Source organism: Haemaphysalis longicornis, unplaced genomic scaffold, assembly GCF_048455015.1.
Source record: "Haemaphysalis longicornis isolate Haplotype H1 unplaced genomic scaffold, Haemaphysalis longicornis Haplotype H1 scaffold_9, whole genome shotgun sequence".
Classification (NCBI taxonomy): Eukaryota; Metazoa; Arthropoda; class Arachnida; order Ixodida; family Ixodidae; genus Haemaphysalis; species Haemaphysalis longicornis.
Window position 1 is genome coordinate 63,906,520 of NW_027526460.1, and position 144,179 is coordinate 64,050,698.

At 45.2% G+C, this 144,179-nt stretch overlaps 6 protein-coding genes across 8 annotated transcripts in view; 2 read left to right on the forward strand and 4 right to left on the reverse strand.

Moving 5' to 3' along the window:
* The window catches only part of LOC144152201 (uncharacterized), a 24,566-nt gene extending 9,004 nt beyond the window's left edge, over positions 1–15,562 (reverse strand). Inside the window, exons 1-2 of one of the 2 annotated variants that reach the window (XM_077683431.1) lie at positions 15,449–15,562; positions 8,058–8,182 (exon numbers count right to left, since the gene is read on the reverse strand). In XM_077683431.1, the coding sequence (XP_077539557.1) occupies positions 8,058–8,162 (105 nt within the window). In that variant the 5' untranslated portion in view covers positions 8,163–8,182; positions 15,449–15,562. Of the gene's footprint in view, positions 1–8,057; positions 8,183–15,383 lie in introns of both variants that reach the window. The other variant, XM_077683432.1, reaches the window with a different exon arrangement.
* Positions 15,563–28,646: 13,084 nt separating this feature from the next.
* On the forward strand, positions 28,647–40,872 carry LOC144151459 (uncharacterized). Its single transcript, XM_077682509.1, has 5 exons — positions 28,647–28,806; positions 35,793–35,944; positions 37,381–37,466; positions 39,411–39,491; positions 40,588–40,872. Exons 1-5 carry the CDS (start codon positions 28,681–28,683, stop codon positions 40,716–40,718), a joined length of 576 nt encoding a protein of 191 aa, XP_077538635.1. The 5' UTR covers positions 28,647–28,680; the 3' UTR covers positions 40,719–40,872.
* Positions 40,873–42,675: 1,803 nt separating this feature from the next.
* Positions 42,676–69,069, reverse strand: LOC144151929 (uncharacterized). Its single transcript, XM_077683101.1, has 5 exons — positions 68,905–69,069; positions 48,330–48,490; positions 45,644–45,708; positions 43,085–43,168; positions 42,676–42,952 (listed from the first exon to the last, which is right to left on the reverse strand). The coding sequence occupies exons 1-5, from the start codon at positions 68,998–69,000 to the stop codon at positions 42,831–42,833; spliced, it is 528 nt and encodes a 175-aa protein (XP_077539227.1). The 5' UTR covers positions 69,001–69,069; the 3' UTR covers positions 42,676–42,830.
* A 12,433-nt stretch (positions 69,070–81,502) lies between these two features.
* LOC144152652 (uncharacterized) lies at positions 81,503–94,087 on the forward strand. Its single transcript, XM_077684019.1, has 5 exons — positions 81,503–81,732; positions 82,409–82,560; positions 86,213–86,280; positions 91,490–91,573; positions 93,839–94,087. Exons 1-5 carry the CDS (start codon positions 81,619–81,621, stop codon positions 93,982–93,984), a joined length of 564 nt encoding a protein of 187 aa, XP_077540145.1. The 5' UTR covers positions 81,503–81,618; the 3' UTR covers positions 93,985–94,087.
* A 3,997-nt stretch (positions 94,088–98,084) lies between these two features.
* Positions 98,085–111,260, reverse strand: LOC144151431 (uncharacterized). The gene is made up of 5 exons (XM_077682482.1): positions 110,028–111,260; positions 108,217–108,368; positions 105,497–105,564; positions 102,372–102,455; positions 98,085–98,384 (listed from the first exon to the last, which is right to left on the reverse strand). Exons 1-5 carry the CDS (start codon positions 110,142–110,144, stop codon positions 98,260–98,262), a joined length of 546 nt encoding a protein of 181 aa, XP_077538608.1. The 5' UTR covers positions 110,145–111,260; the 3' UTR covers positions 98,085–98,259.
* Positions 111,261–117,338: 6,078 nt separating this feature from the next.
* LOC144152146 (uncharacterized) lies at positions 117,339–127,661 on the reverse strand. Of its 2 annotated transcripts, none has more exons than XM_077683357.1 (5): positions 127,505–127,661; positions 125,731–125,882; positions 124,507–124,574; positions 123,179–123,262; positions 117,339–117,607 (listed from the first exon to the last, which is right to left on the reverse strand). In XM_077683357.1, the coding sequence occupies exons 1-5, from the start codon at positions 127,619–127,621 to the stop codon at positions 117,483–117,485; spliced, it is 546 nt and encodes a 181-aa protein (XP_077539483.1). In that variant the 5' UTR covers positions 127,622–127,661; the 3' UTR covers positions 117,339–117,482. The 2 variants fall into 2 exon arrangements, with proteins under 2 accessions (XP_077539483.1, XP_077539485.1); XM_077683359.1 differs by lacking the exon at positions 117,339–117,607 and adding an exon at positions 119,826–119,915.
* Positions 127,662–144,179: the final 16,518 nt, after the last annotated feature.

Sequence of the window (144,179 nt, forward strand, 5' to 3'; positions counted from 1 at the left end):
TTATGTAGTGACTTGTCAACGTATCTTTGGGTTCTATTCGTGTTTGTAATGATATAAGGTTTGAAAAAACGAAGTAGCCGGTGCGATTTTGACAACTTTGGCACAACTGTTCGTGGTGCACTCCAAAAAAACGTTGGCTCCGATCCCCGCTGTGAAGGCGGTTGTAAAGCAAACCTTAAACGACACCCAGCACAATTGCCCATGCGACGTCACTTGAATTCACACACGTGGCTCTACAAAGAGTGAAACCAGAGATGCTGCCTGCCGTTACCTGGGATTCGCTGGGGAAGTGTGCCGAACGCGGCAGAGTCTGCCACGGCCGGGCTAGAGCGCCGGACGCTGCCGCTGTGGCCCGGCCGTGAGTCGGGAGAAAGAAAACGGAGAGGAGCGTCTTTCGAAGGGTGAGATAGCGGAACCTAGGCATCCTGATGTGCTAGCTTGGGGGCTACACCACCGCGCGACATAAGCGCAGACACCGAAACAATTCGGCATGTGAGCTTAGTGATTCCCATTTATACCGATTTAAACTAGTTAGTTTAGTCAGTTTGAGAATTGCGAGAAAGTTGAGGGAACTTTTATAGTCGCTATTTATCAGAACCAGTTGCTCATTCGCTATTTGTAATGCCTTCTGAAACGCAACAGAATTGGTATTTACCAATTTAAAAACGGAGTCGCATTCGTTGCGAGCAGTGCGAAAAGGTAGCGTTTCTCTAGTGGCCAGATGTCTGTATGTGGTTTGTACATTCTGTTTTCCCGCCCCGCAACCAATTCTTAATGTATCGTTGCCGTACGACCACTTAATTCTGTTGGGTGCGGGTCACCCAGGAGGTGCTGTCGAACAAGTAAATCAAGCCGTATGACGGAAGCGCGCAATGGACGCGAAGCGGCGCCAAAACAGGCCCAAAACAACCGTCGCTAAAGCAGCCGACAAAGCCGTACCGCCCAAGCTCCCGCCGTCGAGGAGGCATCTCCGCGCAGGGAACCCTGGGTAAATTCGTTGCTCCATCTACAGTGTGCTCCGTGAGTTAAACCCTTCCCCCTCAACCCCCTCCACCCCCCCTCCTCCCCCGCTGCCTCCTTCGCCGCGTTGGGAGTTTATTTTCCCGCACGCCACGAAAGAACCGTTGGCTGGTAGAGGTAGAAAGTTTTGCTTTAAAATAAGGAAGACGTATTTTTCTTCAGTGTCAACAAATTTGCGGCCGCAAGGAATGGTGACAGAATAAACACACAGGTAAATGAACAGCATACATTAGTTTCTTCGTCTATTTTCGGTAATATTCCCACAAAATCTCCTGTTGGACTTCTGGACTGAGAAGACTCCTCACCGCCATGGTCTCCGTGAACTATATCTTGAAAAACAAAGCTTATTCCTCCTTCTCCTGAGCATGTTGAAAGAACTGCAGAGGAAATACAGAACGTGTGAAGAGTAGCCACATAGACGCTGTGTTTTATCACTTTTGATGGCATGGAATTCCTCGGTGCTCTTCAAATTAAAAGTCCAATTATTTAGCCAGCCGTTACCGAACTATATTCCGTTATGTATGGCGCACCTCCGTAGCCACTTTTTACCTTAGGCATAACCACCTCTGTCAGTTATCCGGATAATATTCACAGCCAAAGTTTTTTAGGTGACTTTCTGATTTCAGCGATATAACCTCCAGGTAATTTGTTTTATTTTTAATTTTTGTACGCTCCCTACATAATTTTTTGATGCAGGCCTCGTTGGCCGTCCCCGAAACGAAACTGAAGTGAATTAGCAAGCCCCTGCTTATTCTTGCGTAGCATATACGGCTAAAATAAACATACTTGTCATCGTTTATCCGGCCGCTCCTAAAGCTCATATATACGCACTGGCGTGTCTGCAGATGTTCTTTATATTCAGAAAAAAAAAAACCATGTCCTATTAGCAACAGGCATACTATATTCGAATTCACATCTTGTGGTTTATTTCTGGGGGGTTGTTCAAGACAGCTTTGCTTACCGTTCCGTGCAACAGGTCTCTTCCTTCCTACGTTTGTTGTGATCGCTAATAGCGACACATTAGGGAACGCCATGACCCGCTATTGCTGTGTCCCTACTTGCCGAAATGTGCCGGATAAACATTTTAGCACAGCTTGTAGCAAACTATTTTTTCATTCGGTGCCAATGACGACGAGCCGAAGCACAGCATTGGCTGAACGCCCTCCGTGTCATCAGAGATGCTCAACTGGGAGGCGTTTTCCTCGCGCTGTGGGAGTACGCCTGTCTTAAATATGTGTTACACGGCGGGTCATAAAAGGCGCGCTTACACTTGGCCGATAATTCGCCAATGCAGGAAGGATAAAAAAAACATGGCGATATAAACCAGCAGCCAGACACGACTCATGTACTGCTTTATACGACTGAGTTATGCCAACTGAGAATAAATAGCCACTGTACGCTGAGGTCAACACCGTCCTGTACAGTTCTGCTTGTTAAAGTGAACCTTCCCGAGCTGCTAATGTCAGCATTTATTTAACAAAGTTTGTAGAGTAAGCTTCCCCAAAGCCAGCACAAATATTCTATCCCAAGCGACTGCGTTCCTCAGGCAGACAGGTGTGGTAACTCACCTTGCCAAAGCGTGTTTCTCGTACCTCGGTTGTACGCTTCAGGGTAAAAGATTCGGTTGATCTAAATTCCGTATTACCTAGATTAACTTCGCTGAGTGCCTTTCTGCCTTTGATTTTAGATTTTGTACAAGTGTCCTAGTCGCACACGCAGATGCAGTTTACAACAGAGGTGAAACAAAGTTAGCGAAGCGTCGTTGGCCAATATACGGTTTGCATGAGCATTAATGTTTAGTTATTTGGCTTAATCTACTCTCCTAAGCTCAGTGATTGATTGATTGATTGATTGATTGTGGGGTTTAACGCGCCGGCGCAACGCAGGCGATGAGGCGCGCCGTAGTGGAGGGCTCCGGATTAATTTTGACCACCTGGGGATCTTTATCGTGCGCCGAAATCTCGTACACACGGGCGTTTTTGCTTTTCGCCTCCATCAGAAAAGCGGCCGCCGCGGCCGGGAATTGAACCCGCGACCTCGTGCTCAGCAGCGCAACGCCTTAGCCACTGAGCCACCGCGGCGGGTCCCTAAGCTCAGTCGCTCTACAAACTAAAATGAAGCCACATTATTTGGGGCGCGAACAATGCCGCCGCTCAGTTTCTACTTCGCTTTAGGCTACCGACGACGTGTCGGCGGTTCGGTGAGCCCGAAAATAGGGACCGTCAATCAAATAAGCAAAACTACGCGTCTTAGGAAACTTCACAGGAAGTTAACAAAGGGGAGGCAGAAAGGAGAACAGTACATTTTTATCAAATTTATGTACTTAATAAATACCCACAGCCGCATTTGGGGCGGTCGAAAGATGATTGAAGGATATCAGACTTTTATCTGCACAAGTAGTCTCAGCATGTCTACAACCCATTTCATTGTTGCTGTAAATTTTTTTGAAGGACTTATAGGACCCACAGCCTCTGCCCGATCGTTGACAACATCGGACTTTATGAATGTTTATCACTAGATATAATTCCAAATCCTACGAGTGCCTTCATTTATATTGAGCGAGTCAGAAGAGCCAACGTAAAAAACTACAGCGGAACGTAAGGAAGGAAAAAAAATGTCGGGCCATTTCCACTAACGTGAAACCAGAGGAGGGGCGAAGCATGCAGTGTATAAGTGTAATCTTGGCGCTTTGGCGTTTTTCCTAATGGAGATGAAACCGTTGGGGATAGAGGTATACAGCGCTGCTGTAGGACTGGACTGAAAACGACTTTATTTCCATAAAACCTGCAGTGGGATGGAGTCTGTTACGACCCCTGCCCCGACTTGGCCCGTCGTCGCATCTTCTTTGCGGCCCTACTGAGCGCTAACCCCTTTGCAGAGCCCGTGCCTTTCGAGAGCAATAAAGACCTGCTGGGTGGCCCATCCTTGACCCGTCTTGTTGGTTGACATGATGACTCTGTGAAGTACCGCCGGGTACTATTTCAAGTTTGCACCGTCTGAGTCGGAGGCCCAGTCCCACATGCCGTGCCACCGGTTGGTAGACCCTCTCCTACATAGCTGCATTGGGAATCTGGGTATACGTCGGGTTCATGTGGTGTAGCGCTACCGGTTACGTGACTGACGCCGTCTGTAGTTTTCTGAGATACGCTGCCTCTTCGTGCCCCAGCGCCCGTTGAGGCGACGCATACGCTCTTCTAGTCAGCCGGATGTTCTTGAGTGCTTCGCCGTAACCCCTGGCTCTATATTTAGTCTCCGCCCATCATTCCCACTCGGGACGACTCCCTACGCTGGGGGTGCTGTGTGTTATTGCGCCCGCCTCCCTGTGGGCCGTCTCGTTGTTGTTCGGTGCGTACCGGAAGCAGTTTCTTATCTTTGAAAAGTTCTCTAGCGCTAGTCTTAAACGACCGTCCCGGTGCTTCTTTAGTACGCTTTACGAAGCGCTCCAGCGCGAGGGGTAAACGAGTGTCCCGCTGTTTTTTTTATAGTACGCGTAACGTTCTAGGGCGAGGCGTAAACGGGTTTCCCGGTGTTTATTACCGTGTCTACGTGAGAAGACGCTTACGACGACGATACGAAACGTGAACAGTCCCAGCCCTCAAGGGACTTTTCCCCTAAAATGTTTGACGATTACTTTACTCTGTAACGCGAAATTTGAGCTCAGCGCGAACTGCACTCTTCTCGGTAACAACGCTTAGCTTCTGCGCTCAGGAAATGATGGCGTCATGGCGTTAAGGTCCACCCGTATGGGCGCTAAATCACGCGTCGCGCGAGCGTCGGACTCGTTCGGCGGCAACGCGCAAACTCGCAGTAGAGGGCAAGTAACCGCTTGAGCCGGCGAAGTTACATGACAGCCGCTGCGTCGATTTACGTTTCTGGGCACGTTTGTACTAAGCCTCCAATCCTTTTCAAGTGATTTTGATCCATTTGTGAGCAGTTGTTTTAGACTTTTTAACTGGAGTAATCGGGACCATACAGTTACCGTAAAAACACTTTCCCGTATTTATTCATTGGTGCGATTGATTGCTGGATAATTTCCAAATGTTGGTGAATGTAATTCAAGCCATTACAATTAACCCTGAACACAAAAGCCACCGTATTAAAAAAAAGGCACGCCGAACAACTTGTTTTCTTGCTACTTGATTTCCTACCGTGATGTTATGTAAGGACTGGTTCATGAAGTCGTAGCGCGGACATAACCACTTTTAGCGCTGCCTTGCTCCTACCGTTAGAGTTGAACGTGACTCGTAGATCAAAAGGCGAGGAACAGGCAGATACCGTGTTAAAAACTTACGATACCCTCAATGCAGAAAAAAACATACTAAAAGGAGGTTTTGCAAAGTTTCCGACCATGGACCATCAAAACAGAAACTGAACGCCCACACTCTCGAAATTTGTGCAAAGCGAGCATGGTGGGCCAGAATTCGGTAATCTAGTTGATCGGCAAATATCGCCGAGTGCGCCTAGTTTTGGTCGTATATGAGCTTCTGCCTCTTATAGCGCGTGTTTCTCACGCACCAATTGTGAAGGCGGGGCGAATTATGCTAGTACTGCAAGCGATGCAACCAAAACCAAAGGTCCCTGATTTAACTTAGGAAAGCTGGCGCAGATCCCTAATCTCCCCTACACATGCCACGATAGCTACGAATGGAATAGAATGCACAGCTAAGATTTTGTTGTTGATAACGCTTGTTGATAAAGCCACGTTCGTAGTACGGCGTCGATAAAGGCACAGAATACTGATACTACCAGCGATGTAGCCCGAGCGACCTGATTTAACTCATAATAAGCTATTGCACATATCCAATCTTCCCAATGAAAGCGAAGAAAGCCAGGAATCGAATGCGCGCGTTCTGACAGAAGTAGCATGCAGTTTTATCTCAGGATAGCCTACCGGGACAAAAGAAATGGAAATACATTTTTTTCCGCTGAAGGGAGTCACCCCAACCCCGAGATGGCAGGGAGGGCCGGGCTCTGCCACCTGCTTTTCGATGCTTCCTCACGCTGCGTCGACGCTGATATCTGGCGAGCATAGACATCGGCTTCGCACGCGCGACAGCTCACGTGCCCGTGTGTTTTGGCGCCGTACGCGGACGCGCATCAACGTGAACCGATGTCGACGCGTTCAGACGGAAAAAAAACTCCCCCCACCTCCCCGAAGGGGATCGTGCGGAAATGCGAATGCATTGGGTGCACCGATGAGTGCGCTGCGAGTAATTATTATTAATGGCGTCCATCGCTATCAAGGCGCCAGTCGGCAAGCAGTCACGGAGAGAGGTGCGCTCTCCACTGCATTTATATATATTTTTCCGAGCGCAGCGAGCGGAGAGAGGGTACGCGGAGAGGAGAGAGAGATCCGCGCAAACACGCCAGCCCGCGCGCGAGCTCTGTCTCTTCTCCACTCACTCTCCGCTACTCCGCCCGAGCTCCGCGATGCGAGCGCCCTCCCACGCCAGCGCGCGCTCCTCCTCTACTGCCGCCCGAGCTACCACCTGGCTCCGGTTGCTAGGCGCGCCACAGCTGTTGCTAGGGGCGAGGAGAAGCGCGGAGAGATAACACCTGCGTGCGGACGCCGGCACAGACCGCACGACAACACCCGACTAAGAAATGCATTCGCATTTAAAACGCTGCATGTGTTTCCGGCTTCTTTAGCTGCGCGTCTCTGCCACCGAGCATGTCTCCCGCGGCCTCGGAATACTGCGCTCCCCCTCGCAGTTTTGCCATTCTTTCCTCCTCCGCTTTTCTGCTCGCTTTATTTCGCCCGTCTTCGGTGTCCTCTTTGTTCGCTTGTTTAAAACGAGGCCGACGGTGACGCTAAACCACACGAGCAGACGCTCAACCGCCCCGCTCTAAAATCAACGCAGAGAGAAATTGAATGCCGAGAACCGTACATGATGAGTATTCCCTGCAGAAGATGCGGCATTTGATGACAAAAAAATGTCAGACAAAACAAGGCTCGCAAAAACAATTAACTCTCCTCTACTGCGAGACGGAATTCTGTTTTTGAAATTCACAATACAGTTGTAACATTTGCAATGGTGCTGGCGATGAAGAAGAATATGTAAGCTCCCCATTCTTCGTGCACAGCAGGCGTGAGCACCCTTATCTAGATCGGCTGGTGGAAGGGTAGAACGTGTCTCGAATAAGGTTTCCTTAAATTCCCAGTGTTCCCCTACTTATTTAACGTTCTTTCCTTTTGTATGCGAGGCTGCGCCGTCACGCTGTAAAGCAGGAATGCTTAACTAGCAGCTGCAACTGCCAGTTAATGGCTGCGCTGTTAAATGGTTTGCTCGCGAATGCGAGACAGATCATAGTGTCCAAGGTAGGATTTCAGCGCAGAAAACGTTTTTCTTCTTAAGCGCATCAGCCATCCCAAGTAGTACAAATATATTGTTAACGGCACCCCTGCCAGTAGATTATATTCATGTTACAGAGACGACGCTAAAAATAAAATCAATTCAACATAAGATATTTCCTCACTATCGCGGAAAAGGCAATGTTTAAAAATTACCTGCATGCATAGCTGTTACATATGTTTTAATACTCCTAAAATGCGTGGCTACTGCCGTGCACTACGACTTTGTGCTGTTCCTTCCTTTAAACCGTTCATATGCCACGTCGCAAAAACACAAAGCATAAAAAAAAGAAAACTGGCTCTCGCAGGCGATAGTCACGTTTTCCGCACAAAACACGGAGCTCTTTTTGTGCCCGAGTAGCGGGCAGTGCTGGCAAGTTGCATGAATAACAGCGATACGTTGGACTTCATTTTACAACATTTTTTATGCAATAGAGGTAACTGCTGGCCACATCCGGGTGAAACATTCACGTTAAGTGAAGTGCTATGGCACCACATACGTTAAACCCATCTCTCAGGTGTTGCAGCTCCAACTAGATGTCCTCTTCTGTTAACTTAGAATGAACACGCGGGGAAGGACTTGGGAAATCTTTATTATTCGCCGTTGTGTAAAACTGAAGCGTTTCAATCTGTTTTCTTCCTGAATTGCATTTCAAACCCGTAATATTGGAAGTACGGGACCTACCTCAAAAATGTCTGGGACATCCTGCGGCAAGTCCTCAGCCCAGGACGTGGCAATCAAGGCAGTTACGCAGATGACAAAGGAAAAGCAGAGCCTGTTCATTTCCATCTTCTGTGATCCTGGAATAGCTGGAAGTAAATTGGCCGAGCATGAGAACTTTCATGTACCTTTCAAACAGGCTGCGCCGAGCTCCTAGCATAACAGCGGCCACCGCAAACGAAAAACAACGTGAATTATACTGTCAATGTCAAGCCGAAACAATTCGCGAAACACGCCCAGCACGGCGAATCGCAGATTTCTTCATTCTTTATTGCATTTGCCGAGGTTACATTTAGTTTTGAAAAAAAAGCAGGATGTCAAAATGTTGACATTATCATTGAAAGCAGGGTAACAGACAGCGAAGGTTAAAATAATGGTGTCATGGGCACAATGAATCAACTGATATTGATGATGAGGGTAAAGGTCGTGGATTAACAGTCATAGAGAAAGGTATGTAGACACCTGCCTACCGCATAACGTTGAGCATGAAGCCATGCTATTTTTGAAAAAAATTGAGCGCGAGAAAGAGATTCACAGAGCGCAAAGAGAGCTAAACCAGACCTATTGTTGCTGTTTTCTGTGTCTATTTTCGCGATAACAAAAAAGAATGACAAGCCAACTACATTAAAAAAGACAGGTTTTCCCTGAGAACTTTATTGCCTGCATTTCTCCACCTTCTGAACCAAATTAAACCTCCAGCCCGTATTTTTGACGAGGGGTTTGGTCTTTGCGAATTGTAAGTTGTCATGTGAGGAACTATTTTTTTTTCTGCTCCACCTTATAGCGCATTCTTTGTGTTTAACAGAAAAACCATATGGTACACTTGCTTTGCTAATATTTATGATAGGATAGATTTACGGCTCACTCTGAACGAAGGCTTATTTGTAATTAGTAACGCCATGTGAACCCTTTGGCCATCACCACCATTCCCAGCACCCCAATGGAGAGTCCAGGAATCCTCCAGGCAAAAGATTAGCTGTCGAGGCAAGAGATTGCCAGTGGATTTTTACGCCAGCAGTGGAACTTCTCTGAACCGGCCAAGCACAAACCTGATGACGCTGTTACCGCATTCCTTCATTACGTCATTACTTCACATGTTAGCCGCATTTCGCCGTGTACCTGTCTTCATTTCTGGGAATTCAATGCTAACTTCCTTTGCGTATTTCTCGTGCGGAAGCTGGTTTAGATTACAATTGGGGATGCAGGCCGCTGGCGTAGTTGGAGATAGCTGGCGCACCGGCCGGTATGGCCAATCAGCACTGTAGAAAATAGCAGAAAACTTTCGAAAAGCCTTTAGAGCGAAATTGAATTTTACAGCATGGGATATTTGGTTGTCTACACGCCCACAGTGCCCATTTCACCTATTTGCACCGCTTTACAGCAGAGCATTTTGTATTAAAATGGCAAAAGAAGACATGGACAGCATATATAGAAAAATCGAACACACGCCGTTAGTTTCCTCCTTGTTCGACGCAGCCGCAAAGTAACGCGTGCTGATTGGGGCAATTATAAACGGTGTGGGTTGCGGCAACATTGTTAACCCCTAGATGATTCTACTTTATAGTCTGAAATTGGAAATTCCACAGCAATTACCGGGGCTCGGAGTTGGTAGCTAGGCACGCTGAACGCTCTTAGAAGGTGTGGATGGGCCGGAAGGACGGCTACCTGTAACATCCTAAATGTATTAAAGACAAAATGATGCCTGCACACAATCATTCACGATCGTCCCCTGTCATCACAACTGGCTTGTTCCCCATTTCTTCGTAAAGAGAGCGGCTGCAATTGTTTTGAAAAATCCTATGCAACAAAGTTTTCCCTTAGATATTGTGAGTTCCTTCGTCATGTGACCTGCAGGATCCCATTCGTACATACTTTCGATCATGCGCCTGAACATGTTTATTCGCCATGAACGCTTAACGCTTCTCAGCCTTTTTATCCACATAAAATTATTTATAATTACCTGCGAAACAATTACCTGTCACTGCCGAAGACGTTTCTCAAGAGAAAGTGCCGTGCAGTTATTATGAACCTAAAATGAGAGCTGTGCAAGTGTCCAAAGCTTTTTTTGTTTCAGATTTGTTTGTATCCTCGTGAGTGTAAAACCTCTTTCTGAACATAATGTTCAAAAGGAGCGTGGCGCATTCCACAGATTTTACGATACCATTCTGAGCAGTTTAATGTCGCCTAAAAAAATCTGCAGCGAAGCAGCATTCACGCCTTTACCACACACAATTTTATGAAGCCTGACCGTGAAAACTGCCCATAAGAAATATCAGCTCCAAAGAAATCAGCATTATGTATCGCCAAGCGGGTCGATGCCATTCTTATTGAAAACTAGAAGTTCTCAAAGATGAAAGCCGCCTTCATTCTCCAAGCCACTCAGAAAAGTCCTAGACTAAGATACAAAAACCTCTTGGATAAAAGAAACAGATGGCCGATGGCAGGGACGCCACATTAAACGCTTGAATCATCTCAAGACGGGGGATGTGTAACTAACCTCACAAAACTATTAAAACTTGCTTTAAGGAATGCGTAACCGAAGTATCACAGACGTCAGCTCATCACGATAAGGACATACGTAAGAAAAAAAAAAACACCCGATACCCATAGTTGATGGAAATCCCCTGCAAACGAATGTCACTGTCCGACTGTAGATCTAAAACCCACGCGCTGTTTGTTTTCCAAGCGGTATGGGAATGATATGGAAACCGGCCACGCGAGTGTACCCTTTGCAAAGTTCGTCTCGTCTAACGTTACACAGAAAACAGTGACACTAACCAGTTCATACGTCCTAACTTGAAGGGACCCCACATAAAGCATTCAAGTTGCGGCGCCAAGTTCGTGCGCCAAGTCTGTTGGCTCAGGATCGTGAGCCAACAGACAAATGCTTTCCGAGTGCGAGAAAAAAGTCCGTGTCATGCTTCAAGAGCGCTGGCGAAACTTGCCGGGAGGCAGAGGGGCGCCTGGTGCTGGTGGCTGCCCAGGTCAGCGAGACTTGCTTGCTCCCACCCCATCTACGATCTGTTCCTCGGAAGCCCAATTCGGCGTTTCTCCTTGTGAAAATACTGAAGCGATTAGGACGTCAACCAACACCGTGGTGAGCTCGATTGATTGATTGCGGGGATTAACGCGCCCACGCAACGCCGGCGATGAGGGCGCTGTAGCGGAGGGTTCCGGATTAAATTTGACCACCTAGAGATCTTTAACGTGCGCCGAAATCTCGTACACACGGGCGTTTTTGCTTTCCGTCTCCATCACAAAAGCGGCCGCCGGGGGAGTAGTGCATTGCTTCACAGATGGCCTCTACGGGCCTCAGTACTTCTGTGGCCATAGCTGGTACTGACAGGGAACACCTCAACCACCTCCCACATTCTCCACCAGTGGCAGCTGGTGGCGGGAGCACTGATGAGTGAGGATGCAGTGAACACCGCACCTCATCTAGTGCACTATTGGTAGACGTCCCACGGCCTTTGCCACCTTCGCATGCACAAAAGAACTACCGAAAAGTTGTAGGCGTAGGGCGAACCAGCCCTTCAGGTTACTGCTTCGAAACAGAACTCGTGACCAAAACTAGGACATCGATGAAACACAAACATCCATCACACCAACAATGTTACGCCATAATGGCTGTAAAAAGCCATACAGTAAACTTTAGACGTATGTAGATAGCATCAATAAAACTTTATAAGACATTAATAAACCAGTATCTGCCTCCAAGAGGCACATTTAACCTACAAGCAAACACTCATCTCAAGCAGTAGTTGATCTTTATGAATTACAGAGATTGCTGTTCTCACCCCAGTATTGGAGTAGCAACTGTCGCACAAAAACCTGCCATATGACAGACGCACAGGTCACTTTTGCGGTATGTAAGAAGTTGCTTTCCCGTGGCAATTGTAATCTACCAGCTCATTCCAAAAAGCATATCTAAGCTTGTGTGGCTTAAAAACAAACAGCAACAATCGGTACCATTTGTATAGACCATTTTTAATTAACTGGTTGTTTTGAATGCTTTTGGGTCACTCGCTTGGGAAGTGTTGTACAATTTCTTTTGCGGAGGGTGGAAAATATTTTCCTATTGTTTTTATACCTCCTATTTTCAATTGGTTGAATGACGTAAAATTTTACCTCTAGTATAAAAGTACAGTTTTTGTACTTTTGCGGCGCGCTCGCGTGAGTTACGAGTTCGAGCAACAGGTCGGTGGACTCACTCATGAGTCCACTCACTCATCCTCACTGGGACTCAAACTCACGCGTGAGTTCGAGTTTTAGTGAGCGTGAGAATAGTGTGGTGTCATGGGTTTGAGTCCCAGCAAGTATTAGTTGCTGCGGGCCCGAGAGAGTTTGAGACCGAAGAGTACCTAGTAAATTTTAATACTCCTGAGCCCAAGTGATCCTGAGTGAGTTAAAGTGCGCCTGAGCCCGAGTGAGTCTGAGCCCTAGTGATTCGGGGTGAGTTTGAGACCGAGTGAGACTGTATGGTATGATCTGATACTGTGTGACGCTAAGTACGTGTGAGACTGGCAGAGCTGAGCTGGCATTCGAGTAGGTATGGGTTTCGGTGAATTTACGTCGGCGTCAGTATAGGCCACAGTTGTGGACGTAGGATTTTGTATTAAAGCCCCTAGTAAATCCATAAGTTCAAATGAGCCAATGAGAATAGTACATAGCCAATGGCTAGCTGCTGATTATGATCTTCGAAGTAAATGAGGCAGTTTTCAAGCGAAGCTTGAAATAACTGATTTGACCTTGCACTGTGTATGCTAAATGCCATAAACTACAGCAAGCGCAAAGGATCCTAAATGATGATGATGATGACCCGAATTCACATTCGCAGGCCTATCGGTTGGCTACGGGTAATTCGTTCGGCCGAAGAGCTGTATGCTAACACCTAGAGTAAAGACCGCCTAAAGAAGCTGCGAGGATGATGATGATGATGATGATGATGATGATGATAATATAAATTCACGTTCAGTGTATGCGTAGGGCCCGGGTTATTTGCAAACTCGAATAGCAATGTAGTTACGCAGACGCGCGCTCGTGAGCGTCATCGAAAGCGACCTTGTGAGCGACCTCGTGAGCGTCGTGCGGACACCTGAGTCCTTCAGGGCAGAAGTGGAGGCCAACAAGCGACGAAGGCCTCAGGTGTCGTACGTTGCGTGTTTACCATCAAGTTTCGCGTGTGTTACCTTTTAGTTTAGGAAAGGGACGAAATTTTTTATTTTGTTCCCTTTTCAGCAATGCTCCAAAGATTGTGAGTGAGTTTCAGTGAGCCTGTTATACTTTGCCGAGGTATGGTTCGAGCTACCTTTTGGCCAGAAAATAAATTGCGCAGCATGTTTTTTTTGCGTAAGCACACAAATTTTTAACAAAAGAGAGGTAAAAATCTGCCCTCCTGTCTCCTGCAAAATAATGCCCCGTTTGAACAGGTACCTTACGTTGACATTCTAACGTCTAAAGATTAAAAACCATATATGACGTTTCTAATTTCTGTGTTGTGACATATAGCATAGTTGGCATAGTTGACATATGGCATAGTTGTGACATAGTTCTGCTGCTTCGTGCCTGCTGGCATTGCGCCAAAATACGCATTGTACACTTATGCAGACACTTCCTCACCGAAGGGTTATTTTTCGCACGTCGCCTCTTGTGCAAGCTATTATTAAATATCCATTATTTTTAATTGCTTGTACGCTGATAATCAATCTTTCCCACTTGTTGGCGATAGGCAGAGTTCTGTCTACCTTCCCAAATGCGAGCCAGTAGGCCCCCTTTGGTCAGTGTCGCTGGTGTTTCATGCTAAATTAAATATCGCCATTGCAATCAACGTTGTCATTGGTGCTTTTTTCTTCTGACTGGCGAAAATGGTAATGGTACGCACGAGATATAAAAACAGCAGAACGATTCTACATCAGGGTGTATGCCAGTGACGTTTTACCACAGGGAACTACGGAGCGAACAAGCTCAGCTCTCGATGTCCCATAAGTAACTAAAGAGCCAGTAGAAAATTATCTCAAGAGCGTAAAAAGAGGAAAAGCTGCGAGTGATCAAGGCACAGCCATGGCTTTCTTAAAGGGGGAGGAGATATTGTACTGGAAAATCTTCCTGCACAAATTTCAGAATGCTTAGAAAGTGTCCACAGCCTGTGAAAACGCCAACACCATTCTGATTCATAACAAGGGCGATAGAAAAAGTTTTAAGAATTACAGAACCAACAGCCCATTCTCCGTTGTATAGAAGGTTTTGGTTAATCGAATAGTTAACCGAATAAGTAACAGCCTAGTCCCCGGTCAACCCGGAGGGAAGGCTGGGTTTAGGGAAGAATGCTCTACAATGCCTCACATCCATGTCGTCAATCAAGTAATAAAAAATCCGCGGAGTACACTAAACTCCAATAAATGCCATTTCTAGACTATGAGAAAGCTATTGACTCTGTACACACCACAGCCGTACAGGGAGCAATAAAGGGACCCTGCAACACTTTTTCCAACCTCTTTTGCAATCTTAAATGCTTGCCGAACGTAGTCACCCAGGCCACCGAGTGCTTAGATTAGATGGTCGCAAAGTACCTAAGCCAAAAATTACTGCTATATGCTAATAAGATGACTTAGGAACTCGTCAAAAAGATTTTTCTGTCTTTCCCGGTCTTGACGTTCTCCGACGGCCCTAATTACGCCACTGAGTCCATGATCGGCTTTTGGTCGGTTTTACTTCAGTTGCAGCAATGAACGCTTTTCGATAGCAACTTTAAAAATAAAGCCCCATAAACGAAGCAGAAACGGTAGGCGTATCTGGTGTGACGAGCAAATCACGCAGTGCCACTCCGTGCTGGCGACAACTGTAACTTTCGCAGCGCTTCCAGACGCGAATGAAAGAGTGAAAACATTTATAGAAAGTGTTGCAGGGGCCCTCTAAAAGGCCGAATAATAAAATAGACCTACATAAGACTTCTAGACGACATAACCAAGGTTTGTACGAGGAGGTTGATAATTAACAAGCACAGCCACATACTCCGGATCCGAAAATAGAAAAGGAGTAAGACAGGGAGATAACAAATCGCCAAAACTGTTAACATCACGTCTGGAAGGGGTATTTTAAAAATTTTGACTTAGAAAAGACAGCATTGCGGATAAACGGAGAATAGTTGGGCCATTTGATGTTTCCAGGTGACATTGTCTTCCTAAGCGAGACTTCAGAACACCCTAAAAAAATTCTTGACCCACCGCAATCCCAAAGCACGGTGCTTTGCCTAGAAATAAATGTGTAGAAATCTAAAATAATTATAAATACCATGCGGCAAGCTCTCCCTTTCGCACAGAGAATGAAACGCTGGTACAAAGAAGGAAAATAACTACCTCGGAGAGGTTCTCAGTGTCGACTGCAACCACGAGAGAGTAATCCGGCGAAGAATTTGTAGGAACTGAAGGGCTCTCGGCAAGCGCTCACAAAATAACTGCAGAGTAAGCTACTTTACCGCTAAAACGAAGAATTTACAACCAATGCATCCTGCCGAGCGATGACATACGGAGCGGAAACTCCGAGCATTATATACATCCGGACAGCAAAGGTATGTCAGCTCAACGACCCATGGAACGAGCAAGTAACCCTGAAGGACATGAGCTTCCAGGATAAGGTAACAAACACGAGCAAAATGAAGCAAAAAAACGGGCTTGCGCTGGTGCGTGGTTAGACAAACTACAACCGCTGTACCACCGGGGTAACAGAGTGGAAGAGTGGAAGAAGAGTGGAAGAGTGGATATCGAGAGAAGGGTGTGGAAGAAAGGGAAGGCCTATAAATTGATAGAGGGGTGACAAGAGCGAATTTGGGGGCAAAAAATAGGCTATAGCAGCACAGCCCAGGGTTGGTTGAAGGTCGAGGAGGGAGACCTTCAAACTACGGTAGACATGAGTGGGCCGTTGATGATGACGATTTTTTTTTAACAAAGTTGCCATGAATGACGTCTACACTTTGACGTTCTGCTGCAGGCGGAACGAAGGCTCATCTCGGCAAATACCATGCAAATATGGCGGTCAAATAAAGGTGCGCCATTTTCGTTCTTCAGGGATTGCTACAGTACGCCTTGTTATTTCAGACAGCTCTATTCCGTCTATGCAAGCTAAAACAGTAATCATACTTAAGTCTGTCGTTATTGGTTGTCGTTTAACAGCGGAGCTATTGTTAATGGCCGGAAGATCACCGTTACTGGAAAAAATACCGACGAAATGCCGAGCGCTTGTGAGCCCGTCCCTCGAGGCAACCGCCCAGCGTCGTGGGCACGCACAGTGCGTTTAGCGAAAAAAAAATGCTGTCAGAAACTCCGAGGAGCGAGAAAATGGCAGCGCTCGTGAGCGTGCGCTTAGCGGAGACTGCTGATTCCACGGCTCGCGCAGTAAGTGGCTTCAGCAAAACAACACCAAAAAAATCTCCAACGCTGTCGTCAAGCGCTACCGCGCATGTATATATATATATATATATATATATATATATATATATATATATATATATATATATATATATATATATATATATATATATATATATATATATATATATATATATATATATATATATATATATATATATATATATATATATATATATATATATGTATCTATATAGATATATATATATAACGTATATTAATTATGTATATAATTATGTCCTCCAGCAATTCCTCCGTGGCTCCTTCTACTGATAGCACGTAGGCCAGAGGGCTTTATTTAACAAAACGTTTACGGTAGTACCCTATGAAATGCGCTGAACACCGCAGAAAACAACATAAAGTTCTGCTGTTTCATGCCCTATAGTGTTGTTTCAGAGTCTGCAATGGAACACCTCGACTCTCGCAAAACTCTACACCAGGTGATGGCTCTTGCACGTGACCCGCTCTGGAAGCTATTTTCAGAATTAAATAATTTTCAATAGCTTCTAAGACGAGACCCAGAATATCTCACTGCTCTGCAATCAATAGGCAGATTTCTGTTGACCTTGCAACGTGCCAGCCGGTCGACAGCAATATCGTCAGTGTCACTGACATTTCCATCATGACTGTCATTGGCGTTTATTCTTCTTTAAAAAAAAGCAGTCATGAAAGACATCGGTCCTTTTACGTTCTGCTGCAGGTAGAATGCAAACTCATGTGTGGCATATACGATGCAAGCATGAAGGGTGAATTAAAAGGACGCTATCTTTGTTATTCAGGGACTGTTTCTGTGTATAACTTGGTATTTTAGACAGCCCTGTTTTGCTTGTGCGAAATGAAACTAGGCATCGCAATTTATTTGTATGTTACATTTTTGCTTGATGACCTCAGCGTAGCTGTATAAAGAGTATTTAATACTTTCCACAATGTGTCATTATACTTACACAAATGCAACGTTCGCAGAAGATGGCAATCACGAAGGTCCTACAGGTTTCGCTTGACCTCTAGGTTACTCCCTGGCATTTATCATCCGAGACTGAGCAGTGGTAACATACTATCCCTGACATTCTTAAGTTAGGTGGCCACACCTCAAATTTTACACGCTCTAATGGAAAGCTCCGCATAGATTCAACGACTCGTTTGACAAATGGTGGAGTGTACTTTCTCTATAAGCCATTGTAATTTAGGTTTTTTGGAGCGGTTATGTATGCGCACGTTCAGTTAACCCTTTAAACGCCGGACTATGAAGCAACATTCAAAAAACTGAAATTGGTGTTGATAACCTGAACTTGGCTTATAAATTACCTGTGGCAAAAAATACAGCCACATTCACAATGACTAAGCACGTTTTGAGAAATGTTCCATTTTTGGGACATTGGCGTTTCCAATACACAAAACGCAAAAGTTCTCTGGTACAAATTTTGTTGGCTTCAAAGTGGAATTGCTTGCTGTTAGTAACCGAAAGGAAGGAATCTTTCTGTAGTGATTTCGAAGAGTATAAAGAGTGAAAACAATTATCTAGAAAAATCATCCTCGCAGTAGGTCAGTCAGCATTTTATAAGCCGTGGTAGGATGGGAAGCACTTGCTGTGCAGTAGCTTTTGGCACTCTTGGCACTGGTTAGTTTTTTTTTACACTGCACACACCTCCCTGCGTTGCTGGTGCGAGGTACCTGGTTCCCTGCCCCCTTTTGGGTTGCGTACATTGCAGCCATGTCAGCCAGTAAACCAAGGTATTCTGGAGAAATTATTTGCTGAACTTAAATGGGCTCATGTTCATAAGCTCAGGAAATGTCTTCAGCAACAGCTGAGGGTTCTGGCTGGCCAGTGGTTTATCGAACGTGATATGGTTGCCCCACTCTACTCCAAGCGACTGCTGTAAGGGTTTTGTTTTACTGGTAATGGCTGAAAATTTGAGGCATTTTCCTACAGCCAGTTGCCTTCGCGCTGGCTTTTTTTGTCGTTGCTCAGGGCTCAAACGTTCAGTAGGTGACACACCTTCATCGCTGCACTGCATAACTACTGCACACCAGGAAATATCGTCGGGAACAACTTCAGAAAAGTCGTTTTCCTGTACGTGACCCTCGTCCGTAATGTTGCCACCTTCATCAGGCGGGAGTTGGAATATAGATGCACCTTCGCGCTCGTCGTCGGAAAGGCTGAACAAAAGGTTAAATGCACCCTCCAAAGTCAGGGAGCGTTCTGCCATAAGCTATAAACGAAATTTTTGTTGTACAGAACTGTGGTAGCACAAAAGAACACTAGCTATAAAGTCGCTCCCCCCTTACATTCACGAGGACTGAGGCGGCTATTCGCTGCAATTGAATGGCGCGGCTTCAACGTGCCAGAGAATCTCAAATTAGTGCCTAGGAAAATCGGGAAAGGTAGCCTTCAAGCTTCTTCAAGTGTTAACTAGAGGGCGCCACCAACACGTGAAAATGAGAAGAAAAAGTGACGCGAAGTGCGGTGGTCGGTCTCCGTGACTCTGGCTCTATGAAACGCCAATGTTCCAAAAAAGGAACATTCACACAAAACTCTCGAAACAGAAAGGTAGAGTGTTTTCATAATTTTCTATATTCCTCGCAGAGTAATTTCTAACTATCTGACGATATTTTGGTTGTGCTTTGCACATTGCAACATTACATTTTCCAACAAAATGTCGCAACAATCATGTGGTGGTGAAGAAACACAAAATATGCCTTTTTGCAAACATTTACTCAAAGCCTGTAATTGGGCTGTTAACAAAACTTAAAATTCTGATGTTTTCCACAAACATCAGTCAGTATGCAAAAACAAAAGTATGGACATTCGGTGTATTGAGAAGGAAATACAAAATCAGGATTTGTGTGTTCCAATTTTGGAACATTGGCAAGTAAAAGGTTACACCCTAGGGCATGATAACCGGTCTCAATGACCTGGGAGTTGCCAATAAGGGCTTCTAAAATTAGTAAATGTCCTGGGTAAAGATAACATGGTGAGCAGTACGTAGCAGTGCAGCATGTGGTGAGTGGGCTGTATGCGAAGCCTAGCCTAAAAATAAATGGATAAATTTAACTTTGAGATGATGCCTTTAAAAGCCCTGTCTCAACATTTTTCGCAAAACAGTTGTAAGAATTCCACTCAGACCCAAATGAGGCAAATAGGCATAATGGAAGAGTAGCCACAGATATCATGCAGTGCTTACTCGTGTTTGGAAGGAGAGAAATAAAGGTGAATATAGAGAGGGGGGTTATTATAATGGCGAGGTCAGTCCAGCATGGTGCGCGATTTGCTACGTGAGAACCCGCCGCGGCGGCTCTGTGGATAAGGCAGTATGCTGTTGAGCTCAGTGACGCGGCTTCGACTCCCGGCCGCAGCGGCTGCTTTTCAGATGAGGGTAAAAGGCGAAAAAGCACGTATGCCGACATTTCGAAGGACGTGAAATATACCCAGGTGTTTCAGCTCAATCCGGGTCCATCTACTACGGCGCCCTCCATAACGCAGGCGCAGCTTCCTAGCCTAAAAGCCACAATAATATGGCGCAAGTGGCTGGCTCCACCCTGGCGGCCTGCGGCCAGCACTCCTCGCTGCTGTCTCTAACCCAGAATTATCACGCTTGGAGAGGGTCAGTCGGCGGCCGCAGACAAAGCAACATGCTGGGACCGCGTAATAGTATGCTCGGCGCTTCGGGCGAACGGGAACAAACAAAGAGGCATACCCACGGATGCGCTATCAATAGCGACAGATTGCTGCTTACACTCCCATAGTGCGTGTGAAACAGAGCGTTAAAAATTTGAACCCGTAAGAATTTTCGGGGGATGCTCTGCCCAGGTATGCAAGAGAGCGTAGGTACGCAATAAAAGGAAAAAAAGTTCGTGCATTTTTGCAGCCGGTTTTCCGTACAAGCAGGGTGAACATCCAAAGCGTTCTAGTCCCAAACAAGGGCAGAGCGCCAGGCCGGGGAGTCGCTGGTACCCATTTTACCGGTAGCTTCCCGGCGCCACCAGGGCCCTGGGAACCCGAATGCCCATGGTGACTTCCACAACCACGGTGGACGCTCAACTAAGTAATCACCTGTGGCAGGACATGCCACCAGACTCTTTCACCCACAGGCAATGCAGCAACGCCGCATGAAGGCCGGGGCCCCGCCAGATGGACAAGAGTCAGGGCCCCCTCGCGAGGGAAGAGGCAGCTTTCCAGGCGTGAATTCCCGTTTCGAGGGTCCGCACTCGACCACGGATGCCTGCACCGATTTAAGAAACGGGTGGGTGCCCGGCGGTACGCGGATTTGAACCCGATGCCATTCGCCTACAAGGCGAGGGCTGTACGCCTCAGCCGTCGCTGCGGCTTCTTTTTTTAGTTCAAAATCAATTAATCGCTATAACTACCGCCCCAGATGGCATGGGTGAAGCCACAGAGGTATATAGAGACTCAGATGCCGGACGGTGTGTGAAAACGCACGTCAGATATAGGTTCTCAGCTTTGCAGCCACGCGACGTTTCCAGGTTATGCCCGATTTCTCCCTAAGGGCTACAACCCGCAGGGCACTCCCCCGAGCGTCATTTTCCACTCGGGGTGTATGAACTTCGGAGCTGTATGTATCGCGGGTAGGTCCGCACTTGTCAAGCATGCACGCACTAGCGCTGGACAGCGTCGAAGGTCCCCAACCCAATCGCCACTACACAGAGTATTAAGATCATCCAGTTGACCAGTCACACTTAGAAGAAATACGATTGGCCAACTGGTCTGGGCCCCCCTAGGCGGGAGGGGTTGGAACACCGCGGTTGGTTAGCCGGTGTCCCAGAATGCAAATCAGGTCCGGAATTTGTACCCGCTACAACTGTACAGCACTGGATAATTAGTACCGTTACAGGCTGAGAACAACGAAGCTTTTTTTCGCCTCTTACACGCTTCGTTGTATTTGGATGGGATTTGAAACGGAGCTCATTATCCTCCCGACGTAACCTTGCTTTCCAACGTGCCTAAAACATTTGACCCGCGCAACCCATCACTGTCACAAGGCAGACCAAAACAAGGTAAGGCATTTTTTTAGTTGCGGCTATATAAATATATCCCACAGCGCTGTACATTATAACACAAAAATAAAAAATGGCGTACATGGTGTCCCTCTTGTACACGAGGCAATATCGTGTGGAGGTACAACTGTGACATGAAAATTGTTTTTCGCCGGGAAGAGCGACATTTTTAGCTCGCTTTCGTTCTGAGCGGAAGTGCTCAACTTATTTCTAAAAAAACATATGGGGCACATTTTTTTTTTCTGTACGAAGTGAAGCTTAAACTGATAAGGCACGCGAACTTGTTTTTTAACCTGTTCACCGTAGGGTTATTAACCTTTTCACTGCGTCGCTTGTACGATTTCTTTTTACTTTTAGGGGCGAAGCTCCTAAAGCCATGGGACTGTCCATCCCTTGTGTCTCGCGGTACGTGACCGCCGCATGCTTTCGGAGATGTCGCAAAGTGGGCCGCGTTGCACGCGCAAGAACCGGCTGCAACCGGCAGCGCAAACTCGGCACCGGGAGCGCGAGCTTGTCTGTGGTCGCCAACGGAGGCGCGAGCGCACGTGCACTGCGAGGGGGAGATCACGCAAGAGATCACGCCACGAACGCAGGCAGTCGTTCTCGGAGATCGAACGAGACGCAAGGACCTTTGCTCGTTTCCTCTCACTACAGTCTATCGAAACTAAGCTTGAAAGGCTTGCGTTGCTTGACAAGAAAGTATCCTCCTGTATAGACCAAGTCGCTCACTTGCAAACTACTGTGCGTACATTAGAACTTAAGATTGATGACCTCAAAAATCAGTCAAGAAGGTCAAATCTGCTGGTATTTGGCGTCCCGGAAGAACAAAATAAAAGAACAAAATAAAAGTTGATTTGTACATTGTACGCACACAGTCTTACGTCTTTCTTAATGATGTAATGGGCGAACTTTCACGGGAGAGTTACGGTTACCGATCATCTCCCCCTCTCGAGCTTCGCCCCACTTATCATCATTCATTCCGTGGATATGGCGTGATTTTTTTTATACGTGTCATGCAACACAAACTTGAATTCAATTATCATTTCAATATAATTAACCCGGTGTGACGGCTTATTCACCTACCTACAATATAAACTTCGATGTAGATTTGCTTGCCTGCACCTTTTTTGTATGCGCGACGCATATCACGCTGCATATGATAAGTAGCCTTTTAATGAATGGGCATAGCCCCAGTTTTAACATCCGGCCGAAACATACCCGTGTTTTGCGCTCCTTCGTTGCGCATTATTTTTGTGCATGCAGATTATATGCCGGGAATTGCGGGTCGTTTGACAAATGAATCTTCGCGAAACAAGCAAACGAAACTGGCGTCACGGAACAAGGATAACTAACATATTTCACGAATTGAAAAGGTTTTGGTGCGGAGTACCTTAGGACGGCTCAATGTCCGTCCGCGTCCGTGTCCATAGCAGTTACAATCGGAAAAAATTATAGAGGCACCAGCAGGATTTGAGCCTGTGTCTAGTAGACCAGACAGAGTTAGTGTCCGTCGTCTTAGCCATTGGGCTACGACATTGGGCTACGACCCGTGAGTCAAACGGCTTTCTCCCTTGCGTGTAACGGTGCGGACTACCTTAGGACCTCCCAATGTCCGCCCGCATCCATCCGTGTGCACACCACCAACAAGCGAAAATCAAGCGAAATTCAATTTGAGCCGTGAGTTGCAGTTTCCCTTAGGGAATAATCAAGGTGCAACTCAGGGCTCAAATCAAATGACGGTCGGGGTACAAATGGGATGTCACTCGAGGTGCAACTTGTATGTTGGTTTGATTGATTGTAGGGTTTAACGCACCGACGCAACGCAGGCGATGAGACGCGCCGTAGTGGAGGGCTCCCGATTAATTTTGACCACCTGGGGATTCTTAACGTGCGCCGAAATCTCGTACACACGGGCGTTTTTGCTTTTCGCCTCCATCAGAAAAGCGCCCGCCACGTCCTGGAATCGAACCCGCGACCTCGTGATCAGAAACGCAACGCCGCAGCCACTGAGCCACCGCGGTGGGGCAACTTGGATGTCATTTCGAGTCCCCGTACTCCGGACCCTCGCCATCATCCATGGGGTGGAGATGCTGCCATTTTTGAAACTTGCAGAGATAGACAATTCAAGCTTCCACACTAAACAAGAAAGGGAAATATTTTCTCTATTTCGGCAAACAAACTTTGTATATCTTGTGAATGATCCCTTCAGGATTCGACAAATGGTAGATCCGGGATGTTGTGATGACGGTAACCATCCACAGAACTTTCTACCTGCATCAGGGCCTCGTAGGGAATCATATATGATGGAAAGGGGTATATGGACGTGCGGCCATGTTAGCATAATATAATGTGCCAGTGTCTACTACGTCCTCTTGTAACTATTATGATAACACCTTGCAACTGGCCATCGTTGTTGTAACAAAAGCGCAAATTTTGGTGCCTTATTCAAAAAGCGCCAGGAGATACGCGACAATGATTGCAAAGCATAATATCTACTAAATTAGTCAAGCAAGCTCTAGTGCACACTCAGTGCACCAAAAACGAATTTCTTATTATTACGTGCAGTTTCAGTTGTATATACACTAGGATGTCTAGATGATATTAGAGTAAAAAGGGCGATAGAGATAATTCTTCGCTGAAAAATTCTGGGGAAACTATTTGCTGAAATGCCAGCGTTGGAAGTGACGTTCAAGGGACAACCATGTCATATCGTCGCACGTTCCCATGTCATATCGCTGCACGATGCCCTGTTAGCCACTCTAGCCGTGTCGAACCGAAAAAGGAGATGAGGGTTTGTGAAGTTCAGAGCGCTGAGAATCCACGTCACCCCGCCGGGTATTTACAACTTCGAACAAATACACTGCGTTTTAATACCATATGAAAAAATTCTACGTGTTCGCATGACGGACTCGAAAGGGCTATATCGAAGCTGTTTTATGTTCTGCTCGCCGAGCACCGATGTCATACGACCGGGCTCCGCACTTTCAGATAAATGAATTGCATTTCAGGGTTTGTTGAACATCCGGATGTCACCATCATGACGACGTGTTTTAAAGTCTGAGTTACTGCTGATTTGCAACAAAAGAGTTGTGCCTCGCTCTAGCAAATGGCGGTTCTACTGGCGAGATCGTACTGCGCGTCCAATTACTCTCGTGATTTACCCGATTTCTACCCTGATGAGGCGCTAATCCAGCCCGTCGTCGATGGCCCCGCACTTACAATAAATATCAGCGAATGTACTTCAAGAGAATTCTCAGCCTGAACAAAAAAAATGAAGTCGGCAAGTGCTTTCCTCCTACAGACCACATTCAGCCGATCCCTCAACCATCGGAAAATCGGAAAAGCACAAGGAAATATTTGTGAACCTCACATCATTAAGCTTTCCTTTGTAGCCGTACGGCTGCATTGTGGTGAATGCGTAACTTTCCTTCTCAGAAACTTGCTCCACCTTTGCGATTTCCCCTAAGTCTGGTTTGATATCATTAAACGGTTATCTTCGCCCGAGAACAGAAGTGCAACTGACAAGACCAGAAAAACGAAGGATCTAACGACTTGCGTAGCTCTCATACACTGGATAAATAACTGGGCATGCACCGGAACAATAACACGGCGCTTCCTGTTGAGAGAACGATGCAAGGTTTCCTCCTTTTAACAAGGTTCATTGCAGCGAAGTTGTGCTCCGCAATAAACTTGAAACACCAGCGGCGAAGAAGCAGTCAACAGACTGTCGATGAAGAGAACGAATGCTGCAGCGTTTGCCCTGCTAGCATTTATGTCTAGGGGTTATTTTTTCCGGAGCCGTCGAATTACAACTGAAGCACTGGCGACCAGAGGCGAACATTCCAATCTAGTGACGACAGTGCGAAACGCTCTCACTATCAAATATAATAATAGCCTGTATGGCACGCAAAAGAAGGGGAAAGAAACCCACGCTTTGCTTCGAACACAGATAAGAAAGCCGGGCGTGGTCGGACGCAGCAACAAAACCCAAAAGCAAACAAAACTGAAGGCATGGTTCGCGACGATATGTAACAATAGTGCGTGCACCCTAACAATAACAACATGGCCTTTGCTTCCGAGAAGCCAGCTGGTCAGCTAGAGATAAATACTGAAACATATTTGAGCACGTGTCCACACAAACAAGCATTGACAGGAAGCAAAGCCTCTAGCATATTCAGACATAGCATCTACACCGTCTTTGAGCGATATTATTCCCTCCACTTTAGAAGAAACTGGTCATCTGCAACAGAATGCTTCGTTGCATACCCTGGATGATAAAAGCACGCGTTATTTATTTCCCTCCCAAAGTAATCGGGATTAATTCATATAGATTTTGATGTCAGGTGATGGGCGTGTAGGATTATGCGCATACATCGTTCAATCTACCGTAGTCCTATGCTTTATGGTGCATATACTGCTGGCCACCCCAAATTACACCTGATTACCTCCTACTACGTAAATGGTCTTTAGCCTTCCTCTTCACCGAAACACAACCTGATCATACTGGTAGAACTTCGAACTAAAAACAAAATTATCAGGACGCCGGCGACGTCAGTACAAACCACTCTTTCTATTCACGAATATTTAAATCTGCCTTCCTTTCTCCGCGGCGACAGCGGCCGTGGAAGCAAACTTTTATCGAGGTTTATCTGCATGCTACTTGCGTCGTCTCCAACGTATCCAAAAAAAAAGGCTGCGGTGTGGGGCTTTACGTACTGGTGATATTTTTTCTGCGCGCTTTTTGCAATCAAACATAACTGGTTTGCCTGCTGAAAATTTGAAAGCACTCAAGAGGCTTACTGTTTCGTTATTATTGTTTATGCCGCCACATGACAATTCTGACAGCGAGAAAGCTCTCTATTAGAGGAAAGCAGAGACGTCTTCCGGCATGTTGTCACCTACATGCTACTCTGCAAAGATGAGGAGGAGGGAGGAAAGTCACAATAGCAAGTAAGGCGGAAGAGGGGGAGGCAAGGAAATAAAAGCAGGGAGAAAATGGAAAACAGGGAGGTAGCCAGAGTGCTTGGGAAAGCGAGTGTGTCACTTGAAAAATCTATGGCGGGTTGCACAGTGTCAAGATATTTTAGTCCTACATCGTCTCAGTGACACCGGTGTCATGGAGGTAATAAAATATTGCGGCTATCACTTTCCGCTGAGACGAGGGAGATGGCCACGGCACCAGAAGTGCTTGCAAAGTTAGCTAACGGTGGTTGAGGCGCTCGATCTCCCGTTAGAGGTCATGTCTTGCTTGACTGTATGCAGGCCAACTCCAGTAAGATATGCTCGACTGCTTCCTCTGAACTGAAATGACAATTCTTACCAAGGTGTCGCCTATGGCCCGCCAGGATGGCATCAACTTGAATCTCTTCGTTGTAGTCTGGGGCATGTGGCACAGAATAAATGCACAAGAGCTAGCAGAACGTTGCCAAGAAAAAACACGTGTAAAGCAAGAAACGCAGCTAAAAAACGAAGCCATTAGATATCGCGAAGATGCGACACCACAGAGACGTTTTCCATCTATTTAGTTTGTTTTGAGACGGCTTCACTGCTGGTGCTGGAAGTCAGAGGGTACCTTTCAGGATGAAAGCTAAGGTGGGAGCTGGAGGACACCCTTGAATATTCGCCGATGAGGATGTAGAGGACGTCGGAATGTACGTATTAAAGTTTTTTTTCTAGTCTGGCAGGAATGCACGCTATCAAACAAATAAGCAAATAAAAGGTACACTGACCTATACAAAAGAGCCGTTACACATAACAAATGAAATGCAAAATTAAATACCGGAGCAAACGCATGTGTTGTGAACTATTTGTTATAAACGTTTAGTCCATGAAAAAGAAGCCCTTCCCGGAATGCACGAGGGGGTGTTTTGAGAGTGCGGTACGAAGCAGGACAATTTAGTAGTATAGAAAAATTAGGGCCCCAGAACATTGCGAAGCCTTGGAATAATTTTGGTGTACAGAGTTTCAAAATAATACAAATTCAACTTGTTCGCAGAACCTTCACTTGCCTTAATATTCAGCGGCCGTGCCTCTCATGACAGGGATAAATACACGTGAGCATTTTAGTGTATTTTTAAGAATATTGGATGCAGATAGCACTAGATTTGAAGTTGTTTTCTGCAACGAAAATTTTATTGTAGCGCTATTAATTTACGTGGAAAACGTCTGGTCGCAATCCTGTTGGGTATTTTAACCAAGGGACAAGATATACCCGAGCGGTTCAGCAGCGAAGGCGCCGTAATACAACTCCACGTCGCGACATCATCTGGCTAGCGCGGTTTCTATTTGCTGAGGGGGGGGGGGGGGGGACAGGAATGATAGACAGACACCAATGTGTAGAGATTGTCGGGCACAAAAAGTTTTTTTAAGTGGCGCCAAGTGGTTTGTTTATCGCCGCTATAGCGTACATCAAAGTCAAGTTGTAAATTGAGTGCGTAACGCCCTTTATTGCGCCAAACACAACACACTGATGTAAAGTGGGCAACTCATAACCGAACGCTATTTATTACTCGGACTACAATGTGCCACACTTAAACCTTCGCAAGTTTTTCCCGCAGTGCCTATTTTTTCATATTACGCCTATGCAACCTATTTTTTTCTGGAAAATAATGTGGATTGGCTTGTGAGCTTGAATTCATCCTTGCTCGAAGTTTTGTGACAGTCCGGATTCTTTCTATCTTCGCAGGAGTATGTACGTCGACGTCAATCATGTCATTGTCACTGGCCTTCCTTGCTGCTTTGAACAGTGCAATTATCAGTATGACGGCCATTCTTATTTAATGTTTGTTTTAAAACCTGACAAAAAAGACGTCTAAGTTTTGACGTTCTGCTGTAGCTGGAATGCAAGCCTCGTCTAAGTTTTGACGTTCTGCTGTAGCTGGAATGCAAGCCTAGTACAGCAACAGGAATACAAAAAGAAAAAAAACTCAATTAACAGGATATTAACCCCGTACTTCAGGAGTTGACAGCGTATAACCTATTATTTCAGACAGCTCTATTTCGTCTATCAAAGATAACACGACGGCCACAGCATACACTGACGGGAAATCCTTCTTTCTTTTTTTCCAACAAACATTGTTGTCTGGTGACCTCGGCATAGCTGGTTTAAGAAGAATCGAAAAATTTTGCATTAGTCTATTAGACGTTCAGCTATGGCACAGTCGCAGAAAATGAAAATCACAAAGCTTTTGTGGTTTTCTCTCGTCCTCCTGGTGACTCTCTGGCATACTGCCTCCGGGACCAAAGAGCTGCAGCAGGACGTCCCAGACATTCTTGAGGTAGGTGGTCGTTATAAAGCCTATTTTACGTATGATAAACGGTTGACAGCATAATAAGTGCACAATTACAAGTTTACCAGGTTCTATTTTACAATTGCTATGTGCTTTCGCGTGTAATTGGCCGCACTTCAAGCTTCGCGGTGCGGGTATTTCTGAGCTTAGGTTCACTTAGGTCACGGATGCTTGAAGAGCAAGGTTCAACACGTAAGTTGTTGCCCCTTAGTGGTCGTAAATCTCGTAGACGCCGTATTTTATAATAACACGAAGAACAGGGTGCACCGGCTGTGCATGCGCTTAGTGCAGTCCGCATAAAGCCCAACCTCAGCTTAACAGAAAAGTAACTATTTTCCAGGTGAGGCCATACAAAAATAATAGTGTAACGTAACCTTTTAAAACTTAAAATAGCGCATTTTACCACTCGGACCAATTGGGGAATGTGTTTTCGTGTTTCAATTTGAAAACATTGGGTTCTATATCAGGCGGCAGGACCCTGTATGTCGTTGGGAAGATCTGTCGTGCTTATGTCGTGCACACGCTCTCGATTCGAGTGCGCGATTTACTACTTATGTAATTATCATGCCAAAATTACAGCAGTACGACAGCAGTTGTTTCAATTGTCCTCTTATTGCCAGGCTTGCATGTTTGCGTTACTTTCTTCCATTTTTTAAATTCACCCATCTTAGCCCTACACAAAGGCTATTAGCGTAATTGTGCTTTTCGAGATTTGTAATTTGTATACTCAGATTATTTCTCTAATTGTTAGTACACGTTACTGACACACGTTTTTATATCGAAGCCCACAACACCATCACTAGGCCATCTATTTCAGCTATTTCCAAGGTGAGGACGTAAAAAAAAGAGCAGCTCAATAGCGTCGTTTACTATTCTCTCCGGTACAAACACCACATCGGCTTTAAGCCGAGGTTCAGCTGAACGTTCGGACGGCCCTGCCGATATATACATTTATGTGCTCTCCGGTAGACATGGTTCACAGGACTCTTTTCTTGCATGCCGACCTTTGAGGCTGCCCTCACTCAGCGATTAATTTCCCGTATGGCTGGCAACAAATGATCAACTTAAAAAATTTGTCTGGTTCCTGGACCATTGCATGTGAGCCGCGTGTGAGAGTTGAAGTGCGTTGTATCATCATTAGAAGTGCTCGTGTATGTTCCAAGGGCCTAAAATGTGTTGTCGTAACCTTCGCTAGAAGTGGCGTCAAATGTAAGCTCCAGAACAAAGCTCCGATTCTGGAAAACCTTCATGTTTTGTGCCCCGTGCATACTCCTGTGCCATGCTAACTGCACCAAAACAATTCTGGCGGTGCCCAGAAACGAAGTTCAAGAGTACTAACACTCGCGAGGTAGTTCCGACGCTTGGAGAATTGAAGACCCCATTCTCTCCCCGAGATATGTGTAATCTGATACCTGTGTAGAGAATTGTATCCATTTGGTCCTTCCGGGCAGACCTCAACTGTGTCTGCCTCGCCACAAAGTTGCTCAGGTATGTCACCAGTGCAGTATGCCGTGCTAGGAAAAGTGTTGCAATTACTGCCATTCAAGCGAAGCATACGTCACCACATTTGCCAGCAAGCCTGGCACTGCAAAAAGAAACCACTTCAATGAACTACTCATGGATGCTTCGTGGGTGGTTGACGCAACTGGAGAGGCTCGTTGTAGTTCTGTTGTGTGTGATATTCTTTCCAATAATGATCCACAAAGAAGTGTTTCGCAGAACGCTCTTCCAAATAACGTGGTGAAAGATGGGCTCATTTTAGCCCGTAGGTCCTCGTTCAAGTTAGCCCCCTCGTACTGACCGACATGCCGTCTTCTTGTCCGAATAGGTACAGGTATGTCGGAAGAGCTTCCCTCCCAACGGGGGCTTTGGAGCTGTAAGATCAGTGTAGTGGATTAAATTACTGAGGTTTCTGATAATTCTCAGGTTCCTGCCGTGTTGCGGCCGTCCTAACAAGCCCATGTCGAAAAACAATAGTACATTCAAAATGGCAACCCATGTTACGAGACGTATCTTATAAGCGACGCGAACAAGCAGCCACTAGTATAAAATGGAAAGGATAGACGCGCGACGAGGCAATGTGTTTTTGCGTTGGATATGGGTGGGGTTGGGCGCATTCCGTTTTAGGAGGTCGGGCGGTCGGCGTCTGATGTCGTCTTCGTAACCGTCGCCCCATCTAGTCACGGTACTAAAACACCGGGACACTCGTTAACGCCTCGCGCTAGAACGTAACTCGCACTAAAAATACTCCGGGACACTCGTTTGCGCCTCGGGCTAGAACGCTTCGTGCTTAAAAGACTTTTGCAGCAAAGATGTATACCTCTACCCCCCAACGGTTTCATTTCCGCTAGCAAGAACGCCAAGGCGGTACGAATACACTTTTACACTGCAGGCTTCGCCCCTTCCGAGGTTTCACGTTAGTGGAGATGCCACGCGATTTTTTCCCTTTTGCAACAGATCGCCCGTTTCCTCTATATACAGGATGTTACTCATCCGTTCCTTAGAGCAGTGGCTCAGCGTCGTCACCTGTTATGTTACTTGGGTTTTCCCGTGGTTTCTTCTGAAGTTCAAGATTGTCGTTTGAAATGGTTTCCATAGGAAGTAATGAATGCCAAATTAGTACAGTGACTTAAAAGGGCAACTAAAACGAAAGCTTTAACTGCTACATTCGGTTGAAAAGCGCCAATGTTGCAATAATAAGGCCGCCGCACTAAAGACCAAATAATATAAAAACGCCTGTGTGATCTTCTGGGATTCAAACCGGCTGTCTCTATACAGTAGAATCCGAGTGTAAAAGGTGTCGCTATTCCTTTTTTGCGTCATACGCACTTGGGATGATTGGCCAGGAATTGGGAGCTCCTACTACAATGTGCCCGCTTCACAGAAATCCCAAAACTATAAATTTGGAACTTAATGGTTCAAACACTCACAGGTGTACACAAGTCGCGCAGAACCCTGATTCTAGAGCAGCTGTAACGTGTGCCACTCTGCTTGCTGGTGCATTGCGCGAAGACGAAATAACAAAAACGAAGAAATGTGCATACACAGTGCCACAGAAAGGAAGCCGGTTCACGTAATTTGCACCAAAAGGCAAGAAAACGTAAGCGACGAAAGCGATTCAAAAGCGATTCTACAGCAAAAAAGTTACCAAGCATTACGAGGCCTTCGCCTTCCAAGCACGCAATTAGAGTTGAGAGCCCGTGATATTTTCTCTTGAGTATTTCTTTAACGGCACCTGGAAACCTCTCATAAGAGATGTAATAGAGCCTGCTTCCCTCCCCCCCCCCCCCCCCCTTGACGCCTTGGGCTCAACAAAGAAGAAACTTGTCATGTTTTTATGCCACTGAAACGCATTTGTGCGTTCTCGGGCACAAAATAGGAGGCTTCGAGAGGTCAGTGACTGTCAAGGACCCGTGAACGGCTGCTGGATGAAATGCACAGGGGGCGTGCGGCCTGCCACCTGGCACCACACGACACATAGAAGGTGATGACGATAACGACGAATAAATGATTCTTCCGGTGTAGTGGCAGCAACCTCATTTGCCATCAGCGCCCCTATCATCATCATAACTTGCATTCTACCGTCATATTTAGCGATGTCTGGCCTGAAGTGTGAGGAGTGTCACACTTCATTAGACATCGAACATGACTGCGCACCTGAGCGGTCGCATGTCATCGGTGCTCTCAGTTCTGGCCGGAGCTATGCACCAGCAATAAATGTTGGAAGCCACACCCGCTCTATCGAGTCCACGGCTCCTTGCTACACCGGAAAAAACTGTGCTTCGGCCCGTTATAAGAAGGCTGTGTCCAGAGTGCCGTCCGACTGTACAGTAAGCATTCCACTATATAGACATCCACAGCGTTCTGTGAGAAAACATGCCGCGTCAGGCACTGCATCATTCTACAGACCGTAAAGCGAGTCAACGTAACCTCAACGTACATATCAAGACCTAACGAACAGAAAACAATCATTTAGAGCCTTAAAAACTAAACTAAGTGAAAAATTATGGTGTAACTGAAAAGCGAAAGACAACCAACCGAGGCAACAGCCGGAATCGAACCACCGTCGTTGGCATGAAGAACGTAAGGCGGATCCTCTACACTACAACGACCGACGTCTTGTGCGGTGCTAGCGTAGTCCTAAATATTCAAATATCGTCGGACGGCACTCCATTCCTGCAGCGCTGAGCTGGAGTGCCATCAGACGGCACTCTGGACACTGCGTTATATGAAAAGAACAAGGATTGAAACCTAGAAATAGCGGCCACCAAAAGCCGCAATTTATAACCGCCACAATACCATCCCGTTCATGCCCTGACTGAAGAAAATTCAACTTTGGTAGTTATACGCGCCGAAGCTATACCTTAGCTATACGGCTAGTCGTAGTGCAGGGCTCCAGATTTAATGTTGACCCCCTGGGGATGTTTAACGTACGGCGAAATCCCGGTACACGTACGTTTCCGCTGTTCGTCTGCGTCTGAAATGTAGCCACCACAGCCGAAATCAAACCGGTGTCCCTAAGGTCAGCAGCACTACCTGAACCACTGAGCCACCATTGCGACGGTGTTCTTACTGCACTTGCCCAAAATATATTGAATCACTCTCTAAAGCGACGTCAGTGAGTATCTCCAATTTCAATTTACGTTTGCCTATCGAATAGTGCCGAAACGGCACGCAAAATATGCTACCAACGAACGTGTTTTAGAGAATGTACTGGGGCCTATTCAAGCAATCTAAAGCTAGTTAATTACACAATTAGCATTTCGCGAACCTCAAAGCATGCCCCTGTAAAATCTTTCGTTTCTTGGTGATGCGAATGCGTGTGAGCGCTCAGTAATAATACCAAAGGAAGAAAAAGACAATGATCAAAAGAACATTGTAATAAGGAAGGGACCTGTGCACATTGCGCCGTTCTACAGTGATGCTTTCGCAGTCACTACACAATATGGTCTGCTTAGGTGTCCTCGTAATTTTTTTTCATCGGAATCGTGCTGCATTTCGTCTTGTCCTGGTACCAAGTGATATCAGTGTTCCTCATAACCTACTTTTTCTGACTCGCCTACCAGCAGTCTGGGGAGCTATAGCCTGACAGGCCGCTAGTCTGAGCCTCACCTCTGAACGATAAGGCTAATTCAACGATTACTCACCTACACAATTATATGCACATTGAACCGATAAACCTTCTTGTCCCAGTGGTTCGCCGCTACTTATGAGTACCAGACTTCTGGTGTGGCGTTTTGATTTGTTACGGCGGAGTTGTTACAGCCTACACCCCCGGTTTTCGCCTCGCAGAACGAGAAAACACGATCCTTCTTTCAGTCACTCAGCCGGTATTCTCTGCACGTTCCGCGGCTTACCGCACGTGTTCTTTCGCGCTGCTCCCTGTCCCCCTTCGGCGCTTCATATTTTGGTATAAGATGGCATATATTGCCCCTCAAGCAAATGTTTGTTACGGCAAGGCCTCTCCGTTTATTGTACAGGTGACTTTAAGGGTATCGCTGTAAGATGGGTCTTTACAAGCTGGCTTTCCTACAGCGTGAAGTGAACAGTGAATACGACTGATAAAGAAAAAACCGGATACCTCCCAACGAACACTGCGAAAACGGACCACAGAAGATGATCCCGCCTCATTCGCCAAGCGTAAGCGCGATGCCCGTCGGTACCCCAAATATCGCCTGGCGGAGAGCGCAAGATGTCGGCGTAGCTACAATCCCGCTGAACGCTTCTTCGGCGGACGTTGTGGTTTTAGCGGGGTTTGGGGCCAAGTAATAAGTGTGTGATCGTTCGTGGTTTCCCGATTATCCTAGTCCCGTTCCTACGATAAACGATCAAGAGATAGTCTGGTCATCGACCTTCACAACGTGGAATTGCACCGAATTTTAACAGTGGACCTGTTGCTGGCGGCAATGTGTGCGGCGTCATCAGAAAATGTATGGGTCATTGTTACTCCCATCGGTTACCGTTTACTGAGCGCGCGCATCACGAGGAGCTGTCGGCGTCGTGCATGCTTGCGCATGGCGTTCGCAGAAAATAATAAAAAAAAAACAGATCACGTGCGTCCGTGCCTCTACGGGGAAACACAAAACATCTCGCGCTACAGACGCCCAGTTTGCGAAACCGGTAGATGGTAGTTCCAGCGCGTGCTCGTGCGTTCACTTCGGGAGAAATATGAAAGCCTGCGGACAAAATGATTCGGGCCCGCGAGTCATGCATAAAGAATACGACGATATAAATGGATATGACGATGACTACTTCTACGACAGTGAGAAAGCGCTGAGGGAACATGTAGATAAATAATTTCAAACCAAAGCAATGGGTGGTGGTATGTCCTTCAGGGCTTACTTAGGAAGAAATCCTCCAGAGTGCAAGCTTCACGAACTTTTTTGTTCCTACTTCCGTTTGTTTGTAGTACGTCATCTGCTTCGTTGTCAATTGCCTTTGATATGCGGCTATAGTTTTTGCTTCCCTCTGGCTGGGGTCATTTTTATGCAGTCTGCTTGCTTTTAATAAAAAACGATCCATCGTAACACAGTGGATCCGTGTTGTGGTCCCATTCTGTATGCCACGGATTCGGATAAGGGACCCCTGCTCACATATTTGTTTATTTATTTTTTTGTGTGGAACCGTCGGTCGTTCTTATCGCTTGATCATACGATCGCTGAACTCTCTATTTCCGCGGAACAGCGAGTTTATTAGCCTTGGAAATGAAGTTGAAGGTCCACAAAATAAAGGACGACCCAGCAATTTCGGACCTGGCAAAAAAATAAATACCACGCAACATTGGTGTGAGGAAGCTTTTGCTAGAGTCGCCTTCTCAGACGTTTGAAAAGTACTTTTTTTTCGGTAAGACGTCTCGCCATTTTGTTTACTTTTGGGGGCTTACCTGACAGGGATCCCTATTTCTAAAACTCAAGTGTACTGACTACTCCGACTAAACATTACTTTACATGTCTATGTCTACCTAAACTTTACAGACGTTCGGCAACTTCGATTATGTTGTAGCCATCAGGGATGTGAACAAAGACCCAGTCCTTAAATGCCTGACGTCAACCCGCATTTCTTATAACACGGCTGCTCCATCCGCAACATATGTTTGGTCTCTTAATGGAGGGCAAGGACAGGAAAGGTAAGCTCTAAGAAATCATACACGGGAGCTATATTACCTACATTGTCACCGCAAGTGGCCGTAAGAAAAAAAGGGTTACCACCATAGCTCACCCTTGCCTTTAGGGACCGCGAACATAAATTTCTCCCTTATTATTCGCGCAATTTGGTTCAAACAGACTGTGAACCGTACGGTTGGGATGCGATAAGACGTTTTATAATCATGGCTGCTATGATGCGACTAAGAATCTTTCGAGTACAACAAGAGCACACGAAATTTCTTGGATGTGAACGGAAAGATGCGCAGCGATAACCAAACTAATGCCACAAAGATTACTTAGCTTCAGGCATGTGTAAAAGTATTGAAAGGACATAAAGTATTAAAAGAATTGCTTAAAGAGTAGTAGCAGTACGCATAGCCCAAACATGTTTGGGTTAGGTGTGGAAGTGTAGAGGCGCTGGAAGCCCCCCAAAAAGTAGCTCAAGATGAAACGCACGACCAGCGCCTATGCCACTAATCGAGTTGAATTAGTTGACAGGCTCATTATTTCAATGTCCGGCAGGGGAGTATCTTCTATAAATACTCCATTTTTTATACTAGCCTTATGAATGTGGAGTTGTAAAGCATTGTAGCTCTTTGCTCGTATGTATTGTTTTCTTAAAAGAAAGAACGGAGGAGAACTTTCCTTTGGTTTGCCAAATAGGGGTTACTGTCTCTTGACTTATGTTTCCCTGCCCGCGAAGTGTCGCTTCTGCCGCTCGGCCCAGTAGAAGTGCTTTGAAGGGAAGCCTGGGGTACCTCTTATTTACCTTTATCGAGGAAGGGCTTTGCATATTTGTTTCCAAAACCTTGTAGATTTCTACTAACCGGTATCATTTTTGACAAAAAAAAAATGACTGCCTAGTACTGCGGCTCCCACATCTGTCCCCTTAGCCTAACCTCAGTGACGACCTCCTTGTTGAACTAGTGGTAGGTATTTCCGTAGCTCCCCTGTGCTCTCCACGCAATAAGTTTTGGTAGCTTCACCATGGTCCCATTGCAAGTGAAATCGGCAGCCTAAAAAATGATACTTACTTTTGCCCATGTACATAACTCTTGACGAAGGCTTTCCCTAAACTGTATTATACGATGTGTTACGACTAAAAGATTCTACTACAATATGAAGAATTTCCCAGTACCACATACAGAACCTGTCACCAAATTATAAAGTTGAGAAAGTTTATAGTGTGCCACATAAGGCACAAGCACGTGCAATAAAAACTAGCATTCCACTGATCTCGTGGTGCCGAGAAACATTTGCTGAGTTCTGGGTATGTCTGCTTATCAAGCATCCGAAATACAGGTCGTCAAGTTGAATGACCGTCCCGACACGAACTAATTAAAAGTATTGATTCCTGGTTTGCGGGAATCGAATTGCTCTCAGAGTAAATACTTGTTGCGACTTGACTGTGTTGCAGAGAACACATGCTTGTCACCTTTACACCAGCCAGCACTAAGGACACTGCTTTTTACACCACCGAACTCAGCGGAAACACGAAGACCGGTAAGCTCATATGAATCCTCCGTAAGCCAGAGGAAGATGGCGTGTATGTGTTTCCAACTGACCAACGCACAAGGTTTTCTTTTCGGAATTTTCGGTTGTGGATAGATAATGTTTTTCATGTGTTTTCCACAGCATCTGTTCTTGCCATAGGTGCAGAAATAAATAACGCCTTTTTAAGCAGTTACATAAAGAACTATACGAATAGTTCTTTAGTAAGAATAGAAGAAGAAAGTAAGTTCTATAGTAAGAACTATAGGAGTCGACACTCTAGGAAACAACTGACCGAACTGTAAAGATCAATACATTAAAACGCATATTTCATCATTATATTGCACTGCCTGGCAAAAACACTCATCTCCGTATGTAAAAATAAACTTTTGGATAGTATCTCGAGCATTGAGGAAACTGAAATATAAGCTAGGACACAGTTTAAAAGATAACCGCCAGTGCTAGTTTTGTAAACGCAAACATCGATGCCAGTGTGTGCGACGGATACCTTATATACGTCACGCTAACTCATGGGCTTGAAACTGCGTGGAAGTTACGTTTACTACCCGTTGTAGATTTTCGAACTGAGTCCTTGACTTGAGCCCATTACTCGTGCGGGCCTATCAAGTGTGCCACACTGAAAAGACGGGCATATTTCGAATCACTGGTCAAGTTACGTAAAAAATGCATGAAAGTGCGCATTTGTTTTTTGTAATCCTTATAGTTGAAACCTGCGTGACAAGAAAGGTAACGCACAAACTCGGGACGACTTGTGGTCGGCCAAGTTGAAGAAACTGTGCACATTAGGAACCTACAAAACGCGGTATAATTAAATTCGTCAAATTAGGATTGGCCTTTTCTGAATACTGAAGTTCTAGGGTTTAAAGCAGTTCTGGTAGCCATGTTGCATAATTTAACTTGATAGCAGGAGGCTCCTAAAATTAAGCAGCGTTGCAGCACAATGGTAAAAGCAAATCTGGAGAGACGACATACGCCAAAGAATTCATTTAAAATTACCAGTGTGTCATTGTGTCCTCCTTTCCGCCACATGAAAGTAAAGCGGTTCTTTTATTTGAACGTCGTCAACTGCGTTGAACGCACGAATAAAATTTTTCTGCGAAGATGCTGTGACGCAAGGAAACAGCTAATGTGGAAACTTCGGAAATTCGGTGGCGCATGATGAAAAATTAGGCAACGCGAAAGGCGAGAACGAGGCAGGGAAACTCCTATTCGTTGTGGTGCTTATTTCGTTTATACTTGTTTTTCGAGCTGTTTTATTTTCCATGAAGCACGGCGTAAACGCAGAAAAGGAACAGTTGAGGTTGCCTACAAAGTAGAGGCGCGCAGTTGCAGGAGCAATGCCATAGCATGAAGTTGATTAGACAATAAAAAGCTTTTGTATGATATCTGCAAAAATTGAAAGCATAATAATTTCAAGAAAGAGAGCTTTGAGTTTCATACTTGGGAGGTCGTCAGACAGCTAGGCCCGACGTGATGGCCATGGTTTACCCCCCTGCAGCAAGAGAGTGCGTAGAGGCTACAATTGAATTTGGTACGGGATGGTTGTCCCATTTCTATAAACAATGCTCGTTTAAATTTTCCAAGGTAGTTTTCGTGAAAGAAGGAAAACCGCAACACTTTTTTTTTACATGCGTACTCAACAGCGATGCTGCCATATTTACTTAAGTATGGAAAGTTAAAATGAAACCACATTTCTCCCACAAGCGAAGCAGGATACTTTCCGATTGTTTTCTTCCTACCAAAACGTGCCTCCGTAGAATTTACGCACTTACGTAAATACAAAGCACAACGACGAAAAAACAGTATGGATACTATACGGTTTTTTGTCTATTGGCCATAAACGCTTCAAAAAATGTGATTTATTCGGACTTGATCACTCCTCTCCCTTTGCACGGCAAACTAATTCTCCCTCTTTACTGCATACTCTTGTTTCAGAGACGGAAAATCCCGCAAAACTTCTGTACGTTAGCAACGAGGAAGGCTGCGCCGTGTTGGAGATGTCACCATTCGGATATCGTAAGCACATCTCTTCTAAGCATTGTAGACACGCCAATGTCTGTATTCTCAGCTCATTGGTGGCTTATCCACCATGGTAGAGATAAATTGTTCCAGAGTCTGTGTAAAAGCAATAAATTATGATAATCATAATTACTGGTACCAGGCTAACACCAGTGGCGTATCTCGCGCGCTGACTCGTAAGCCTCAAAACACACCCAGACCATGTGCAGAGCAAACACGTCTTGCTGAGCACATATGTACGCAAAATTATGCTCGGAACCGCGGGCGAGTGTGGCATAAAAATGGAGGAGAGAATATATTAGGCAGACGCACCTATCATTTCCAATGCATTGTGGAAAATTTGGAGGAACTTGTGTTATTTTTAGCCATGCTCGACTCCAAGAGTGTTCATAGGGCGTACCTTTTGCTACTTGAACAGAAATTGCGGCGACGTCGAGTGCGGTCAATTTCTGACTGAGTTCATGGCTTTTGTGCATACAGATTTAAGAGCTACCGATCCGATGAATTGCGGAGTACGTTTCCACACAGTGCTCAGTTTGTTGGGCGTACAACAAAAGCGCCAACATGTGGCATCCTTTCAAACCTGCAAATGGTACGGTGCGGCATCAACAGAAGGCGAATGGCTACCAGAACACGGGTGTGGCCGGGCTGGCGTTAGGCTTAACTTCACGCTTTGAATTCCGACATAGTGAATGCACACGCGCAGCTTGACGTACAATGAGTTGGGCGCTGCTTGGCTCATACGAACGCTGAACGTGACGTGTTCCTAATTTGTTGGCCGGTATAGTCTTGCAATAAGAATGTGCCTACGCTTTCAACTTAATTAACGGTGAGAAGAAGACGCCAAGACGAATGGAAAATGATGCGTAGATGTTGCCAGTGATGTTGCCACGTGCGGCGCCGATCTTCGTACTCCCGCAACTGCTTCTCCCAGCGGCTCACCGGTCGTGCACCAGTGAGCCCGAGTGTTAGAGTGGCGCCCTTAATACTGGCATACCCGTTCAGTCATCGGACAGTATTTTTTTCGCATTCAGTAAATCATTTGTTATTCTTTGGTATTCTCGTAATACTTGTCGTTTGTTTTCTTTTTCAGAGTGCACCTTGTGGGTCTCTGATGAAGTGAAGGACAACGTTGGAGAGCACTGTCGGGCGGTGTATGACGAATTATGCGGCCCGAGCATCTCCATTTATGACAAGGAAACCTGCGCTGACAGCGAAGCGTAGTCATTACTATAACAGTCAAGAAAACTCTAATATTCTCCAGCATAATATGCTTTTTGCCTCGCAGAGAACACCTAAAAAACATATCTGTTCTTCTGTTAGATGAAATATCCGAGAAAATCGACCTGGAACGAAATAAACACAATGACGTAGCTGATTTGAAAGTTTTCATTTACTCTTCTCCCCTTGCAAAAAAAGAGAAGTCGTTGGTAAATCCTCACCCTCGGGAACGTTTTAGCCACTGCTTTTATTTATTTTTGAATTAAAAAGCCTGTAGTGTTTGGAATAAATGCGAGCGTCTGGGAGAAGGTAATAGTATAGCCGGTGTGTTTAAATGTTGCAAAGAAACCTATTTGCTTAATTGTGTAGGTATCATTGGTGAATAGACAGGAGTGTCTAACGCGTTGTCCGGGGTAATGCCTTTGGCAGTAGCTGCTGTATTTCGGAGCTATATCTCATCGTCCAGAAATTTCGCTTTTTTACAAATAATTTCCGCCGGACTCGGAACAACACATGCAAACGGCATGGATTTTTAATGTCACCGATTTGTGTCCAGACTTACTGGCAGAGTAAAACATATAATTGCCTGTATGTAATAAACCGATCGCACTTCCTAAGAAGGAGCCTCACGAATCAATGGAAACAAAATGCAACCATAAAGGATGCCACAGGAGTCAGATGAAATGGTTTGACCCTTTACATTTCTAAATATTATTTTCAAAGCGTGGACACAGTAAAATACTGCAGAAAAACATATGCCGCGACTGCTTAGGGCATGCGCAACATCACTCACAATCGCAGAACTGATCATCTACAGCAGCAGCTCTACTCCTCCTCGCTTTCTTATGTTAATTTATTTGCGTGTAAATGTGTTTTATTCAGAATGACTGTACTTAGTGCCGCTCCATAGAATGCGGCCAAGATTGCACCAGGCGTAAAAAGTTTTAAGCATAATTCTTTTAGGGGCGAAGCTCCTCTTGCTCGGGCCCTGTCCCGGCCGTACACGGCAGAATGATGGTGATTGTGGCAGGATCCCCCTAGGGATTGCCCAACCAAAGATTGGTCAAAGAGGTCAAAACGTTCAACGCGTTCGTTGCTACCCAAGTAGGAGGAGAAGAAGAAAAAAATTCTGTCGTTCGTCGCCTGCGAGCTGAAGACTCTTGCTCGGGCCCTGTCCCGTCCCTCGTTGCTGCCGTACACAGCGGAATGATGATGATTGTGGCAGGATTCCCCAAGGGACTGGCCAACCAAACATTGGCCGAAGCGGTCAAAACGTTCAATGAGTTCGTTGCTATCAAACAAGGAGGAGAGGAAGAAGAGGTCGTCGTTCGTCGCCTTCGAGCTCAAGAGACGTACCGGGGGTGCGCGACACAAGACGCTCTGCAGAAGGCGACGGCCAAGGTGGCTAAAATGTCACACACCGAATTCGCCAACTTACCCATGGAGATTCTCATCGTCCCAAACAAGCCCTACATAATCACCACAAACATCAACGTCGTCGACGGGCTTGTCAACGGAGCGGTGAAAAGCTTGATGTGTCGAGTCCTTATGTGATTTGTGGGCGAATGTTTCACGGTTTTACCGATAAGCAGTTTAGCTTCGCATCATCATTCAATTCGTTAAGATATGGCGGGATTTTTTTGTTCTTGGATTAACATTCATATCCGAAATTTAAAGTTCTCTAGAAGGGGATGCCGGCATAGCATTACGTTCGCTATACTGTTCCAGCTTTTTGCTTCGTGTATTTGGGACAGTGGAGGTTCCGTATTAAATAGTCGCAAATCGAAGGCAAGCATGAACATAAACTACCCCATTTATAAGAATTGACAAATATAAGTTGACATCCAACTCTTTTGGAGATTTCGGGGCATTCCCAATCTCCTGAAACCCACGAACAACAAAATTGTGCGTGAGCCTAAACGTGACAATAGCCTTCTAGTGCAATGAACACAGTTATAAATTTTACAGCTACAATTTCTTATGTGAACATTCTTAAAGAGAATATGCCCCAGTCAAAACAGCCAGTGGTTGAGATATGATTATTGGAGTTGTAGTTTGCCGAAGGTACAAAAACGAGACTAGGCTCAATGGCCAGTCAAGAACAGGAACGTCCAACTACTGGCTACTGCAGGCCTCGTTGTAAAGCGAAACACCATCGCCGCAGTATTTTCTGTACTTTGAGAGGCATTTTTTTGGAACGTTGTCTTTAAATGTGTCATTGGCCCACAACATGCACTCTGAAACAAAAAAATATTAGGAATTAGGCCGTTGTAGAATATAATTTCTTCTAAAAGATATTTCGGCAGTTTCTTTTTATTTCTGGGTTGTTTTTAAAACAAAAAAGGCACAAAGAAAAAAGATTTGCTTACGACCCCCAAATTCTTTGGTCTCAAGAATGAAGCAGGTTTTATAGTCTGTGTAGGGCACAACAGCAGTGAAAGGGGCGCTTGGATCTGGAATGCAACAGTCAATAAAAAAAAGTATTATTACAGAAGGCATACTAAGTTGAGCTGGTTGAACTAACAGAGCCGAATTCTTTCTCCGTTTCACGATGTGTTGTACGATGCATGACTATGCACATAGTGCAACGCGGCATTCCGCACAAGTGAGCACTTTGGTATCATTGAAATAACGTTTTTTCCACAAGCTGATGAGTGAATAGGCATTTTTAAATTGAAAGACTAAAGACTTGTGATGTGGTTGCAAGGCGATGTCATGAAAAAAAAGAAGGTATAAAATAAAAGGAATATCAGCGGGACTTAAGCTAGACAGTCGGTTGACCTGGCTGTGCATCTGGGTTATGCATTTGGTTTTTGCCTAACTTATATGCATTAGCGGAAACGAGTAAAAAATTCATTTTTTTCACATTGTCATTTTTTGAATTATAGTTTTTGTTCGCCCTCGGCGGGTCAAAATACGGGACTTTATGTTGTCAACAGTTTGTTTTTGACAATTAACTTCTAGCCAAGCAACACTTACAATGTTTATCTTCTTAATTAAGGCTATATCAAAACAATTCCTGCATTGCTTTCAAATTTAGGTGACATTTTTTGTGGTTGCTTTAGACCAAAATAAATCGGTTGAGTCTGAAGCAGAAGAACTTGCACGTAAATGGCAACCCCGAAAATAGCTAATAACAGGAATTTATGTTCGTTTCCCCTTTTACAAATTTGTGCAATTAAACTCAGCCTAAAAGGTTCTTTGAAAAGATTAATTTGTACGGGCTGAGGTTAATACACCGACACGGTAACTGGTTGAGATCGGCTTTCACCCAGCACAGAAATAGCAAAAGGACCCTGCAATACTTTCTTACAGTTTTTTTTCTATATCCTACACGCTTTCAGAACATATTCAACAAACACATGCACAAACTTAGAATAGGGGGTCACAAATTACCCCAGCCTAAAAAGTGCTGCTCTATGCCCATTCCAACTTGCTCAAAATATTTTTCTCCCTATCGCGGTATTGGGGTTCTTGGATTTCTCGAATGACGTAATTACCCGCCGCGGTGGCTTAGTGGCTAAGGCGTTGCGCTGCTGAGCACGAGGTCGCGGGTTCGATTCCCGGCTGCGGCGGCCGCTTTTCTGATGGAGGCGAAAAGCAAAAACGCCCGTGTGTACGAGATTTCGGTGCACGTTAAAGATCCCCAGGTGGTCAAAATTAATCCGGAGCCCTCCACTACGGCGCGCCTCATCGCCTGCGTTGCGTCGGCGCGTTATACCCTACAATCAATCAATCAATCGAATGACGTAATTACAGTGGTTAAAATAAAAGCATTCGGTAGCCATGTTTACAAGAATCGCTACAAAAGGAAAGCGGAAACGCAAGGCTGATCTGTGGCGACGAGAAAATCACGCAGTGCCGTTCCGCGCTGGCGATAACTATAGCTTTCGCCGTGCTTCCTGTCGTGACGGAACGAGTGAAAGCTTTAATCGCAAGTTTTGCAGAGTCCCTTCAAGGCGGATCACGACGCAAAGTGCCTGATGAGGCAAGATTAGAAGGCCTTTCGACAACGCAAGGCACAACGCTTCTGTGGTGTTGAAGTACGCTTTCAGGCTTCTGCTATGACAGCCACAAGTTCTAGGGTGCCCTCCGATTTTTTGTATCGGCGGTCATCATTCGTGAAATAATTTTTCGTCACAGAAAAGATAACCTTAGCACAGCCAAAATCTTTGGAATATATCTGATAACTTCGTAGTTCATGGCTATAGGACAGATGAGCAGTGATCAGCTATATTGTCATGTAAATATTTTGAACCTACTTCACTTAAACCGATCGTCTGTTGCGCTCGACTGCGGTTGTCACGTGTGGAAAATAAAATACCTACACTTTACCCATTACCTCCATGCTTGATATAGGTATCAATCAACAGCATTAAACTCTAAAGTTGGGACTCCAAACAAGCACTGAGGCTATTTCGCATATTTTGTTACTTTTGTCACACCTTTGGGCTCGTCAAAATTAGGCCATCACTGCCCGCGGTAGGCTAATTCACGTAGCTATATTCCCACCCGTACAAGTGTGCACTTTAAAAGTAAAATTGCCGAACACGCGTGTTGAAATTGCGAGCAGTATAAATGAGGGTATGATAAAGCAATGATTTTTGCTTCACAAGTTTATATTGTTTGCTTAGACAGCGAAAGCTAGAACACTAAACTTTGACTTGCCTCCAGCCATTGCTCCCTGTAGGCTTACAGAAGTCAAAGATAAGTGTTGATAACACCATACTGAAATCCTTCATAACCATGCCAGCTCAATAACTGGCGTAGCATGTATTTCGAATAAAACTCGACTGGTATTCATAGCCCTAGTTTGTTTTGTTCCCGTGCATACTGCGCGGGAACAAATTTGAATACTTCTCTGAATACTGAATATTGCACATGTGATATGCACGAGGTGATTGCCCATCTCGCAGCACTTTTCTTACTCGCAGAAGTGACGACTTGAACCCGGTCTGGTGAGCTTCCTCTTGAAATATTATGCTGTATTGTCCTGGAATGAGAGAACGAGTTACTTCAAAAAAGAAGCAGATTGCACAAGATACACCCCAAGATCTGCAGCGCGTGTTCATTCCGTTTATTTTTACGATGGGAAGTTGTCGCTCTTTTGCAACGCTGGAAACATTCTAATTAAGAATAACTGAGCCGCATCCTATTATCCCAGTTATAAAAAGCAAAGTTGTGCAGCCCGGTCCTTGGGGTGTATAAAAAATGCCCCCATGCACCCCCTACAGATGCTTTAGCACCAAAGCGAGGACGTATGGCTGGTGCTTGCGATTTCCAGGTTGACGTTTATCCGCTCGCATCCCTACCCACCGCTTCCACTTGAGCTGTGATTCAGGCAGTAGCTTGCTGACAGCACGCTCTGCGGTGAGTGGGACTCTTTTTCGCTCCTTCCAATGCACCGTTCTCAATTACCAGTATCGATAGATGAGAGAGTGAAGCTGCGTCATGTATTCGCCCAGCCAATCTCTGGTGCCTTATTTCTAACTCCTCTCGCACTTCATTTTTTTCCGCGCATGCGCATGGGGTTTACATACACGGAACCAGCTTGTTTTCCTTTCACCTGGTCATAGAAAGCTTCGCTTAAAAATCGCAGATCACTATATTACAAATAAAGGTAGCTTAAGTCAAAGAAACTTCTCCACGATTGAAAAAACTATCCCTTCCATAGCCACATGATACTTCTTTGGCAGGACACGCTGCTGCTATGTGGAAATAACTTTGTCATCACAGATAAAGAGTTCAGATCCCCAGCTCCTTTGGTAATAACATTAACCAATGGTGATAAGTACCCCACCACGGCAAGCGATATGCTGCCTGCATTCTGGAGGTCTAGGTACAGCCGAAACCATAAGCAGAACTATCGCCTGTTCAGCTAACCTAAACGCACTCAACCTTGCCTGTAGAAGGATAGAGCCATACGTTTAGTACGGGCTGTGGTTACGAAGATTGCAAAAGAGAGTTTACTTGGATCTATGTTGCCTTATCTTGTATCACCGTGGGTGACAGCTGACGACCAAAAGTCTTGTGAATATTTCACTTTCGAGCAGTGAAATTTCACTTTCCTGTGGACTATTTTAATTGCCCGCGGACATATCACAGTTCGTAGAGCACCGCGCAACTCTTGTTCAGACCCAGGTTCAAATTCCCGCGCATCGCATTTGCGTTTTTTTTACTCTTTGCTGCAGCGGCCATTCTTTTGATCGGACCAAAACAACGGCTATATTTCGTAAAATTCGGCTCTGAATTCTTTCGTCTTAAAATAAGTTGGGAACAATTAAAAAGCAGCGTACATGCTTAAAATGCGACTGGAGGCGTCCGTAGGTTTCACCAATTACCAGCGTACTTACTGTCACTGCCGAATATTTACGACTGCAATGGGCCACCTAGGCGCCTTCCTGAATGTGTAGATCTGCCCATAACCGGTAGCGAACTGGTTACTTGTATGCGGATCCCATGCTATGCAGCCGGTGCGATGTAAGGGCACCTGCATACATCATTACTACAGCATAAGTCGAGTTACATGCCAAAAGTACGCACCGCGCAACTACACCGACCGTTGTATTACCCTTACGGCTGAAGAATATAACGGCAAGCATGCGTGGAGATTGCTTCAATCGTTTATCCGCTTTCTCCTTTGTGAAATAAGTTCATAGGTGACCGCATCAGGGTGTTACGACTTGCGGCGACAGCTTTCAGGTGTACAGTATGGAATATAACGTTTCAAAAATCAGTATCGTCTATATTGTAGTTATGTAGCCTGGTATCGGGTAAACTTGATGGGGCAGCATAGACATTCCAGAGACGAATGGTTCTTCGTTGCTGTCAAGTCAAAAAACAAACGCCACTTCTTTTTGGGGAAAGCCTTATATTGAAAATTTATTTACCTCACAGAGTACGAAATGAAGTTGCCAAATTGAAAACAGCATGTCAAAACAAAACAAAACTCTAGGTGTGAATATTTTCCGCATGATGATTACGTGCAATTTGGCGTTTACTCGATCTTTGTTCCTCACACAATGAAAGTGTCCCCTTCGTGGGAATGTCGTGGCCTACACGTCACATCGAGGATTAGCCTACCGGGCACGGCAAAATGACTTGCTGCAAGTGGCCCGTCCCCTCGTAACGTATCAGAGCATCACACACAAATAGAAGTTGGGTTGCCAACAGTATTCTCATGCCCACGTGTCGCTCACCAAGAATCAGGAGCATAAACGCAGACGTTTGCAAAGGAACACATTCCCACACCTACCTGAACTTCACGCCAACAACCCCATTCTCTACAGCGCCACTTGCTCACATTGCAGTGAGATATGTACCATCTACCACAAGGTGTGGACCTGCCAAAATCCCAGATGTTCGCCCAATCTTCAACCCTCCCGTGAGCACTGGGAGAAAGAACTGTCCAGCTCAGCAACGAAATTCAGACGCGGCTTGTTGACAGCGCGGAGAAGGCAGCAAGCTCAAACGGTATCCCGAAATAGGGAATCCGACCACTTTCTCTCGCTTTTTGTTTCTGCAAAACAAAGTTCCCTCTCTCCCTCCCCTTTACATTTTCTAACCCACGTGATCAAACCGAAGTGAGGTGCAAAGTTATCTTCTATGCCTTACTTATCGTTGCCATCGATATCTTGCAGATACCAGATGTACGTTCCCGTGCCAGCTTCTGGGTCGTACTCGGTGAGGTCTGCTCTCAGGCACTCCAGGTTGTCGTCGCCAGCCGTAGAGGACGGTGCACGAATAGCCGTCATCTTTCTAAAGTTGCCAATCATCTGTGGGATTGAAATTTATTTCTCATTTATTTAAACAATAACGCGAGCCACGAATGGGCATAAGCAAGAGTGGGTGTGTTACATTGTGTTAAAACGAATTAAACAATTTCTAGCTGGTAAAAATCGTGTGAACAAGTCAGTACAAACATATTTGGAACATAAATGAAGACAGGATGACAAGAAGACAAGAGGCAAGCTTAAATAATGTGTCGTCGTCATCATCACCATCATCAGCAGCAGCAGCAGTCTGTCTACGCTTACTGCAGGGCAAGATCCTCCCCCATCCATCTCCAAATATTCCTGTCCTATGCAAACTTCGACCAATTTATACCACCAATCTTCTTCCTCTCATCTGCCCACCTAACTTTCTGCCGTCTCCTGCCACGCTTGTCTTCTCTAGGGAACCACTCTGTTACCATTTATCACCAACGGTTATCTTGCCTTCGCATTACAATGGCCTGCCCACGCCCATTTCTTCTTCTGAATTTCTACTAATGTGTCCATAGCACGCGTTTGTTCACTGACCTTGATAGGTGTAACATCCAAGGACAAGAATAGAGCGGAGCTCTATTCTTGTCTTTTGATGTTACACCTATCATCTTCCGTTAGTACGCTCATTAAATAATTAGAGTAGGTCAAGAAGACATGTCATTCTAATTTTCTGCTCCAGAAAAGCAGTGAGTCCCATGTCCAAATAAACGTTATTTAACAGCAGAGGTGTTTAATCGTAAGCTTGGTCCGGTGGTGCTAGGAAAAGAAAACTCCTCCGGCGCGAGGCGCCCGCCACATCCTTCGCGCAGCTACCTAGGCGGAGCCAAGCCTCACCTAGCTATGACGTTACTGCACCGACGCAGTGACTTTGTCGGCGAAACAAAGAGTTTCGTGACTCCACGCCGAGCACATCGTTTACACTCCGGCAAAACACGGGTCGGCGGGAGAAGTACTAAACTCACCGAAAAGAAGCTCAGCGCGAACGCTGTCGTATCGCTACCCGAGAACATATGAGACGGCGGCGATCCAACTAAGAGTATCACGCCGAAGCCACTGCGCCTAAACGGCAGCGAAGAGCAGAAGATACCGAGTACTGCACTCGTGATGAGGAGTACAGCGGAATCGCCGGCAAAATGACCGCGGACTCTGAGGAGTGGAAAACTTCTAACGTTAAGAGAGTCCGGCTGCTACCTTTTTCATGCGATCCGCGGTCAGTGGGAGACCTATCAGAACGGCCATGTGAAAACTTGCTTGACTTCACTTGCCCTTTGCTAAAACTTACCGTACCTTGGCAGTAGTACCTCACAAAATATTGCCGCACCTTGCACTATCAGTGAAAGCCTAGAGTAACAGCTGAGCTGGGGGTCGATCTATCTCGTCTCCTCTGGGATGCTTTGTGAATTTGGGAATCCCAGCTACACTTGGCCTAGCCCCTCAAACGAAGCCCAGCATAGCAAGAACATCGGAAAACCTATCAAAACCTAACAGAATCAAAAGAAAATCGGTCAGCCCGCACGTCTTCTGTTTCTCCAGCCTTGGACCAGTAGTGAAGATGCGCCACTTTTTTTTGATGAATTGCATTCTACGCGGAGTATCCACACAAGCGGGACGGCGTAACGCCATGCCTTCCCACGAAAATGCAGATTTCGCGGAAGTTCCACATTTAACCATTGTAATTGCGTAAATAGAGATGGTTCGTGGGGGAGGATCTTGAAAAACCAAAAAAATAACAGTAGGCAATATAAAATTTTAATAAAAATAAACTGCCGAAATTTAAAATGATGAATCTTATGCATTTCCCCCCAAAAACGATGACTGAATGAAAAAACTTTGCAGAAGAGCTTTTCCGGTACGAAATAAGAAATGGCGCCAAAATGCGAAAACGCTGTTAGGCCCTGGATTTCCACAAAAATGCATATTTGGCCAAACGTTCTGCATTTAATCGTTATGATAGCCTCAATATACTAATTCGTCCAACGGAATTTCAAAAAACCAAAAATAAGCAATATAAAAAAAGTCACTTCACCGTTACTATACTCCCTAATGCGAAATTCGTGCGCACCGTAAACTGCAGTCTTCTCGGTGACGGCGCATAGCAGCTGCGTCTCAAAAAGTGATCACGTGATCAGCGAACGCACGGTATTCCGCGATACTCGGCCGTTATTTCGCAGCGTTTCGCTACTGCCGAGCATGTTGTTGCAAACCATGTTTGAACCCCCAGTTCAAATGTCACGTGGTTCGGATGAGCCACAAACTCGTGAGGAGCGCTGGCGAAAGTGTGAGGTGGATGGTGCTCCTCACCGTCAATGCACGGCAAAAGTGTGAGAGGAGAAGTAAGACATACTGAGCCGTGGTGACGCGCTGTGAAATGAAGTCTTAGCAGTTTCCCCTCACACTTTAGCCAGACGCTGCTCATTCGTCTTCATTTGCAGACGATAGTGTTTCTTGGGCTACTTGAACGAGAAAATTTTGGTCTGCCTGTCTGAGTGTCTGTTTGTCTGTGATTCTATTTAGCCAGCCGGCCAAAGTTGAACATATGGTGCGCAATAGTCATATACTCACAGCCAAATCTAAACGTCTAAGTCCGGTGTTATTGTTCATACATGTCAACATTGCTGAATAATAACAAGACATCACTCAAATATAAGGCAGAAAATCAATACATTAAGGATATTTCAGTGTTCCTTTATTAAAAAAAATTACTTATGCCTGCTTTTCGCGATAGCAAATAAAATACATCAACTGCAAAAACCCTTGCCTGCTATTGCGAGCGCCATCTGGCGGAATTAAAAAAAAATCAAATGGCAACAGCAACGGAAGGTTCCACTAGATAGGTTTCGCGTTCCGCCTGGTACTCTCGTGGAGCAGGGCAACGTGGTTCTATAAACGTTGTAGTCGGCTGCCTCCATTCACGCGCGCCTCCGCCGTACGGCAGCACTGGCATCGAGGCACCCGACTTGTAGAAGTTGAGCGCGGCAAATTTAAATTGACTTGAGCAAACCTGCAGCGTGTTATCTTAGAAGGAACAAGACTGGAGAGGAACAACATGAAGTGCGACCGGGAAAGAGAAGGGATGCATTTAGTTGCCAGAGGCGCCAGTCTACTATGATCTTGCGTCGACACTTGCAGCGAAGGGAGCAGATACGCGGCCAATTTTTGCTTTGGGTGTTTCGTTCACTCACTCGGTTAGCCGGACACCTTTTTTATTTCATTTTTTTAGTCACTGCTCGCTCTGCAGGAGGCGGGAGACCGGAGGGTTTTCTCGCGAGTCTTTCGCGCTTCTTTCACTTTCTCGTTTCATTCAGTGGATATGCAGATTCGCTCCACGACCTTGCCACATTTTATTTCTTTTATTTTTTTATTTTTCTTCAGTCGCCGGAATGCCCCGCCAAGTGTCAGCTGTAAAGGTGTAACTGTAAATGTTCGTCTTAACAGAAGAGTACGGATGAGGCGGTTCGTCTTAAGCGGATTTTTTTTTTGCGTTTAGTCTGGGGAAGAAAACAAACGTACCCAAGTTGTTCGCCGTATCCGAGAATTCGGTTTAACCGAGACCGCCTTAACGGGAGTCTGCTCCCCAAACTGGGCCATCGTTTTTGCGCCTTAGACCAAGTTTAATAATCAGTCACCGCGCCAAAAAACCTCCGTGCACCGTACTCCAAAACGTCCTTCAGGGAGCCAGTGTATATTTTCCATAACGATAACGCATACTGACACTGAGAGCAAACACACTGCCGTGCCTGCTCTCCCCAGCAGCTAATCGTCCGTAGCTCTAATTTCCACTAAAAGATCGAAACTGGCTTTCCCGTTCTCGCCTGACGCTGGAGCAGTCAACGAAGTGCTGTCTTTCTGACACCAATCTCGGGGAGTGCTGCTTCAAGTGGTCCTAAACTTTCATGGGTGGGGCCCGTAGTAAATGTGGCAGCAAATGTCGAGTCCCCGATCGCGTGTTCTTTATAAGGCCCTTGGCAGTTCTGAGAGCTGAAGTGAATCGTGAAAAGCGAAATAAATGTGATGGCGCTGGTTGCCACCGAAAGTATACCCGGGCTCTACAGGCGGTGAGGCGTGAACATGTCGAAAGCAGTGGGGCGGAGGGAAGAGCGCCCAAAGCGTTTGCCGCTTGTGCAGAGGCAGCTGAGGGTTGTTCCACGGCCAGGCAGAGATGGCTACAGGTCATCCAGGCTGCTCTATCTGACCCCGTTCTAAATGAATACCACCCGAATCCACATGGGGCAGGGTCTGCATACAATGCGGGTGAGGAATACTATGGGCTTGCGGCGCCCTTAAGGATAAGTGATAGTGTCAGTGACGATGGGAGTTTGTTATTGTTGCTTGTTTTCAGTGCGGAGAATTTAGTTGTGGATGTTTGGGTGGGCGCTCTGTAGGTTTAGCTTCGGTACCATGAACATTGTGCCGGTGTGTAGAAGAAGAAGAAGAAGAAGAAGAAGAAGCTTTTTTCCAGAAGATACATGACACAAACTGTGAATCGCGCATCTAGGTACTTAGCCGACAAGGCTAGTACGGAACCATTACAAAATGATATTTGTACACAATCCGTTCAGGATAGCATAGATAACAAACAATAACAAAAGTCGAAGTAGCCGCAGTCGAACTATCGCCGACCAACCACTAAGTCCGAGATAAGGACTTTTCGGGTTTGACTAGATATGGCTAGCCCTATTTGAAAAGACATCCCCCTCGCGAGGGGCACGATCAAATGCACAGCATTTCCGAGGGGGTGCGCCGGCAAGTCGTATCTCTTGATTGCGGGACCCGTGTCGCCATCTTTTGGAGGCGCGGGACAACTTGTGGCGCTTTCGAAACAAACGAGAAATGAGTGAAGGATATAAGGCGCGTTCGGTGCGTCGAAATGTGTGTCGGTTTCGTGGCTCGGTCGGTAGGGCGCCGGGCACCTTGCGTTCCGCCCGCGGCGTCATGGGTTCGAAACCGGGCGCCGGAAACTGTTATTTTATTTCTTCCTGGCTGCGGACTACGACAAGGCGCGCATGCGGACTACGACAAGACGCGCATGCGGACTACGACAAGGCACGCCAACGCCGCGTGACATTGTGAGTTACTAAAATGCTATGCATTTAAAACAGGATAGCTTAGACACGGCCGCTGGATGAGAGCGCACGCAAGGTGCGGCCTGCCGCGTCGCCCGGATTTCAACGGGCGAAGGCGTGAGTGGCGGTGTTTACGTTTGCCTCCGTCGCCCGGATTTCAACGGGCGAAGGCGTGAGTGGCGGTGTTTACGTTTGCCTCCGCTTGACTCCCTCGCGGCGCTAGCGTTCGGGGACTGGTTTCGGGACGGAGCGGGGCGGTCCCCGTAGGCGAGCGCTTGCGCCGACTGAGCGACACAGCCAGCGCACGGGTTTTAAAGATGTGGTTGTCCTTCCTGGGCTATTCAACCTCGAAAACTGTCTGTCCGTATGTATCTATGTCTGCCAGTCTGTCGCTCGATCCAGCCGCCCGGCCGTGACTGAAGCAGCCAGAAGCTAAAATAATTCTTGAATGAGATATAGGCAATACAATCTAACAAGTCTAAAAAGATGCTCCATATTCGACAACATTGTTTAAAAAAGATAATATCCAACAAAAAGATAATAACCACCGGTTAGCTTTGTCTAAAAGCGTCTTACACACAGCACGTAAACCGCGTTGCACAGTTTAAAGCCGCAAGTTGATTAGTTACAGTTCAAGCGGAAGGTATTTGGTGGGTCTTTATTTGTCCGAAATTTTTAAAATGTCACCGTTTCTCGGGAAACGCGGTGTCGACACACGGGAGAGCGATGCATATTTGCCAGCGACGGATTAAAGCTTGCCTAAAGACACTTCTTTGCAAAAACATGTTGGCCGGGCGGAATGCGCACATCATGAAACGAGGACACACGATAGGATGGTTGAAAAAGGATTTGAAAAGACTAGACATTTTGCTATGCGTGTCTTTTGATACTCTTATACTGGTTCGATCATGTCTTGCCGCGCATAGAGATTTGGGTTGTTTTATTTTCGCAGGCACGACAATGCCTTTAACGCGCTACTGAAAACTTGCTTACAGAGGCTGTATAGAAAGAAAAATAAATGCACCGTGCTGTGTTCAAGAAACAGTGCGTACGGTCCACTTTCCTGGCTGCTAAGCATTTTTCAAACTTTGCGATGAGGAGAAGCGTTACGTACATTTCCTCCGTTATTTCATCGCGGATTTAAACCCATATGCATTCATCCCTGAAGCTAACGGCCGGTCTCCTGGAGCAGCACCAGTATGCGATCAAATTAGCGCGCTCTAAAGACGTTGCGGTAGTTTTGCTCTGTATAACCCCAACCACCCCCTCATTGGCTATGGCCTTCCTTTCAAATAAAAGCTTCAACTAACTGTTAGCATACTGCGCTTCAATCCGAATTAATTTTCGTAGCGTAGGAAAATTTTCACATACGTTGTTATTACGTCAGCTTTCTTTTTGAGTACCCAAGCATTATCTCTATGTAATGCAAGAAGTGCAATGCCTTGTATCTGCACAAATAATGCGTAATTCACGCAGTTAGAACAATTAATAATTATGACATTCAAGATCTACATTGTTGGTTTAAAATAGCAAAGAAAAGAAGAAAATGTGAAGTGGGAAAGCGGTGTTTGAATGCTTACGCATTATTAGGCGATTTTTGGAATTTCTGTACAATTTCGATTTTTTCTTTTGTGTCCGGGCAACAATTTAGCTTGCCGAGCTCGCCAAATATTTTTGTAAAATTTTTGTCGACCCGGACATCCCATCTGCTTTCCTTAATTTTTTCGAGGCTACAGGGAAGTAAAAATATCAGGTAGAAACTAGAATCGCTTTTCATTCAACTGTATATATATATGTATGTATATATTAGGGGTGTGCGAATATCAATTTTTTAATTTCGAAGCGAATTCGAATAATAAAAACGAAGTTCGAATCGAATCGAATATTTTTCGAATATTTTTCGAATGCGAATACTTATTTTTTTTTTGTAAAATTAATGTTTTCACCATCTAGAGACACAAAACTGCAACTTTATTGCACAACAAATCACACAAAGTAAAATTAGGAATTACGTATACACAATACCATTGCACTCAACAGGTTAAGGTGTGCACTCACTTAAATGTTAACATGGAAAAAGGTTAACTGCTCGACATGTTCGGGGAGCAGTGACAACCTCCTGCTCGTCACCACTTTACCAGATACCGAAAACAGCCGCTCACTTGAGACACTAGTAGCTGGCATGCCCGAGCCCGTGCACATTGCCGCGCGCTGATACAGTAAAATCTTGATGATAATAATCTCGCGGGACTGCGAAAAATATTCGTATCATCCGAAATTCGTATGAACCAACGCAGACCAAAAAGTTTTCGTTTATTTCTTTTCCTACTTTCGCGTGAAGAAATTCGTGATTTTTTCTGCTTTTTTTTTATTTTTTAACCCCCCTGTCGCAAAGCAGTCCTTTCTTGAGCACGTAAAACTTCACGCTCGTCTCCTCACTCGCTGTACCAAGCTCGCTACACGTCGCAACAGCCAAGCGTGAACCGCATGGTGCGTTTTTGCACGCGATTCGCTCGTCTCGGCTCTGCGAGCGCTGTATTTTCAAGCCCGCATCGACGATTTCGCTCCCGCGGTAGCGCCTACCTCGGTCAGAAAATGACGCATGACGCGCGCGGCAGAATGGAGGAGCCTGACTACTTGCGATGAGATCGAGACAGCCGGCTTGGCTCCGCCGGAGATGGTTAGGCTTAGCACGCCGACAAATATTTTATGGGCGCTTTCACTAGCGGCGCGGATGATGTTTTATAGTACCGTTTTCGCAAGCATTATCAGCTCCTTTACCGCACAAGCCACTTCGTGTCTCCCTTGAGCCGCATTTTAAAGAGCGGTTAGAAGCGGTCGCTCGAGCGCCCGCGCCACTTCGCGGCTGGAGCCGACGCCATGCTGACGCCGCCGGCCGCGCCGCGCGCAGCGTGGGGGTGGTTTCGCGGCGGTGTCAGCGCGTTGGGCGTGCGCAGAGCGTTTTCGCGAGCAGAAAACAACAGCCCGGCCGTTTCTGGAGAAAGAGTGACAAACAGGGGAGCGAGAGCCGTCACTTGCTCGTTCGGCAGTCGGGTGCCTCGCCGGCTCGTTCGTATCTTCCGCCGGCCCCGGGCCGCGCAGGTCCGTTCGTAACAGCCGAAATTTTTTCCATTGCAAACGATGCAATTTCGCCGGGACTTCTCGGAAATTCGTATCATCCCGAAATTCGCACCCCCAGAATCGTATCATCGAGAGTCCACTGTAAACAAACACCGATACAGACACGCTCTGAATTTTTTTTTTTTTAGTTTTGGGTGGTTCGAATATTTCGAACAATAAAAGTGTCGTTCGAATCGAATCCAATACCAAAAAATTCGAATCGAATATTCGAAGTTTCGAATATTCGCACACCCCTAGTATATATATATATATATATATATATAGATATATATATATATATATATATATATATATATATATATATATATATATATATATATATATATATATATATATATTTCAGGAGGATATACATATAGTGAATAGTGAAAGAAGTCGACTGACACGTTTCCCGTTTCTGTTGGCAACAAAAACGGGAAACGTGTCAGTCGACTTCTTTCACTATTTTTATACTGGCCCATCGAACCTCATTATCTCTCTCTCTCTCTCTCTATATATATATATATATATATATATATATATATATATATATATCAAAATAAAAAGGGCCGACATAGCTATGATACTAGTATTACTTCATAACTAAACAACGTGTAATCAAGTCATATGTGCCGTGAGATTAATACGAATTGTGGTGTTTTATTTAGTGCACGAGGAAAAACCTACATAAAAGTTGGTTATGTCTTAAACATTGAAAACATTGAGAAGTGTTGGCACTCATAAATAACAAGCGCTGTCACAAAAACATTATTTCTGTTTGTCCGGAATTTTAATATATTCTCTGCAGTCGCAGCTTCCAGACAAAATGTAAATCTCTGCCGGGCGTGAGGTCACAAAGAGCATTCCCGGCGATGTGAGACACAACGACACAGCAATGCGAGACAGAAGGCACACTATCAACGCGTATTGCTGCTGCTGCGAACGGAATTTAACTTCCATCTTGACCAAATTAAGCTCGGCCGCCGCTAATCGTGTTTGTCTTTTAACAGGCGTAACATTAGTGCTGGTAAATGTCTTATGTGGAGCGTGGAACGCCGATGATAAGCCCACACTTCGAAATAAGCGGCCCAAAAGCCGGCGTCCCGCGGGCCGCGCTCACCGCAACCAGTCCCGGAACGGTGGCGCCGCGGTGGCAGTATTTGGCTCTAGGCGCACTCACGCCGCATTGGAGGCACGCGGCAGGCCGCACGTCAGTGCGCCTTTCATCCAGCGGCCGTGGCTTAGATAACAAACAATAACATTCTATACGTTAGGAGAAGTGCAACACTTGGAAAAGAGGTATTTCTTTAACGACAGTGAAAAATTTGACAAACACTTTATATCCATTGGTAGGTGGTTCTATACTTTGGCACCAATAAAAGATATTAGGCGATGATAATATAAATTGTACACTTTTGGCAAATTGAGGCTGTTATGGCATGCATGTCGTGTATCGCGCAAAGGCAATAAAAAATTGATGACGGGTAAGGTGTGTTCAGAAATAAAACTCTGTTATTGAGAACGGCCGTTTTGTAATCGCGAACTACGCTAAAAGGTATTATGCTGAGTTCGTCAAAATTGGTGCTGAGGGTGAAGTCCTTGGAGCTGATACCATGATTCCTAAGGCTCTTTTCTGAAGAATATTTGTGTGGTAGCTATGATGCATAGGTGAAACAGCATGACTCTATGCAATATGTTAAGGGTCATTTGAAAACACTAAAATATATTATACGTAATTTTTCTTTCTTAAAATGTTTTCTTGCATGGATAGAAATGTTTTCTTGCAATGGCCAACATTGGCGCTGACCTCACTGTCATCAGGCTTGAGTAGGGTAATCGCTCTCATCGTGATACAAAGAAAGCGGCGTTCACATGGTGCCTCCCTATTGTTTGTAGCGGGGAGAGGATCACATTAATCCCAAATCCCTTACAATGAATCAATAAAACTACTCAAAAAAGGTGCAAAGAGAACGTTACTAAACGTTTCGGTTCGCACTTTTCACCAAAAGCTTCAATAGCAGTCATGCCGATGTCCTCTGTCGGACGGTACAAGGTGAACACGTGGCAAAGTAAATCAGGATACAGGTGCATTTAAAAAGCTGCACACGAGTCATTGACAAGCAGGGGTATAAAAAAATTCAATACAACAAAACGAAGAGCACCATTCCAACACAGACGGGCTTATGCCTGCTGCTGCCAGCGTTTTTTTATCTCTGTCGGCGAGCTTCGCAAAACAGTCAGTTGGATGTAGGCACATGGCGCAAGTATGGCGCTTATTTTCTACTGAGAGTGCGCGTGTGCAGTAGAGGGGATGGTTGCAAGAGACCCGCGCATTTCGCCGAATACGGGAACCGGAGGGGGAGATTTCAGATAGGCGCAGCAGAATGTTTTACAGTAAAGCCCGCTTATATCGAACAGCGCGAGAATTGTAAAATAGTTCGATATAGCAAGAGTTCAATATAGAAAGGAAAGCAAAAAAAAGTTATACGAGAGCAATCTTGCCGACGGAGTCACGAGCTAACGCTGAGCTATCACCACCCTGCAGATCACTATTGGTACGATACTTTCTCGGAAAGAAAACATTATTTTATTGAGGCGGAAGAACTGCGTGAGTGCAGCCTGCGTTTTGGAGCACAACGCGTTGCTGGTGGCTGCTTGCTCCACGGTATCTAAACAGTCGACAAGCCGACAAACAATCGACAAACAATCGACAAGTCGACAAACAGTCGACAAGTACCGCCGTAGCAGGGCCACGGCAGCGACGGCTTCGCTCGTGCTCGGAAGCGGTACGGAGTCCTCGGCGTCTTCGACAGAGCGGAGACAAGCATGGATACAAGCGAATAACGGCGAACCCATCAAACCGAGCAAGTGCGGGCAGCGAGCGGCGCGGACTAGTTCGGTGACACCGCAGCCCGCCGCGCGGATTGTGGCGCTTTCGGCTACAACGGAATGCATGCGTGGAGCGGGTCCTCTCTGCCACGGCCGGTTTTGACCACTGACCTCTACTAGTTTTGCTAGTGGAGGTCAGTGGTTTTGACGCACCCGAGCTCGCGCGAGAGTCGCAAGCGACACGCGCGCCAATACTGCGCGCCGACGTATTGCGGGAAAGCCTGCCGCATGCCTACAGAGAGCGAAAAATCCAGCGCGGGCGAGTTCGATATATCCATTGTGAGCAAAATCGCGTTCGATATAAAAAGTTTTAAATGCATGTAATTTTTACCAGAATTATACAAGGGTTCGATATAGGAATTAATTCGATATATCAGTGTTCGATATATGCGGGCTTTACTGTATAACTATGCAATAAACGTGCCGGCCTTCTTAAAAATGTGAAGAATATAACTTGCCACAGATAGTGTACCAGAGTCCGGAAAAGCATTGACGGACTCTGGTGTTACTCAGGTCCCACAACTGCAGTGTAAGCCTATTTTTTTAATTCGAACGTGTTTAAGGGTAATGTTACTCATCGACGACTGCTTGAAGCACGCTTTCTTGGAAACACGCTCTGCTCTTTCGTAGTAAACATGTGCAGGTACCTGAAGATGCGAGATGTTCTTGTTTTTTTTTCTTTATCCCCGTACCGTATTCCCCTGTCGCTGCGCGTGGCGTCGCTGCGCTTTGTAGTTCAGGGGACGGCAGCGTCGCTGCGCCGGGCTTTACTGGGTGGGGTCTGGGCGACTACCATCGTGGTATCCCACGCAATAGGAGTCAGCCTCTGACCTGGGGGGTGTCATTTCGGGCGCCGGAGGCATCGAGAGCATCCGCAAACTTTGCCGTGCGGGAGCCGTCGAAGCTCAGGTTGGGGGGGGGGGGGGGGGGGGGGGGGCGTAGGCACTAGACGAAGGCGCCATCAATAATCAGGGTGCCGGAACGAAATGTTTTTCGTTACGGTTTCTGTTTCGTTTCATAAACAAAATTTCCGTTCCGTTTCAGCTCCGGAACGAAAAAAATAATGGTTCGTAACGGTTCATAACGGTTCGTGTTTCCGCGCAAAAAAAATTCATTTGTGAAATTGTTGGAAAGATTGAGAATTATCAAATTTCGTTCAAAAAGGTGAAGTCGTGACTAATATGTTATTGAAAAATATAATTTCTGAGCAACTCATACAGTTGTGATGATATTGTTAAAAGTTTAAAATGGTCTGTCTCTTGGAACACTGTAAAACTCCTGTTTTTAATCTTAAAAGATATTGTATGAGAATAGGTAACAATGGATTAACATCAGTACCTACAGCAACCCCCAACCCCCATCGATATATATCCAAGTGAAGGCATAACAGCACGAAAATTTGTGAATATAATGACGCACATCCGCATTGGAAGCGTATTTTCGAAAACTTACTAGAAATAATACTGCCCTGCCCGAAACTGTTGCTTCCGCTGCTTATAAAATGTTTTCGCTGCACTCTCGCAGCACTTGCTTACAAGTGCAACATGAGTTGTAGCTGTTTGCATTTAGTGAGGCTGTAATCTGCTGTTCTCGCTGGTAGTGGTGTATGTTCACACCAAAGGTTGTATTTTTTCCTCATTGTTTTTATGTCTTGTTGTAGAATATTAGTGTTTATTATACATATATCCCATCCCCTAAACAATGTAGGGCTAATGCAGGTATTTTATTAAACTAACCAAATAAATAAATAAACAAGGCCGTGAAGTCTGCAGCGCAGCCAAATGACCACGGCAATTATGCGTTGAGCTCAGCACTGCGCCTATCGGAACAAACGAAGAGCGTATGGGAGCAGGCAGCAAGCCTTCCGAAGGAGAGTGGGTGCCAGAAAGACGAAGGACGATTTTATGCCAGAGAATCAACGCAATTGTCCATGTCGCTGAATGGAAATTGAAATGATTCCTGAAATACCTGAAATTCCCACTCAAACCGAAAACCGAAACGAATTTTTTTCGGTTTCTTTCCTGAACGGAATAATTAATATTGTTACGTTTTCGTTTTCGTTCCGCCAGAAATATCGTTTTTTTTTTTTCGTTTTTCGCTTCCGGTTTTCGTTTCATTCGGACACCATGGCGCCATGCCGCCTTCCCTGCAGCCGCCAACGCACACGTCGGCGGTGCCATTAGGAAGCCGGAACCGACGCGACGACGGCTGGCTCCCGCACAGGCTAGCGCAGCGTACTCGATGGCCTGGCCGCGTCATCCTGGTGCGCTCCTTCAACACTTCGTGCTGCTCTCCCTGCTGGGTCTTTGCCCTTGTCCAGCGGGTAAATTTTTTTCCACGGTGATCGCAGAATTCCGGAAGTGGCTACTCTTCTGCCTGCCTTGCAGGGAAACCCCTACTTGCAGCTGTCGTCTCCCATTGGTTTTGAGCGGTGGCGAGTCTGTTTCTCGTCGTTCCCTCGAATGGTGTACCTAAAAAGCCTATTTTCAACGTCACTTAACCTAAAAAAACATAACCTGAACCCAATAGAAGCTCACATAAACTTACACTAAAACTAACGTAAACCTAACCTAACTTCATCTGACATAACGAAGACAGTATTTTTAGGAGGGAAGCTTCTTCGGGTATTGGGCTGTCGGCGTCTCCTGTCCTCGTCCTACCCTCATATAGCGACGCTACTAAAACTCTGGACATTCGTTTTCGAACGCCTCCCTCTAGAACGCTTCGTGCTTGAAGACACTAGACTCTTACAGCAGAGCTGTATACATTTACCCCGCAACGGCTTCATCTCCGTTGGAAAAAACGCCAAGGTGCCAAGAATATACTTGAACAGTGCACGCTTCACCCCTTTTGAGGTTTCATGTTAATAGAGACGGTCAAGTTTTTTAAATGCATAGCATTTTAGTAACTCACAATGTCACGCGGCGTTGGCGTGCCTTGTCGTAGTCCGCATGCGCGTCTTGTCGTAGTCCGCATGCGCGCCTTGTCGTAGTCCGCAGCCAGGAAGAAATAAAATAACAGTTTCCGGCGCCCGGTTTCGAACCCATGACGCCGCGGGCGGAACGCAAGGTGCCCGGCGCCCTACCGACCGAGCCACGAAACCGACACACATTTCGACGCACCGAACGCGCCTTATATCCTTCACTCATTTCTCGTTTGTTTCGAAAGCGCCACAAGTTGTCCCGCGCCTCCAAAAGATGGCGACACGGGTCCCGCAATCAAGAGATACGACTTGCCGGCGCACCCCCTCGGAAATGCTGTGCATTTGATCGTGCCCCTCGCGAGGGGGATGTCTTTTCAAATAGGGCTAGCCATATCTAGTCAAACCCGAAAAGTCCTTATCTCGGACTTAGTGGTTGGTCGGCGATAGTTCGACTGCGGCTACTTCGACTTCCGACGGTCTGCGTCGGCCGCGCTACCACCGCCACATGCGCTAGATACGTCACTTCGGCGTATCCTATGTGACACTTTTTCGTGATTGGTTGTTACGGTGATTTTTTTGTTTTCCGCCGATTTTTTCTATATTGAGTTCACCTTTTTTGGGGCCGCAACGTTCATGGCTACACGAACTAGTTCACAAAACGCGCGCAGGCTGGCACTGGCGCGCTAGCGAGTTCTCGTTGGCGTGCTGTTGCCATAAGCACCGACTGCTTGCAGGCAGTGGGCACAGGCCAGAATGAACAGACCCTTGGCCTGGTGCGAACACGCTTTTTTCTTCTTCTTCAATCTCGAAGTACGTAGAAGAAGCTTTAAAGGGCCGCCCGCTGCAGTCTGTTTCGTTCATCTTGAAATTTTATGCTGCACATGAGAGCCTATCACCCGCCGCGGTGGCTCAGTGGCTAAGGCGTTGCGCTGCTGAGCATGAGGTCGCGGGTTTGATTCCCGGCCGCGGCGGCCGCTTTTCTGAGGGAGGCGAAAAGCAAAAACGTCCGTGCGTACGAGATTTTGTCGCACGTTAAAAATCCCCAGGTGGTCAGAATTAATCCCGCGCCTTCCACTGTGGCGCCCCTCATCGCTTGCGTTGCGTCGGCGCGTTAAACCCTACAATCAATCAAATCAAATCAATGAGAGTCTATCGTAGCTGCTGCCGTCTTCAGTCAACACCTCCCTGCACGAGAAGCGAATGTCGTGTATGAACGCAGGCGGCCCGCTGTGGTGGCGCTGTGGCTGAAGCGTTATACTGACGTACTCGAGGATGTGGGTTCGATCCCTGCTTCGCGGCCGTTTTTCTGATGGAGGCGGAGAACGGAAACGCTTGTGAGTCGTGATTTTGGTGTATGGTAAAGATACCCATTTGGCATAAGTCAATCCGCAGACGTCCACTACAGCGCGCCTAAGAAGGCTAGGCGCTTCTGTGCGTTAAAGCCTAAAATTAGAAGAAAAAAAAAAGATCTGGTGGTTTGTGCGTTTACGTTTTTTTGTTTGTTTCGATTGCATTTCACTAAAAACAGCGTGATGCGGCTGAATTATCGCCAAAAAGACTCTTCCTTTTCGCGGCATTCGAACATTTGCCATGGCTTGGAGGCAAATTTAATTTTATCCCTCTTTACCACCGACATTCTTTTTTAGATGCTTCGACAACCCACTCCGCTTCGGGGTAGCCTTCTGAACCATGACAGCCCCCTCTCAGAAGAGATATTTACTGCTAGTCTTCAAAAAATATTTGGCCGTTACTGCTTGAGAGGTGGTTGTACGGTGAAGCTGAAACAGGGTGGCACCGGTGTTTATCTTAAGGTTTATCACGCGGGCATCTTAGCGTGTTTGCGAACCCTATTACCCAATTACGCGTGACTTTATGCGTTCATTTATGCACAGGAATAAAGAAACGGACACGTTTGGGGGGGGGGGGGGGGTGTTTATCAAAAGTGGTCATTTAAATGCCGCCCATGCGATTTCGCAAAACTAGCATCAATGGACGGGCTGCAGGGTCAATCTGACATGGTCGCCTACGCTGGCGGCACGTCGGCGGTGGGCGGACTACCGGCGACGTTCTAGGCACCGTTACTCGTGCGTCACGTTCCCTTTCACCTCGCTCCCTGACATCTCGCGCGTGCGCACTCCCCGCAGGTTGTGCTACGTCACACGTACGCCCCGAAAGAACCAGGCCACCTGTTTGCTATCGCTCCCTGACACTTGCGCGTGTGCAATACACGTCGACGCTGCGAGAGTGCACGCACGTTACCAACACGTGTTACTCTGAGGTGAAAGACCCAGGAAAATCCTTCCCCTCTTGCAACAAAATCCTTTCCAACTGGCGCTTTTGTGCATGCGCACTAGTTCCTGCGAAGGGCCCTCCTGGCTACGGAGAGATGTTTCGCTTGGTAATATACACATCAGCATTAAAACGATCTTTTCGCTTCAGGATTTGGCGTAGTTTCAAACTTTGAGCTGCTGTGAACCAAATTTTTAACCACACAGGTGCATCCCAGGCTGGAGGACGAAAATGTCACCTTCTCACGCGTGCAGGCTATACTCTAAAAGAAATGCGACCACAGACGCACTCTCTCTATTATAATGCGAGTAAAAAGTCGCACCCGCAAAAAGGAAAATACCTACGTCTATATACATATCGGCAAGCGAATTGGCTTCATCGAATTAGGAGCACCAAATCTGTGCTCTTGAGAGACGAGCAGGAGAGAAGCGATGAGATGAGCTAATTATAAAACGAATTAAGACTAGTCCGAAACTGGTCCTGTTTCGCGAACGCTGTTAGAACAGGCTGTTCCTTTGTGAGGGGTGGAGTGTGGTGGATGAACACGCCTTCCCATTAGTATTATTGGAGACAGCCCCATCTTCTTGATCAATTTAGTACAGGAGGAGAGCCTGTCGATTCAGTTACAAATAGTTTCCGCAAAGGGAAGCATGGTGCTGGCTATAAATATATAGTCAAACGGCCAAGGAAATGAAATAATACACAAAAAAGAAACAAAATAGACACAGGTAATGCCGCAGATGAAATGACGAAGCCAACAAGAACGCCCAAATGCACTCCGCCAGAAGGTTAGGCAGTGAACCGGTAACGTACGGCGGGTTGCTTACCCGTGTATTACTTCTTATGGCTCATTAAAATATGTTTTCATTTTAAGTCGTGTGTTGGTGGTATTTTGTTTTGTTCGCGTTCCTGCTCACGGCACCACAGACCTTCACCTGTCTGCTCCTCAAGACTGCGTATACGGCACGTGGCCCACCCATTTCGTGGTAACACGTGTGGCCGGTGTTTCCGAATGCCACGTTCACGCGCTGCCCCGCCCGCACCGCCGGCAACCCCTGCCCGCCGTCGTCATTGTATGTGTTTCACGAGGTAGCTCGCTGTGGGTGCGCTCTTGAGCAATCTCTCTCTTTTTATTTCTAACTCCTCTCCAACCTGTGTTTTTTTTTCTCATGCTTGCGCACCAAGTTGCGGCAGTGGAGTTCTCGACGTACATAGAACCACCGAATTTTCATTTCACCCAGTCATATAAAAGTTTGTTTTAAAACACTGGGAGGGAAATGCAAGTAAAAGAATAAAAAGAGCAGATGTAGATATTGCGACACGTTGTGAGAAAAATAGGTCGTATGAGTGAACGATCCGCCTTTGAAGCATACTGCTAACTCCATGTTCACATATTATTTTGTTTTCCGCTGAGTGGATGGCCACCCACAGCTCCTAACGTGTTTTCACGACCTGCTTGTTTTCTCCGACACCGTCCAGGGAGACAGTGGAGGGAGAGAAGGTCGCAGGGAGACAGTGGATAGAAGACCAACCGTACCGCCTTGTGTAAAAACTCGCAGGTTTCCCTCCGCCTGTGTTGCGGTCGTATAATAATAAACACCGCGGTCGTATAATAATAAGGGCCAAAACAGCCTCTCCAAAATCGTTACTGAGGAAGCCTCCCCGTCACTCCCTGTACAGACGCTTCCTGCTTCCCAATCTTATACTTACGCACCAGCCATTATTGGGCACGGGACAGAGGAAAATGTTTGAAGCATTTGTAACTAAAAAACAAGGAGGCGCCGAATATACCGGTCCATCATTGCCAATCTCAGAAAAGAAACTTGAACACCTGCGCGGAAGCAGGGCCCCGACCGCCGCAAAAGCCCCTGGCTTGCTGCCGACTTCTGCGCTACCGGGTGAGGCAGCGACGGTTGAAGGAAGCTCGGCACAGCGCATAGTGAAACCACGTATCTTCTCGACATGATTATAATTCATTTTCTTCGCATTTATTCTCGGTTCCCTAAGTTACTACGGCTTCACGACAGCCTTGTCATTCACCCTTGGGTGGCCCGTATCTGCTATTAAAGTCCAGTGGCGATCACATAAACCGTAATGGCGTTCCAGTCCTGTAACATCGTCATCTTCCTTTTTTGCCTCCTTCCATTCTTTTTTCTGTGGCTGTGACGGAAACTCCAGGCCAATGACCTTTGTGAGGGCTATATTCCCGCCTAACGTGTGGCAGCCGTTGCGTTAAGCCACAGAACGTCAAAGACACTGCTGGTCAAGGTGTGCGCAGTGGGTTACGACGTTGAACCTTAGTACGTAACATTAGGCGAAACGTGCACCCATCAACTGTAATCATGCTATGGGTCCATACTAAGTTAATGACAAGAGCAACAGCCCATGATTTTAGAGACGAATAGAGCAACAGGTAAAGGAAAAGCATCACATTTCACCGTCTGGAGCCAATGCTCCGATTAACACACCGGTGACAGTTTTTAGCCGCTGTTGCATTGATTTGGCGCCATCCTGTCGGTGGTGGCACCACGATAATCCTGCAAAGGTTTCTTAAAAGACGCCACTCTTACTGAGCTGAAGTCACTTATTGACCTCGGCACATTTCTGCGCAAGACAATCTAATATTATTTGGGACTGGGGCGAATGCTTGCGCAGTATGCACGTTGACAACAAACCGGTTAATCGTTCCTCATTCTCACTGGGTGAAGCATTTCTAACAAGTAACTACGTGGCTGGTACCTTCATTGGCACCGTTACATAGTTACTTTCTGCTGTGTTGCGCTGTAAGCAATACCTGGCCCCTTGCCTACGTCTATCTACCAACTAGTAACTTACAGGTACCAAAATTTGTTATTTTCTTTGTTGAAGACTTGCCATACTACAAGACTGTGGCAGCGGTGGGTATTTTAGGGCGCAGCCCTTTGGCGCGCGACCCTGGGCTCAGCCGCGTCGGCGTCGTCGTGACCAAGCGTACGTTGGGAAAACCGTCGAGTGGCTGGACTGACGAAAGAAAGAAAAAGCGAGCGATGAAAGAAGGCAATGGAGCAGAGTGCCGCGAAATTGGGAGGGGAGGGCGGTTCGCCGTGGCGGCGCGAGCAAGTGCTCCACGAAAGTGTGCGGTGGAGGATGGGAGGGGGCAGTATGTTGTGCCTGTACAAAGCGCTCGACGGCGCGACACTTCGCGAAAACGTGAGGGGGGCGTGCGTGGGAAGATAATGTGCGTTTGCTTCTTAAGACGCAGTTCGCGGTCCCTTCCTGAGACGCACTTCGTGCCGCCGACGCAGAGGCTCATCATCGCTGCCGTCGAGAGAACCCGCGAGTGAGTGCTGCGTCAGCGCAATGCAGCCATCAGGAGTTAGTGCTGAACTGCGCGTGAGGCAACCGGTCGTCTGCCTCGTCAGCTGCTGCAGCTAAACGAGCTGCCAGACCGGAGGTTCAGCACCGCCGACGCCAGGACCCCGAGTGTGTGCTGAACAATCAGCAGCTGCGCCAAAATATCCGATTAGAAAGTATCGTATTCGCTAGCCAATTTTCTTCTTAGTAACATGACAGCTTACATTTACTTCATACCTGTATGCAAATTTTGGTTATGCATTGAAAGCGTCAGATTGACCGTATTACCACGTGACAAAAACAGCGCTAAACAAGGGCCAAAGAAAAGATACACGTACAGTAGCGCTGTGTCTATGTATTCTTTCCTTGGTCCTTCTTTATCGCTGTTTTTTTCCCCATATCATTTAGAACCAAGTGGCTCAAGTTAATGCCCAAGTTGAACACAATATTTATAGGATGTGACCCACACCACTCAGTGACGCTGTGAACGGTGCGTTCACTGAGAGCACAGAGACTCCAATGACATTATTCTTCACCTGTCCCTCCTCTCAATTGAAAGGATATACTGTTTTGGCATCATATTCGTTATAAACGTCCGCAGCCCGATTATCAATGGACTAAACTATTTATCCAAAAGCTTTTACGACACATTTCTTTTCAGCGTTTACTTCCTGCTCAGGCACAAATACTCCGCTTTCTATTTTCTACGTCATCATACGTTGTTGTAGATGTGATTACCGGCAGATATTTCATCCGCGTGCTTTTTTTTCAAAACACGTGACTAAGTAATTTTTGTACGTACGTACCTTGATGACATCCACAACTTCACATTGAGCTTCTTTGTACTGAAATAACATTTGTACAAACAAGATGACCGCCGCACTTCGTAAAGTGATTGCCATTGCTGCAAAAAGCTGTGTAACTCTGCGGCCAACTGCAGCCCCGCAGTCGAACAAACGGAGTGCCGTGCAGGTGCGTTGCGGCGAAATAACTGCGTCGCCGTGCCCTGAACACAGATGAGCGGATGTTCTACATACTCAGGCCCTGGATATTTTCATGCTACAGGTAAAACAGCAAGGACGCTGGCAAGAGTAGTCTTATCTCTTAGCCTGCAGGGATAGGCCAGTTCTAATAAATAAATCTTGTTCCGCAGCTCATGCGCACAGAGACGCCAATTTGGTAAGGCGATTACCTTGTTAAATAAAAATCGCCTGTCGGCTTTCCCCTGCACTTGTGTTCTTGTGCCCAATCTGATAAACACAAAATAATAATTTAAAATTTGCGGTGGTTTTACGGGAAGCACCCGGGTTATAAAACGCGATGGGGTGAACGGCGCCGAAGTAATTTTTGACCACCTGATGATGTTGAACAGTCGCCAAGATCTCAACAGACGGGAGTTTTTGTTTTCCGCCTCCATCAAAAAATGGCCGTCGTGTTAAGGCTCCAATCCGCCTCAGTGGGCTTAACAGTGCAACAAACACGACAAAAACCTGTTACACTGCTGGTTCTATCTTCTGGACATACTTAACGGGAAATATTAAAACGGGTGAATATTTTAGCCGCCGCTTAAATGTAAATGGCGGGGAGGGGGGGGGGAAGCATTGCTCTGCCATTTTTGTTGGAAAAGATATTCGTTCATGTAGCTTTGCAGTTAAAGTTCGCCGCGGTCATCAGTGTTGTAGAGGCAACACAAACCATGTGAAGGTCATCGCCGACTCATTGAAATATCTCCTGCACGCACCCAAACTTCGACATGATAGAAGACATCAAACGTTACTTTGTCGGGAATAAAAAAAACGCCAGATCCTTTTAGTTTCAATGCCAAGTCATTAGTTACCCATGTACGCCCGAAATAGGGCAGCCCTGTAACGAAGAGATGGCACGGAAAATTGTCCACGGATGGCATGCAGAATGGTTGAAGTTCTCAAACATAAACATACGGGCAAATACGCTCGGATTGACTCCAGATATCAACTAAAGCTCCCATAAACAAAGTAAGCAAATTCAATCGAAAAGAAAAAGGCGCATTTCTGGTGTGCGTGGCAATCGAACCCGGGAAATCCAGAATTCCAAACGAGCACGTGTTCCCAACACCACGGCAGCTCGTATGGCTGCAGCTCACTAAAACTGGATGCATCCAATTTGTTAAAACTTTAGACTTTGAAACTTCTCTTAGAGACATGTACCGAGGCCTACATAAGTAATTTAGGCTTTTTAGAACACAAGTAGCTCTTTAGAAAAGTGCGTTGCCGTTAGGTGTCATTTTTGCTTGACGATGCGAAGGCGGTTATTGCATGTTTTATTTAATAAGGCGCGATTCTCACGCAAAAAATTAATAATTCAATAAATGAATTATTGCCCGACGGACAATATTCATCACCAGAGACGTTCTCTTCAAAGAGTGCCTGTGGTATCGTGCAGTGGAGGGCCGCTGTCACGATAGAAACGAAGTCGGACTTATGAATGCCGCCATGAGCTTTTCACGACTGACTAAGTTTGTTGCACGGTGCACTTGTATTCAAGACATTCCAGGCTAACGATCACACCGCCATCCCTGGCTGTGTCACCCAAATAATAACAACGTACAACATCGACGTAAAGGAAAAATGATGCCGATAGCGATAGGGAACCCTTTAGGTAGGGTCGATTTTTAATGCCTAGTGGCCCAAGCTTGGCAAGGCGATGAAATGCGAGATCGGGATGACAGATAGCAGATGAACAACCGTATGACATGGCACAGTCGAGATAGTGACGACAGCGCTGTACACAGCAGGAAAGATAAGTTTTAAGAAGTTATGCAGCGGCTCAACATTCACAAAATTGTCACCACCATCTGCCGTAAGTGACAAAGTTGCAAACCGTTGCTCACTGTTGCCTTTAGGAAAGGCGAACATTAATTGCTACCTTATCGTTTACGCCCTGTGGTTCCAACAAACAGTGCACTCTAAGGTTGGCTTACGAGATGTCGACGTTTCATATTCGCGGCTGCTGTGACGCGGACTAAAAAGCCTTGGAGTAGCAAAGAAAATGAGTTATTTTGGAATGGAACTGAAAGAGACGCAACGATAACGGAACTGACAACACGACAAGCACTAAGCGTAAGACTCATGTAAGAGTATTTAAACTAGTTCAGATATTACAAGTTTTGATTAAAAACTGGCTTGCGATTACGACACTCCTTGCCAGATGTGCCTATCCACCACCGCAACAGAAGCTCACCCGAGAGGATGCTCTAGATTGGCGGGAACGACAGACTAACGCATACTCACCACGCTAGCTTCCTGCATATCATACACCCCACAGTGCAGCCTGTTACGACGATAATTTGAACACTTCAACTTTTTTTCCTGAGTGAACCGCTGCACGTCTCGCGTTAGAACTTCACACGAAGGTCACATTTTGAGGTCTATTTTCTTTGAAACCGGGAACAACGATGGTACTTACCTGTTTATTCTGAAAATAAATAAAAACAGTTTTAGCCTATGGAAAAATTGCGGCCGATTAGGACGTGCGAGCCAGCGGAAGCTGATGTTGGAACGACAGTGCCACCTGGGGTATGCAGAGCGAAATGAGCGATGGGGATTCACACTCCTTCCAGTGCAGGAAGGAGCCAAATTGGGTAGCACACGATCAAGAAATGTGAAAGCAGGTGAGAAAACAAATCCAACGTTTATTGGCAACGATGAACCGCGGGAACATTTATTATGATGGGTATCAGCGGTTATGCAACTATTTGTGTTCATCGTGAACTAGGGACGAAAGATATTTCCTGATCGCCTGCTACCTCATTTGACTCCTTACTACTGTGAATCCCCATCATCCGTTTCGCTCTGCATACCCCAGGGGGCACCGTCGTTCCAAGGTCAGCTTGCACTGGCTCGCACGTTTAAATCGGCCGCCATTTTCTGTAAGGAGAAAATGGTTATTATTTATTTTTATATTAAACCGGTACGTACCACCATTGTTCTCGGAGTCAAACAAAATATTCCACAAAATGAGACCTTTGTGAGAAGTTTCATCGCGAACCGAGCAGCGGTTCCATGAGGAAAAGAATTTAAAGTGTTCCAATTATCGCCGTAACACCCTATATATCCACCAACTTGCCCACACTGCAGCGAACACTAAACACTGTACCACATCACGTGGGTTTGTCAAAACACACCAGCAGCCCCCATTATTCGCACGCCCACCCTCGAGAAGTGGGAGGCCGCGCTTTGGAGTCCGAGCCCACATGAAGAGCGACAGTTGGCGGACGGGCACGCAGGACCGCAGCTCTTCGGATTTTTTTTTCTTGGGGGAAGGGGGGTTGGGGGATGGATGGGTGAAAAGGGACAGAAACTGTCTGACGTAGGGTTTCGACACTTTATCAGCCGCCGCAGGGGTCCTAGACTGAGTGATTCAACCGTTTTTTAGTGGGAACCTCTTTTACTTGAAATAAATGTTTTACCCCCACCACCGTGGCTCCTGCGATGCAATCTGGCGGAATTGCACGTGAATGTCATTCATGATAGCGAAAACCTCAGTTGCTACATGTACCACTATTTCCTGAACGCTGCATTACCTTGTTACCATTGGCAGTTAGTTTTTCGATTCCCCCCCTAAACGTCTCCCCCCCCCCCAAGTCCCCGCCCGTGCAGAAGGTTACACGCAGACTCTAATATCACAATGAGAGACGGAGCTAGGCGGAGGGTAAGAGAAAGAAAGTGGAAGAAAGCGAGTGAGGTGTAAATGTATGGGCACGTTTGAGGAGGGGGGGGGGGGTGTTGCCGAAGCATGGGATACCCTGCCTTTTGCTATAGCTAGTCGAGACATCTAAGCCTGTCTACACTGTTACCAGAGGTTGGAGCCCGTCAGATGTACTTACCGCTGCAGATATGCGGGATATGGGAGATGGTAAACGGTTCCAGTGAGGGCCGCTTTTACAAGAGCAGAGATAGAGAGAGAACGCAGGACACGGAACTAATTCCGTCCGAACTAGTCATCATGGGAGGTAATCTTAATTCCCTTCGAAACATACTGAAAACGTACGAAAGGAGCCGGGATTTTCGCAGGGCTCCTTCAGTCTGCTTCCACTGTGTTTCTTTGTTGTGTTTGTTGACGAGAAAACAGATTTTGTGTTCTTCAGTCACTTCGGCCAGATACCGGTGCTGCACGCATGAAGAAATTGCGCAGTACTGCTAGCGATGACACTAAAACCGGCAATTTCAACTCATGGCGCGATCTCCTCGATGTGTAATAAGCCGGTGGCATTCATCAGGGGTTAGAGTCCTAGCTTTACTACAACTCGTCAAAGTATCAAACAGATTTTAATCCATCAAATCAAGGCTTGATAAATATAAGGCCAATGACAAAGAAGACAAGCCGAATACTGGCTGATTCTAAAAAAAACGTCACAGTGGATCTGCTAGCAACTCCAAAGAGATGCAAAGCTTAGGACGATATTGCTGTACCCATAGGCATTAGATAATCTTATCCTGACGATTTTCTACTCGCCAGGATGATACAAACTCAGGACCATCACGCGAAGAAGGGTTAGCAATCTCGAGACCTCGAAAATCCGGCGCGGCCAGAATAGACGGGTTCGGCAAAGCAAGAGCAAACAGCGGGATACAGATGGCAGGGGTATTCACCCCTCACGTCACCGCCACAACGGGGATCAGCAATTCTGAAAACGGCGATCAAGCCTAATCGCCTAACGTTTTTGCGATTACCTAGAAAATTACTCGCAGATAAGAGAACCGTTACTCGGCGCAGTTGCCAAATGGTTTAAGCGGGAAAAGTGAGAAAGAAGATAAGGATGAAAACAGGGAGCGGTGAACTTGTTTTAAAGTGGATATATTAAACGTCAAGCTCCATCCGCCCTTTGCGACAAAGGACGCTCGTCAGGAATGTTATCAGCGCAGTTCAATGATTCCACAGATGTCCTTTTAGAAAAATGCGGATTGTAATTGCATTTGAAAACGGCGATAGACGTCTAAACGCGGCCAGGTGTAGAACAGCGGTAGGTACGGGAGAAGAACGAATTAAGTTAACGGACAGTTGTGAGTTACGGTAATGTATTTTGGCCTTTTCATTGCCACACGAGCGCTGTTTCGAACTTGAAGCGTGTCGCCATAAAAATGGCGTCACGAATCATGCCGCATTCTACAGCGAGGTGTTCGCAAAGCAAGAATATCGCAATAGAATTGCAAAAATAGGGGCCTTTTTACAGCCCTCAAATATATACGTATATATATTTCAGTGCTGTCAAAAGGCACCTGCATACAGCACAACCGCCTACATACAATAAAAGCATATGAATAATCACGCAAGGTCAACGCACAGAAACAAGGCTCCACGGTTTCATGAACTCGGAATTTTTTAATCTCTACGAGGAAGAAGAAAAATGTGTTGAGGCTAGGATAATTATCATCATTATGATCCCCTTTTTACTATGTTCGGAAATGACAAATAGGTTACGCGGGTGGAGAACGGCAGAACGGGCTATCTTCCAGCCTCTTATAAAAACCGACGGGTGGGTCTTTCAAGTCCTCAGGATATAGAAGCGTGTAACAAGCAGCGGTGACGCTACATGGAGCTGCCGTATTTCCACAATACTAAGGCGCACCTTCTTTTTTAAATAAAAATGCCTTAAAATTTGCCTGCGCGATACAATCAGACTCAAAACCGTAATCGCCTTTCAATGTCCACCGCGATAGTTTTGATGCCAGTAGGAGCCGGATGAGTAACTTTGTAAAGCACATGGGGTTTAGCTGGCGCAGTTGCATGCGTCAAGTAAAATGTCTTCTGCCATATACAGAGTGCCATGTCTTTTATACCAGCGCTATAGAATCGGCTTCAAACTATAATTTCGAATTTTCATCAGTAAAATTACCATCGTGTTACAATCTTGCAAATACGGCACTCGAAAAAAAAAAAAAACAGGGGCGGTTCCCATAAAACCCGCTCGTGTTTCAACCTTCTCATTTATATTTTCCCATTTCGACTCAGTATAAAACTACCTTTCGGCATTGTCTTTTCCAATTTCGCCCCTTTGCGGAATAACTTCCCCAGTTCGACTTAAGTCTCTCCTTATTCCGTAGGCTCAGAAATTTGTGGTGCTCAGGTGTAAACAACTTTAACCCCATAAAGCCCAAATTTATTTCGAAGCAAATAAAAATTGCACCAACGTGTGTACCTTTGTTTAGTGCTAATGCGACTTCATTCTTACAAAAAAAAATTTAAGCCAGTAACAAATTAATGAACGTATCGTATATCATAGAGTGGGCTTTTCCGCTACTTTACCAGCTGAAGTCTCATGGCTTGTAGTATTCGAAGAAGCAGTTCCGATGCTTTTTCACAGCGACGCCAGATTGTAATGCTGGTCAATACAACCATAAAACTCTTGTACATTCAACAATTGCAGTGCGTGGGACGTCAACGTTGAATTTGGCCTTGCGGTCAAACTGCTTCACCTGTTATATGAGCTGTTTGTATGACTGTTTTTTGTCCATACCTTCCACTATTTGTTGCCTTAAAGGGGCCCTGAAAGGCGTTTTGAGCACACTAAATGAACTAGCGCAATCGTTAGATTGGGTCGTCAACGTCATCTGTGCCAAGTATTACTCTTTTACGCGCAGCGGAAAGCTCACACTTTTGTTGCAAAGTTTGTCGCTTTTTTCTCACCCTTTCCTTCGTGTTTTTGGACGCCGCCATCTTCACATGTCTACATCATCGATTCCCAGATGTTCGTAATGGGCTAGACATCCTGCTATTGGGCGGCTTTTTCACGCACTTCCGGCAAAGAGATGAGTCGTCTGCTCAGCGTCGGCTCGCCGGCTGATCTGCCGGCGGAGTGCCGGAGTGCTTGGACATTTTACGACAAACGAAACAAGCGTAAACAAACGTTTAACCGTTTGTATTAAATGCAGCACGGCCATAACACGACATGGATATTCCCTTACCTGAGTACGTTCCGTAAAGAAAGCGTTGAAGCCCCGTGGCACTTCTTTCGTGCAATCGCAGAGAACGCCCTGAGCCGAATGCCCGGGTTTGACGGATACATTTTTTTCCACTTCAAAACAATCCAGATGCGTTTCGAGCGAACACAACGTCACAACATGCGTTGCAAGTCTGACCCGCGATTGACAGACGATGGGTTGCCTCCTCCTGCCCGTCGTAAATTCGGCACTCACCTCGCGATGGCTTTTAGCCACGCACACTGCACATACCCCATGCGAAGTTGAGTCGTACGTCGCTCGAGAAAGATAACCCAGACCATGGGAAGCACTATCCACCCGCAGAAGCACAACGTCGCATTGCATCGCGAAACAAAGACGTCCACAACACACACACACCATCGCCTCCTGTAATGTCAAACGCATCTCGCACTTCCCAATGGGAGTGGGTGGTACGCCTGCAGTGCCCACATGTCGCGAGGTGGGGCCCCGAGCTGAACCGGGAACACGCAACCGTAACTGAGTTCTACAGTGGTTTGTGCCTTGTTGTCAAGGCAACCGATGTTTGAGATTCTCAAAGAAGTGGCGCTCGCTCCAGCGCTAGAAAGCTCAGAGCCGCGGTGGAGCATGCTTTGCCAACGTTGCCGCTCTCCGCCACGCGTCGCCCCAAGCTGAACTGGTAACATGATTGAAGGGTTTTGTGCACGGGTTCTGTATCGATTTAAAATGTCTTTTTCACATGCCGCCGGCAGGAATTACGACCGCCGCAAAATAAGACCCGGCACTAGCGGGGCCACATCTGATACGGCACTTTTTGGATAAACAGTGTCGGTGCATCAAAGGGAACGAGCGCACGATCTTCGCCGTACGGCTGCGAGTTCGCCGCCGATAAAAAGTCACGTGCCACCGATAGCAACTGCACCAACGAACACCGCGAAAGGGCAAGGCCAGGCCGCCGCACACATGCGGCCAGATTTTTCGTTCGGTTTTCCAGCCTTGAGCGAAGTGCGGGATTCATGGTGTCAACAAAGCTTGCCCGTAGCAGACGACAGTAGCAGCGCACTAGCGGAAGTACGTCACCGCTGCGGAGCGCAGCATCATGGGAGGCAAAGCTCGCGCGCCGTCAACAGCGGAGAGTAAGTCGAAAGGAGGAGGAAACGCGGAGCGACGATAATGCGCGGTTTTTGATTTACGATTTCTCAGCTAATACTCATCGCTTTAACAAAATTCTTGCGGGAGGAGATTGCAAATACATTGCTTTATTTGGGAACATGTACATCCATGCATCGGCGGAAGGTATTTCAGGACCCCTTTAATGGTAAGACGAAGCTATACATTACCCAGAGCAATAATCAACATATTCCTCATCGTCTCTTGTCTCCGAGGGGCAGCGTTGGCGGTGGACAGTAATCTTCATCGTTACTTACCGACAAGTCACTAAAGTCGCTGGCAACTTCGCTGGTGATGATGCGGTCTAATATGTTTCTTCAGTGAGTAAAAAACAAAAACTAGCAAAGAGTTCACACGTTTACAGTTGAAAGCTGTGCTGCAAAGCGTATCAAAAGCGGTACAAAAGTTGTACCACCAATGAACACCCACTGTATCAAATATGATACGCGGAATTTGGAAGCAACCTCACAGATTGTGTGGACCCCCATTATGAGAGCAAGGATATTATTTTGGTCGTGCAACGTTTTTTGAAGAAGAAATCGGTCGAATGTAGAACGAAAGAAGGAAATAGCCACTATTTTTAGAGTAAAATGATGCCGATCGGATGATAGCGCACGAGCAGCCCCGTGAGTCCAGATTTCTCGACCTGCCAGCACCCCTATGGAGGCGCCTTTCTAAACTCCTCACATGAGAAAACTCCGTCAGTGTATCAAAAAGGCTACTGTGGGCTTTGGTCTCTGCTTTATGCAATTTATCGTCCTTTTCTGTCTTGTCAAACACCGCGTTATACGCTGGGCGTTTTGGTGTTAACGGAGGCAAATTAGTGGCAATAACTTCAACCATGACCTAGCCCTTACACCTAAAATGACCTGCGGACATAGTGCAATCAGGTGCAAAGAAAAAGCTTTATTTTTAGACTTTCTTGGGCTACCTAAACCCGAATGTTGCTGTGTCTGTCTGTCTGTCTGTCTGTCTGTCTGTATGTCTGTCTGTCTGTCTGTCTGTGTGTCTGTCTGTCTGTGTGTCTGTCTGTCTGTGTGTCTGTGTGTCTGTCTGTCTGTCTGTGTGTCTGTCTGTCTGTCTGTCCGTCCATTCATCTGTCCATCCGTCCGTCCGTCTGTCCGTCTGTTCCACAATTCAGCCATCCGACAAAAAGTTGAAACGATTTTTGAACGAGGTCTATACGTATAGCTAAAAATTTTTGATACTTGAAAACATTGTCGAGCAAAAACAACAAAAGAGGCATATTTGAGACAAGATATCAATGTGCATCTGTCCCTCGCAGTGTTCTTTTATTTGAAAATATATGTGTGCCTGATATTTGCGATAGCAATTGGACAGCAGTACGTGTTGAAATCAATATTTTGACACGGAAAGGCAAAAAGAGCTCGTGCAAACCTGGAGCTCGCGGCAGTATTCCTAGTTTTACAGTAACAAAAAATTCCAGTAGACGGCGCTAGCAGTGGAACGCGGGAAAATGGAATTGTCTTAAGCAAACCTTCCCCTTGTATATCGTGGGAGGGTAACTAAAGGCAGAGAAACAGCATGAAAAGGTGGGTGGTGGAGAGAATAGGGCAGTTACGTGGCAGAGGCGGCAGAAGACTCGTATAGCGACGACATGTGCAGCAATGTGGGCAGGCACGCGGCCAATTGATCTTGGCTACGTTGTGCTCTGCGCCTTGACTTTTTAGGGCGATATGAAAGGCGGCGGTTGTGTTTATGTTTTTGAAACTCGAATATTTTGGTCTGTCTGTCTGTCTGTCTGTTACTCGATTCAGAAATAAACAAAAAAAAGGTTACAAAATGCTCGAACATAAACTATATAAAGGCAAGGCCATTACAGAGAACTAAAATCCTATCAACACAGGCCCACATTAGTGAGTGCGCAAAAAAATTCACGCATATTTGAGGTAAAATATGAGTGCATAAACGAGAGTAGCAGCATTCTTTTAATGCAGAATACACGTTAGATTGCTTTTGCTGTGTCAAATGAAAAAGCAAACACTAAAACAAAAGACCATCGGCTCGACCTGCTGCAAGCACGACAGAAACAAGAGATACCAACACATGGCGTGTGAATACTACTAACGTGGAAAATTCAAACTCACAATCCTTTACTGCCAGGGCAGACCCCATAGGGGAAGGAAAAGCATGAGTAGCACTATAGTCTTCGGCACCTCTGCCACCACTCAGCAGGGCGGTGAAGACTACCAGCGTTCTAGGGTATTAATAGTGAAGCAAGCAGGGAGGGCACCATTTTGTTCTTATTTATTCTGATGCCCACGGTGTTTCAAATCCTTCTCTTTGCTCTTTTCAGAACACGCTTTCTTTCTCGTTAGTGGGATTGTTCTTGTTCTGAGTAGGGCCATGCACGAACGAATAAACTTCACTTGCCCCGTAAAGAAATACGACTCACCCAAAATGTTGTGGCGCTTATGTCTAAAGGTGCCTCTTCTGAAAATTCCTTTTTCTAAAGCGGAGCTTTAGATGTTAAAGTGGAATAAAAGTCCGGTGGTCCGGTTTACGCAGAAAACTCGTCCAGTGCAACCATATCGGTGTCTGACCGTTCGTCGCAAGAGAATCTCTAATAGGGCATTTCGTATTAGGCCAATTCGGCGCCGGACCATCGGTCACGTAGGGCAGTCATCATAGGGCTATTCATCGCAAAAAAACAATTTTTAACTTAGAAGCACAACGGACTATTTGAAAATGGTATCGAACGTGCATGTGTGAAAGATAAATGTTCAGACGCCACCTAAGAAAAAGTAATCCACAACTGCACAGCAGGCTGCGTGTTCACCGGGCCAATCTTATCACACAACTTAGTGGTTCAGTGAGCATGCTGTTTCCACAACGAACATTCAGGACTAAGAGAGAGAGAGAGAGAAAATAACTTTAATGAAAAATTGTGATCTTAGCCGAGCCGTCACACTGGATTGCTACGCCAGATGATAAAAAAAAATAAAAAGTAATTATAAAACTGAAAAGATGTCGGATGGTGCGATCAAAATTCTCAGTGCAACAAAAATCAAAGCCAACTTGCCCAACGGTGCAAGGCTGATGTGACAGCAGAGCTGTGATCACCGCACTAAGCTAAACTCGACGAGCGCCATATTGGTGACTGAGAACCTTTACTCTGTGTAAATATATGGCACTCGTCGGCAAACGACCAAATTAACGCAAAATAAAGCACACGAGTTCTTTATTTCTGCAGTGTCCGCTTCAGTCTTCGTATACTTCATCGTCCGCCGCCGCAAAGTCTTCGTCGAGTGCTCCCTCGCCGTTGAAGACCTGCAATACTTCTTCTTGTTCTTCTGGGCGGTTGCATTCTCGCCTAGCAGTGCTGCGCGCTTCATGACAAGCCACCTTTTTTTAGGGCGTCCAGATCTCCTTTGGTCGCCCCATCCCCCCTGTTAGCAGCACAGAGTCGGAGAGAGTCCTGCCGCGCGCCCCCGCAGTAGCGAACACCTGTAGCGAACATCAGCAGCACCCTGTAAATGCAATTCCTCGCATAATGCACAAAATTGTTATTGTTTATATTATTAGGCGCTTTTAGGCGCCTGTATGTTAGGAAATAAACAACAAAACGAAACAGAGCAATTCTACCTCACGATCCCCTCTTGTGATGTCGCTGACCCCAGTACCTTTTGGCCTGAAAAAATGATTGGCCGCGTCGTGTATCACCGAAATCATTATTTCATATGCATCACAGTTTCAAGTTGCTACAATCAATTTCGCGCCAGCGAGCCAGACTTGTGATGTCACATGGGACGTGACAGTTGTGCAATTGAAAAGTCAGGAAAGACGACGTAACCTCTGTTACAATTCCTTATCGGGTTATCCTTTGTGTACGCTTCGCGGCGGCATACACATGACAAAGGTTCATTACAGTTCCTGATATTGTTTCTCCTCCTGAAAACAGCAGCAGGTACTTTACAAATTGGACATCGATACCGAGTGAGTGTACCGCGTGCGGAAGGTACTAACAGACAAAAAAATATCTAATGCCGGTAAAAGAGCAGATAAATACGTCGTATAACCAACGTTTTGTCGAGTGGCAGGAAGGATGTGTTTTTTTCCTGCTGAGTGTGTAATACACAATCTACGGCTGCACCTTTAGCTTGGCGTTACAGCAAAGAATAATTTTTGTTTGCATGGCTGATTTTCTGACAGTTAATTTGAAACAATAACTTTTACCCACCTAACACGCAACGATATGGCGGACTACTTCCGCTAGAGAAGCCGCGATATAGCATTTCGTGGTGTGTATTTAAAGACACGGGGAGGTGGAGCTTCCACTCGCTTCTGGTCTTAATCGAGGATATCTGCTCGGCTGTGTACTCGTCTGCTGCGAAACAGCCCTACCGTGGCATTTTCCAGAGCGAAATCAAGTTCGCAAACGCCTTCTAAACAATGAGCGAGTCAGCAGCGCTTTTTATTGTTATCTCAGTTGCAATCGCAACTACGAATGCCGTGCTGGCGCAGGGATCAAGTGACGTGCAAAGCGGTCTTCCAGACGCCTTCAGGGTAAGGAGTTAGAAGATACCAGACACAATTCAGGGCATATCTGTACATTGCACTTCCACGATTTTTTCTGACCTGAATTTTGCGCGGAACTACACAGTTGTTTTCTTCTGTTTCTTGGCAGAATTATGGAATATTTTTTGGACGTTCTACTCGATTACGTACATTTTTACGCTTTGAATAGGAAAATTGTCTTCTATACATACGAACGTTAGCATCTTTCACTCGTTCAGGTAGTTTGTGGTATTCAGTTGCATACAACGATCGTGTAAATACGCTAATCGCTGCTTAATCCCCTCCCCCTCCTAAAAAATTGATACAAACACAGAAAACAGTCCTCAGCACGCAGCGTTGGAGCAACTGCTGGCGCCCGGTGCCTGAATACACGTCACCGCCAATGTATCGTTCTGGCTGTCTAATATTTCACTTGTATTATCAACACAGAGAAGCTTCGAATGCTTGAACTATAAAGTAAACTACGTGAAAAAATTTAAATTCATTAGGAGTTCCTGCTGTATCTATGATTAAAGTAACGCTAGTTGTTTTGCTGCCTTCTTAAACCGGAGGGCTCAGCTATTACAATGTTTCTAAAAGCGTTTGACATTTGCCTTTTTTTCCAAACATGGCACCGGTGGCGCAATGTGAAGTTACGTCTGCACGTGATCCTTGTTTTTTGCAGGTCTTCCAGCATTTTCCTTATGCCGTCGCCATTTTTGACTCAAATAACGACACCATTTTTGAGTGCCTCACGGCATACCGCAAGCACTTTGACCCCGTAGCGAAAGAAGTCACCTACTTATGGTCACTGAACCAGGGCCCAGGACAGAAGAGGTAACGTATAACTCTCCATAGTTCCTTATGGAGTCATAGTCATGCTTTACAAGATTACAGGGAAGCGAAATTGGGTGGAAACGGTTCATTTAAACTGGTTTGCGATGCAGCTTGATAAGTTTTTCTCTGTGTGTGGCCTTCCTCGGTGATTTTAAATATCTCGGAGGTAAGGTGATTCTTCCATGATACCGCGCAATTCAGAGTTGAGAAGTGCCACACTAGATTGTGTAGTTCTCTCAAAAATCAGATTTCCTACATTTGCGACCTGATGTAGAGTAGAAGAAAACAGCCATACCGGAAAAATAACATACGCAAGCAACACCAATATTGCGCGACGTTTGGCTGCCAACAACGAACAACTGCCCTCCCGATTAATTCAAGTGGTTAAATGAACATGCCTCGTCCCCAACTGGCCCTTTCTAGAAAGAACACTTGTGTGCATTTTGTGCTTAAGAAGCCATTTCCAGTGCGTGTTAGGCATCGTGTCAAGATGGCCTATTAAAACCCAACCTATATATGGAGGCATTTTTACTATTTATGCCTGAAAATGTTACGCCTGGGCTTATATTATAACTGAACTTCTTCCCCCGTGCTTGAAACAAACAGCATTTGAGGATAGATAGTATCTGACGAGCCTGATTGCAACGCGCAATTGTTTACACGTAAGAAGAGTAAGCGGGGTCGCTTATTTTCTACCCGTACATCATTTTCTAATTCTTGTAGGAGGTATGCCGCACATGCAGGTACAAAGGAGTAATCTTGAACGGTTGGTAAAAGGATGGTGTTTCCACGTCGCTGATAGTTTTGCCGAGCCTCGCGGCAATCACACAAGCATGCCCAGGTTACTGGTCGTGCGCCAACACCCGAGGGGTTCAGCAAACACGTGGGGCTGCGCATCGGTCTGTAATACTTTTAGGCTACCAGAAAGAATTCTTCCGGAACCCCCCCCGCTTTTTTTCACCCGTTTTGTGGATGCTTCGAAATGTGGATGTAGGTCACAAAAACACAAAAGTTGTAGAGAAATATTCGGTGCTTCGAAATACTGAATTCCTCTTTTTTTGATGAATAAAAATTTGAAGGGCTTTTAATGTGCTTTCAAAGGATATGTCTAGAAAAATTACATTAACGAATTGACGAATTTTACGCTGCAAAATTGAAAACAAGCCGGGATTTTCAGTGGCCAAGACGTTGACCTGATGCGTCCGAGGTCTTGGGTTCAATCTCAGCCACGGCTTCCGTACTTCTGATCGAAGCGAACAACGAAAACGCTCGTGTGTCGATGTTTCGGGGAAGGTTACATAATCCGGGGCAGTCAACATTATTCCGGAGCTGTTTCCTAGGGAGCGCCACGTAATCTTAGTGGAGCTTCAGCACTGAAAAGCCCCGTAAGTTTTCGACAGCGAAGATGTTCAGAAAATCGTAATTTTTCGTGTCCGCAGTTAAAAATACCAAGAAATTGCCGAGCACACGCACGTGAGGGCGGGCCTCGGGGTGACCGCCCAGCGTACCCGGTGAATGTTTGTCCACTTAGAGAGATTGGTCAAGATTCGCAACAACAACAACAACAAAAAAAAAACTCCAGCGTTCGCCGTAATCGTAGCAACGCTTGCTCGTAACGAGAAAGAAAAGTCATAGCGTACGCCCCTCCAAGGTGATTGCTGTCCAATGATTATAACTTTAAAAAAATGAAGGAAGCTGGCACTTAGCAACAATAATGAAGTAAAGGTTGTTGCGGCAGCGAAGAAGAATATCGGTGGCAATCGTGGACTTAAACTGTTGTGATGGTCGTGAAGGTTGCGCACACTTTCACTACTTTCAAGCCTTACGCGTTAGTGTAAGCTTTCGTCATTGTTTTTTACGTTATGAAGTGCCCCGTTCTGCGCAAATTGTCATTGTTGCTCTCCGGTACAGAAAAAGGCCGCCACTGTAAAGGTAATCGAAAAAATTACATGGGCTTCGGATTCGGGTCTGCTCAGTACCTGTTGCCCTGATCTCAATATCCGTTTAATACACCTGATCAGACTGTGGCTGTGGAGAACTATTAAAAACACCCAATGTTGCAAGGGAGATAAAGTTCTGCCGCCATTCGGTTTCCCTGCTGAATCTCGTGTAATTCTAAATAACATGACATCTTAGCGAAATCGTGGGACGCTGTAATCGCATTCACGCCGGAATGCCTGACAGCCACTTGACTTCCCTATATTGCATTCGTCCGTCAGCAGAACAAGATCACATGGTAAAACGTTTAGACTTTCTGTGCACAGGAAGTGGACACTCGTGCTCTGAGCGGAAAGTCACCCTTTGTAAAGGTAATCTGCAGCTCACCCAAGAAGTGCGTCTGAGCAAAGGCGTGTTCAGTTGTCCAGCTTTCTGACAAAAAAGGCTATTAGAGGACCAAGGTAGAAGCAATAGCGTGTTTTTGATACAAGTTTCAACTGGCACACGGTATGAGTGTCAGAAGAGGAGTTGTTGACGTTGCAACTTTTTTCGTGGCACATAGCCACCTTAGCGATTGGCCAGGAATGGTTGCTTGTGAAGGGCTCATGTGCCCACGTCATAAAATACAGAAGAAATATATCCTTTGTGAACGTAGGAGGTTCCAAATTACCTGTGCTGTTTAACACCTGAACGCGATGGCTGGTCAGTTGAATACGTACACTCCAGACACGCGGATCCCTGATTCTAGGGAAGAAGTGGCGCGTACCACTCTGCTTACTAATGCAAGTCTTACAGAATGGCAAATAAATGAAACCGATGAAAAAGACTCTAACACGGTCAAGCCAAAAAAAAAAGCTGGTCGAAGGAATTCTCTCCAAAAGACCATAAAATGGGAGCTAATAAAGAGACACAAATAAGATGCAGTACAAACAAAGTCGTAACGCACCGCCAGGCATTCGGCCTCAAAGCACCTAAACAGTGTTAACCACTTCGAGAATTTTTTACGCGAAAATGACACCTTGCAAATTCCTTCGAAAGCAATTATTATTTAATGACAGTATGAGAATAGGTAACTCAAATTTGTATTTGACAGACAATGGAGACAACTGTAACCTACATTTGTTTACACCAGCAAATGTTCGGCGACGTAACAAGAAGAGGTTAATTTAGGATATGATTACCCCCATACCAAAAATATGCAGCCGTTTTACCCAAGAAGATTCGACAATTCTAAGAGGTGCTTTGCCGCTTGGGCAGTACATGTATGCGCTTATTTGTGAAAAGAATGGGTAAGGTATATTTGCTTTGGAGGTGGCTTTGGTATTACGAGAACGAACGCTAACAACAGGAGCTGCTTTCGGTTCTTGTGCTAAGTGGAATAGTTATCACGGACAGGATGAACCGGACTGCGAAACCAAGACATGCACCAGCTAATAGCTACAACCGCAGCAACGATATCCTCGGCCCCGGACAGTGTATATATTGTGGTTTACGCAGCGCATTAGATACAAGCCCAATCGAAACTGGAGTCTCGTACAATCACTAACGGGCATGGCCACGAGAAAACGTTTATGCATTCATGCACAAATTGATTACCGTATTACACAAGCCTACGGAGACCACGTTTTTGTAGTTGTCCTTATTATATCTGGTGGAGTTGATTGCCTTGGTATATGTGAAGGAAAAAAACTTACACGTCCATGAAACATTTCAGAAAGCACATCACCTTCCACAGCACCGAAGGACCTACGCCTGACACGGCGATATGCACAGTAGAAAAAGGTAAATATTATGACTTAACAATACGGCTTCTTCTTTTGTGATAAATGAGCACTAATTGTGGTTTTCATCTAGGTGGTAAGTTTTCAATTTTGGAGTGCAACTACAACATTTTCCCAGGTGGCAATTGTGGAAAAATAGCTTTAAAGATATATGCAGTGCGGCAGTGGTGAACTCATAATTGCAATCAGAGTTACAAGCGGACAGGGGAGGGTTCCACTCTAGCAGTTTTATTAAAAAAAGGTGACAAAACTGGCCTAGGGACTTTTCAAACAAACCAGAAATGCGTGTTATCCTGATTATCAGAATTTTGATGCTGGGTTTCTCGTGAAAACTTTCTCTTACATTGTTACAAGTAACTTAGTACATTGGATACTGCATTATCAAGAAAGTAGCCAATGGCAAGCCAACAGGAAATAAACAACTCCAACAAAACCATGAGGGGGGAGGGTCCGTCTCGATTTTAACAAGCACGCCACTGTGTACTCTGGTATTATCTTCCGGTCTTTGCATTCACGTGCTGAAGAGAGCGGTATATTTTGCTAGGTATCTTTTTAATTACGGAAAAACAAAATTACAGAAGAAAGTGGGGATATCAAATGTGCATTTCAGCGTTTCAAGAAAGAATGAGGACTTAGGGGTTACTCACCTGTTAACATTCCAATGAGACTTAGTACCTCATGACGTATACAGACTTAAAAACTGTCGTGCACCAATGCGAAAATCTTCACAAATACATATCAATGCTTACAACAGCCTAGTGTGCTTATTTTATAGATATGTCCTTTTGTAGTGATATAAAAAATTTAACGCTCGCCTGCTAGACCACTAGCGCAATATAGTCACAACTACATAAACCAAAATGTGTTTTCTGTTTATTTTTATTTCAGTAAAGAAGTTATATCTTTCTAAAAGAAGCAAGCTACACAGTTAGGAACATTTTAACTTATCTGCAAAACTTTTTTAGCCTGTGGCTTATGAATTATTTAGTCCCACAGAAATGTGGTGAAGGGAGTTACACTTAAGCGGATGGCCTTAGCCAAAAATGCTTGCAGATTGCGTATTTTCGTTTTCAGCATCGTAATGTTAGGTATAAAACTCATACCACATCACTAGAGGCATACACAGGTTTATATGTGGCTGCAGCGCCGGACCCCAAAAAGCCTTGTAAAAGACCATAAAAGAGGGAGAAAGAAAACGCTCTCTAAAGAGTGAAAAGAAGCATGAATATAAAATAATGAATACCACAAATACCAATAACATTACACTTGTGGACGTCGTAGCATAGCCTTCTTAATAGTTTATGCCCAATCTAGTGCGTAGAACCTAAGCTCCTGTACCTGTGGTTTGAGGGCGCTGTCGTCCCTAGCCGTAACCGACCCAACGAACGGGACTCCATAGAGAGACGAGATAGAACGAGCACGAAAGCAAAAGTGCAAACAATGGCGAAAGGTGAAAGGGAAGGGGATATGCCCAAACGGCTAAAGACACTCCCTCCGGCGGCGACGCGCTACAAGATTTGAGAGAAAATTTACAGGGACCCTGCAACACTTTTTTTCGCGAAGTACCTCAGCCAAAAATTACTGCTGTATGCCCATCAGATAACTTGTAAACTCGCTCAAAAGATTGTTCTTTTTTTCCCGGTCTTGGCATTCTTCGGCGGCTCTAATTACGTCACTAAGGCCATGTCGAAGCTGTTGGCCAGTTTTCCTTCAGTTGCAGCAATAAATGCTTTTCGATAGCAACTTTTAAAAAGCGACAAAAACACAGAAGAAATGCAAGGCGTATCTGGGGAGACGAGCAAACCACGCAGTGCCGCTCTGTGTTGGCGATAACTATAGATTTCGCAATGGTTCCAGACATGAAGGAAATAGTGAAAGCGCTTATCGAAAGTGTTGCAGGGTCCCTTTAAAGGCCACCGAATATAGAGCTATCAGGAAAGCGGAGTATGAAAGTATGGCGAGAGGAGCGACACGTGATCCATCGCGGTGTCGCGCCTAAGAGACAACGTATTCTGCGGGACTTCGTGCGTTGGCTGATGTGGCGACCACTTCGTGAGACGCACCATGTTTCCGCCGTTACCCTGCGCACAAAAAATCGCATTAGGGATTATCGTAATCGTCAGCAAATTTTTTTAACAGCAGAGCTTTTCAAGGCTAGCGTTATCCATCCGTCCCACCGAAAAACCTCGCAGAACGATCACGTCACGTCTCGTTGCCTAGCAACCCCTGGCGCAGCTGTCCATAGCTTCGCGCTCGCTTTTCTAGCCTACGCATGGCTCCGCGGAGTCTCACTGGCGCCCTTCAAGCCGCGACGTCGCTGCTCAACACATGGTGCAGATGCTTATGTGTCGCGTCGTCGTCCAGGCTTGTGCGTGGGCTTGAGCCACGTGAGAAGCTCGCAAAAAAAGGCCAGAGAAAAATACCGAGTACCCGTTAGCATGCACCTCCTGAAGAGCGCCCAGCGTCGGTCAGCTCGACTTCCGCGAACCCTCTGCCAAAACTTTCGGCAGTGATGTTCGGCGCGCTCTCCTTCTTGCCAGTTTACGTGCGTTCATGCCCGAAGTGGGGACACAGACACCGAGTTAAAGCCACAGACGCCAAGTTCGCGAAGCTGGTTTCCGCGGATTCTAGCAGGTGTTAAAGCGGACCCCTGTGGGAGAGGTGTGAAAGCCTGCGGACTTTTTAAAAGCATTCAGGCCTGCCAGTCATGGAGTCGTTTCTGCGGCAAGCTTGGAAATCCATGTGAGGTGCAACCGCTGGTGTCCGACGAAGGGAGAGGGGCCGCCTGCTCGGTTGCTGATCCAGCCTTGCACAATCCAGCCGTGCAAGGGTCCTCCTATTAGGTCCTCCTATTAGACCAGGCAGCGCCAATTTTGAAAGCAAATTTCATTCTACCTCTGCCAGCCAACGATTCCTTCGTGGCGTGCGGGACAAGAAACTCCGAACGCGGATGGGGAGTGGGAGGGCGGCTTTCACTACCGGAGCGCAGTGTAGATGGCGCGGCGATAGGGCGCTATTACCCAGCGTTCCCCGCGTGCAGCTGCCTGCTCGCAACGGTGGGCGCGTTGAAGGGACGGCGTTGTCGTCCAATTTAGCGACAGCTGTTTTTGGCCTGTACTGGCGTGCTTCGCACCCATTGCACGCTTCCTTCACACGGCTCGATTAAATTCTTCGGCAGCACCTCCTGGGTAACCCGGACCCGCAGAATTAGGTGGTCATGCGGCAAACATACGTTAGGGATGGGTTTGCAGGGCGGGAAAACAAAATGTAGAGACTACATACAGACATCTGTCTGCTAGAGAAACGCTATGTTTTGCGCAGTGCTTGCCACGAATGAGACTGTTTTCTAAATTGGTGAATACCAACCCGCACGCCTGCATATGCATGCCTGCATAGATACGCACATACGTACATACATACATGTAACAGGGCGTTGCCTTAATATTTGCAACTATATAAACTTGATTGTGTTAAAACTGTTTCGTGTTCTCCCTGAAAGTTTGCGTGAAGATCGTATTCTGTGGCCTATTTCATCACCAATGTACGGGACAAGGCCCAGCCAGTCGTTCCAAAATAAAATGAGAACTATCGTCTTGGAGGGCAGCCAATTCATTTGGCACTTTTTGAAACAGCCGGCTTCCAGCCGTAGGTAATCCGAAGAGATTAACTTCGGCGAATGTTATGGGGAAGCATTTTATTTGAGGGTGACCAAAGGAAGAGAAATTATTGGCACATGTTCTCCCAAATACTGTCGTAAACCGCAGGCACTTAAACTGTTTACTCCAGTTTGGGCAGCGAAAGATTACCTGCACAATTCCATAAAATAAAATTGAGTGTTATTTTGACATTTCGGAATTGACCCAGTTTATAATTCATCATATCTTTTCCTAAGCTTACTAAAATAACTGTTACCTTCGTATAACCACAAGCTCATTTTTTTCTCCTTGCGTTTTACGAAAAAATATACAAAATGGAGAACACCGGAAATGTGAAACACCTCATCACTTCTATGGACGTGCACATGTGCTCTTGAGGTATTTTAGTACAAGTAAGGGTGAGGCTTTCTAAAAGTGTCCCCTTTGTGACAAAGACGAGGAGGCGTTTGTAAGGGAGGGGAGCAACTTAAGCACATTCAATAATGCTGGCAATAAATGCACCGGCAGAGAGCCTACCATGGTCAAATTGTGCCAAGAGTGGCATGTGGTGAAGGCCAAAATGCGTTCGTAGCTGCGACTGTCTTAGCTTCCTTGTGAGAACCGTTTCTTGAGGGTGTATTTTTCCTCGTCGTAGGGACAAGCCTATTTTTCTATTTATTTATTTGCTGTGTGATGGCGTTCCTTTCCTTTACCCGGAGTCTAAATTCTTATCGCTCACACGCTCACGTCGCACAATGTCTCGGCATGCAGAAGAGAACCACCCCTGGCCTATACAATATTGTCAGAAGCTGCCAAAATTTGGACACACATACGGGCTATATTGCAGCATGTGACATAGGTACAGGGGTAATAAAAGAAATGCGAACGACGGAGCGCACAGCCTCCGACGCACGCTGCACCGTCTGGCTGCAAGGTCAGTAAACTGGACGTATGCGCACTTCTTCGAGAGCATTTCAGAGTGTGGCTTACATTGATGGGAAAGGCTTGATCAAAAAGCGACGCCGGTCGTTTCTTTTGAGGCGTCATTTCACGCTGCGTCACCACTGGGCAGGATGATTGTTGAAGGGCGTCGTGCTAGCTGAAATCAGCCTGCTGCGCGTCGGCTCCCAAATGTAGTGAATACCAGGATGCTCAGCGGCGACAGAGCACAAATAGACGCTTCAAAATCAATGAACCGAGCACGACCGGTCGGTCGTGGACCTGAGTAGCTTCTTGATCAAGTATCTCCCCTAACAGTGGGCCCCACTCTCCAACGCTCTGAACGAACTACGTATGCGCACAGTTTACTGAGAATGCAGCCAGACAGTGCGGCACGCGTGGGAGGCTGTGTGCTTCATTGTTCGTATTTCTTTTAATCCCCCCTGTACGCTCTTCATATAGCACATGTCTTCTTACCGAAAAAGCCTCGTGAAGAATTCTACACTGCCAAATTGAACAGCCTGTTATGTACAAGTACTTTTGTCAGTTTCGTCATAAGTGGTGTAATCCCAGCTCAGGGTTTCCACATTGCGACTGCCGCAACTTATCTTGTCAATTGCCATTATGTCATTACAGAAGAGAACAGAACAGGTCTGTGCTCATTTCGCTATTCTGACTACAATGACTGCGCCATCGTGGAACAATCAACCTATGGCCACCGTAAGTACCGCTGCAAACCTCTGGCGCAGAGCGTGTTATTTTGTGCTGAGCTCAGATTGCATGTAAACCGAGCTATTATAGTTCTGTCGAGCTCATGTAAACTATTTACTTAACCCTTTCAGACGCCACTCACTATTTTCCCCTGCAAAATTTCCCCTGCAAATAAGATGATTTGGCAGGTTACTGACCCCAACACAATCTTAGTTTTTGCTTTGCAGTCAGGTGCAGAATCGTGTACATACCGTCGCAGAGGTCAGGAGCGTCAAGTAACGCTGAATATTTCCACATACGTGTATATTTGTGTGATATGCATTGTTTTTATATTTTGTACGGCCGAATTCCTGAGAAAATGAGGAGAAAGGGTTAAAAAAACTCACCCGCTGAAGCCGTTGCGTGTGTCGCCATTTTGTTTGTCTACGCTCTTAGTTAAGGCATAAAGTTGGGCTAGTTGGTTATCTGACTGCATTTTACTAGCGAAAAATAGACGTGGACGAAGAAGAAGTACACAGGACACTAGCGAGTGTCCTGTGTACTTCTTCTTCGTCCGCGTCTATTTTTCGCTAGTAAAATGCAGTACGCTCTTAGTATTCTTACTAGCCAACTGATGGCCCTAAACTCTTCATTGATAGGCAAAGGATACAAAATTATGCTGAACTAGCGAAAACTTTGAGCTTTGGTATTTCTTTTTGTAAAAAAACCGCAGGATTGAAATGTACACAGTTGTGTACATAGCGTCTGAAAGGGTTATTACAAGGAGCAAAACACCATAAAAAGAAAGGGAGCGATGAACAAAGTTGAAGAGGTATTTGGAGGAAGAATGCCCGCGAAAATTTGAGTGAAGAAGGGACAAACGGAGCGAGTCAATTAGCAAGTACGTGAGTGCGATATGGGTATGAAGAAGTACCTGGAAGAGAGCAAAAAGCCGTACATTGAGCTAAAAAGGAAGCGACTCGTGAATAGTTGGAGACAAAATTAGGCAAATGAGTGAAGGGTACGGGCAACAGATAACTGCGCTTCTACACATAACAGATAACTGCGCTTCTGCAGATGATAGCACTATATGTGGCAACACTAGTTCAAATCGGTCATCAATCCGCAGGAAGCTTTGGCTTCATGCGGATGTAGGTGCATTTGGAATATTGGTTAGAAAAAGTTTTGTGGCAGGTTGATGGTACTCTGCTTCTACATTTTGAAACCATTCAGATCAATGGATAACCTTCTTTATCTTAGGTGTAACAATATGCGTTATTGTCATTTCAATGGCACTTGAAACGTGGCCAGAGGCCGCGCACACCTGAGCGTTTCTTTCGGAAAGCGGCGAAGTAGTATCTTTTCTTGGCGTGAAAAAATGGGGGAACGTAGTGATGGTGACTATTCCACAAAAGTTATGCCCCAAAGGCTATTGCTGGCAGCTTCTTAAAGGTCAAGAAATTTTTGCATAATAACATTTACAAACGTAATACTTTTGGGACAATGGGCTATGTCACTTTGAGTATACGTAAATCTGTCACCTTATGGCTTCGATCCTCTTTGAGTAGAAGCTTTCCGGAATAAAACGTCCAACTCAAACGTATAGCAGGTGCTGTTTAAGGGGAGTAATTTGTGTATACAAGAGTCAACTATGCTGCTTTTTCTAAAATACTGAAACGTACTTATTTCAACCAGTCATAACGACTTCATGCGCGTGCGAGCATTCGTGTACATTTGTAGCTGAAAGTAGCAGTTCTGTTGCCTAATTAAGCTTTACCTTAAGGCACATAGCTTGGTAAGGCGAGTGTCGATGATGACAACGAATGATAGCACCGCGGACCAGATAGAAAACGTGTGTTGTCGAGTGGCACAACACATTCTCAATTGGGAAGCGCGGGGGAGACTTGCGCGTTTGTTGGTGGCCGGGTCATGCCCCCATAGCCGGATGTGTTAGCATCGGCGCAGGTTCGGCGTTCGTGATCGGCGACGGGGTGACGACGGAGCCACGAGGCTCTCCTGGTATTAAAAGCGTTTGTAGTTGCGTCGGTGCATCCACCAAGGATCCTCCTATTTCTGTCGACACGCCTCTAACAAACCTGACAAGATGGTTCCTTTCTTTGTTAGTTTTACAGGCTTACTAACAAGTAAATATGCAACCGATTACCCAATGGTGCCGGACCGCTTTCGTTAAGCAACCAGTCTTGACTAGGATACCATAGATTAGTGACAGCAATTTCAGCTTGGACGTTTAGGAAAACCTATTTTTGGGGTGTTTTTTTTTACTTTTTTTTTCAGAGTGCACGCTGTGGGTCAGAAGAGAAATTGAGGACCGCATTCCAGTTCACTGCCTCGTACCGTTCGGCAAAATCTGTCAAGTTGCCGTCCCTGTGCATGACAGCGACCTTTGTGTTGATGACGAGACAGATGACACCGATGATTGAGGTTTGTTCCAGGGTGTAACCATCCCTATGATACATCCCACATGTACACAACTTTCGTGTAAAATCCTTCAATGTACTGTGCATTCGACTGCGGAATATAAAATCTTTGCCTACAGAAATCGTGCCCGACTTATTATTGCTATTGTTAAGAAGCTGAAACACAATGCTTTCGGCATGGCCCATGATCTGTAAAGCCCTTTTATATTTGTGTTTCAATTGAAGAAAATAAAACCTGAACGAGGCAGCTCTCTTGCTCCCCCAGCCCCCCGCATTTTGCAAACTTTCTCTAAAGAGAAATAAACCTCCTACACATCTTGCATTCGAAAATGACCGGTAGGACACCGACTACACTGGTGTCCTGCTGAGGGGACAAAAGACAGAGGACCATAACCAAAGGTATGATGAAATACACATAAGAAGCGTATATGAAAAGAAAGCGATGGTGCGTTGTAAACAAAGCTAAACCAAGAAAATTTTCTTCATAGAACTGGTCTCAAAAGTAGTCACGTAAAATGACGCGAAAAAATTACTGTAATTGATTTTACGCTCCCAGACTGCAGAGGATATCTTCGAGTTACAAACATACTGTGCGCCTGTCCATGTCTTTAGTGACGGGCCACTGTATAGTTCATCTAAGCATCAAATTTGTGAAGTTTATTAATCTTGCGTTTGATTGTATTGCATGACACTTGCGGCGAAAACTGTGAACATGCTGATGAAACTCTGACGAAAGTGTTATTGCTAACTTGTAGCTTGTGCTTTAACAATAAGTTCAAAGCATTTATTGAGTCGCCGCAACACACGCGTGCTTTAAGGACACAGGAATGATTGGAGTTTGCATGATTGTATTGGTCGGTACAGCATTTACCTGCTCATGAGACCTATGCTATCCGATGCATAATGCCATGCAGACGATGTATTAGTTATTTGTGGTCCTATTTGTGGTCTCCCAATATCCGAGGGGTCACAGCCTACCGTGTTCAATATCATACTGCTTTTCGTATCATGCTTTAAACAAATCTTTAAGGCGTACACAGAAACGTCCCTTGTTTTTATAAGGACCGTGATGAAATCAGGTATACTCCAGCCGCAGGCTAATCTTACGCTTCAGCAGGAGGCGCGAAGGGAGCATGCTCTACAGCTGCGGCTGTGTTTTCAACTAGGGCGAAATAACAAAGACATGCGTACGTCACGTGCGCTTATTTTATTATTTTTTGCAACTCGCAGGAGCAATACTTTGAAAACGGAAATGGGCAAAAAATATGCAATGGACAAAGCTAGGCAGCATACGAACAGAATTTGATACAAATAGAAATGTTACAATCTGCCCCTCCTGTGACTGAAGTGGTGTGCAATAATGAAGTGGTCAAAATCTCATAGCGCTGTTCCAACAAACAATATAGACATACTGAAATGGTAGTCCTTCGTTAGAAGAACAAAAAAGTCCTTTCGGCTGAGGGTGCCATACAAGTGGGAAAGTCTCTTTAAACCACATAAAGCAGTATTGAAGGGATGTTTTAAAATAATGAAGAAACAGAGAGTTAGAAATAAGTGGGGAATACTTGAGCCAGTCTTTATTTGCCGATGACGTCATGTTATTGAGGCTCTGCTTCCTAAAGTCGTTTGCAATGAGACAAAGAAAAAAAAGCGACGAACGAGACACAAATACAATGTTTACGAAAAAAAGCCGGTCCAAGTGTTTCGTGCCAAAAGAGAATGAAAAGAAAGCAAAGACAAGGACGCAAAGACGATGTAGCAGTAAGGATGCCATTGGTTAGTGTCGCCAGGTTTTCGCCCTCAAAGGACATAAGCAGATTTAAGTGCCGCGAGTAATTTTTTTAAGCCGAATATGATTGAAACCTATGCATGCAACTTATCACAATATACCTCGCTGATGGAAACATGAAATATGTGAGTATCCCAGAGGATGCCTACATCCTTATTGAACTTTTGGAACAAGTTTTGCTTTAAGTAATCTTTTCAGTGTCATTTTATTTTCGGAATACTTAAAAAATAGTTATCAGGCACTGTGCTGGAAACTTTTTCATCCTACAGTTTTAAATTATGGAAGTGGAAGGTAATTTCAAACTTCCAAACATAGCCATACGTAGTACATACATTGAGTTGGCATTAGCCATTAAAAAATTGGTGCAAATGAAGGAAGAAGTCCACTCCTTAACCGTACGAAGGCGTTTCATATACATCAAAAATGGTTTGAAATTCTCTATCAGTTGTTTGTGCATGATAACCCAAAACTTGCGGCCCCAAATTTTGTTGTTTTTAAAGTGATAGGCTTTGATGGCGTGAATTTTGGGAAGATGTAATTGCCACCAATCTAGCATTGCTGGAAGCGGGTAGTGTTACAGAGAGGAGCGACCGCTCACATTTATTGTTCTGTAGACTCCCCTTGCTTGTGACGTTGCCCTCGCGTATCATGCAGAAACAAAACGAACTTTCCAACGTCACGCCATTAGAGCGGGATCATCTGGTTTACAATGCCCAGCTCAAGCTAAGCAGTTGAACCCGAGACTGCCTAGGGCGTGTACCCGGTTCAGCTGCGACAACATTTCGGTTCTGTTTTCTGACGGGAATAGCAGTATTGCATGCCTTCGTAATATATTTACGTTGCTGGCACAACTGAAGTGCTAGCAACGGAATTTTAATGCGGAAGCGGTATTCGCCCACCCTCGACGGTTCCACCGTAAATTCGTTTGGGTTGTTAACTTTTCGTGGCGCCTCATCTGTGACGCTGCACGAATGCTCAAGTTTAAAAGTCACTTACCCAAACAAGACTCGCAGCAAAGAGAGAGAGAGTGCCACGCCGCTATGCGACAGTCTGATGTTAGGCCTAACGTGTTCCTTCGAGGTATAATATTGTCAACAAGCACCCTCCAGGAAAAAGTACTCGACGAACAGAAGCGTGCAGGCGCCGTTTACGTCTCGAAACCTCAAAGGTATTTTTAGGCGTCAGCTCCAGGGTATGAATGATAGTTTCTTCTGGTGCAGTGGTAAATTTGGCAACATTTTGCAACGCGTAGCTCACGCCTGACAGTTGGAGCTGTTAGTTATGCGTACACCAAGAGAGCAGATATTGACCACCATGGCCTATCAGATTACGCCTCTTAAGAATTTTTTGCTGTTTTTGCCCAATCATGCATGAATGGAGCAGCCAAACAACTGAGCAATTTTAGATGCGATGCAGCTTATGGTCGAGCCTGTTCCCTCCGCCGTTGTGTGGGCGCCGTTGTGCGGTGTCCACACCCCCACTGCGCTTGCCTGGCCAGGCACCGCTGATGATAATTGTGGCAGGATGCCCCTAGGGATTGGCCAACCAAAGAATCCATCACGAAATAGCTTCGCGTTCAATCACCGTCGTCATCTTTCTCGTAGGGGAACCCTGAGTAGTATGCGAGGCATTCCTTCTCTCCTCTTCGACGCTCCTCTCCTCTCCGGCATTCCTCCTTCATTCTTCGGAATTGCGCAACGAACGGCAACACCTGCGGCTCCGCGCGCGATAATTCGAAGCAGCTTTGGGTTCGAGATTTGGCGTTTATAATTCAATGTCACTGGAAGCGAGTCTTGTCACCATTAGAAAATATTAACTCCCGTTATTTTAAGGATTTAGTTTGCAGATATTGTGCTTCCTTTGTTCATAGAAGTGACATGCAGTCGCCAGGGTCTCACGAAAAACGCCGCCAGAGGTTATTGGATCCTATGCAATCACTCTCGCGCCAAATACGTTTCAGGACTGTTTGACAGAAAGATGCCTCTACACGTGTAAAGTTGCTTAGCTAAATTTTAAGGCGGAAATCTGAATTATGGGCCTGTGTAACTAATCGACGGGGCGTAAGAAGGCCCTGCCTAACGATGAAACGGCCGAGGTCAAATGAGCACAATGTCAGGGTCTTTGATTTTATGTTCTAGTAATTATTTCTCACTTTTTTACTACATCATTCTGGGAGCCAAAGCAAAACAACCTTCTTTTCCTACTCAATCTTCGAAGGTTCATCTTGCAATTAACATATCAAAGAGACTTCTCATTGAAAGAAGACAAATGCTTCGTGCAGCAAGAACACTTTCAGCATAAATGTTATGTATTTTCTTTGAGGCGCCACAACAAAAGTACAAGGCAGGGGCATATAAAGCCGTTATTTACCCCCTGATTTATTTTTCCCCGCACTTTTGTGACTTTTGCAGTTTTGAAAATAGTGCATGGAGAAGTGCAATAGCTAATGCGTGTTCACAAAACTACGAGTCGTCGTCACTCCGGCGTTCCTAATCATCTGGGCACAGGTCACTGTCCCGCAAAGGAACAGCGACTCCGCAGATGTCGTGGAATTGCCTCAGGCAGTGTGTGGGCACCAGGTCTTTGAGCGCCTCAGACACCCACAAGGTGCATTCTGCAACAATGTAAAAACGGGTATGTCAGTGGGTACTGTCTGATGCCCGGGAAAGCTGTCTGGTCGGTTGTTTCCCGAGCACTCACTCACGGTCACCTTTGGAGCTGGCGTGGTAGCTGTGCGCTTGAAACGTTCACGGTAGCAATCACATAAGGGAACCTCAGCGGCAATGAAGGCAAAATAAAAGTTTCTTCATTTAACAGATTTGGGTTGTATAATGGTTTCAATGCTTGTCCGGCAGAAAACGATGAATAATACACTGATAAATAAATAATTTAGGTCCAAATTTTAATCATCGACCTGCATTGTATGGGACGTCAGCTATGACAAATTGTAAACAGGTACCTAAAACGAAAGTAAGTATGCAAAATGAGGCTGCCGCTATGACGCAAAACAAATCTTTCAATTGTTGCCTGGGTTGCAGTCCGCCTTCCTAGATAGCGCAGCAATACCGCTCGGAACCTGTGTCCACACTGGTTTGCTTCTACTCACTCGTACCTCGCGTATTTTTTACGTACGGTTGATAGTGACCGCTTCGTCAAACATTGGGTAGCACTAGACCAAGTGGCGATGTCGGTTATGCCAGTTGGCCAATGTCATTTCCGATAAGCCCAACGCGCCCGGCGACAGTGCACCGCCGGCCGGCATAGTGCGTGCCGTGTGCACTGCATTGTACTTCTATGGATACGTGTTCATTCGTAAATTACATTGCTTTCTCCAGCCTCCATATTGCTATAAAACAATGATCACTAAATTTACGCTCAAACCTCGTTCTACAAGCTTGTAATACGCCTTTAACCTGTTATTAGCGTTGACTTTTTGCGGCCTTAGCCAATCGCAATAAACATCCAATAATACGTCATAGGTTCAACGTGGAAAAGTCGAATGTTATTCGCGCAGCTGTTCTCGGTTTTCCTCTTTATTCAGCTCATTTCTAGGCGGTTTGCATTAAAAATGGTGTCAGTTTTATTTAACGGGACAATCTTTTGAATGAATGAAACTTGCATTCTGTCTTTATGGTTTCTTTACATCGAGAAAATGGTAGAAAGCGAGTGGAATAGAAGTGTCGCAAGGAAGCTCGAATACATAACTCTAGGCTTCGTTCGAGGGACGCGAAACCGTTATTGCCCCAAATGGATGAAGAACATGAAAAAGCGATCTGTCGCATTTCTTGCAGCTTGCTGACATAGTTTTATCAAAGGTACATGTTTTCGCCGAATCTCTGCGGCCCTTGTTGTGCAGCAGCTTGTCAAGAAAATCGGCACTTTTAACAGTGAAAGATTCTCAACGTGTAATAAAATTTGTTGGAAAGCAACGATTGGCTCTCTTTGAAACGTTGTGAGAAAGACAAAAAGTTATGGGGATCAACGCGTCGAAAGTACACTTGGCGAATGCATGAAGCGCGCTGGAGTGCAAGACAGATTTATTTCTACCACCTACGGATCTTTAACGTGCGAGAAGATCTCCACACTCTGCTGTTTTCGCTGTTCGAATTCCCCTCAGAAGCGTTTGCCACAGCCGGGATTGAACCCGCGTCCATTGACTCAGCAGCACAAGGCCTTTGCACCGTGGCGGGTGCTAAGGCCTATGTAATTCTTCTAAAGGGTGTAATTCTTCCTTTATAATGCAAGAGCTGTTTTGTGATATTCTGCTACAATTACCCCCCCCCCCCCTACATTTCTCTCTGTGCGAAGAATAGGGGCAGAACAATGTATTAACACATTTTCTCGTACATAACTGAATGTAAATCTGGGCCTCGGGCACTCGCATACCTGGTAGCCGCAAAAAACGTTGCATGTTTTGCATGATGCAGACCGAAAAGTTTTTACACAACAAGGTTAGTCAGTGACTGAAGTTGACTCCATTTTGTGTTTTTTTACTGATCTTTCTAGACTGTTTTGAAAGTCAACATAGGTTGCGGTACACCAATATTTTTCATTCGTCGTGCGTGGCTAGAATGGCTGTATAAAAGACCACACAGATCGGGTGTTTCGTGAGGTAAAAATCACTCTGACCCGGGCTACATACATGCGAAAAACTGCTTAAAATATAACCAAATACCATGCGGACCAAAATGATGCGAAAACGAGTAAAACCCGTTGTCCCTCCACCTTCATTGATGTTAAACGCCTCGAGCTTCGTGATTGCTGCGCCGCCTGCCACCGCTTCTCCGCGACGCTTACAGAAGGAGCGCTGCGTGGCTGATAGGGGTTCATGCAGTGTTTTGGTTCTCTTTCGCTTATTTTTGCCTTTCTGCGCCCGAAACAACTTATGGTGATGTCTGCAAGCAAACAGTACGTTTGCGGAGCTTCAAAACACAGCTTCGCCTTGGCACAGTGCTCGAACGCGAACAAGAACTATCCGGGGACGAGGTTCTGCGCACTTCTATGGCGCTCTTACGGGCGTCGGCGACGGCAGCAGCATATCACCACTGTCACCTCCGAAAACTTCGGGCGGAAGTGAATTCTATTGTAGCCTTGTTTAGACCTGATACTGGCACATTGATAGGTTCGTTTCGTTTTCCAGTGGGGACAACGAATGTGGCTTTGTTTCGAATATAGACGTCGTAGAAAAGTATGTTTCGGGGTTGTGATTACCCAATACCTGACAATAAATTGTGCCTTTTATGGGAATATAAGCCACGCGAAATGTTAAGTATATTCCAAGGCTGTGGTTCTTTAAATATGTGCACACTCACGTCTTACAGCAAGGATCAAGGAGTTAATGAAACCGAGAGAAAATAAATAGTCTGCCAAGTCCGGAAGAAACAGCACAGCTCGTACGGGAATGAAAAAAACGCAACGCAACTTCGGAAAGGCTAAAGACGTTGGTCGAAACTAAGACAAGGTGGTATACCTGTCACACCAACTAGATGCGAAGTGCACTAATTTCTCAATACATGAGGAGGTGAGTGAGGGGTATGATTAACTATCATTGTGTACAAATGCGTAGCGAAATCAAAGATTACACATTTTAGTTATCACACACACACACACAAGCTGAGAGTTCCCTTTCCTTTGTTTTTCGGCTTCAACCAAGATCTGATCACTCGGCGGACGCATTTTTTGAAGTGTACAAGGAGTAAGTATACGTTAAGTTCACAAGCGATCAACGGTGTGGCTGGAAGAGTGTCGCCTCTGATTTCAGTTTGGGCCAGATTTTGCAGGCTCCTTGTCTCACATGGCGATGCTTCGAATAAGCGCTCAGTAAGCGAATATGAGCCCGTCATCACCCTGCTCGCAGAAGGTATGTGTATCAGATTGATTTTGAGCGCTGACCTCGCGACAAGACGACGTAGCATTGAATTTTGTGTCGTGTGCTTATTCCCGTGAAAGATTTTGCATTATCCATAGTACTTATTTCGTGCAATATTTGTGAAATTTAAGCCACATTGGCTTGTTCAGGGAAGTGACCAATATCTGACGTATGAAGCGTAACTGGCGTAGACAGGTATGAGAGCTTCGCTAGATTATGTAAGCACACAACACCGATTTACATCGTAGTGTATAACCACTGATAGTGTACAAACGCTGGTTACGGAGATACTGTTAGTAAACTTCAGAACATCGGAACTACAATAAGCTGCACGCAAACGCCGGTTTCGCGACACGGGCCTGTGGCACACGTCTGGCGATTATACGGACTGATTGTACCGCCCTAAGATCGCGTCAGAAACATTTACACTCTCGTAAATACGCCACATGTGCGAACATAGTGACTGCTTCACATAAATATGTATTTCCAACGCATACAAACGGTAAATCTCAGTCGTGAATGGGTCGCAAAAGCAGCGGCCGCAGTGGTGAGTGGGCAGGAGACTCCCGTGACTACTTTCGAAGCGCGCCGCTAGATGGATTTCATTGGCGCCCCTACAGGCAGCGCTCGAGACATATACTCTGAACCGCACGTCCGCATTGCGCTTTTCGCACTGGGTAGACAACTGCACCCACTGCAAAATAAATAAATGTTGCTTTTCAGAAATCTTACGCTCATTGTTCCAGAAGGGCACTTCGGTGACGGCGCAATCCTTGTAATCAGTGTAGACGACATAACCATCATATACAGTGTCACCTGCGTGGGAAAATGATTATTACTGGCCAGACACAAAAAAATGGTAAGCGCACACTGAGATGGTCATAAAATGTGCCTTGTGAAGAAAGACTAATGCATTTCCTCATAAGCCGGTTGGCCGACCGAAAAGGTGCCATAAAATCTCTGGCCTAGCGACGCGTGCGTAAGATCATGGTTCGATTCTTTCTGAACGGTTACTTGAGCTACGCAAAAATGGAACGGCTCTAGATAAGACAATACACGCGTCGATTATGAAGAAACAGTACAACAGTACACCTTTGTCTCATAAATCATTTATCAGTATACGTTTAGATCGTTCGTTGATGCGTTTACTTAGTTGGAGAAGAATCATCGTGTGGGTTCGCTCTTCGTTTGCGATTTGGTTTTTGCAGGTTGGACGATCGATTGGATTCATTTTCAGCAATAGTTGGGTGCACTCTTAGTGGGCGCTTTGATGCAATTTTGACGTAGTTTTCATGTGACAAAGCTTTCGCGCTTCTCTCAATTTTCATTAGAGAGGGATGGTAAATTTTTATTCGACACAAAACTCAGGCACCTTGCGTTAAGAAATAGGCTCCCTCATCTTAGACTGTAAGGTTGTTCTGATTTTGATGAAATGTTATCACATGGGTATAAGCGTAGTGAACGCTTGTATGCGTGGGAACGCGATTTCCTAGCGCACCTATACACCACATCTTATACACCCAATAACCAGCGGCAAAAGCCAGCTGCTATAAATGCCACCAACTATGCAGCGGGGAGTCGAAATGGCGTCCAATCTAATCAAGGCCTAACTGACCTGATAATGTCTCCACCTCCTGTCGCAATACCGCACCTAACGGGAGTGCTTTCCCAGGGGCGTATAATTAGGGGGCTATATCCAGAGGCGTTACTATCTACTTTGCGCGAAGGGCACTGTCATAGAAAGACAGCATTAAAACATTTTTATGACTGGCTAAAGCCCTCGTGACACACCTAAAAGCCAATTCGATAGGCTTTAGTTGAGACGGCGAAAATTAGATGAAGTCAAGATTAACGGTACCGGCTTGCTCTATGCCTTCTTGAAAGTAATTTTTACAGTCACAGGAAACGTTAAATGAGAAAAGAAGGAATAAATAACAAGTTTTAACTCATTTTATGTGTTCCTGGATGGGCCTCCTTGTTACCGCTCACCAAAAGCCGTGAACGCGTTGATATTTGGAAAAATTGGCTTATAACAAAACGCAGTACTGAATTTCTGCGTGTTAACCAATTCTCTACGCTGTAAAAACAATCCGTAATTTTATGGACAAATTACGGAACAGATGGCCGTAATAAAACACAGCCGTGTTCCGTTTGAAGGAGAACAAAGAAAACACCCGCAATTTAACGGAAGTGCGCTCCGTCCCTCAGTATACGGATACTCTCTCTGTTACCCGTCAAACGGAATCTTCTTCTGCTTTGCAAAACACGGGCGTTTCTTCTGTATGATGCAGAAAGGAAACAGATCAATTTATTAATAACTGCAAGAAATATATTGTCGTGTCGATCGTCGGGAATGGATCTAGAAGCGAAAACTGCGCCCCGACAACATTCGTGGCGTAATGAAAGCGGCTCTGTTTCGTTAGTGTCTAAAAGTGTAGTAAACTTAGTGAGGACCATGAGGCCCATACCGCTCAACACGAGCGCTATATCTTGTCTTTACGACGCTCCGGCGACGTCGCTACCCCGGTCCTGCAAACTGCACATGAGTGTGTGACCGACACACTTCTAGAAAATATAACGTCATTTGTGTGCAGAAGCAGAGTTGCGGAAGGTAATTTAGTTCTTAAGGAATCAATATCGGCCGAAGTATTTAGCCTAAAGCTTAAAACCAAAGCACAGCAAGCACTATTCATGCAGTGTGAAATCGCAGTCGCAGCCAGTCACACACATTTTTGCGAGCGCTTTCTCGAAACAGCGGAGTTGATGGCGATCAAGTATTGTGGGGGCTTCGCGGAACCTTACTGCGGAAGCGCTATTTACAAAATCGCACTTTATCAGCCAGGAAATTTGTAAGCGAGCTAGTAAACACCGATGTACGGCACACGCAGGGTGGGCATCCATGTAGTATACAGGTTGTTCGGCACAAGTGCAGCGGTCGTGCGGTGGTGCAGTGGTCTCGAGCGTCGTGCCCATTCGATGAACGTCGCGGGTTTGATTGCTCGTAGAAGTATTTTTTTTCTTTTCTGAAGGTTCTATCAATTACGGAAAGACGTGCTTTCTGAAACGGAGTGTTTGTTTTGTTACGGCCTTTCCGTACTACGGAATGTCCGTTCTTAAAATTCTTTCCATTGTCTAAATTACGGAAATGTGTCCTGCAACATTTTACCAGCAGTTTTTTCCGTAAAATTGGCCACTTTTTTTACAGTGTAGAATAAAAATTTAACCCGAACTTTCCCGAGGAATCTTCTGAGTTGAAATGTACTCAGATTAAAAGTTATTTTCAGGCACATTTTAAGCAACATCTGTACGTTTACCAAGTCGGCGACAAACATGAACAATTTCATACGCTGAATGGTACGTCCAAGGTCCCAGGTGACACCTCTCCGTAAGAAAGGTGCGGTGATATACCCTTATTGCAAGGCAGCATAAACCTAAGACAGTTGTGCCGGAAAAAATGATTTCTTTTTTGGTCTAATTTTAATTTGCGCTAGGAAACCGATAGTAGCAGTATAAACTTCCAAATAAGCTCGGCATTCCTGCTTAGCTGTTTTCTTCAAGCTGTGCTAAAAAACAAAACCACAAGGAGCGGCAATTCCCCTCGTCGCGATGTGCTTGGGTGGGTCTCGCTCCGGTGCACGGTACATTTACGTGCTCTACTAACACTCGCTGTACTCTGTAGCAGCGGGTCGCAATGTTGCAATGTGGCACATAACAGAGAAAGGGAGCTTTGCGATACAACAAAGCTGTTTGCAGCGAATGTGCAAAAGTTCCTCTAGTGTCAAGTTCCATCGCACATTGGAGTTACATTCATCGTTGAGGCTTACAGATGCTGCGGAAAACTGAATACTTGCACTTACCATCGTTAACAGTGAAGGGTGCGGCGTCAGGCGTGTCACCCGCTGTGTGATGCAATGAGAGAATATATCTGCAATGCAAAGGTGGCTTACCTAAGGTGCATTGCTGAATAATGACCACAACAGCAAGAACGTAAAAGACAGAAAGATTTGAATATTATTAGCTTCCCCAGGAAAAACGACTCCCGGGAGAGTTATTTCTTTTCAAAAAAGGGCAATACCAAATGATTGGGCAACACGCATACGTGTTTCTTTCTAATAAATAAGCGATCATTCTCAGTACGTAGAAACTAAAAACAAATATCAGTTCATAGCTTTGCAAAACTGTGATACGTGAGTTCTCTGGTCAAGTGTCAAAAAAGCGTTGCCTAAAAACTTACAGTTAAAACCAAAATGTTCGCTGTAAATTATAAATTCGAGTAAAGGTTTAAAGTTGCTTGAAAAATATGTTGGTCGTATTGAGCGCTTTATATAGGCATTCACATTTTTCAAATTCGAATCAAGCTTTTTTGATACCATTCTTATATGTGTGCATACCCTTAACAATCCTTTAAGTTGCAGCAACAAAGCTTGCATTTACTAGCGCCCTCTCCACAGAGGAGCAATGACCGATACATTTAAAGAGACATATGACCGACGTATTCACAGACTCTCGTTTAGAAGCTTCTTCCGCTCCTTTTTGGTAAATCGCACGTACAATAGGGCTCAAAGTTGGCCGTGTGATAAAGTAGATCTGTGCTTTCTAACGTGTACTGAAAATATGTCTGTCGCTCCTAAAGTCTACCCAACAACAGTGCTGTAAAAATATCCCCATACTATAATCGGAGTAGTGGCCTTGCTGCAGTTGCAGGGCTAGTGCGCCGAAACAACCTAACTTACGTAACTGCTTCCCTTGGCTAAGTTCGAAGGTTGAAGTTTGAAGTTTTAGTTTATTTTGCTTATGATACAATATATATTCTTGCCTTCCAACAGAAGCAGTCGAAGGAGCTAGCATGCGGACAGAGCAGAACAGTTGACCACACAAACATGAATCACCCAATGTGCGTATAACACTAGGTAGAAAGCAACTGACAGTGCAGTTGAATAACAAAACTGCGCATGAACTATGTACACAAAAATAAGGCCTGAAAAGCACATGCATAACGAAGAAAATTTCATGCGGCATAACGAAGAATTCGATCACCGTAATTACACGATTTTGATGATTGCCAGCCGAAAAGAGAGAACACACAAAAACAACAGACAATGCAATACACAACAGTGAAAATAAAATTACAGAATGACAATACACACTACTTATGTTTGATTGCACCCAATTATTTACACGTTTTTTATTCAGTTTAGTAGCTGAAGCTTCTGTAGAATTTCTGGGAAATTTATTAAAATGAAAAGATACATTGTACGCTCGTGTTCTTTCACCATAGCCTCTGTAAATTATAGCTATAATATGAGGCTGTATACGGGAGGTCTCTAGGTTATTCTTTTTTTAATTCATTTCAAAAAAAGTGTTCGCGAGCAATGAGCAACCAGGAGGTTTTGCAGTGTTATCATAGACTGACTACTTCATATATCTCGAATGGCTGCCGTTCTGCATGTGGGGCCAATAAAACCGTTTCTTGGTATTTTGTGAATTATTTAATTCAAATATTATATTTCTGCTTTGAAGCCCATATATAAATCATTCTCCCGCATCTCAATATTGATTAATCCAGAGATATGTACGGAATCTTGCGTAGACTGATGACGCAAACTATTCGTAATTTATAAATAACACTACAAACTTCTCCCGGTTTTCGCGGAACGTGCTCAATATGATGTATATACGAAAATTTATCGTCGAGAAAAAGAACCAAATATTTTACTTTTGTGAGGTAATTGCGGGATTGGAATGTACGATTGTTACAAGGGTATTCATGTAAAAAAACGTTCAAACAAAAAAATCAAATTTTTTGTATAGCTGTAAAAACAAGTTAATTGCGTTTTAGAACAATTTATAAAAATTCATTTTCTCTAAAACCCTGTAATTAATTTATAGATGTTCCCTCGCGTAAGTTGGATTCCACCCATGTAACTCGAACCAACCAATAAAAGTGCTGTATCATCTGCTGCGTACTGGAATATTTTAGAATTTATAGATAACTGTGCCGGATTCTTTATGTAAAAGTTTATTAATAAGGGTCCTAAAATTGACCCTTGAGGAACAGCCTAATTCAATGGTAACTAGTCACTATTAGTGTGCTTATTCCTTACAACCTGATATCCTGATATCATGGTATAAGGTTGTACACGATGTTCAGCGCATTTGTACCGGACATTTCTGTAAAAACGTCCGCAGAAGCTACGGTGAAAATTAATGCAAACTGTGTATGTTTTGAGGATTACGGTCGAATCAGTTTGATTTATGTGTCCCTTAGCCACAAAAGAATTTGTCCGCGCAGCCATGCGTGTGAATAATTCAACCAATTATGAAAACAAGATTTGTTCGTACTGCCTTATATCAGTGTCCCTTCCTATAATAAGCGGTTAGAAATTATGCAATCCTCAAATATTCACTTAAAATTTCAGTGCTCATCGCAGCTCGTTCTCGCAATAAGGCATTTTATGACAGATTTTAGAGTCGTTTCTAATATACATATGTGAGTCTAAATTACGTCTTTTTACGTGTTTATAGCTCCCGTTAATGGCTTGGTTTCCGTCAGTCCAAATTTGCCTTGACTGGTTACCTTTCTTGTCCAGGACCCGTGTTAAGAGACCAATCATACGTGACCGTCTTAGCTACAGGATCGAAATTGTGGCGCCTCGCCGTCAGGCATTCGAAGATTGTGTCGTTGTCGTTGTCAGCGATTCCGATGGCGAACGGGAATTCCGCGAAAGTCTGGGGAAAGAAAAGGTTGCAAAGTTACAAGACCGATTTCTGTTGGTTTATTCGGCGTGTTAAAAAAAATTGTTTTTATTTGGTATCTTTCCGACACTTGCAATTTATTTTCAGAATTTTGATGAAAAAAGGTTGGAGCGAAGTGCGCCTCAAGCAAAAACTCTGGTGCAAAAACGAAGTCACGCTAGAAGAAGTTATTGAAGGAGAAAACGCTTCGAAATATTTAGCCAACGTAAATATTTCAAGCGGAATCTTTTACTGCACCCTTAATACTGTTTGTATGTTTGGTACTAAATATCCAAACACAGTTTTTCTGGGCGTTTTCACGCCGCATTCTTTCTGTTGGAAGGCTACTGGCATATCGGAGCAACTATGTAAAAAAGAAGCAAAAAGTAAGGAGACGAGGAGATAGCGGACAGTCGAAATTTAACCGTGGTTTCGTCGAAGGCTATGACGTTATCGATTAGGATGCAGAAGACAAATGTATGTTTTCGTCAAGAGGGAACTGTGTAAATTCGTTAGACTGTTCCGGAAAAAAACCTGGGTATAGGTCGCGATGATAGAACCAGAATAAACGTTTATTTGTACCTGTGTGCGCACGCGTTCAGAAATTCGCCTCGCTCTTTTGCCCCTACTCGCGAAATAATCTCTTGTGGGTTGATTTGAACCCATTTTTAAGGTATTATAAATATCTGGGTCTAGCGTGGAACTTCCGGTGAGTACGTACCGGCAAAGAACGTCGGAGGGGCGGCAGGTGAGAAATATGCAGCGTATGAGCAACACGTGGCGGACAAGAAGTCGTACGTGAATCACAAATCAAGAAATTATAGCACATTCCAACGTGTGCTCAAGCGCTTCTTGGGCTGCCCGCACGATCCGAAAAATAAAGAGTAGGCTTTATATTAAAATATCGCTTCACAAAGATTTTCATTCGAGCATTAATCCTATTTGTGCAACAATATAAAATAAGATATTTTCTTGTCTTTGACCTCTTCCACCTGCAGTGAAATTTTATTTACTGCCTTGAAAATGAATGCAAAAATGTCTTATTTTCAAAATCATGGCGTCTACTGTCGAAAGGGCCGTTTTTGCTAAAAAGTGCAGTCGAAATGCATCCGACCCCTCAGTGTTGCATTACTTTCGTGCTGAAAAAATGGGGCCCTAGATTGGCCTCCTCATATTGATAAAGTTCACCTAATATTAAAAATTGTGGTTCGCATAATAAAATCTCCCAGATATAAACCAAGAATTATCACGTAGTGGCGTCGCCACAAAGGATAGCGAAAATTCCCTGCAGTAAACAACGCAAATTCTGCAAACGACGACTCCAAAGCCACTTAAAAAATTGGTCTTAGTCTTCCATTCGCCGTGACCTCATACATAACGCCCTGCCTTCCTCAGTGCCAAAAATCAAGACACATGTTTGATTGAAATGGCAACATGGCCTCGCCATTGGTTGAATGCAGCAATGATTACAATATCACACTGTGTTACAGTGGCCCCGCGGGTTAATCGAATGTACATAGTGCAAAATGTTTGTGTTTGAAATCTTTCAGGCATAGCACAAATATCTGCAAGAATTGCTCCTACGTTTATTGTGTGTAAAACGCAAGAGTTTCTCTTAAGAAATATTCTGTTTGGTTAAAAGGAGTTTTGTACCTTGAAAGCATCTGGAACTTCACGTTGAAGCTTGTGGGGCCCCCAACCTCCATCGGACGGCAAAGACAAGTAGAGGAATGCAACGGAGACTACAAAGAGCTTACGTGTGCTCTCCATGGCTACAGTCACTGGTATGCGTAGAGTGCCGCCTAGTCATTTTATACTTCATTTTGCAGAGCAGACTAGATAAGGGAATCGTTGACCGGGGCATTGTTACATGTGTCCCGCCAATTTCACTTTATTTTGACTTGTTGCTTTTTTTCTCATAAAAACACCGCCATATCAATTATTGTAGACATTTTCAGGTTACGTGAGTGAGTTTCCAGCTTCGCAGAAATATAGAGCGACACAATAATTCTTTCGTAAAATAAGTTCAATTAGAAGGTTGCTCAAAAAAACGCATTTATATCAATATTTGACATTTCTGAAAACAGTACGTGCGTCTAATACATTGTTGTACGGGCATACGGTGTGTCCAAGCCGAGTGAAGCACCAAGTAAATTGGCTTGTCACTCAAACGTGGATTTGAACGTCACACCCGGAAATTTGTGGCATAAAATGTATTCTTACAGGCACGATCGCTGCGGGGTACTTCGAAAAGTGGGTTATGTACTATGGGAAGGTCTCAAGAACTATGCGGAAGTTGTGTGAGGTCCCATGTTTTGAGATAAATACTTGCTCGGTATGGTCAAAGTACAGGTCACTGCTTTTCGGGCATTTCCGCTATTCCCACATGCGACTTAAGTGTCTTGTATAAGGGATATTTTGTCATAAAAAAACAATGGACTGCGAGCAGTAATGTTTTCTAAGGTACTGCGGCCATCTTTACGTAAACAATACAATTTTTGGGAAGGCCTACCCTGATACAATCTCCGGATTAATTTTTATACAATGTAAAATTTGCGTTGCACATTTCTCTAAAGATTGCGGATTTTTGCAGTCAAATACCGCTGGAAACATTAATGTCGGTTACATGAGGGAGGTGAAAGGATACAATGATGGTGTTTAAAAAAATTGCTCCCACCTCCCCTCGCGGGAACCCCTGTGTGCATGCGATGCATAGGGGGTTCCGTTGTTGTTTCCTTTAGGTTGATTCTCCCATCGCGTGAAATGTGCCGTGAACCCCCTGCCGCGGCTATGACGCAGCGTGGCGCGGCTATGACGCAACACAATCCAACACAATCCACTTTAATCCAATCCAAATCCAATCCAATCCAAATCCAAATCCAAATCCAATCCAAGCCAAGCCAAGCCAAGCCAAGCCAAGCCAAGCCAATCCAATCCAATGCCCCTCGCGAGAGAGTGTTCGCTATCGGAGAGGAGAGGGGGTGAGCGGCGGAGAGGGCAGCTCGCGCGGCGAGGAGAATGGGGGAGGGGTGTTAACGGACAACGACAACGCCGTATGGAGGGACAAGGCGAGTGAATGAGATGCTATCGCATCTAAAACGAGTGTACAAAGAAGCAACATAATGAAACATATTCATTTTGATTTGAGGGTAAAACAAGCAGGTCAAAATATATGAAGAAAACAAGACCAGAGTAGCCCTGAGTACGTGCTCATTCTTATCTCCAGAATATGTAGTCATCGTAAGGGTAATTGTTGGGTACATTGTGGGAATCAATGAGTGGGTTCTTTACATTCGTACATGCGTGTCTAAACTTCGATGTCTTGAAACGCTGCAGACAAAGTTTTATCAATACACAAACACAGCCCGGGGCGTAATCTACCAACACTTATCTGTTTGTGCAACGTGGTCCCGCTTGTTCAAAGAGCACCCTCACGAAATCTCTTGCTTGTGTGAACCACAAAACCAGCTCATCATCACATTTCTCGAAAAGTTAAATTGGGCGTAATCCTGATTTTTTCTTGTGCAACTCGCTGCCTCCATTCGCGTTCCCAGCGACTGCATGCACAGTACGCTTATTTTATGCGATATGTTTTTCGCCGTTCCTTGTCCCTCCTGTGCGCAGAACTGAGCAGTGTTTTCTATCACCAACTTTCTTATAGTCTCGCTTCATCGATATCATCATCCTTTGCTACGCCAAGTATCTTTATATTCGCTTTACTTTACATTCACGGACCCTTGAAATCTTTATCACTGTTTTTGCTTGTTTTCTTATTCGTGGAATTTTCTAATTCTTACACCCTATTGGCGCTGTATATGCTTCAGCTTCTGTTTTTATGCTCAGTTCTTTAAGTGAAACGTTAGGGCACAAAGAACCATACTACGCTGTTGTTTGGCAGATGTAGGGCTGCATTTCAAATGAATGCCGAAATGTTCCTTCGGAAAAATTTGCTCCACTTTACAGGATACCTGACAGTGGTGAAAAGCTTGCCACACAGCCAGGGAGTGTAGCAACATTTCTCGTTCAGGAAGGATGCGGGGAAACAAAAGAAAAGTTCCTTTAATCGGAATAGGGCAAAGTTAAATTCTCTCTTAAGGCATACGTAATATTTTGGCTTATGAACCAGGGTATGTATTCTTCCCACTTTTGTAATAACCGTGCTCGAAGCACCCAGTACAGGCTCTGACTCCTCTTAGCCAAATATATTTCTTTTCGCCCACCAGTATATATAAATTACATTTCTGAGAGCAGTCCACCGAAAAATGTCGGAGTAGATAGGTTCTCTTCGTTAACAAAGTGCCGCCATAGGCAAACGAAGCGGTTCTAACACACGCGCCTTGTTCACGCTGTGGATGGGCCAACTGACGCGACCCGCGGCGTGTCGGACACTCTGCTCGAATTATTCGGCTGTTTTTTCGCGGTGGATTCTAGTTCGACGTTAACAAGTACCTTTGCCTGTGCAAAAGCTACGATGAGCGATACCTCACAGAACCTTCACCTTAGTGTAAAACGTGGTTGTAAAGAAGTAACAACAAGCATAATTTTGTGCGGGGGAGTTACTGGTTCGCTGATACCCATACTCCTTCTTTTTTAAGTTTTTTAACGATCATGTAAGACTTTTCTTTTGTAAAGCCCGCATCCTACGGTGGAAATGCTTGTGGCAAATTTGTGCTAAAGCATCCACTGTCTGCGTGTTTTACACTTGTTCATGATACGGACCTACAGTATTCAAATGAACCAAGAAGCCTTACACCTGTAAGTGTTCGGAGTTTGTAACCACTTCATTGTTGATTTGTAGTGACATCAAAAATAATAAGTTGTGGTAATTAAGCCACGACTGTATCAGCACATTGCCAATTTTATGAAAAATTAATATATCATAGCACTTAACACCTCGCAGTGCTAGCGCGACACAAGGAATGACTCGTTCGGATTGGCTAAACAACGCCGCCCGTAGAACGTTGCCTGTATAATGACCAAGCAGCTCCTTTCCTGTGACTCCTCCGCCATTTTCCAAACTCTAGCTCTCTGTGGGCTCCCTGCTCGGGCAGATGATGATGATTATGATAATGAGTAATTGCCTAGCCTTTGAATCTGGGTGACGGCGTGCGCCCTGTCTCCTGCTTTACAGATTGGTCTACTCGAGTTTATATCTCCCATTAAACTCACGCTCGCATTTCGCTTGAGTTTTGCCCTGACTGTACCTCTGGCTGTAATGACCCCTAATCAATTCCTGCCTTAATTTTTCCAACCAATAGTCTTATATGTTTTGACAATATCCACGGCTGACCAGTTAATGCTCCTCTCCACGATGAAACCCCTTACTTCAAAAAAGAGAACTTTCCCCCACCTCAGCTGAGTCGATCGTTGCGGGTTCCATTAGTATGTTGTTGATTGTGCCATCTTTTTTATAGCCCACACATGCCTCACCATGAGGCAAATATCTGCTCATAAGGGTTCTTGTCTTCAAGCAGAAAGTTCGAGCTTCAAGGAAAAAACTGCGCGTAAAAGACAAGAGAATTAGGAAGGGACAGGACGGGTCCTGTCCGGTACTGTTCATTCCTAATTGTCTTGTCTTTTGCGCGGAGTTTTTATACCCTTAAAATGCATTACCAACTAGCCCAACAACACGCTGTTCAAGAAGAAGCGCACGGCTTATGGTGTTGTCGACGAGTTCTTTCCCGTTGTCTTGTTTGATGGGCTTATAGACTGCCATTGATCTCTTCTATTTGATTGTTTACACCCACAGAACCACATCCGTTACCTTCAGTTTTAAGTGCTTATATAATATTGGTCCTTTGCTTCGCTCATTTTGCATTTAGCCGTCAGCTTTCGCGTTCTCTTCCGTGCCCAGATTTGCAGCGCTGCTTTGCAGAAAATATTAAAAAAAAACTTTTTACGCGGCTGGTGACGCCTGTGCGACAAGGGCTACGTCCTTCGACGTTTTTTTTTATGTCGGCCTTTCAAGTTGCGTGTCCGGCTAAAAGGGGTTACGCAAGGGAGGGCGCCCGCTGCCACACTTTGCACTACGTATGAGCAGCTTAACTAGGCGTACGTACGCAGTCTTCGAAGTACCCCCTCCACAACGGAGGCGATACTGATCCTTGCTGAAGGCTGATCCTTGCGCAGAGTCTATGACAAACAGGCCAAAGGTTGCGGTAATTCCCTACGTACACTGACTATCCTACAATTTGAAAAAAGGTGTCCAACGCTCAAACGTGAGAGTCGTGGTTTCTGCTCCAAACAAGCTTTTGAAGCTGTGCAGATTGAGCGACCCGGCGGTCATTCATGGAAAACGCTGTGGCACGAAGCACCGGACGGCCTATGCTGAATGGGTAGAAGGCGTTGTCTATAAAATTCCGCTTCGGTGCAAAAACGTTTGCGTTGGAAAGACCGATAGATGTTTAAATGATAGGTTAAGGGAATATGCCAAGAAATTTAAAAACGCACTCGAAAGAAACGCGCGCGATAGGTATCTAGCCCAGCACTGCTCCACATGCGGATGTGTGCCTTCCTTTGACAAAACACTTGTTGCACGAGAGATTATAAAGGCTCAACTGATCAACTGGTTGGGAGTGGCATGCGTCAGGTCAGCGTCCGTTGCACAAAGAAGGTATTAAACTTTCTACGCATGCGCCCCTGATAAACAAGCAGTATAGCGTGACTACTCCGCTTATATATGTATGTGTATTTCTTTCAATAAACTGTTGGTACCAGCGCTCGTGTGTGTCTATGCCTTTTCCTTTGTGTCCATGTTCCAGTTGCACTGTCGTCCCCTAATTGTGTTCACACAACAAGCCCAAATAGCCACTTTAGTCCGTTTCATTTCTTGGCTGTCGACATTAGAAGATCCGTCCAAACGGCTCGCCAGGTGAACACTGCGAATCCTGGGGTACGATATACGTTTTACACATCGATCCAGCCGCTAACACTCTGGTGCAGATGTCCTCTTCCGTTCTTCAATGTAAGTGTACCCCCACTCGGAGCGCGCATCCTTGCTGACGACGCTGACTTGTCACCGCTTTCTTTCACCGCACCGCACATCCCCGCGCAAGGACCCCTGGGTTGTTTCCCTCATCTCTGCTTTCTGGTGCTTCACCTACAGAAGGATCTCAGGCTCTGAGCAGGAAAGCTTCGCACTTCACACAATGTCACAAGTTGCTGTATCGAGGCAACTACGAAAACAAAGGGAGGAAATGGTTGCTTGCCATTCCTCGTCATCTGCGCCTCAACATATGTGACTCCCTTCATACCTATCTGACATGTAGTCATGCAGTGGAGCTAAACACATACCAGCGTAACCGTTGCGCTATTACTGGCGAGGCATGTACCACTTTGTACAACAGTACGCCCGATCGTGTACAACCTGCTAGCGCCGCAGGCCACCACCGCCCCTTTTCTGGCCCACTGCAGCCGCTACCTTGCCCAGCGAAACAATTTGATTGTGTAGGCATTGACCTGTATGAGCTTTTGGCAAACACAGCTGCCGGGAATAGATGGCTAATGGCTGCGGTCGACCGTCTCAAGCGCTACGCTGAAACCGCGGCGCTGCCGGCAGCGACAGCACCCGACGTCACCTCCTTTCTATTACGTTGTTTGATACTGCGCCCCGGGGTGCCTCGAGGTCTACTCAGCTACCGAGGACGCTTCTTCTTATCCGATGTTGTCACTAAGCTCCTTACTGAGTGCCGTATTGCCCACGGCACAATGACTGCATACCACCCGCAGAATAATGGCCACACTAGGATCTTTATTCTAACTCATGAGGACATGCTGTCAATGCGTGTCTCCACGAACCACGATGACTGGGACCTTGTGCTCCACTACGTGACTTACGCATATCTTGCGGCCATACAGACCACAATGAGCTTCCCTCCCTTCTACGTACTCTACGGACGAGAACCACTATGTACTCTCGACACCGCGCTTCCTTATCGTCTGGATGTCTCGGAGTGCACCCCACCATCAGATGCCGCCAAACACGCGGAAGAGTGCCGACAACTCGCGAGGACTTTCACAGCTGAAGACCAGTCGCGGCAAAAATATCACCGTGATGACATAGCTGTAGCACCGACTTATTCACCAGGGTCGATGGTTTGGCTTTGGATTCTTTCCACTACATTAGGATCGTCTACCCATCTTCCCGCCAAGTATCATCGCCCTTGCCGCATCCTGGAGCGTACGTCACCTGTCTACTACATCGTTGAGCTTATGACCTTTTCGACGGATCTTCACCGCCGTGGGCATGAGACTGTTCATGTGCAGCGTTTAAAACCCTATCACGAGCTTCTGGTTTTGTCTGCTGCGAGATTCGCCTGGATGGCGTCTTCTTCCACAGGGGGAAAGAGTAACGAAACGACCGGACATTCCGAAACAACACCCCTGCGGTGCACTATACAGTATAATCATCACCGCCATGCTTTTTTGCATCCCCTCATCTATCAAGATTACGAAGATGATGAGATTGCTCGGCATCACCCTCACGGCTTCCTCAGTGTTCGAGCTCACCTGAACACCAATACATCCGTTTACAGTATGTACAGGAGGAAATCGGCATTGCTAACCTTGCTAACTACTCGACGTCGTATAGAAGGATTCCAGCACTTTTCGCATCGCAATTTAGGGCGGTATGTATTACGCTTGTTGCAGTCTTTGATTACACGCCCGAGTAATCATAGAGGCTAGAATTCCCCGAGATCAGTCCGGGAGTCATTTTAAAACAAACTAACAAACTTGATTTCCTCAAGTGTTTTTCTTACACTTCAGAAGCCATCTGGGTCATTATCGTCGAATTCTCAGAACACCAAAGCTCCGTACACCACAAGCACATTTTCAACGTAATTGTCGCAGTTGCGTTTTGAAGAATATAGTATTCTCCTTGGTGCATGCAGTAAACATCCGATTAAAGATTTGGTAATGTGGCTCTGCTTTTTGCACTTAACCGGCAAAGGTTCAGGCTACCCATTAATGCGTAAATAAGGGGCGCTGCTTTATTTTGGCCAAAACGTTTTAGTGAAACAAACATTAGCATTTTGTGAAGAGTAAGCAGAAAAGCGTGATAACTAGTAGAGATCCAAAATTGCACTGGCCGTCGCCATCCTTATACTGCTAATCATCTGGGCACAGGTCGCTGTCACGTAACGGAACCGAAACTCCGCAGATGTCGTGGAATTGTCTCAGGCAGTGCGTGGGCACCAGGTCCTTTAGCGCCTCAGACACCCACAAGGTGCATTCTGCAACAACATAAAAACGGGTACTTCAGTGCGTATCATCCAATGGCAGAAACAGGACCTCCGTCATGTTCATTATTCATCATGTTCATTCTCATCAGATTCAGCAGCGTCGATGAGTCGCACGCTGTCCAGAAAGAGACGATGGCATGGCGAATGTGAGAAATTAAAATAGACCAGACCAACTGGATTGTGGTAGTGTCCAGACGGGAGGAAAATAGCACGAGTTAAGAGGCGGGGAAAGGAATTAATCGTCCTAAGCAAGATTTATAAAAATGATCTTAGCAATAAGCATGCGGTTAAGTTACAACGTGAACAGCCTCCCTCGCGAAATACAATTTGCACTGTAGAACATCAGCTCCTCAATAATCCGGAATATGGAGTATTAGGTCATGTAACGGCCCCCCTCGATACAGAAATTGCTGTAGTGGGACCTCCTCCCCCAACAAATATACTTATTGAAGAAACCAGCTCCCTCGCTGCCTACCCCAGCAACGTTATTGACAGTTACAAAACACTAACGGTCGAAGAAAAGGGTATCCTAGAACGAGGTCTAACTTTCTGTCCCACAAATACCTGTGTGAATGAATAGAGAAACATAAAGATCGCAATGAATTTTCTCGGAGAATGAGACTAAGAGAGTTTTTTTCGGATAAACAGGACCAACTTGATATTAACGAGCGCATTCCCCAGCCACCTAGCACTTCAACTCCAGATGTAGATCAGACTCCAGAATTAGATCTGTACTTAAAATCAGTATTAAGATAAATATTGACAACAACTAAGCAATCAAACAAGCGCAAGAACCTAACTCTGTCACAAGAAGTTACCCTTAATACCCTATCCGCCAGAACCGACATATTCATAAAGCCAGCCGACAAAGGTGGTAGCGTAGTTGTTATACCGATGGGAAAATAATAAATGAAGCTTATAGGCAGCTCAACAACGCTGGCCACTACAAGCCCTTGGATAACGATCCGAGCCAGGAGTGCAGCCTAACAATCCTTCAAAGCCTCACAGATCTGCGATCTATAGATTTTATAACAACCACTGACTTAAACTTCATGAAATCGAATAATAAGAGCGCAGAACGTTTTTTCCTCCTTCCAAAAATCCACAAAGTCCCCGTAGAATTATTATTTACGGCCGACACTCCAGGCAGGCCCATAATTTCGAATAACAATACCGCAAACGAAGCATCATCTCTGTTTCTGAATCATTACCTATCCGACATTACGGCTCTTCTTGCTTCGTTCGTTCAGGACTCATCCCACTTCCTCCGCATAATAGAAGAGGTAAATAAGGGTGGGCGCCTACCCAGTGGAACCTACCTTGTTACTGTTGACGTTGCCGCATTGTATACAAGCATCACTTTCGAAGAAGGACTCGAAGCTATTTCAAAAACTTTATCCGAGAACCCGCACCAACATGCGCCAGAAGTGCATATAACTTTGTAAAACTAGTTTTACTCTCAATTATTCTCAATCTGACTCCTCTTACTACTTGCAAGTTTTTGGAACCAGCATGGCTACCCCATTCGCGCCGACTTATGCCAATATTTTCATGGGGCAACTTGAAGCCACCCTTTTTAACTCTTTTCCGCATAAACCTCAGGTTTACCTCTGCTACATAGACGACATATCCATGATTTGGGAACGTGGTCGCGTGACTCTAGAAACGTGTATATCTCATCCCAATTATTCCCATCCGACTATTGAATTCTCCTGCCAGAATTCTGAAAAAGAAGTGAGCTTCCTGGATACTACCGTCATTCTAGACAACGGTAAACTTAAAACCACGCTTTTTACGAAACCAACAGACAGGCAGCAGTATCTAGAGTGTAAAAGCCATAACCTGAGACACTGCAAACAAGGGATCTTTGTAGGACAAGCCACCAGCCTTAGAAGAGTATGCAGTGGTGACAGCGACTACGTAAAGCATTTAGACGAACTCAAGTCCACCCTTATGAACAGGAACCACTCCAAAAGCTCTCTCGATCAGGCGTACAAGCGTGCATCTAATCCCAAAAGGGATGACGTGCTCAACAAGCAGCAAAAAAAACGAAAGCGCCAGGCCGCCTGATTTGACAAAATTTTCTAACGTCCTGCTTAACGTAAATAGTATCCTGCGGAAATACTACCCCATTTTAGCCAGTAACGACCGACTTAAAAAGACGTTTCCGGAAGCACCAAGGGTTACCTACCGAAGAAATAGGTATATGAAATATATTTTAGTGCATGCTAAAACAGGGCCTTCAAAGTAACCACTCATAGCCAGCTGCTCCCATCCCAGATGCAAGACTTGCAGGCACCTGCAGACAGACTGCATTGTAAAAAGCACAGCCAGTAATTGTGTTCACAAGATTAATTCAAGTTTTACTTGCACTTCATCCAACATTGTGTATATGTTAGAATGCGCAATGTGTCACAAACAGTATATAAGCGAAACGAGTCAACCTATGAGCCTACGCCTTCACGGTAACCGGGCAGATAGTCTTAGAAAATCCTCCATAGCTGTAGCGCAGCATTTCAACCAACCAGGCCATAATCTTGATGACATTAAGTTGTATATACTTTAGTCAAAGTTTAAGTCTCCTAGGGACAGGAAATACCAAGAATCCTATTTAATTCACAAATTCAACTCCATGGAACGTACTGGAAATAATGCGTCTTAGGGCAACTTGGAAGCCTTGCGACATTTACCAGGAATACAGAATTAGGCATTGTCTTGCCTATACCTTATCCAAAGACTATTACCCCTCCCTGTGCTCTTTACCTGGTCACTGAATTTCTTTTATTTTCAGTCCTTAGCTTCCAGCTCAATACTCGCCCGCATCCCTGCAACCTTTGCTTTTGGAATTCTATTTTATTTTTATTGTTCTCTTGTTTTTGCTCCGCTTTGCATGTCCCCCTAACTTTATCTTTTCGTTTTTGAGTTTCAGGAAAGGCCGGTTCCAGGAATGTTGCTGTTGGTAACACGTGCCATTTCAGTTGTGCGGTTATTGCTTTTTCTTTTGTGTGGGTGTTCTTTTTTTTCTTTTTTCCTTGACGTGTTTTCTTCCCCGTTCTCTACTTTTCCGTTTGACCTGAGCCTTGCAGATAGTTTCTGATAAGGTCTCCTCTCACCACCTGTTCTGCTTCCGGCGGTTTCGAGAATCTTTTGGTATGCCGCGTGGCAGTCAACAAACACCCGCTCATCCTTTCTGTCCAAGAATTTCCCGGAATATCAACCCCCGGCTGACTTCCCTCTTACCGACTTCGCTGATGAAACTAGACAACCTTCTTTCCCCTTTAATATATCCGCCTATATACTCCCAAACCAATCAGCTTTCTCAATTCCACTTCTCTCCTCTCACCTGGGGACCTACCCCTATATAAACCGTGCCAGCCAGGCGAGGGTCTGCCCTGACGAAGGCAAGTCTCTTTGCTAAAACGTAGGCAACAATCGGGATTTCTACCTTGGTTGAAGTTTTCTTTTCTTCCATATAAACGCGAATTTGCAAAATCACAATTTCCTTTTTTTCTCTACAAAGGATGAATTTTAAAATCCAGCCTGGTCCCCCAAACGCCGTAGTGGACATGTACTCTAAAACCACACTTTAGGCTGAGTTATGATGACTCAGTCTGTGAGTCCCACATAGTTGAGCATTTCACGTGTCTAGTTTCAGCTACGAGTAGACAGATTTAGTTTTTTCTCCTTTGGTCACTGATGTTCATTTACGCTGTTATAGGATAAATGCTCTAACCCCGCCATTGATTCTTTCTTACCGATGCAACGCATTACATGGGTGGTGCTTCATCGTGTGAGGGGTTGTAGAAGATGGATATTTTTTTATATCAATGATTCATTGCGGTATTTCAGAACTTTCTTTTTGCCTTTTCTTGTTTTTAGGATCTTGTTTCATTAAATTTGGATGAATATACTATAAATGTGTGCTATCCTCCTCAATTCTGCATTTTTGCTCAAAGACTGAGCGTAAACACGGTTGGCAATTTCTGATGAATTTTCATTCACTTGTTCCTCTTTTCGAGTGTTTTTTTATCTTTCTGCTCTTTGTGTAAGAGCGGTGTATAAGATACATATTTGTACTTCGTATGTTCCTTCATACTCTCTTTATGATTTTAGTTTTCTTTCGTCTTCAGTTTTCTCCAATTCCTTCGACAATTCTCGCCATTTACAGATGTGCATTTGCTAGATGTGCTATTAACTTCTTCAAAAATAATTTTTTCTCCAAACGCAAGACATTACAGGGTTCGTGTTTTTTAAGCTTTTGTATTCGCGCTTTCATTACAATTCTAGGCATTTTTACTTGGACCTTCACAAGGTCAGCGTGGTGTATATGATATACAGTTTGAGTTTCTTGCTCTGCTGTTTTTATATTTTTTGTTTCGTTTGTCTACTTTGCTTTTATTACTTATCTCAGTTAAGCGTAATAAAACAATTACGTGTGTTCACATTGGCAACTGTGCGTTTATAGAGAATGCAGGGCGTCACAGGGTGGCGTTGTGGGATGCCCACCGAAGATTTCTTTTGCAATAAACGCCTGTTTTCTTGTTCTAGCCTGCTTACCTGATGTTACGCATTAGACGTTAAACTACTGAATGCGTGGTGCAACGCCACACCTGCAATGTGCTCCCTTGAAGCGTAGCGGAAGTCCTGTACCGGCGTCCTGATCATAGAACTAACATCACTATCAGGAATGATGCCAAGAGAAAAAATCGTCAGGCTAGCCAAGAAAGTTAAAGCTAAAGGTATTCGTTGCAGTGTTGTGCACTTCAAATTTTTTGTTGCCACTAGTGTCACTAGATAAGATACTGATTACCATCACTGAGGCACGCAAGTGAGCAACAGCGGCCATTTTGGTGTTTATCAGTGTTGCCAGATTGCCGCTCCTGCACCCTCACCGCTAAGTTTGACGAGGTCATTTGTAAACAACATTGCCGAAGGCGCAGCATCACGACTTCATCGGGCCCACTACTGCAGCTGAAATGCTGTTAAGCGCGCTATCTTTGATTCGCGTTCGCAACGACGCCAGTCACGCGCAGCCGCAGAGCAGGGAGGAGAAGCCGAGACTACCACTGTTCGCCGACACAAAACGCATAAACAACAAATTGGCGGTGCCCTTGAACCGTCGCAGTGCAAACAAATGTCACGTGATGCGAACTGACCAATGATCACGGCAGCGGCACGGAGCAATGGGAGAAAAGAGTGACGATACTCTGTAACCTTATCTAGTGACAATAGTTGCCACCACGCTTATTCCGAAACAGTAAAGGTCAGCACACTTAGCGGTATACCCATATTTTGAATTACTCTTTTGTGACCAGAGTTTCTGAAGGCAACATTGTTGTCTAAAATTCGTGCTTGCAAGGCTCAAATACTCACAAATAAGTACGTGAAACGAAACAAAAAGCAATTCATACCGACTATACGCGCAAAGAAAGAACCTGTGGTTCTTGCACACATTTGTCGGCCTTACGCCCTCTTTCGTACGTCCCCATTGCGCTATCAGCAATAGGTTGGTGAAATGTACGCACTGTTAAATAAACAAAGGTTGACGTTTAGTCATCTTACGCTGATTGTTCCAGATGGGCACTTCGGTGACGGCACAATCGCGGTAATCGGTGTAGCTCACATACCCATCATATACGGTGGTATCTGCATGTGAAAATGTATGTTAGTCGGTGGAGACAAAAAACTGAAGCATGCAGAGTGGCTGAGTCATCGATTATGTCACCAGCACCTCTGCCACCAGAAAACTTCTGCCACCGAAATGCTCTGGCGATACCACATCGCCAGAGCTGTCTCGGCCAGGGGCGGGGCCTTTAGCCAAGCGCCTGTGCCTCTAGTCCCAATATTCAACTTTGCTTGGGCGCCACGCTTTTATACAAAAAGGCGAAACCCTTTTTGATTGGCTGACGCCTTCTTCATCGAAAGACGAATTGAGAGCCGAATCAGTAGGATTTCCGTGAGACGGCGACGTTTCGGTAAACTGATGAATGTAACAGCTTACTCCGGGCCCTTTTCAAAAACATTTTTGGGGCCACAATAAATTTAATGGCGAAAGAATCAAGAAATGGCCAGCCTTACTATTTGTTTTTGGGCATACAGGGCCCTGTTGGCCATTAGACGAAACGTCGCGAAAGCTAAGGAAGTTGGAGCAGTGGAGTTAAAAGGAAATGTTTGTCAATATTTTGGGTGGGTTAACCATTTCGTCTGAAGAAAAGGCAACCCAGAACGTTTTCGAGCAACGAACCTGCTAAGCGTAAATTTTTTTGATTAAATATCTTTAAGGACATACTGACTTTTGGGTGTCTAAAACGCGGCGGCGACAAAGACAAATACATTTAAATTTTTCGCGGCCCATTTTCTTGTTCCGAAAAGCCAAGTTTCACCCCTAGGCAGAAAAACGCAGTAATAATTCCTCGTAACAATAAAGGATAAGCATTAACGATGTTGCCACAAGAAAACGTTATGCAGTTTAGCCACCTCACAATCATCTGGGTTAAGAAAAAAGCCTAGTGGCGTAAACTTTCATCTCTATTTTGTCTTTCGAACTTGTTGACTGTTTTCTTAGAGCAGGGCCGAACAACAAAAATCGAAATATACGGGCAACGCCCTTGGAAGATGTGCCCTTTATAGTGTCTCCTTTCGATGCGAATACTGTATTGCAGCTCTATCTGCCCTGCGAACGCACGCGATACGGTGAATAAATAGATCGTTTACGGTTTGAAATATTGCTCATCACATGGAGGGAAGATTTCTGATACCTCAAAACAGCGAAAAGTGAATGGGCAGAGGCCTCGATATGTGTCTCCTGTGTCCGGTTCAATCACATGGCAGCTCCATTCGTCCATAATGTACGCGCATGTTCAGAAATAAAAAAACCTTGACCCACTTACCATCGTCAACAGTGAAGGGAGCGGAATCTATTGTATCGCCCGGAAGATGATGTAAGGAAACCACAAGCCTGCAAGGCACTAGTGAATTAGCTTGGCCGCGTTGTTGAGTCAACACGGTAGCAAAAAAAATACAGAAGACAAGATAAGTGCGTCATTGGTTTTTAAAAACCATTAGCAGCACTAATACACAAAAGGGGGATAGTATTACATTTTTCCCGTACAAAATAATGACATAACCAAAGGATGAGCTAAAAAGCGTTACTTCTTTTCAGCTAAAAACATAAGCCATAATGTAGTGTTTTCGTATTTTTAAACCGCGGGCTTCCTTGAGAATTTTCTGAATGGTATGTAATTGCTCATGAGTGTGTATTTTCTTGTGCAATTGATGTAACAGGAAGTAATTAATGTAAGCGCGTCTAATTTTTGCAATTTGTGTACTTGGGTGTATTTAGTCTGTAATTCTTTATATGTGTACAACTCCTCAGCAATCGTTTAGGTTGACCTCACAACGCTTCTCCTGTCTTGTGCCGTTTCCGACAGAGATGCCATCTCGCTCTTAGAAGATGTTTTTTCCTCTTCTTCTCATATTGTGCACTCAAAATTGCCCCAAGAGGCGGGTATGATAGGCAAGTTCATTGCATTGCGATCTGATTTGGAGACGCACATGTCTGTCAAGTTTTACACACCGGGAATGTTAAAAAAAATATGTTCAGTTATGCTCAGATTGGTATCCTCGGATTACAATGCTAGTGGCTTGTTGCAGTCAGTGTGTCCGTACGTTAAAGCACCTCACTTGCGTCGCGGTTTAGTCTTGAATCGTAGGAAGTATTTCGGGTGAATGTGTACACAAAATGGTTTACAAAAGTTTGGCAAAGGAATTTCTTCTTTCAGGATTACGCTTTATTGACTTTGCTTTTTTTCATCAAAGTTCGGCCTCCCATTGAAGTGCGCAAGCGTTCCAACCCAATTTGCCAACTACAATTGCTCTCACTGCCAACGTTAACGTAGTTTCCTATAGTATAAATTGGTTAATTCTGAAATTTTTCACTCATCACAGAGATATTTATTGTACATTGCAGTTTTTCATTGCGTTAGAGGAGTTTTTGAAAATGAGGAATTGTTTACAACAACGTTCATATATTATTCGAAAGTAGGCTAGACACGTTTTCATAAATTTTCTTCGCGACTTAGTTAACATCAATGTCTTTCTGCTCAAGTGCTTACCTTTCTTGTCCAGGACCAGTGCTAAGGGACCAATCATACGTGACAGTCCTGCCTTCAAGGTCAAAGTCTCGGCGTTTCGCATTCAGGCATTCAAAGATTGTGTCGTTGTCGTTGTCAGCAACTCCGAGGGCATACGGAAACGCCTCGAATGCCTGGGGGAAATAAAAACAACGGTAATATAAAAAGACACATTTTTGTTGTTTATGAGGGGGCAATAAATCCAGCGAGTAAAGCAAGTATATTTTATTGTTTTACTCAAGAGCGGAGGAGGCAAAAGCTCTCGTGGAGACACTAACTCAACGGAACACTTTCCACGGGGAAAGCGCTGAAAAGTCGTCAGCTAAGGCAAATTTTTCAAATCCCCCATTTTACTGCACACCTTATTTTATGGTTGTAGCTTTGAAAAAAAAAATGAAACGCATTTTTTCTGGTTTTTTTTATGCCATATACTTTATTGTTTTAAAGCTATTGGCATTGCGGTGTAGCTACGTAAAAGGAAACAAAAGGTCCAGAGACCCAAGATGGTGAACACTCGGAATGGAACCCTGGTCTTATCTCGGGCAGTGACATTATCGAGTTGACTGCAGTTGGCAGATGTATGTTGTCTTCAAGATTGTACTGTAGAACTTGATTGGGCAGTTACCAAAAAATGCGGGTATAGACCACGATTTGAGTCCTACAGAATGAACTTTATATACTGTGTGTAATTACGCGGGGTAAAAAGTCAGATCCCCCTTTTCGCCTGCAGCCTTTGTGGGGTGGATCGAATACATTTTTTTGTCGAATGTTTAAAATAGGCTTCTCTGCGAGGCTACCAAAGCCGCGTAAATAACTACCATGAACCGGGCATAAGCACTGCGTGTACTCCAGTATATACGTAAACATAAATATTCAGCGTAGTGGCAAACATTAGGTGGAAAGACCCGCGGAGGGCACATCGTAGCGCACTGATATGGTAGGGCGCTTAAAGGCGGGCCCGAATACCCTCTGACAAGCCTGCATGTGTCAAAAAATTATTTTTCGCTGCTCTTGAGATATTTTTATAATCTTGTTTAATCAAGAATGAAGCCTGACGACTTACAATATAAAGGGAACGACAATTTACCATCAACCTATCCTCCTGCACTGAGGCGTTGGTCGCATGCTAACTACTGCGAAACACCCCACAGAGAATGCCATGGCGTGTCCTCTCAAAAACGGAGTAGTAGTAAGACGCGCAGACTAAATGAACACGACCACACACAAAAGAATTACTAGGGGGCTGAAAAAAACTGCATCCCTGAATTTTTGCTGTGAGCTTAATAATAGCACTCAATATTCAAACTTGCTGGAAGGAAAGATAAACATTATCTCTTAAAACGCCGTCGTTCGGCTTCGCCCCAGTACAAAAGCACAACATCGCGCAGGCAATCGCTCAAAAAGTAAAAATTCCCAAGAAGGCTTTAGAAGTTTAAATTTTTTTCTGCGCTTTGGAATTACGCAGTGGACGAACGACGTTCTCCCTTCCCGTCGTGCCAAAGCTCGCGCCAGATGAGGGAATTAAGTGTCATCATGACTGTGCCGTAGCGCTAACTGAATCGACCTCTAGAACACCTTGAGACTGAGCCGCGGGGTGTTTTTGTATGTACGTGAGAATTAGAAAACCTTGCTGTTTGAATTATTTTACGAATATAGCTGATTATTCCGAGCGCTGTGCTTAGTTTCGCTATGTATAAAGCGCTAAAATATCATTTAACCGATATGCTGTGTTTTAAAGCTCGAAAGTCTTACATACCAGGTAAGCATCAGGAGTTTCCCGTTGAAGCTTTTTCGGCCCTGAACCGCCATCGGACGGCAAAGACAAGTACAGGAGCGCAAGGGAGGCTACAAGAAGCTTGGATTTTGTCTCCATGGCGACAGTCACCGGTATGAGTACAGCGTTCGCCGTGTCCTTTTATACTCTATACCGCAGATGAAACTAGATAGCGGGATTGTTGGGAGATGAATTTAAAACATGTCTTCTGCCAAATTCGCTACAATTTGACGGGTAACTCAAGCCTTTCTCTCACAACACACAGCCATATTTATTATTGTGGACATTTCCAGGTCGCGCGAGTATTTTGCCAACTTCGCGGGAATTACCAGCTGCATAATAACCCCTTTGGGAAACAAAATTCAACAAAAAACCACGCCATTTGTGTCGAAATATGTAACATTTTTAAAAATAGACCAGCGTACCCACGATTGTACAGGCACACTGTTTGCACAGAAAGGAAATTGACTTGTCACTCGTTCTTGGAGTTGAGCGTGACAGCCGGAAATTCCTGGAATAAAAATTGGTGTTTACATGTACTATCTCTGCGGGGTGCTTGGTGTTTCTCGACTCTCGAAGAGGGCGACAGTCCATGATGTCATATGTTTTGAGAGGAATACGTGGTCATTCGAGTAAAAATTGAGGTCACTGGTGTTCCGGGGTTTTTGTTATTCTCACAGGGGAGTTACCTGACTCATGTAGCCATTATTTTTTACAAAAAGATCAAGCAACTGCGCGCACTTATAAAATAATAACTACTGTGGCCAAATTTATTTAAACGAGACTCAGGAATGCTCGCATGGCTGCATTTTCGATTCACAATTTTACTTAATTTCAATTTCCGCTTAGAAATTTTAGTCACGACAATTTATGTACGCATTTTTACACAATTATTATAAAACCGTAGGAAGCGTACACCTTCATTATAAGGGCAAGCCGAAACATACAATTACGGCACCTCGAAAGTGTGTATAACAAAGAAACCTTATAAAGCGCACTCCCTTTAACCTGAAATTGAAGCGAGCTGCTCAAAATTTATGAAAAACTAATAAACCAGGTTAGCAGGCTACCATTAGAGTGTGGGTTCAAGTTTGCGTGCAGTATCGCACGTAGACAATCCGGGCCAATTCGTGGTTCCCACAAAAAACGGCTGTTTATACGTTGACATTTGAACACTTTTAGTGGGACTAATGTACCTCCGTAAATGAACATGACGAGACATTATTTACTGCGTTGGAGTCCTTTCTGAGAAAGCAAACAACTATTTTCGAGGAGCAGAGTGCAGCGTTTGAAGTACCATCCGTTTCAACTTGCTGTGAAATTCTTACACATCACATGAGCACAATTTCAATGGTTTACGTGGTGCGTCGTGGGATTGATTCTCTGCAGTAGTGTTTGTATATCAGAAGGATAATGAGTGTTATTGTTTTAATTCTAATGTTTAATTACGGTCATATGAACGTGGATATCATTACCTTGTTTATTGCACATATAATGCATATTTTACTTGTGTTGCGTATCCAAACATTCATATTTATGTTTCCCTACGTCAAAAAAAAATACTCCCCTGTTGTTTTGAATGCTACTTGCGAGACTAACTTCCAATATCTAGAAAAAATGCAAAGAAATTCTTATCAGTACATCACCATCGACACCGAAGGGTATTTAAAAACGGATGATCGTCGTCTTGAGAGAAGACACCAGGTTTACATAACCTTTTGCTATAGCTCGCTTACACAAATTTGTTTGGTATTGGCCATTCGATGACAACAAGATTCCATAGCCTCACACATTCCCCTCTCCGGTTCCTGAAACCGAAAATTTTGGCATGAGCCCCGGTCTTCTCCCGGCCCTCCTTCGGTAGGCCAGTACAGCGCATATATTGGAGATAAACGTGCAGGCTGCGTAAACCACAAGACCTGTAAAATCCCTAGGTAGTCTTTTAAGGACGCGAAAGGAAGCGTCCCAAAAAATAAGTAAACACGAAACCAGTCATCGTAGTTGAGTGCATTCTATTGTAAAAAAAAAATGTGGTTGATTCCTTTGTCACAGGGTTCGATAAAACCTTAAAGGGAAATGTGCAGCGAAATCTGCAGCTGAGCATGATTTGCGGGTCGGCGGCTGTCTTGTGGGTGTGCTTGGTGAGCGACGTCCTGCTAGCGGGTCGCTTGGGCAAAGGTGTACTGGCGTCAATTTTCTGACGAATATGACGCCAGTGAAATATTCGTGTATGCCGGGATACAACACTTTCGTGTTAAAATATCAAACCGAAAACGAACAACCCTAAGTGTAACGTACGCTTCGGTTCTGAAGGTTGCTTCCCTCAAGAAGGCCCTGTGTGCAAGGGTCTTCTTTCCCAAGCCCTTTACAGGCCGATTGTTTCATTGTACTGGCGTCACTTCCGTGACGGATATGAGGTCACTCAAATGTTTGTGTACCCCGGAATAAAACACTTTCATGTTAAAAAGCTTTAATTAGAATTTCTGGCATTGATAACGTATACAGTATATCAAATTGTCATAATAATTTCAAATGAATGCTTAAAACAGTGAAAGCCTTTTACGTCATCAAATACTCATTGAAAGCACCACTTGCAGCCAACATTAAAAAACGAACTTTTGCAGACGTAGATGCCATTGTGTCCGCGCCATGATAAACTAAACAATACAGAAGTTTAAGATGTAGAATTCATGACCTTACGAATGTTATGCTTTTTCAGATCAGTGATTACTGGCAGTTTCGATTCGATTGAAGTAGTGTGAGACATGCAGGAATGAGTTAATGCGTGTCTACAGTAAACACACGTACTACCACAAACTTTTAAGCAATTCCAAAGGACCTCATTTACAGTTCACTCTATTAAATTGATCACAAGGTGGTTTTTGCACAGGATGTCAATGTAAAATTTTATTTGTATGTGTACCAAAATAAATCGCAATGTCAACTTTTCAGGTGCGGTTGTGTTTATTAACAGCAATGTTCGAGGAAATGATATATGAAACGTTATGGAAAATATTGCGTTGCAAAGAGATGCAAGGCCATACATTTTATTTAATATTTTGTAAGAGGCCCACCGCAAGTCTTTTAGGCCTTTTCTTGATGGAAGCATTTTAAGCAGAGTCCAGAGCTCTCAGAAAGAAGGACACTTTTATGAAGCGCTCATCTACGTTTTAAATGTTTATGTTTGAATATAGCTTTTTATCAAAATGCATCCGCTGATATCTGATTGCCAAAATGTTCAGACCGAAAAATGATCAATATTTGTAATAATGTTGTATAGAGAAAAAATAAATTGCTTTAATGATCTACACGAACTATGAAAGCACAAAAGACTCGTGGTTATTTGTAAGTAGATTATTGCAATCGTTAAGGCAATATATATTGAAAATATACCTTTTGAAGCTGCGTGCTCCGTTATAAGCACCCCGAACAGGAAACGCAGCTGAATTTCCGAAAACGTGTCAGATTTTTATGGAATATATAGTTCAACCAGATTATCTCTTTTGATAATAACAGCGGTACCCGCAGAAATCATTCTCCTAATAAACTTGTTATTGTCACAAGTGGGTTGCACTAACATTCGGTTACCCTACCACGTAGAGCTCATTCAAGAGCACCTTATTAAAAACTCCAGGTTGATAAGAGACCCAAGTGCAAATTCTCGTTTTAAAAGTAAAACAGGTTGGGCAATTGTACGCAGTGCTTTCCCATAAATAAAAAGCCAACATGCCAAGCTGTTATTGCCGATCTGGTCATTTGTAATATGTACCCTCGATAAACGGAACTTCAAGGGACCAAAAAAAATTAGTTCCGTTTACAGGAGTTACGTTTACTGAGATAGACGTGTGGAAGTGCAAATTTGTCTGCGTACACACTCTTAATACCATTTCATGAAATTCTAAGTACAAGAAAGTGAATGTAGCTGATAGTTCAAAAGGAAGAAAACTACAAAAGCTGATGTGGGAACAATGAGTCTCTGTGCACTACAAAATTCATAAATTATTTTTTGTTTGAGACATTGCAACTGCATCTTCACAGAGGCTGGAGGCCTCATCTTGGTGAGTTCGCACGAGCCACCGAATTCAGAAGACGGCTACGCGGTAACCAAGCCCGAATAGCACCACGATGGCACGAATAATTGGCGGCACACGCTAAGCCCTGTAGCCCCGGCGTCTTCAATCGATACCGAACGACTGGAACAAGAACGGCGATGTTGCATTCGTTGCGCTAACACGGCTGACCACTAACGAGACGAGGCTGACGAGGCCAACGAGGCTATAAAAACGTGGAGGAAGGAAAACAAAAACAATACAGCCGGAACCTTAAAAAGCTCATTCTCATGCCAATAGGTTTCAAAAGAATCTCCATTTCTGGTTCCGTTTACACGGGGACGAGGAGATTTTAGTTCCGATTACCGAGGGGTTTTTTTTACGTTATCTGTACACAAAACTAAATAACTTGCAGGCTACTGGTTTGTTTAAGCGGCCATTCCGTTTAAGCGATTTCCTTTTATCGAGATTCTACTGTATAATGATTTAAATTTTCATTTAAGTAAACGGTATGACGGGAGTCCAGAACACCGTTCACCTGAATATTACTTACCATTAGTATAATTACTTCTCGAACCTTGGTTTATGATGAACGTTTCAGTTGTCGTTGTCCGCATTACTGTGTCCAATGCAGCACGAATTCCTCTCCCAAAGATCTCCAGCCACGTTTACCCTGCGCTAGCCGAGTCCACTCTCTGCCCACTAACCTCAGCAGCTCATCCAACCACCGAGCCCTTGGCTAGCTATTATTGTTTTTCAAATATTTAAAGATATATGTTCCAGATATAGAAGGTTTAAAATATATAAAGAGTATTTAATTGCACTCATTAGGTATTTTAGGCATTTTAAAAAAATCGAAGTTATTTTTTTTTTATGTAAAGCAGTGAAGATCTATTCTTCTCGCTTAAGTTGAACACAACACCTGCCGTGGTGGCGAAGTGGCTAAAGTGTGTTGCTGCTTAGACCAAGGACACGGGCTCAATCCCGGCCTCGGTGACCGCTTTTCAGATGGGGGCAAAAAGCGAAAACATCTGTGTGTCAAGATTCCGGCGCACTGTAAACATCCTCAGGTGTCGAAAATTACTCCGGTGCCCCCCAATACGGCGCGCCACATAACCGGGTGCGCCTTCGGCGCCTTCTATTGTCCCCCTCCCTCCTTGCCAATTAGAATTTCAGCACAATATCTTCAAATAAAACCTAATAAAGGCCAGAATACAGGATATGCGTGTTACTTGTACTTACATGTTATTCAGGGTACCCTTCAGTGAATTGGTAGAATTACAACTATGTTGATAATTCGTGTGCAGGTGCTTTTTCTCTATTTTGTTATGGTTTGATGGGATGACTCATAAATTCAACAAAATTACTCATTTTTTGCGTCTGGACGCTGCACGGGAAATTCTTGCAACAACCTTTTCAACATCCCCTTTTAGCTAGCGGCCAATAAATGCATTCACATTGTTCCAGGTTTCCCTGACTTTACGGCCACGCAGGTAAATCTCTTAGGATCTTTCTTCCTGGTCAACATGCTTACTTCTGCAGTAAGCGTATACCTGAAATGTTTAAATACATGTTCGAGGGGCAAATCTGCCCAGGTTGTTTGTTACTAACCCGCAGGTTTACTTTTAAAAGGAGAGAGCTAGCCTAGGATTGTCACCCCAGGAACTACCGACATGTTTTGTCGAAGGAGTAGTTTGCGGGGAAATATATACCCACAACTTTTTTCATGAGGAGTTTGTCAGATATGAGGGGCTCGTAGTTCATGAAATGCCAATCCCCCGAGTGTAGCCATTTGTACATTTACGGTCCTATTCTATGTCAATGGCGGTCTTGTCTTCTGTTCTGTTCCAAATAGTTTTTGGGTAGTAGGTAAAGGTGAAAACTTTTTCTGTTAGCAACACATTTTTAATTATCTATTTACTTTGCATAAATTTGTATTTACCTTTACGCGCCTCAGCTACATCTAGGGTATAAACCACCCCTAATTGCAAAGCTCTGTATAGTTGCAAAGTTTTGCCCACTTGAAGATATACACTTGCACCGAAATCTCAACTAACAGTCGCTTTTCGGTTTTCGTATACATCCAAAAAAAACATGAAATGTGTAGGTTTTGTTAACGTATAGTTATTACTTCTCCCTCAACTGTTATCTGGCTCACAAAAAACTTGCAGTTTCTAGTAGCAGCACTTGTTGTTTTACCTGAAAAGCCCATATTTACAGCCGCATATAGTATCACATGCCTGTAATTGCTTCGTTTTTTTTAGCATAGATGGTCCCCAAAAGCACGCATATCAATAAGCGCCCGCATTGCTTTTTGATAGCCTCAAACATGCACGAGATAAGATTCGCGCTTTCGGTTTGGTAATAAACCCAATGACTCCAATCTCATCAAAAGTAACCGGACTGACTTCGCATAACCAGCCCTACCTTGCAAAGACAATTAAAACATCTCTTCGATTGTTCCTGTGAAGCCAAAGCGGCTGAATATGGGTGATAGTAAATTGACCCAATTCCGAATTCCCACTATTGGGCGCCAGTGAGGGTCGCGTCTTCAAAGGCTGGAGGAGATTTTTCGGGATAGTTGCAACAAATTATAGTGCTTGCCGAAACTCTTCACATTGATCGGATTAGGTAACGGTAGTGTAAGTCACCTTCATTGTGAAAACAAGAAACAGAAACGCCTTCATTGGTCTCGCATGTATTCTTTCTCCTTTTTCCTTGGAATCCAGACAAGCATGTGTCATTTTTATTAGCTTGAGTATGTATCAGTCCGGAAGGTCTTTTTAACCATTTTCTTGTTCTTGTCGACTTGCGAATACAATCACTATGGCGCAAGCTGTAACTGATTTACCTGAAACGGGCCCTGCAACGCTTTTTTAAACTTTTTCTCATCTTAAATGCTTTCAGAACGAGTCAACTAACACATCCAGTGGTTAGAATAGAGGTCCTAACTTACCTTAGCGAAAAATTACTGTGTATGCCCATCATACATCTTGAAAACATACTTAAAATATTTTTCTCTCTTTCCCGAGCCTGGGCGCAATTCTAGCGCTCAAATTACGTCACCACCGGTCATTGGCCGGTTCCTTTCTGTTGTAGCAATAAACGCATTCCGTAGCCGATTTAGAAAAAAGCCGCAACCGAAAGGCGGATAGCTCCGTGTTGTTGATAACTATAGCTTTGATAGTGCTTCCAGTCGCGAAGAAAATCGCGAAAGCGTTTATTGGAAATGTCACAGAGTCGCCATGAACGCTGTTAATCACTTCGATTGCCTTAGGCTTGAGAATGAGTACACCAATCGAAGTAGCAAAGGCTGCTGTGGCGCGTTTTGATTTTTTGGCCAGACTGATACTTCGTGTATGTCTAGGATAATACTGCGTGGATATTTAAGTTTTCTTGCATCCCCTTCAAGGCTGCTGAGTCACAAAATGTTTTTCCATCCCTTACTATACTGAACCATGGTCTTAGTTTTCTACTCTCTTCGAATCTTTTTTGTGCTTCATCCGTGCGAGTACTTAGGAACTAAATGCTGTTTGTATTTCTTGCATTACCTTTTGACAGATCTTCAACGTTTTTTACAAGATAGCGGTGTTCAAGTAGTTTCATCTTTTTTCTTGCCAGCTCCAGCGGCCAAAAACTATGTCCAGTTTATGCCTGCGTGTTTGTAACAATGTATTGTCCAGTCCATTCCGAACTCGCGCCTGCGTCAGCGCATACATATCCCCACACTGGCACGCATAAGAAGCCTACCGGTCATGTGACCCCGACGCCTTAAGCCTGCGAGGGACCCTAGCTAACACACTTCGATGCTGCAAGCATAGTAGCGGGTACTGTGGAGCACAAATTTCGGTAAAAGAAATGCGCCACGGACCACACACGACCAAAGCATACTGTTTATTGCGCATTAGGAATTCCCACATGTCTGCGTTTAGTGAAACTGTGAACACAAGTCGACCTATACGCTAAAGTAAACATCAAAACACCACTACTTCCACCTCACGTTGCGCAGTAGCCCAAACATGAAACATCCCAAAGGGGGAAATCGGTGCCCCGTACACTTTTCTGTGACCCGATATCTTTCGGGACTAATAGTACACGAAGAAATGGGTACGACGGAGCCTGGTTATACGTTCGCTGAGAAAAGTGTAAAATATGCCCCTCGTTACGTAAAAAAAAATAACAAATGCAGACTTATTTAAACTGCCAATGAAAAAGACGCGAAATTTACCTTGTCAAGCATTAACTAAAGCCGCACGATGCTACGCTGCAGATGGTTTTCAATTTCGGTTGCATCGCATGCTTTGACTTTGTGAACAAGTGTACTCGCAGGATTAAGGAGGGTAGACGCAAGTCAATGGTCTTTTCTTAGCGCCAGTGCGCATGCTTACGGATGAACAGCGTAAAGAAGTTTTTTCATGATATTAGCCAATGCGGACAGTAGCAACACTACTAGTCAAATTTATTCAAAGACACACTTATGATGCCAAGAAAAGGCTAGGTTGTGACACAAAAATTTTTTTGTTCCGGTGATGTAGGGCCTAACCAGGCACGCCATACGGAGCGAGGGTGTGTTGCAGAAGCAGATTTGCTCACTGTGTGGCAGAGGGTTGGCGCAAAAAGGGGGCAGTAAGCAGACTAACGGTGAGAACATTGTGTGAATTATATTGTTGATGTTTGGGTTGCGGAGGTGTTTGCGTTTTATATGGTTGTGGCTTCCTGGGGCTTACAGAGCAGGATGGAAGCAGTGAGATCAGTCATGGCTACTTTTCCTTCTTGATGGCATGCTTAAAAGTGCATTTCAGCCTAACTTCCTCGTTAGTTGTTGGTGGGCTGATTCAGGAGATTACCAGATCTTGTTCAGGCTGAGAGCACGCGCTCTAATTCCAATCTAAGTTCCCACAAGTCACAGAGCTATCACACATCTACCTCAGAGTGAATGGTGGAGAATAAGGCTCGAGATTGTCGTAGCGGGAATATCTTAGAAATGGAATTACGTTGCGATTTTAAATTTTTACGAGCGCGGCCTGGAAAGCAAGACGTGGGCAGCCTTTAAAGAGTCTCAATTTATTATTCATGGCGCCCCTGCTGCCAGCAGAAAATGTGCCGAAAATTGTGTAATCAACGTGATGTCCACAAAACTCATTTATTTATTTCAATTTAGCCAAGAATCTCCAGACCAGACAAGCATTGCACATATTTCGATGCAAACAACGCGAAGGGACACTCCTTATGCGGGTTCGTAAGAAATGGCGATGCGAGTCAATAACGCCGCATTTTAAACATCGAAAACACCCAACACGCCTTCGGAACTTGTTGCTCCCAAAGCTACGGCGGAGGGTTTCATAACAAAGGTCAGAAGGTCAACTAAGGTGGGTTTCAGCCGCTCGTGTTTGTTATTCAATCTGCCAATCATGTTGCCGGCGAGCTATTCACTCAAACGCTAATGCTGTATGTATAAAAACTAGGTTTCTGTCTTTGATGCGCACTTTGACGCTTTCCGTCATAATTTCTGCGAATGGTTGTTTTCCATGTCCAGGCCGTACTGTCAAATCCTACGTGGCACAAATAAGGCGGTGCAGGCCTACAGGAAACTTTTTAGGCACTCCGGAACATACGATGCAGCCGGGCTTCCCAAAATTAGCCCAACAGTGACAGATAACCGCCGTGGTTGTGTTTCAGTTTGTTTTATATTCTACACAAAAAAATGTGCACGCATTTCATGCCGACACAAAGTCAATAGGCGTGTCACTGAACCTGAGGCAACATGTGCGCAGTTCCGCGGTGTTTGTTCTAATGAAAATCCTTGGTCAGGTCACCCCTGCACGCTTCCAGAGAGGAATGACAGATTTCACACGCGTCACCGCAGAAGTGGAAGTGGCACACGTGGCGTTTTGTAAAACAACAGCTAACGGGAATACCAGGTCACACCCAGATCTTTCAGTTGAGAATGTGCGTGTAAGATCGAAAAGCTTTCTATTTAAAACTGATGGCGTATGTTGCGTCCAAAACGCACTACAAGAAAGACGATTTTCTCTGACGATGTCGATGGTCGTGGGTGAAGCGAGAAACGAAATTACGCATCTCCACGAAGTGAATCAGGACGGGTGGGCGAAGCACTGGGGATCGTTCTCACCGCAAATCACCTGCGGCATTGCCCACTCGCGCATGGAAATGACTACGCGTGTGTTCACTTTATATAATTCCAATCCAATCCAATCCGATATAACTGAATTCAATGTAATCCAATCCAATCCAATCCAATGCTCCTCGCGCCTTGGTAACACTGTGTACACAGACGCCATTGGACAAGCCACGGACAAAGCGAGGTACTAAGTTGCTTCATACCTAAAAAAATGCTTCCCGTGTTCGGAAACGAATCTTGCTAACCGCGTTCAGAAGCGCACGTCTATTCGACTGCGCTCTTCAAACATAATCGATGAAGTTTGGATTTGGAGAGGGGCACATGGACGGCAAAATTAGACAAAAAAAAACTGTGCACCCCTTTCTCCAACAATGACGACCGTTGAAACCGAAGCTTTCTTCGTGCGAAACCAAACGGCGAAGGGTGAAATTGAAAGCACTGAGATCAAAAGACCAAACTGCCTGCGAGTCAGTGTCAAAGCTCAACGAGTCAAAATCCGATCCGCCGGCGTGTGAAAGTACAAAACTAAGACGATAACCAAGGAATCTTTTACAAGAAAGCTTCGTGTAAAACTATATCTCTGTTAGATGGAAAGGTGCATGATTTTGTTTTAGTTTACGCAAGGCAACATTGCTTGCCCTTGCAATTTGCGTTCGTGTTTTATGTCACAAGTTTGTGCGCCGTACATGGTCCGCGAATCTGCTCATGCGCATAACCAGTGTCGTCCTGCTCTGCGCAGGCGCAGTGACGCCAGTCTGCTACCATGTACCGTGAAGCGGTCCCCCGCCGTGCTATAACTCTCTAATACCTCCCGTCTACATTACCCTTGCAGTACCACGAGCCCTACACAAAGGGGAGGAGCCGTGACTCCTGACTCCGGATGCCGGACTCCGCATGCCGGATGCTGTCTTTAGTGCTCAAAGGGCCATTTGTTGTTTTTGAAATAAAGGGGCTATTACAGTTCGACGGGAAGTTCGAACGTACATGAACTTCTTGTGCGTGCATATGATAACACTCCAGAAAACAGCTGACGAGCTCACTTAACGACCTTCCGGGGGTACAAAAAGAGAAAGTTTTCGTGTTCCCGCCGACGAATCCAGCAGTCAATAACCGATAGTTCGCGACCTACAACCCGGAGTCCTGGCTACGCCCACATACTTGGATCGAAGCCCGTGCCTTGTTTTCTTAAGAGCGTTGACTGTTGTAGTCGGAGGTTTATTTCGTACTGAAAACACGGGAACACAAATTTATTAGCCCTTGTTCAACAACTTTCTTAAAAGCTAGTAGAATAGGCCTGCACGAAAGCAATTTGTAAATGTACGCGCCACGACGGACAATGATGCTCTTTGGCTTGCCCCTTGTGTCGGTCTGTTTGAGCCTCCTTTTTGCCGCCAGGGATGCACAATGTGCTGTAGGCCCCAATCAACTCTCACGCGAAGTCCCCGACTGCTTCAAGGTAAGAAATATTTTGAAGGCGTCTTCACTGTTTTCTCGGGTAATAGGCAGGAAAGCAGTATTAAATAGGTCAGAAAGACTTAAAGGAGCCATGAAGAGAAAACAAAAGTTTGTTTTATTGGAAAGATTATGTGGTTCACAGTACCCTAAGCGCTTTCCCGGAAGCAAATGATGCGTTATTCACTGAGAAATAGGACAATTTAATCCAAAATTTTAAATCTCCCGCTAAATTGCACATTCCATGACGTGAACAATGGCGTCATACGAGCCGGTCCATGAAACAGATACTTAGTAGGTCGACTCCATATAGCACCCACACGCGAGAATCAAACAGGAACCGGAACTCGTGCCGAAACCGAGACGGCGGCCATTTCAAAAATACTAGTAAAACCTAGTGCACCCGCAGCCCTAGTCATGGAATCGCCTGATCCGGAGAACAAAACTCTCGCCGAGGAGCTCGGGCTTGCATTTAACAACCTCACACCACTTGAACGCTCAATGCTTCTAAGTGCACGAGCGGCAGGAGTTGTGGGATACGCGGATGGACAGGAAAGCGAACATTCCGCGATAGCCACAGACGAACGCCCTGCCGTCGGCACCGCTGTCTCGTCAGCCCCGTCGCGACGGACGAATACAGACTGGTACGTATGTGCCGTACTTTTATTACGGTTAATAATAGTTCAATTTCAGTAGCAGTATCGCTTATGCCAGTTGGCCGGTGTCGTGTATGGAAAGCCGTTCGCGCGAGCTCTCTGCTTCGACCAGAAAGATACGAGCGTCAATGCGCGGTGTGTACCGCATTTTTTCCCCCAAGGTCAGAGCGCTTTGACGGCGATTTGACGAAGTCGGCGACGAGCGCCAGCATGTCCCAGGAGTGAGCTAACGTAAGGGTCCCTGCCGTAATCACTTCCTCGGAAATGAAGCGAGCACACTCGTACTTCCTTTAGCTCTCTTTCTCCTCCGTTTGCAAAGTTCACAAAACGTAGCCCCTTGCTTCGCCGAGGTTCGTCGTTGGGCAGCACATGAAAGGAGATCTCCTAACCGGCGGGGATGCCGCACTCCCTCGACGATTTGCCCGTACTACATGGACATTTCAAAACGTAGCAACGAAATTTCATTGTAAAGTACTCGAACGAACTGAAGTTTTCAGTGGTTGTAAACTAGAAACGAGCTCGTAACGACAGCAGCAAGCCAACACCATTCGAAACTTATGCGACGACTGGTACTATCTCGTCGCTTCTTGCTGTTCCTTACTCCCCTCGTTTCTATTTTTACCTTTGCTGGTTGGCGATATGACGGCCAACCTCCTGTGAAGGAATTACGATACCAAGCAAGGTCGCGGCTGTGCGTGCTGGGACGGTTCGTTGGCCCCAAAGAGCCTCGAACCCGAAAATTCGTCTGCGCGACGGTGGTGGCGGCGAGATGTCGAGTTCGGGTGGCGGTAGTTTCATACGCATTGGCGTACACGCTTGCGTGTTTATTCGGAACTTCAACCGTTTACTCCACCGTTCTTAGTGTCATAAAAAGAATGTTCAGTATGTTTAATGGGCATATAGGTCACTATGCAAATTAATTATGTCGCTTATTTGAGCGAAGTTTGTGTTAAAAGTGGTGTCAGTATGGTTCTAAGGAGGCAATCTTTCGAATGAATCAAACTTATGTTTTCTCTTCATGGCTCCTTTAAAGATGACACGTAAGACAGAGGAAGAGATAATAGCTTCATTAGTGAAGGTATCAATGTTAGTCCGTCCCTCTGACGGAGCCGTCCACTCAAGGGCTTCCGTCGTCTTCTGTAGTGCTGCCGCTGCCCAGTCAGGGAGCCAAGCTGGGTGCGGGTTGGGAAGGGCAGCCTTCCGAGTGCGCCATTGGTCTATTTACTCCTCCTAAGGTTGTTTAGATTGAACCTTTGAGAGCAGGGCCACGTCGTGGGGAAGTAAATACCGCGTGTGGTCGCATTGCGGCCGTGGTGATGTTAGGTAAATAACCGGTAGTAGATTTTGCCATTGCGAGGATCGAACTTACGTTCATGTGAAGCTATTGGAGTAACATCGCCTCTCTTCTGGTAAATGTAACAATTCGCTGAAGCAGACTAAACAAACACTTTTTACTACATCTTCATGGAACTACTTCAATAAAGGAAGGAAGATTGCATTCGTTATAAAAACATTGAGTAGAAACGTCGATATGAAAAAACAATGCTCGCCAATCCACCCTGTGGAGGTTGTTGGAAAGCGAAGCTGTAAACGACACCCACAGAGATTACCCATGCGAGGTCAATTGAATTCTCACACATTTGTCTCTACAAAGAGTGAAACCAGAAGAACCTCTTGAAAGACCATTGCGCATGTCAAAACGTTTACATAATAATTTCAGTTAGTCGCCGCGCATTTTTGGTCAAACATAAGCGTTCAATAGTTCTGCGTTCCCACGCGCCAGCTGCTTGGGGAACTATTTGCCCGATAACATCGTTTCCATATCAAATCATGCCTCCTTCCACCACCGTGTAACCAGCGATTTCTTAGGTTTGCGTTCTTAAATTGTTCACCGACTTTTTCTTGTCTGACGTATTTTTGTAAAGTATTTTGTGAAGTTGCCTTGTGTATGCACTGCGCCTTATAATGTATCATTACGTCTTGGCAGTATATTGTGTCTTTGTATTTTTGTGCCTGCTGTTCGAAATGCAGTGGTAGCCTCACCAGGTATACTGTTTAGTTGCTCTTGTATTGCTTATACTGTTTTTTGCCTCCCCTTCCGCTATGACCCAAAGAGGGCGTGTAAGGTTGTTGTAAATAAATAAATAAAAAATATAAACAAGTGAAATGCACTTAACAACACACTTTATTACTTCAATGAGATAATATTCGCAAAGGTTAAATCAATGCATGATTAATGAATGGTGGTTGGTTGATATGTAGTGGTGAAGCCCATAAGTGGAAACTTTTTTATATGACTAAATATAGCTTAAACCCTGCCTTAGACGATCTCACTTCTCCTCCGTGTCTGCCACTGCCGACGGAGGCCACGAGATCGGCGGCAGAGGCGGGGGAGAAGCTCTGCGTCACTGCAACAAAAATGCGCTGCATTTGATGCCGATGTCTCTACATGTCTACGACTTGGATGGGCCTCCCGTCGTTGTTCTTTAGCATTTTTCTCGGTCCGCTGTGCTCAGTTTTGCCGATTCACCCTGGGCGAGGCGCACACCTTCTGGCGACTCGACAGTGTACTCAAGTTTCTTTACCACAAAGTCGTTACTTGCTAGGTTGTCGGCTAGTGTCCACCGAACGCACACCAACCGGATATTTAACTAGCGCGTTGCATTGCATTCCACGGGTTTCATAGCACACTTGCATAAGAAAGAAATGAACACAAAGAAATGTTCAGCGCTTATTGTTCCATATCGCTTATCTAAAAAAATAGACACGAACAAGCACTTGGCGCGCAGTTCCATATAGTGTTTGAGGACAAAAGAGAAAACCGAAAAAGCACTCACAGCGCGGTCAATTCCTATTGGCTGATGACGAGTTTTATAGCACAAGCATAAAAAAAATCCAAAAGCGAGCCTACGTAAGCTTATAATAGGTGGAGGCAGGGTCGCCGTAAGATGGGTGCGAATTCTGGACGAAGTAGGTGCAGTAAGTCTGATGTCGAGGTTGTCGGCAGTAGGCGACATCGGCAGCGCTTGGCGACGAACCTAGCCAAGAGAAACGCTTCTGCCAAACAATATGCTGAAACTCTTTTGCGTCGTACTTCCAGCAAACATAGCAGAGCTATGGTATTTAGTTAAGTATAGCTGATCCAGGCCGGCCGCCGCAGCCCGGTAAATGCAATTTCATGTCGAAACCTTCAAAAATAGCAACGCATGAATAAACGCGACACAAACGAAGGGTGCACAGGACGAGCGCTTAATTACTCAAAACTGATGTCTAATCAAAAAAGGCGAAGAACATATACCCTCCAAGTATCATACCACGCATGTGTCTCCAGTAATGAGATAAGAACAACCAAAAAACCAACAACAACAATAAAAACGCACAAAAACAAAAACAAAACGAGTACATCACCAACTACCACGAGGTGTGCAACTCAATTACTACCAAGATATCAAATCTCTTTGGCGTTTAAGACAACAGAAGCCTCACTGACACAAGCGTCCCTTTTTTGGCTTACTTGGAACGCCTCAGCTATTTCTGTCGTCATCTAGCGCGTATGCTTGAACGCAATATTTGTATCACATAAAACCGGCCTGCCACCACCATGGTACCGGCATTTGCTGCAATGCTCCGCGAGATGTGACGATATATCCCCTTTTAGGGACTATTTTGTTTCACCAGATGTAGGGGCTTAAGTCTGCTATACGCAGAAGAGTGTGGCTTTCCATTGGATAAATTGCCGGGTATGTTTTTAACGATCAATTCATCCGCCAACCCATTCACTCTTTTTTAGGGGCGAAGCTCCTAAAGCCATGGGTCTGTCCATCCCTTGTGTCTCGTCGTACGTGACCGCCGCATGTTTTCGGAGATGTCGCAAAGTGGGCCGCGTTGCACGCGCAAGAACCGGCTGCAACCGGCAGCGAAAACTCGGCACCGGGAGCGCGAGCTTGTCTGTGTTCGCCAACGGAGGCGCGAGCGCACGTGCACTGCGAGGGGGAGATCACGCAAGAGATCACGCCACGAACGCAGGCAGTCGTTCTCGGAGATCGAACGAGACGCAAGGACCTTTGCTCGTTTCCTCTCGTCTTGTTCGGGCACACGTTCGCCCTAAATAAAAGTTCTTTCTTTACCGTTGTGTCCCATCCTACGTGACAAATTGCGGTGGAGGTGCGGGGTAGTCCTCGATGGCGCGGGGTCTTTCACCAAGTCTGGGCCTGGGAGCATTGACTCCGAAAATAAAAGTTGATTTGTACAATGTACGGTCTTACGTCTTTCTTAATGATGTAATGGGCGAACTTTCACGGGAGAGTTACGGTTACCGATGATCTCCCCTCTCGAGCTTCGCCCCACTTATCATAATT

Bases quoted from the DNA above. Each gene is read 5' to 3' on its own strand.
- LOC144151459 (XM_077682509.1), top strand. From the start codon at position 28,681: ATGGCACAGTCGCAGAAAATGAAAATCACAAAGCTTTTGTGGTTTTCT. The intron at 28,807-35,792 runs GTAGGTGGTCGT...TAAACTTTACAG, and splicing joins ACGTCCCAGACATTCTTGAG to ACGTTCGGCAACTTCGATTA. The intron at 35,945-37,380 runs GTAAGCTCTAAG...ACTGTGTTGCAG, and splicing joins GGAGGGCAAGGACAGGAAAG to AGAACACATGCTTGTCACCT.
- LOC144151929 (XM_077683101.1), bottom strand. From the start codon at position 69,000: ATGGCAATCACTTTACGAAGTGCGGCGGTCATCTTGTTTGTACAAATG. The intron at 48,491-68,904 runs GTACGTACGTAC...TCAATCCCACAG, and splicing joins AAGTTGTGGATGTCATCAAG to ATGATTGGCAACTTTAGAAA. The intron at 42,953-43,084 runs GTAAGCAAATCT...TTTTTGTTTCAG, and splicing joins GACCAAAGAATTTGGGGGTC to AGTGCATGTTGTGGGCCAAT.
- LOC144152652 (XM_077684019.1), top strand. From the start codon at position 81,619: ATGAGCGAGTCAGCAGCGCTTTTTATTGTTATCTCAGTTGCAATCGCA. The intron at 81,733-82,408 runs GTAAGGAGTTAG...TGTTTTTTGCAG, and splicing joins GTCTTCCAGACGCCTTCAGG to GTCTTCCAGCATTTTCCTTA. The intron at 82,561-86,212 runs GTAACGTATAAC...GAAACATTTCAG, and splicing joins CAGGGCCCAGGACAGAAGAG to AAAGCACATCACCTTCCACA.
- LOC144151431 (XM_077682482.1), bottom strand. From the start codon at position 110,144: ATGGAGAGCACACGTAAGCTCTTTGTAGTCTCCGTTGCATTCCTCTAC. The intron at 105,565-108,216 runs GTAACCAGTCAA...TTTGCATTGCAG, and splicing joins ACGGGTCCTGGACAAGAAAG to ATATATTCTCTCATTGCATC. The intron at 102,456-105,496 runs GTAAGTGCAAGT...TTTCCCACGCAG, and splicing joins ACCCTTCACTGTTAACGATG to GTGACACTGTATATGATGGT.
- LOC144152146 (XM_077683357.1), bottom strand. From the start codon at position 127,621: ATGGAGACAAAATCCAAGCTTCTTGTAGCCTCCCTTGCGCTCCTGTAC. The intron at 125,883-127,504 runs GTATGTAAGACT...TATTTCCCCCAG, and splicing joins AAACTCCTGATGCTTACCTG to GCATTCGAGGCGTTTCCGTA. The intron at 124,575-125,730 runs GTAAGCACTTGA...AGTGCCTTGCAG, and splicing joins ACTGGTCCTGGACAAGAAAG to GCTTGTGGTTTCCTTACATC.